The following is a 141,414-nucleotide window of genomic DNA, read 5'->3' on the forward strand; positions in this document are numbered from 1 at the left end:
AGCTACCTCTTCCAACATCATGCCGAACTCCCTTCCTACAGCTCATCTCTCTCTCTGCCTCTCTAGCTCTCGCCGCCCAGAGTGGCAGCCTCGCCGCAGCACGCCCTTCTCTGCACTCCAGCTGCGCCACCACAGTTCCTCCAGGCTAGCCCATCACACCTTGCCCCTCCACGCATATCTCGGTTTCAGTTGTAAGTTCACGCCGCCGCACTTCAATTCATTTGTTTCACATGATTGCTGACTTAAAGAGTTATATATATATATATATAATATAATATATATATATATATATAATATATATATATAATATATATATTGGTAATTTTGTAACCTATTAGAATAGGAATTATAACTGTTATGCCCTTTACCATGTTTTCAAATGATAAGGTACTACAGAAGCAATTGCATAGTTGGTTTTCTAAGTAGATAAAATTATGTTATTACCTTTGAGTTACAAGTTGCATTATTGTGTTTTAAACTTTTAATATATATTTGTAAACTCTAAGTTTTCCATTTTTACAGAAAGTATTTTGGTAGGTTAAATTTATTTTTAAGTAAAGTTTTCTTTCAAAGGTAAGTGATAATGTTGTAATTTTATTATGTTCTAGTTTATTAAATAATTATTGTTGTATAACTTAAAAAGGAATTTTTGGTATAATTATGTTATTTAGTATTAAATTTGATAGTTTGATTTTTCAATAGTAGATGAGTTAGAATTTAATACTTTAGTCAAGTATTAAATTTATGATTTTTTTTTAGGGTTTTGCATAATTTAGCTTTTTAGGAAAATAGATTACTTAGTGTTTCAATTCTAAGTATTGAAAAATTGTGTTAAATTCAGATATTTATGGGAGTACATGACTATTTTATAGGTGACGATTGATTTTCGTTCAATACTGTTGTGGAGAAATTCTAAAAAGCTAAGAAGTTCAGGTAAGCGGGGTTCTTATACTAGGCTTTATACGAGTTATTAAGATTGAGGTTGACTTTCTGAAAATTTTGCATATTTTGTGATGAAATGAGAACTTGGGAAAACAAAACCAACCTCGGTCGTTTATTTGCATACTCATGAAATCTGTGTGGAAAAGGAAAAATATTTTCTGACATGCATTGTGTAGACATGAGCTAAATTTTGTTATGATGTCTCTGAAATCTGAAAAAGATCGATATTTGAGAATTTTAAAATTTTGTGCATTTATTTAAAAAGATGCTCCGACTTTTGTTTTTAGTATGTAAGAATGACCTGGTTATGTTCTGGTACTATGTTTTGTTTTGATATGGCATCTGAAAACCTTTGGCATGGTGTGCTGATTTTGTATCTCACTCTGTCTCTGCTCTGCTCTGTTATGCTCTGATTTGTTTGGGTTGGTACCAACTTCTCTGTCTCTGACTGAGGCTTCGTTTGGATCCCAAACTAATCTCAACTCATCTCAACTCATAATTACAACTTTTTCAAATTCTAATACAAAATATAATAAATAATTCAACTTTTTCAAATTTCAAAATAGTAATAATATTAAAAAATAATATTTTAACAATATTTTATCATCTCAACTCAACTCAACTCAACTTACTTCAACATCCAAACACAACCTGAGTGCACCCACTTTGGAAACAAAGTGGTTTTATTGTGGTCTTTCCTGTGTGCACACTCGGGGCTCTGAGAAGAATAAAGGAAAATTTTCACCTCTGTCTCTGCCCGGTTTGGCCACCGGGGTTAGCACAACCCTACCACGGGGGTGAAACATGGTCTCTGCTCTGTGAGATGCTATGTTTTGATGTGATGATGATGCTCAGGTTATGTTATGCCAAAGTACTCTGGGTTTTACTTGTTTTAAAACCATCGCTCTGTTACTTTTGAAAACATGTTTTGTTCTGCATGATAACTCTGTAAAATATTTTGTTCCTCATACTGTACTTTATAAATGCTCATGTTTGCACGCTAGCATATGCCCTCTGCTTACTAAGTTGTTGATAACTCACCCCTTATCTCCACAACATTTTTTTCAGATATGTTGGATACTTCAGCGAAGGTTCAAGAATAGGAAGCATGGGTAAGGCTTTGTGAGTATAGTCTATTAAATACAAACAGGGTACTTGTTATTGGCAAATTTCATTGAATAGTTTCGTTTTGCTCTGTTGGTGGGGAAAGAAAAAGAAGGGAAGAAGGAAATGCTTTTGACAAAACAGTGCATATAGGATTTTTTTTTTTTTTTTATGGACTAGGGCTTGGGCTTCTCCGGATGGCTTGTGAAAAATCTGGATTATGACATTAAAGAACATAACCCCTTACCTTCTATGGGAAGCCAGATCCTGCGGTAGATGAAAAATGGTTATTGAGAATGAGAAACTGTTAAGAGTGTTGAATTGTATTGATACACAGAATGATATGCTACTATCACCTTAGTGGATGCTGCTGAGAAGTGGTGTGATATACATAATTGCTATTAAAAGAAGAACTTGACAAAGTCACCGTCATTACTTGGGATAAATTCAAAGAAACTTTCAATGATAACTACTATCCTGAATTGGTAAAGAATCGAAAGGAAAGTGAGTTTGCAAACTTAGTTCATGGGCCCATGACCATAGAGCAATATGCTGCCATGTAACACCTCGTATTTTAGTGTATTTTTATTGAAGGATTATTTTTATTAAATTAAATATTAATTCTCTTGTTTTTAGTTTATTTTTATGATTTTTAATTTGTGAAAATTATTTTGATATGCTTTCTTAATATTAATTATTGTTATGCATTTAAATTGCTCTTTATTTTAAATTAGTTTATTGTTGGGTTTAATTATTTTATTTTCATTTAATCACTATGTTGAATTATTTTATTTAACTTGGTGTTTTGAAATCTTTTTCGTTGGACATTTTTGTGACCCAAGATGTGAGGATTAGACCTCATTTCTTTCCATCACTTTTTCCTTTTTTCCTTTTTTTTCCCCATTTCTTTTTCTCCTCTCTCTCCCTGCACGCGACACCCCCTCTCTTCTCTCCCCCGTTCGTTTTTCTCCTCCACCCACAGCGCCGCCGTGCTCCGCTCGTGTCCGTCACCGCCCCTATCATTTGCTTCCCCACCGGCCAGCGATCCCACCTCCCAATTTCTAACCCCTATCGCGCCACCGTTAACCTCCACGCAAGGCTTAAAGTTGCGGCCACCATTTGTTCCGGCGCCGTCGTCACGCCACCTCCAGCCACCATTTTTTCACCACATCTTCATTGACCTCCTAACAACCTAAACCACCCATCCCTAGCTCCGATCTGCCACCGGTGAAGCTCCACCAACTCCATTTCCGTTTTGAGCATTTTGGCCTTCAACTGCCCTCTATGTCGCCACCCACAGCCAACCACCACCACCATTAGCTTCACCGACATCCCTAAGCCATTCCCTAGTAATCTCGAGTCTTGGTTTGTCCCTGTTCAAAAGTGGGTTTTTGAGACCCACGGCCACAGTGCATTTTGCACTATTCCGTTGCTATGCCGTTACTTCTTGCACCTCCGAGATCCTTCGAAAATTATATTATAGCACTGTAAATATTTTTCCAAAGAACTTTCATGATTTAAATATATTTTTGCACTAACTCATTTCACTGTGAACTGGTTGGTTATGCCAGACTAAGTTTGAGGAGTAAGGGGGTCGGATGGATTGGAGGATGGAGTTGTTTGTGTATTTTGGACTGTGTTGTGAATTGTTGGATGTTGGATATTGGATATTGAGACGTTTCATGTACATTGCATATTTACACGCGTGATCATGTTTGTAAATGAAACTGGGTTTTCGTGTAATTGCATTCATGTTCATGTGTTTATTGAAAACTGGGTTTTCATGTGAGAGGATTTTTGGGTGTGTGTGTATCACGACCCCAAGCCGAGATGGGGCATTATCTCGGTGGAGCTCCTCTAGTCACTCGGGAGAGGAATATATTGAGTGACGTCCCCTGGGTTGTCGCTGGGTGACAACGGGATCGAACGAGATGGTAATGCTCTCGTGCCGACTTCGTGGCCCCTTTGCTGGCGAGGGCTAGAGAATGCTTGACCACGTATGCGCTGGGCGCGGAACTGGGCATCGCTCGTTACGAAGTCACACGCATTGTCGTTACCAGTAGTGTGGCGAATGGAGACAGGGTGTGCAAATGGTCCCTAGGGGAGATTATGGTGCATACGGTAAAATTGGTTAATGGGCCATTCTCTGGGAAAATGGAGAATTCTTGAATAAATTGATTATTGGGCTATTTTCTGAGAAAATAACGTGTGTTGGATAAAAAAGATTTTGTATGAGTCATTTTCTGGGAAAATGACGGATTATTATTTTTGGGCCAAATGGGATTTTGGCGTGCGTTGGTAAATGTTCATTTTCGAGAAAAATGTTGTTTTGAGAATAATGCCATACTTCATCATATGCATGCATGTTGGTTGCGTTAATGCATTTTTATTCTCGTTAGTTGTTTGATTATACTTACCTGCAGTATCATTTATGGTAATATAGATTTTGATATACATGAAGCTAAGGGTGAGCCTGAGGATTCGGCTCTACCGGAGGAGTGATATGGGATCACTCGTTAATGTATTTGGACTTGAATTACATTTTATTTTGGGATACTGTATAACTCTTTTTAAACATTTTACCTATGTAAATTTGTATTAAAAATTCTGGTATTTAGTTGACTTATTTTAATTATCCGCTGCGTTGTTCATTGTACATTGTTGCATGTACACACACTTGGCACTATCGTTGAGATGCGTGACCGTGTTGTCATCATCCGGGCGTCTCGATTCTCGATTTTCCGTACATGGGGTTCAAGGGCGCCACATGCTAAGTTTACCGAACTCTCTCATTTTGCCCCTCACTTGATTCTAGATTAAGGGAAAATAGTTCAAAATTTTCAAAAGGATTTGAGTGATAGAATACGTCACCTTATACTGGCTTCAAGTGTTACTACATTTACTGAAAAAGTTAGGAGGGTCATGGCATTAGTAGAAGATTTTAGAATGAGAGATGCTTCCAACGTATACAAGAAGAGATACTTTCAACCTAGTGCTCAACCAAGAAGGGACCAAGGGCAAGGCTTCAAAAGGAGAATCTTTAAGAGGGGTGATCAAAAGGGACAACGTTCCCAGCAAATGAGTGAAAGACCTTGTTCACGAAGTGAAAAATATTATGGAGGACAAACATGCACTTCTGGGGTCAATTTATATTACACTTGTAAACAATCTAGTCATTTTGCTCGTGAATGTCTAAATAATAAAAAACCGTAGCCAGTTCAGAAAAATAATAGTAATATGGGGAAACAAGTTCAAAGGTGTATATATGCTATGACAATGCAAGATGCTCAGGCTACGAACAAAGTGATCACAGGTATACTCAATTTATTTTCAGGAAATGCCAACATAGTTTTTTATTCTGGATAGACTCATTCCTTTGTTTCCAGGGTATTTGTTAAGAATTGTGATAGAGAACCAAAACCACTTCATTAGTTGGTAGTTTAAACTCTTGTAGGCAATACATTAATAACAAATCTTTTACCCAGGTCATGCTTGATTATTATTGAGAGTAGAAAATTGTTAGCAGACTTGATAGTCTTAAATATGCATGATTTTGATGTTATTCTAGGAATAGATTGTTTGGCTGCATATCATGCTAATATTCATTGTTTTGAAAATGAAGTAGTGTTTAAACCTTTTGGAGAGTCTGAGTTTAGATTTAAAAAATTGTCCACCAAGACTCCATTACGAATAACATCGATTTTAAAAGCCAATCGGTTACTTAGGAAGGCATGTGATGGATTCTTGGCTAGCATAGTAGAAGTCCAAAAGGAAGAGTTGAAACTTGGCTAGCATAATTATGTTGATTTTCTTGGAGTTGGAGATTTTTATTTTTCAAATTCTCCTATGCAAAATATTGCTTTTAAATTTAAGATGTTGGAAGGAAATTTGATTTTGGAGATGCTTAATATTATTTTATTTCAAACTGATCAAATCTATTTCCATTTTGCCATGATCATTGGGACAAGACTACAAAAGGAAAGAAAGATGGGTCTAATTAGATATCCAAAAGATTGGTGCAAGAAAGTTTATAATTGGAGGATGAATTCTATCGAACTCGGTGAGAATGATGCAAACCTAAACTGATATGGGATATCTAGGTCTAGATTCTACGTTGATTGCACTGAATTATCTTAAGAATGTGAAGTTGCAAAAATATAGCAAGAAAAACTAATCTTCCTTGAATTGGGGCAATATAAGTTGTTTTTTTTCCACATCTTATATTTATGTTCATTTTTTGCCTTTTAATAAATATTTGGTTTCATGTTTTGGAAGTGATTCTCATTTCGATTTTGGCCAAATGCTTTATAGGATTATTGTTTATTTACGTATTTAATTCTTATGCAATAATTTTATGGATCCATTTTTGGGAAAACCATTATAACTTCGAAGGACCCTGCTACGTCCATCGAGAAATCTCATCAAGGTTTGTACTGATAGTGTAATTTTTTTTCAAACATTTTTTAAACCCCTTTAAAAATTTTAAAAAATACAAACTCATTAAAAAATATTTTCTTAACCATTAAATAATAAAAAAAAAATATCAGTACAAATCCTTAGTGGGATTTGTCGGTGGGAATATCATTTCCCTAATTTCAAATTTGAAGACTATTTATGCCCAACTTGTGAGTTTCATAAAATAATTTCGATTTTGATCACTAACCAATACTTTTTAGAGTTTTCTTTATGTGTTGCATCTTTTCTCGGTCTCAGTCCCTAGCTTCTATTGATGAACTAGCCGTAACAATAATTCTAATTCTATCTAGCATCACTTTGTTAGGCAGGAAGACCAATAGTTTTGACGAGTACAAACGTCAAACTAAACCCCCTAAAGTATAGATTGTGGAGAATAAAGAGCATTTACATGATGAGTATTGATCTCTATCACATAAAGAGACTCATAAAATTCCCTAACAAAAGCTCAAAACTCAAATAGTACCAAAGACAGTTTGTGATATCTCGTATTGAATGATAAGTAATAAGGGTAGGTGGTATTAGGGGAGCAAATCTAAAAATCGAACTTTGAATCCGACTTCGTCTCCGACAAAATAGAGTCAAAATTAGAGTTGAACTTTTTTTTTTTAATTTTTCAATCAGAGTTGAAGTCAGAGGTGTTGCCAAACCGACTCCGACTTTTACTCCGATATTGGACATATGTTATACAAAATATGTATTTATCTATATATTTATTATATATACTAGTATAGTTATATAACTAGAACTTATATAGTTTAGTATATACTTATATAGTTAAATTCAATAATATACTAGTATGAGTTAATTATTAAAAAATAATATACTTATACTATAATATAAATATATTAATAATAGTTTCATATATGTAAACATCATAGTATTACTACTATACACAATCAAGTATAGAAATAAGGTAGGCACTAGTATTGGAATATATCTAGTATAAAAAGTTAATAACATATAATTAGATACTAGAAATTCTAGTATATAACTAAGTTAAAAATAAGTTAGACATTAATATAATATAATAACATGAAATATTACAGTATAATAACATGTAATTAGACACTATAGTATAAATCTAATATGTAAATAAATTAGACACTAGTATAGAAATAACTAATAAGTCTAGTATAGTAAGTTAATAACATACACTACTAATTTACTATAGTATAATAACATGTAATTAGACACTAAAAATAAGTCTAATATTTTTTTTTTTTGTTGTTGGAATGAGAAAATGTAACTGATTTTAATTTATGTTGTTTGTTGTTGTGGTTACGAACAAGTAACAATATTTGGTGGTTGGCTGTGTTTCAGTAATTTTGGTTATGTAACATATGTTTTAGTTTTGACATGTATATAAATCAGCAGTGAATGATTTAGTTTTGGCTTGTAAGTTGTAGTAAATCAACAGTGAATAATTTAGTTCTGGTTATTTGTTTTAACTTGTAGTAAATTAGCAGTGAATGATTTAGTTTTACAGTTTTAGTTATGTTTTAAGTAAAATTGATGTACATTAGCAGTGAATGATTTAGTTTTAGTTTTAAATTTTTAGAAAAATTAAAATTTGAAAGCCCACAAAATTTAAAAAAAAAATAAAAAAAAATTTGGCTAAATGTGAAGCTAAACAAAAATGTTAAAAAAAAACTAAAATCCGACTCCGATTCAACAAGTCAGATTTGGAGTCGGATCAGAGCCTACACACATCGAAGTCAAAGTTTGGATTTGAACTCCGACAAAGTCAGAGTCGGATTTAGGGGATTTCAACTCCGACTTTGTCGGTGCTCACCCATAGGTGATATGAAATCCTAGATTACTTGAGAATAATAAGTTATTGCTCTTTATAATAGTTTCAATAGAGCTCTAGTTATCTTATTGACTAAATCTTTAAAATATATATAAACCCAAATAGTAATATGACTTCTACCTTAAAGCGTTACACCATGTTTAGCACTGCTAATACAAAAGAAGAAAAAAAATATCGGATGAGCTTCGTAAAATTATCCAAATATCCCTGATTATTCACGTTAATGCTAAACAACACCTATTAGCACGGATTAGTAACCAATATAAAATATTAAGAACATTAACACAATAATTTGGTTACGAAGAGAAACCATTTGAAAAACTCCTCAAAGGTAAAATCTTACGGGACAACCAAGCTCAGAAAAATCAATTTTATCGATTGAGAGTATTACTAGTAAAACATTTACAAAACCTTTGTAACTAGACACACGACCCGCTTGTCTTCTACTACAGTAGGTAGTCAGAACCTCTGACACTCTCCAATCTTTTTCTGTCCTACTGGAACCTCCAGTGGTTGAACTCGAACACCGCAACTCCCCCTCGGAGTATGCTCTCACTCAATCCCACGAATTGAGCTATTTGGAAAATCATTCTCTCAAGAATTTCCTCTTTCATGATCTCTTGAAGTTCTACCCAGATCTTCAAGCTCTCAATACTTGTGAATATATGTTGTTCAAGTCACCATGAAACCCTCAGCCGACTCCTCTACAAATAGGCAATCCTGTGATTGATTTGGAAAATGACTCTGCTGACAGGTTTATCCAAAATCTCAGTCAGATACGTTGTTTACTATTTGCGAATATCTCGGACTAGATCACTTCTTCTGGATTGCCTCAGGTTCAAATAAAACTTGCATTTTTATCTCTTCAACTAACTCTAAAACTCGAAACATGTCCATGACACTTGTAAACTTTTATCTTATAATATTAACAACATTCTGTAAGAGTTACAGTTCAAACACTCATCCTTATTAGATAAGTACTCATCTTTATCGGATGCAATTCTAAAATCCTATTAAAATTATATTCATCTATAATTTCAAATTAAATACTGACTCATTTAATCCTATCCAAATATAAATTACATTTATACTTTGGACAATCCAAGGTCTAAAATAAGACGTACAACATTCTGACATGAAAAATATTGGAAAATTACGAAATTGCACACTCGTCAAATCAACCCTTTCATTACGCAACAATACAGTTTTTTGATGCTGTCCTTGAAATTCAAAGATTTTATCTACTTGACGCCAAACTCGTCCTAGATTGTCAAGGTAATGTATGGCATCTTTTTATTGGACGCATCTCGTCTCAATCGTAAAACAATGAAAAAATTGTCAGGGCCCTGTGGGATTATTGAGAGGGCCAGGTGGCTAATAATATCATGCATGACTTTGACTGGACTTCCTTGCGTCCCTTCATATCAAAGCCGAATTGGTGTACAACTTTCCAAGATGCAGTTCCTAATTCAATTTGTACGTTTCATTTCAGAAATCGTATGGTTTTCTCATGAAGCAGATCTTATCAAACTCTGGTAGCAGATACAACTTGCTTTCCTTCCATGGCATCCATAAGCATAATCCTTCTCTTGTCAGTATTTGTTTCTTTACATTTATCCTGTTCTAATGCTCAAACTTGGATTAAAGCCGGTTACTGGTATGCTGGCAGTGAAACCCCCATTCCTGACATAAATTCTGCCTTGTTTACACACCTTATATGTGCCTTTGCCAACGTCAATTCCTCCAACTACCAGCTTTCCATCCCCTCAGCAAATGAACAATACTTCTCCAACTTCACCAATATTGTCAAACGCAAGAACCCATCTGTGGTCACATTTCTGTCTATCTGGAATGGACAAGCTGCCACGGCTCAATCTATCTTGGGTAACGAAGTGAACAATTCAGTATTGTCTTCAATGCTCAACCAATCTTCCCACAGAAAGTCTTTCATTGAATCTTCAATCAGAACAGCAAGAAAATATGGGTTTCAAGGCATAGATTTATTCTGGCTTTGGCCTAATATCGCCTCAGACATGACCAACATGGGAGTTCTGTTGGATGAATGGCGAGCTGAAGTGAATTCTGAAGCCAGAAACACTGGACAAGCACAATTGATATTGATGATGGCCCTTCGCTACTTGCCAACTTTTGAATTTGGGACATACCCGATTGATTCAATACGAAGAAACATGGACTGGGCACATGTTATAGCATATGACTATCATCTGCCTTCGAAGGAGAAATTTACACATGCTCATGCTGCTTTATATGATCCATCAAGCTATGTTAACACTGATTATGGTATAAGGGACTGGTTGGCTAAAGGATTTCCAGCAAACAAACTGCTTTTGGGTTTGCCTTACCACGGGTACGCTTGGGCACTTGTGAATCCAAAAGAAAATGCAATTGGTGCACCATCATCAGGGAAGGCAGAAACAGAAGATGGAAGCATGAGTTACAAGTACATCAAAGGGTACATTCAAAGCTATGGTTCTACACCTATGTTCAATTCTACTTATGTTGTGAATTACTGCATTATTGGATCCACTTGGATTAATTTCGATGACGTGGAGGCTATCAGAGCTAAGATTGCTTATGCAAAGGAGAAGAAGCTACTTGGCTACAATGTGTTTCTGGTCAGCAACGACGACAATTGGGTGCTTTCTCGAGCAGGTACCTTAAAAATTATGTGGTTTTGTTTTGGCCTTCTGCTGTTTTGTCAATCTGTTTATCAAGAAATGGAAGAAAATGGTAGGTAAAATTCCCTTAAACATTACAACAAAATAAGATACTCTTCACGACTTGGTTGATTCATTCAAGCATAATAGAGCCTTATGCTTTGTGTTTTTTTACTTGAATTTTCATTTAACTCACGTTTCTAACATTGAGAGGGGTTTAATAATCCCAACAGGTTGTTGAGTGGTACTAATTCTGCTGGGTGGCTGCTATACTGTAAAAGTAGTACAAATGCATTTGTTAATTTTCTCAATAAAATGTCGTAAAAGTTTTGTTTATGCAAAATATTTTTTTATTAAATTTGGGACTGCATTGACAGCTCAAGAGGAAGAAAATGGACATGGAAACAAGCGAAAGTCATTGTTAATAATTCTACTTCCAATAGCTTTGATCATTATCCTTTTAGCCTTCATGGTGTACTGCCTACAAAGCAGAGTACTGGAGCCAAAAGGTATGCATCATCAACTTTAATAGTTCTCAACTAATAACAATGGAAAGAACATATTTTGCCTTTTGAAAGCATGACGTCAAGAGATCTACAAATGATTTCTTTTTTCTTTGTCATCTTTGGTTTCAGGCATATTTCTTTTCGGCAGAAGAGGTCTATCTGAGCCAGTAACCAATCCATCGGCTGCTGAAAATCATGATGGCAGTGTTCCTCATCTGCAAGTATTCAGCCTCTCCAGCATCATAGAGGCCACAAACAATTTCTCAATCGCAAACAAGATTGGAGAGGGTGGTTTTGGCTCTGTCTATAAGGTAATGAATGGCCTTGGTGCTTATTCCTTTACAAGAAATAATTAACTAGGAATACCACGAAATATTTGAAGGTGAACTCTCTGATTCTAAGGTAAAGCTAAAATGGTGAATGAATGTAGCCTACGTAGATACTGTTAGCTAGTTCAATTGCCAACTTTACATATAAAAATGAAAATTCAGGCACTTGGATATCCGAGTCTTGAATGATTGGAAACTTGTTATTTATCAATCTAAACCAATAAATCGGCCAATGACTGTCCCACAAAGTAAATGCAGGATATGATTGTGAGCTTGTGGCTGTGTGAGTCTGGTTGTCAATGCCATCTTGGCACTACTTAAGAATTAACAAAATGCGCATGTATTTACCATATACATTCTGTTGAGTGGTACTAATTCTGCTGCATTTGTAGCGTGTGAATACAGCCTTTGGGTAGGTGTGCGTTAGAGCTTAGGAAAAAGCAATAACATTCCTAAGCCTATGAAATATTAGCTGTAGCTATAGCTTTGAAGGCATTGATAACCATGCGTTCAATTTTTCTAGGGAATGTTACCTAGAGGACAGGAAATAGCTGTGAAGAGACTGTCAAAAACTTCTACTCAAGGACATGAAGAGTTCACTAATGAGGTTACTCTTACCGCAAGACTTCAACATGTAAATCTAGTTAGAGTGATAGGGTTCTGCATCGAGAATGAAGAAAAGATGCTAATCTATGAATACATGCCAAACAAAAGCTTGAATTTCTACCTCTTTGGTATGTCTTCCTTCTTTTGTTTTTAATTCTCTCTTTTATGTTTCCACGACTCATTTAGCTTTCCTATTTCATGATCACAAATGAGTTGAATTCTCGGTGAATTGAGTAAGATATCCTAGTTTGATATCACTCTTAGTCAATCCGGAAAAAGGCAGAGGCGAAAAATTTAAGTACATGGGGTCATTAAAAGCCATGATTTTCTTTTCCTTTGGTACATTTTTTCCCTGTGTTTGCCTAGTTTTATTGTGGGTAACAACTTACTACTGAGGGCTCAAACTTTCTGCAGATCCAATTGGAAGGCATATCTTAGATTGGAGAAAACGTATTCACATCATTGAGGGGATTATTCAAGGGCTTCTATATCTCCAAGAATACTCAAATTTTACTATAATTCACCGAGATCTCAAAGGTAGCAACATTTTACTGGACAAGAATATGAATCCGAAGATATCAGATTTTGGAATGGCTAAACTTTTTGGAAAAGATGAGCATGAAGCAAACACAGACAGGATTGTTGGAACATAGTAAGTCTTCAACTTGTGTGTATTTTTGCACGCATTTGTCTTTGTTAAATTCTCAGCATCTCTGTTAACATATGCAATACAGTGGCTATGTTCCTCCGGAATATGTGAGAAAAGGTATATACTCCATGAAATATGATGTCTATAGCTTTGGAGTTCTACTTCTGCAAATCATAAGTGGCAAGAGGAATGCCTGTTATTATGGCGTGAACGAGACATCGAACCTTCTTGAATACGTATGTAACTTCATTAAACTTTCTTATGATTTAGCTTTCTGCAACGCAAAGACTTTCTTTTGAAATATAAAGATAGAAAACATTGGATTATTTCAGGCATTTGAGTTGTGGAGAGAAGGTGAAGGCATGAGGTTTATGGATCCATCACTTGATGATTCATCTTCGGCATGCAAACTCGTGAGATGCTTGCAATTAGCTTTGTTATGTGTCGAAGAAAATCCAGTGGACAGACCAACAATGTTGGAAGTTTATTCAACGCTTAAAAATGACAATGGACCTATTGCCACACCTCGAAAGCCAGCTTTCTCCATTAAAACTGATGAGAGTATGGGGAGCAGTTCTACATCACAGCAAAGATGTTCTGCAGCTACAAGTTCACTAATTTCCCAAATAATACCAAGATAACCGGGCTAGCTTTTGGTGGGAGACATGGTTGACTAAAGAGATATTTGTTTCTAACTTTTGTTTGTGTTGTCAATTGTTTGTGGGTTCCACCAATTTGGACCCATCTCCGGATGATACACTAGTTTCTTCATGTAAATCGTTGAGATGCCTGCAAATTGCTCTTTTATGCGTCCCGGAAAATGCAATTGATAGGCCAACCATGTTAGAGGTTGCTCCAATCCTCAAGAGCGAAAGCTCTGCTCTTAAGTTCCCTAAATTTCCTGCCTTTTCTATAAAAGGAAACAAAGAGAAGGAAAACAAATCTCAATTGAAGCCAGAAAATTGTTCCATCAATGATACAACAATCTCCGAAATGGTTGCTCGATAATTAAGCATGGATTGGCTCGAGGCTCGCTCAAGCGAATAACATATGTAAGGGATAAAATATAACAGGCCCATGATATTTCCTAAGCCCAACCCAATGGGAGGGACTCATCAGGAGGGAGGAATGAGAAGAAAAAGGGAAAGTACAAAAGATTGAAGGAGTGCAGAGTGTCAGGAAGAAGATGGGGGAAGTGACAGAGTAAAGGGGAAGTGACGTAAAGAACGAGTGAAGGGATGTAAAGCAAGGGATAGAAGATAAAAGACGAGGGAACCAGACGACTTGGGAGGACTTTTGGCCAGGCTTCTTGGAGACTTCATCTTCTTTAACCTCACCACAGAGACTCCAGCGAGATGATGAAATCTAGATGACAGAACTCAAATCTCCATTGTACAGTGAGGATGAGAGACCATGAGAGATTGTAAAAATGCATATTATAGTGGACTCTCCCCCTCCCCGAACCCCCGTGGACATAGGCCCAGTGCTCAATCACTTAAATCTGTATGTCTCCGTCTATTTATTTTCTGCATTTATTTACTGTTCATTGTCATGAATCTTTCTCCCCTTTTGGACTGTTGCGCTATTTTTAGGCATTAACAACACAGAAATTGTGAAATTAGATTTTCCGGCTTTCCGCCATACAACCCTATAAATATGTAATGAATGAACAATATAGCCATCTGAACAGTGTATTTTCGCCCCAAAATGTATTTTGTCATTCCTTAATATAATAAAATCCTCTGCCGCTCTGTGGACATAGATAAGTTGCCGAACTGAACTACGTAAATTTTGTATTGTGTGATTGATTGTTTGTTTATTTCGTATTTATCTTTACTTTTCTGTCATTGTTTTCACAACAACTCCATGAAGTATGACGTCTATAGCCTTGGAGTTCTACTTCTGCAAATCATAAGTGGCAAGAGGAATGGATATTGTTATTATGGCACGAATGAAACCTTGAGCCTTTTAGATTATCTGTGTAACCTTGAGCCATCTTTGCTTTATTCGAAATAAAATGATGAACATTTAATTATTTCATGCATTTGAGCTTTGGAAAGAAGACGAAGGCATGGAGTTCATTAATGATCCATCACTGGATGATTCCTCTTCATCTTGCAAATTAATCATCATATGTTTGCAAGTATCTGTATTGTGCGTCCAAGAAAACCCAGTAGACAGACCAACAAATGTTGGAAGTTTATTCCATGCTCAAAATTAATGACACTGAAACTGTTACTACCAATTTCTGAAATAGTACCACGATGACCGAGCTGGAATTTGCAGGAGATGGGGTTAAAGAAATCGGTTTTTGACTTTGTTTGAAACAAATGAAAATGGGGCATCTTTTTTTCCTCTTTCAAAAATAGTCATTAGATTTAAAAAAACAGAGGACTTGTCCTGTTTTAGAAAAGTATTCCTTTAGGATTCACATAAAATTCTAACGAAGGATTTGACATAGCAGGCTCGACCTTTCTGTATGAATGCTGCTGAAATACCCCAAGGTAATGAAAGGAAGAGAGAGGATATGCTCTCAGATGTGTGTGTGTGTGTGTGTGTGTGAGGGTATGCAAATTGATATTCTTTCTATCCATCTTACAAAATGGGATATATACCTTTTGTTTCAAAATAGACACAGGAAATTATATTTTCCACCATTTTGAATTATTGGTATTGTTCTGGAAAATCAATCATCATGGAGCAAGTTGAAAATCTTGACTATATATACAATTTTACTGCCAATCACATTTAGACTTTTATGAAATCTGACCCATCTGCCAATAAGTGAACTCAGTCATTTCAAGATGTATATTATATACCATATCCTGCTTACAATATTCAACTTTGAGATGGCTTTGCATTAGTGGAAGCTTACAATAATCAAGACAAATGGTTTTACCTAAAATAATTTTGAGACCTTATCTTTTACTTTTACTTGCCTTCTAGAATCTATACCTTTCCTTTCATTGAATACATCTCTATCTTTCTGGATAGGGACATTGATAAACATATAAAACCATCAAAGTTCTAACAGGTGGATTTTTAATTTCAATATAAAATCTCCCCCACTCTTCATAATGACGAAACCAGCACTGCAGAGACATTTCAAAATTATGGCAAGCCATAGCTGTCTGCGCATCCTTCCTATTGTTTACACCTTCTTCATTTTCATCACTGCTAGAAGTACTGCCATGGCTGCCTCGCGGCTGCCGCCGGTGGTCAAAGCTGGTTATTATCCTTCATGGGTTATGGATGATTTGCCACCTTCAGCCATAAACACCTCATTGCTCACCCATGTATTGTATGCTTTCCTTGTGCCCAACAACGTTACTTTTGGGTTTGACATCTCAGATTCGACGGCCATGATCCTCTCAAACTTCACCACCACCCTTCATCAAAAGAATCGCCATGTGAAGGTTCTTTACTCCATCGGTGGAGGAGGTATTGATCCAGACCCTTTTGCTCTCATGGCCACCAAAGCCTCGTCTCGGCAAGTTTTCATAGATGCAACTATAGGAGTTGCACGTAAATATGGGTTTGATGGGTTTGACCTCGATTGGGAATTCCCTGAAAGCCCAAAAGCAATGAATGATTTTGCCCTCTTACTTAAAGAGTGGCGCCAAGCAGTCGGCAAGGAGGCTAATATGACAAATAGGTCTCCCCTATTGCTCACTGCCGCCGTCTACTATTCGGCGGAATTCTTAATATACGGCGACCGCCGCTCTTATCCAGCGGCCGCAGTCAGGAATAACTTGGACTGGGTCAATGTGATGTGTTACGAGTATCATGGATCATGGGACACTTCCGTCACAGGGGCCCATGCTGCATTATTTGACCCAAAGAGTGAGCTTAATCTAAGCTCAGTCTATGGGATAAAGTCGTGGCTCAAGGCGGGAGTGCCCGGAAACAAGCTGGTTATGGGTTTGCCACTCTATGGTAAGACATGGAAGCTCAAGGATCCGAAGTTGCATGAGGTTTGGTCACCTGCCGTTGGCGTCGGTCCGGGAGATGAGGGTGTGATGACTTACTTACAGGTGGTGGAGTTTAATAGGAGGACTAAAGCCACCGTGGCACATGACGTGGGCACTGTTTCTGCCTATTCTTATACAGGGACATCTTGGGTCGGGTATGATGATGCCCTGTCGACGACAGCAAAGGTTTTGTTTGCTCAGGCACTTGGACTTCGCGGGTACTTCTTTTGGGCAGTTGGCTACGATAATGATTGGACAATAACCGGGCAAGGTATCTTCTTTTACATGAATACAATCTTACATGCAGTGCCATTTTTTCCATCAGTACATCGAATATTAAAAGTTTTGACATTTTATGAACTCTTTGACATGCAGCCTCAAGTTCGTGGATCCTTGACAAATGAAGATTGTTTGGCCTGCTTTCGATTGCAGATCAACTACACCTGGAGTACTAAAATTTACTGCAGCCATACTGCCATCTTATTCGTCGTAAAAGTTTGGATAGCGAGATATTTTCATGTATTTTGTGAATAATAAAAAAAATATTAAAAAAATAATGATAAAATATTAAATAATAATAAATAATAAAAAATATGTAAAAAATAATAATAAAATATTAAATAATAGTAAGATATTCTGAGAATACCTGAATTCTCAATACCCAAACTAACATTTCCATTGATATTTTAGTTTCTTTTTTGTATTAGAAAAGTTCTAGTCAATGACATCTACCTTCTTTCCTCTTTTTGGTGTCCAAATTTTATTTATCAGATTTCAGCTTCATTGTGTGTTGTATGTTAAAAATTTTAACATGAAACATTAAATATAAGGAATTGAACTCTATGATCTACGATAATAAATAATAATAGTTAGAAAGCGTACTTTTCTCCATCTCATATTAATAAAGAATTTAACCTGAGCATGAGAGAATGATCACCCTAACAACTTTACCTCCGAGTGCCTTCCAATGGATAGAGACACAATAATGTTGCAAATGAGAATGACCTTTAATCACTCAATGTTATTTATAGATTTAAGGCCATTATGAAATATAAAGACATTTATGCCCCACTATGACTAGAATAGAGGTTTTCTTGTCGCACTGTGACTCATTAATTAATTGATAATATTTGAACTGGTCTAAACCCTTTAGGATATGGGTGTGTGAGACATATAGTTTTAATAAAACTTTTACATTCTCCCACTTGGCCCATACGCTCATAAAATAATATTTTCCGTTCATAAGTTTATTACAGGAAATTAACCATATTGGGCATGTTTATTTCCAGGAAATTTTCCTAGTTAAAAATACATTACATGAATTCTGTAATATTAATGTAAAATCAGCTACCAATGCGAGTCATGGCGGTCTTCTGTTATATAACCAACAAATTTCCTTCTATGTACCACAACACTAATAACTTAATTTAACATGATATTTAATTGAGACAATTAAGGCGAATACTGTAATGTCTTGGGTTCCAATTAATATTTATTTCAGACATTATCTTGTCATCATTAATCCCAAGTTTCCATCATTTTTATCACCATCCAAACAGTCTCCACCATACATTCTTCTCATTCAAACATCACTTGGAAGTTAAGGAAAGCTAGAAGATATTTTCAAGAGGAGAGACTAGAAGGTATGAAGCAACATTTCCCTTACTACACACACACACACTTGAGCTAGATGGATTTAGCTTGTATTTTGAAAGGTTACTCCACATGAAACATGCCTACACTCACACGGTTAGATTAGGATTTTTTCTTCAAGAAAGATAATGTAACCCTACTTGTCTTTAAGATCTAAAATCATGGTGTTTTGAGGAAAGAGGGTCACGGCACTAGTGAGTGGTAGCTAGGGTTTCTATTGGAAGGCAAGTTTTGGATTCAAGAGGGAGGGTCCAAAAACGTAGGATTTTTCTTGGGAAGAAAAGGGTGTAAGAAGCACTACACATGAACACATGGTTAGGGTTTTCCTTGAGCAAGGATCCTAACTAGTATTGTATATGATTTTCAGCTTGATTATTATAAAAATATATTTTGAATTTTTGTAAGTATACATCTAACTTGTACTTGGATATTTCATGTATATGGTTTGTGAACTTGTTGGTTGATTCGGTTTTTGTATGATTGTTTGGAACTTGATTTTCTTCCATGTGTTATGAACTTCTTTATTATGATTATTTTTACAGCATAATTGAAATGGTTTAAGGAAGATTTGTATGATATGAAAAAGGCAGTAAGAATGTCATGTTAGGGTTCGGTTTTTACCATGTTTGTTTATACATGAATGGCTGACACTCAAACGTTTTTAGTGTGGGACTAAACTTATGAAAATATTATCCATCATCACAAGGAAGGGTTTCGGCCACCCATGAGAAATTCTTTATTAAAGATTTATGTTCAATACATTAGAAGATTCTAAATTCATGAAAATTTATTGAAATGCATATTTACTAAGATAAGAGATCTATAAATTATTTCCTTTTTCTTTGTCATCTTTGGTTGGAGAAGGTGGTGTTGGCTATGTGTACAAGGTAATGAGTGGCTTAAGTGCTTATTCCTTTACAATAAGTAATTAACTAGAATACCACAAAAATTTTGTAGGTGAATTCTCTGATTCTAAGGTAAAAGCTAAAATGGTGAATGAATGTAGCCTATGTAGATACTGTTAGCTAGTTCAATTGCCAGCTTTACATATAAAAAGGAAAACTCAGGCACTTGGATATCCGAGTCTTGAATGATTGGAAACTTGTTAAAATCTATCTAAACCAATAAATCGGCCAATGACTGTCCCACAAAGTAAATGCAGGATATGATTGTGAGCTCGTGTCTGTGTGAGTTTGGTTGTCAATGCCATCTTGGCACTATTTGAGAATTAACAAAATGGGCATGTATTTACCATATACATTATGTGTAACACCCGGGCTTAACACCAGTTGAGATTTTTTGAATACTATTTTATGGGCCCAAATTGGTTTTTAACGGTTATCAAATTTTTTTTCTAATGGACTTGTCATTGTAGTTAAATTTTTGAAATGGACTCTACCCGATCACTGTATGGCCCACGCCCTTTTTTATTAAACGGGAGACCCAATCACAGTTTGTTTTTTTAAAAAATGTCCCCACCTTTACATGTCTCTTTCCGTTAGTCATAATATTATACGTCTCTAATGTATTTATCCCCTCCATGCACACGCACGTCTCCCTCATTTCTCTAGAGTTTTCCATCGCCTATAAATGTATACATACGTACCTGCAAGTGATAGTTTACCAAGCCTATCCCTGCCGCAAACCTCCCACGACAGCCTCCACCCACGCACAGAAGCAGCTCCATCCTCAAACGGTCAAACCATTGTCCACCACAAGCCGCCACCCTCCACAACCTCCATCCAGTCACCGTCATTTTCTCTTCACCTCCACACCCACAACGTTAGACCTCACCTGCAACCTAGTTGCACGACCTCACTATCACAAAAACTCATGCCCATGTGCTCTCAGCCAAACAAAAACCACCCAACCTCCATCTCCCTAAGCCACCAGACCACCAAATTGCACTCTCTCAGCCTCCCCACAGCCCACAACTTTCATTTCGTTCAGTAGCCTCGCCACCCCGAAGCAAAACCAACCACTGCAAGCCTCCACGGAAGCAACATGACCCACAGATAAACCACCGAAAGAAGCCGAAATGCTCTGTTTACCAAGAACAAAGTACTTCCATAGCTAGACCCTCTTTCCCAAGCACTCGTTCAGCCATCGTTCTTGGCGGAAACGGCCACAACCAGGTCTTGCTACAGCCTGCACCACCTTGCTGCACTTTCGCTACCTCAAGCCACCACCCTCCCTCTCGGTAACATATCTCTCCCTCACATCATGGCCCTCTCTCTCTCTCTCTCTCTCTCTCTCTCTCTCTCTCTCTCTCCCATCTCTTTCTCTCCCTCAGTGCACCTCCGTCGGGACAGCCATCGTCCACAGAATCTGCCCAGCTCTGTTGCAACTCCCCTCAGTGAGTCTTCGTTGTGGGTCTCTCTTTCGCTAGTGAACAATCACAAACTAAAGTCTCTTTTGGCATTTTACGTAAAGCTTGATCTATGGGAGAAGACTTATTTTGTTTATGATATTACCTTTTTACCCTTGAGTTATAAGCCAAAGCATAATTTTTATTTTTCTGGACATGAATTGTACCATGAGCCTCAACGATTTTCAGAAAATTTGTAATTATATTCTTTAAAACTGGGTCTAGTCTTGCTTTATATTAGTACAAAAATTGTATTTTTACAGAAATATTTTAGAATTAATATATAAGTCGAAAGGATTAATTAATTGATATTAAGGTAATTTGGGAAGTAATTATATTTTAGGGTTGTAAGAATTGTAGATTGTTTCTTTTAAGGAAAATTAGGTTATGTAGTATTTCAGGTTTAAGCATAGATATACGTGTTTGATTGGAAATTTATGGGAGTACGTGACTATTTTATAGGTGAAGATTGATTTTTGTTCAGTATTGTTGTGGAGAAATTTCGTTAAGCTAAAAAGTCCAGGTAAACGAGGTTCTTATGCTAGACTTTGCATAAAATAAAATGAATAGAGGTTAATTTTGAAAAATATGCATGTTTTGTTATGAAAAGAAATTTGAAACGACCTCAATTATTTATTCTGCATTACTCATGAAATTTTGTATAAGAATAAGGTATTTTTTTGGCATGATTGGCGTAGATATGAGCTTATCTTTGGCATTATGTTATTGAATTGAGAAAAATGAGCAAATATGAAAATTTGATAAATTTGCATGTGACGTGAAGATAATCTAAATCTGTTTTGGAAAATGAGAAATGATCTGAATTTTAGTACTCTGTTTTGATATGATGTGGCATCTGAAAAACTTTTGGCATGACTTTCTAATTTTGTTCTAACTCTGATTCTGATTCTAATTCTAATATGGTGATTCTGATTCTATTTTACTCTGATATGTGACCCTGCCACGAGATATAATAATGACCTCTAGCTCTGTCACGGGATATAATAGTGACATCTAGCCCTGTCATGAGATACAATAGCGACCTCTGGCCCCGTCACGGGATACAATAGTGACCTTTAGCCCTGTCACGAAATATAATAGTGACATCTGACCCTACCACAGAATATAATAATGGTCTCTGCTCTGAGTGCAATCGCTTTGATAACATGGTGATTTATGTTCTGTTTGGCTTTATGCAGAATGCACAACCCTACCACGGGAATTAAACATGGCATATGTTCTTATATGATATGATAAGATAAAGATGTTCAGTCATACTATGCCAAATGAGTCTTTGAATGTGAAAAGTTGGGTTCTAAATATGAAATGTTTAAAGTGCCACTCTAATTTTCTAATAATATGTATTTTTGAGATTTGCATATTAAAACTGAAATGTTTTGTTTCTGCATTCTAAACTCTGTGAAAATGTTCATGTTTATATACTAGCATATGTTCTCTATTTACTGAGTTGTTGATAACTCACCCCTTATCTCCATAACATTTATCATATATTTTTATAGTTCAGCTAGAGATCAAGAGTAGGAAGTATTGGAAAAGTCTGATGATCATAGATGAATGAGTGCTAAGGGTACAAGTATTTTAGAGGATCATATTTAGTAGTTTTATCTCTAGCGGTTATTTTGGTACGGCAAGTTATGTGCAATTTGAGTTTTTGTGGAGATGTTATTTTATTTTATTGAGTTTTTTGTTTAGTATTTATGTGGAGGGATACAGATTTTTGGATCGAACAAATAAGTTGAGTATTTTGTGGAGTTTCTGTTTATTTATTATTGATTATTGGAAATATTCTTAAGTGGTAGGAGCTAATTCTCCAGACTTCCGAGAACAGGGCTTTTTATTATTTTGAGTGGTACTAATTCTGCTGCATTTGTAGGGTGTGAATACAGCCTTTGGGCAGGTGTGCGTTAGAGCTTGGGAAAAAAGCATTAACATTCCTAAGCCTATGAAATATTAGCTGTTGATATAGCTTAGAAGGCATTGATAACCATGTGTTCAATTTTTCTAGGGAATGTTACCTAGAGGACAGGAAATAGCTGTGAAACGACTGTCAAAACTTCTACTCAAGGACATGAAGAGTACACTAATGTGGTCACTCTTACCGCTAGACTTCAACATGTAAATCTAGTTAGAGTGATGTGGTTCTGCATTGAGAATGAAGAAAAGATGCTAATCTATGAATACATGCCAAACAAAAGCTTGAATTTCTACCTCTTTGGTATGTCTTCCTTTCTTTTGTTTTTAATACTCTTCTATGTTTCCATCACTCATTTAGCTTTCCTATTTCATGATCATAAACGAGTTGAATACTCAGTAAATTCAGTAAAAGGTTGTATGTCTATCATTTGCCTTCGGTAAGATATCCTAGTTTGATACCACTCTCAGTCAAATTGGAGTATTTATGTAAAGTGATATTACTTTACAAAAATGCCCCTAATTTAAAACATAGTTGTATAAAAGGTTGTATGTCTATCATTTGCCTTCGGTAAGATATCCTAGTTTGATACCACTCTCAGTCAAACCGGGGGTATTTATGTAAAGTGATATTACTTTACAAAAATGCCCCTAATTTAAAACATAGTTGTATAAAAGGTTGTATGTCTATCATTTTCCTTCGTAAGATATCCTAGTTTGATACAACTCGCACTCAATCCAGAAAAAGGAAGAGGCGAGAAATTTAAGCACATGAGATCATTAAAAGCCATGATTTTCTTTTCCTTATTTTTTTCCTTATGATTTAGCTTTCTGCAACTCAAAGAGTTTCTTTTGAAATATAAAGATAGAGAACATTGGATTATTTCAGGCATATGAGTTGTGGAGAGAAGGTGAAGGCATGGAGTTTATGGATCCATCACTTGATGATCCATCTTCACCATGCAAACTCGTGAGATGCTTGCAAGTAGCTTTGTTATGTGTCCAAGAAAGTCCCTTGGACAGACCAACAATGTTGGAAGTTTATTCAATGCTTAAAAATGACAATGTTCTTATTGCCACACCTCAAAAGCCAGCTTTCTCCATTAAAACTGATGAAAATTTGGGGAGCAGTTCTACATCACAGCGACGAAGTTGTTCAGCTACTAGTTCACTAATTTCCCAAATAATACCAAGATAACCAGGCTAGCTTTTTGTGGGAGACATGGTTGACTAAAGAGATTTTTGTTTTTAACTTTTGTTTGTATTGTCAGTTGTTTGTAGGTTCAACCAATTTGGCTGTTTTTCTTTCTTCCGATTCTTGTCGAAGTATATGATACTTAGAGCAATGTGTAAAGTTGTTAATTTTTGTACTTTTTTCTAAAACTTGATTGTGAAGTTTTCTGAAATGGCATTCTTCTATTACAAAGGGAAGAATATAAATTGTTTTGGAATTCTTAAATTTTAAATTGTCAAGAATTTATTTATATGACCTTTCAAATTATTTTAAATTTAATTAATCAAATTTATGGTCATTTAAGGCAGACTTAGATGTCATGCTCAACGAGAGCAAATCCAATGCTTCAAAAATTATATATAAATGCTATAGATTATTCATGCTTGTGCAAAAGGCAAGCATTGGCGTATCATGGTATTCGCCCATTATTCTTAGCATCTCTGTTTACATATGCAATGCAGTGGCTATGTTCCTCCGGAATATGTTAGAAAAGGTATGTACTCATGTTGGGTTTGTGAAGCCTGATTTAATCTTGTGGCTATCCAATTTGATGACATGACTCGATAAGAATTTGTTACGATTTTTTTGGTGAATTTTCAATGAAGCTTGTGACTCGAAAATCGCCAGGCAAAGAGTTCGCGAGACAGGTCATTCGAGCGAAGCTCAGATAAAAAGTTTGCTCGACATTCGCTCAATAGTTAGCTCAAGCGAACATTAGACGAAGAGTTGGCTAGACATTTCGCTCTAGCAAATAATACAGAAATTGTGAAATTAGGATTTATGGCTTGTATGGCATCCTATAAATATGTAATGAATGAACATTATAGTCGTCTCGGCAGTGAATTTTCGCCCAAAAGTGTATTTTGTCATTCCTCAAAATAATATAATCTTCTACAGCTCTGTAGATGTAGACATACTGTCGAACCACATAAATTTTATGTCGTATGATTGATTGTCTGTTGATTTTGTATTTATCTATACTTTTCTGTCATCGTTTTCACAACTACTCCAAGTATGACGTCTATACCTTTGGAGTTCTACTTCTGCAAATCATAAGTGGCAAGAGGAATGGATATTGTTATTACGGCAAGAATGAAACCTTGAGCCTTTTAGATTATCTGTGAAACCTTGAGCCATCTTTGCTTTCTTCGAAATATAAAGATGAGCAAACATTTAATTATTTCAGGTATATGAGCTTTGGAAAGAAGATGAAGGCATAGAGTTCATTAATGATCATCACTGGATGATTCCTCTTCATCTTGCAAATTAATCATGAGATGTTTGCAAATTGCAAGTAGCTGTATTAATGATCATCACTGGATGACCGAGCTGGAATTTGCAAGAGATGGGGGTTAAAGAATGAAAATGAAAATGGTGAATCTTTTTTTCCCCTTTCAAAAATAGTCATTAGGTTTAAAAAAACAGAGGACTTGTCCTGTTTTAGAAAAGTATTCCTTTAGGATTCACATAAAATTCTAACGAAGGATTTGACATAGCAGGCTCCATCTTTCTGTATGAATGCTGCTGAAATACCCCAAAGTACTGAAAAGGCAGAAGATCAGGTAATGAAAGGAAGAGAGAGGATATGCTCTCTGAAGTGTGTGTGTGTGTGAGGGTATGCAAATTGATATTCTTTCTATCAATCATCATGGAGCAGATTGAAATCTGACCCATCTTCCAATAAGTTAACTCAGTCAATATTATATACCATATCCTACTTACAATATTCAACTTTGCTATGGTTTTGCATTAGTGGAAGCCTCCACTTTGGATGTTAAAGCAGGACAAGCAGAAGAATCCACTCACAAGAAGTTGCACGCTTCTACATAAGTTCATTAGTGTTATGATTATATTAGTCAGAATCGGACCTCTTTGCAATTTAGAAATCCAAAAGCCAGTTCCGTTGTTTATCTCTCTTGATTTTTGCCCCTTCATGTTTCATGGGATAAATTTCAAAACCAACAAGGAATTATGCCTTGGACAATAACCAAATAGAAATAATAACTCAACATATTTATTAATTAAATTGCTGACTGTAGAGAATTGACAGAAGCTAATACAAATTCAGTTACACCTCCAGGCTCCATCTCCTAGTTTTGTTAATTTTGTGCTAATAGCATGATATGAACCCATCAAATTTCTAGATAGATGCAACTCTGTATGGGTTACAATGGGTGGGTTTCAAGAAAAATTATCATATTTTCTAACCTCAAGTGCTATTCAAACCATCTTGGTTGTGCTGCACTGGTCAAACTCAAAGACAAGTGGTTTTACCTAAAATAATTTTGAGACTTATCTTTTACTTTTACATTTTTTTTATAGGCCTCACTTATAGCGGAAGAAAACCGTGATTACAATCAAAAACACGAGATTTACAAATATTCAAAAGACCAAAACCCATGCCTCAAAAGAACCTAGACACCAAGCCAACGACAAATACCTGGGGGTAACAGATATTCAAAAAAAGAAAAAGGAAAATCCAAACCCATGTATAAAAAAGGCCATAAACCAACCAAAACACTATATACCATATACCCGCTTTTTCTTGCCTACTAGAATCTATACCTATTGAATACATCTCTATCTTTCTGGATAGGGACATGGACAAACATATAAAAACCATCAAAGTTCTAACAGGGGGATTTTTAATTTCAATATAAAATCTCCCCCACTCTTCATAATTACGAAACCAGCACTGCAGAGACATTTCAAAATTATGGCAAGCCATAGCTTTCTGCGCATCCTTCCTATTGTTTACACCTTGTTCATTTTCACCACTGCTAGAAGTACTGCCATGGCTGCCTGGCGGCTACCGCCGGTAGTAGCTGGTTATTATCCTTCAGGCGTTATGGATGATTTGCCACCTTCAGCCATAAACACCTCATTGCTCACCCATGTATTGTATGCTTTCCTTGTGCCCAACAACGTTACTTTTGGGTTTGACATCTCAGATTCGACGGCCATGATCCTCTCAAACTTCACCACCACCCTTCATCAAAAGAATCGCCATGTGAAGGTTCTTTACTCCATCGGTGGAGGAGGTATTGAGCCAGACCCTTTTGCTCCCATGGCCAGCAACGCCTCGTCTCGGCAAGTTTTCATAGATGCAACTATAGGAGTTGCACGTAAATATGGGTTTGATGGGTTTGACCTCGATTGGGAATTCCCTGAAAGCCCAAAAGCAATGAATGATTTTGCCCTCTTACTTAAAGAGTGGCGCCAAGCAATCCGCAAGGAGGCTAGGATGATAAAAACGTCTCCCCTATTGCTCACTGCCGCCGTCTACTATTCGGCGGAATTCTTAATGTACGGCAGCCGCCGCTCTTATCCAGCGGCCGCAGTCAGGATTAACTTGGACTGGGTCAATGTGATGTGTTACGATTATCATGGATCATGGGACACTTCCGCCACAGGGGCCCATGCTGCATTATTTGACCCAAAAACTAATCTAAGTTCAGTCTATGGGATAAAGTCGTGGCTCAAGGCGGGAGTGCCCGGATTCAAGCTGGTTATGGGTTTGCCACTCTACGGTAAGACATGGAAGCTCAAGGATCCAAATTTGCATGAGGTTGGATCAACTGCCGTTGGCGTCGGTCCGGGAGATGAGGGTGTGCTGACTTACGCACAGGTGGTGGAGTTTAATAGGAGGACCAAAGCCACCGTGGCACATGACGTGGACACTGTTTCTGCGTATTCTTATACAGGGACATCTTGGGTCGGGTACGATGATGCCCTATCGACGACGGCAAAGGTTTTGTTTGCTCAGGCACTTGGACTTCGTGGGTACTTCTTTTGGGCACTTGGCTACGATAATGATTGGACAATAACAGGGCAAGGTATCTTCTTTTATATGGATACAATCTTATATGCACAGCCATTTTTTCCATCAGTACATAGAATATTAAAAACTAGAGTGTTGACATTTTATGAACTCTTTGACATGCAGCTTCAAGTTCGTGGATCCTTGACAAATGAACATTGTTTGGCCTGCTTTCGATTGCAGATCAACTACACCTGGAGTAATTTAGTGCAGCCATACTGCCATCTTATTTGTCGTAAAATAACTAAGTTTGGGTAGTGAGATATTCTAAAATATTTTATGAATAGTAATAAAAAAGTATTGAAAAAGTAATGTTAAAATATTAAATAGTAATAAAAATTATATTGTGAAACGTAATAGTAAAATAATAAATAATAATAAGATATTCTAAGAATACTTGAATTCTCAGTATCCAAACTACAGATTTCCAATGATATTTTGGTTTCTTTTTTTTTATTAGAAAAGTTCTAGTCAATGACATCTACGTTCTTTTCTCTGTTTGGTGTCCAAATTTTATTTATCAGATTTTAGCTTCATTGTGTGTTGTATATTAAATATTTTAACGTGAAACATTAAATATAAGGAATCGAACTCTATGATCCATGATAATAAATAATAATAGTTAGAAAACATATATCCTTTCATCTCAGATTGATAAAGAATTTAACCTAACTATGAGAGAATGATCATCCTAGTAACTTTACCTCCGAGTGTCTCTCGATAGCTAGAGACACAATAATATTGTAACTGAAAAGGACCCTTAATCTCTCAGTATTTTTTATAGACTTCTGACTATCATGAAATGTAGAGACATTCGTGTCCCATTATGACTAGAATAGAGGTATTATTGTCCCACTGTGACTCATTAATTAATTGATAATATTTGAACTATTCTAAACTCATTAGGGTATAGGTGTGTGGGACATACAGTTTTAATAGAACTTTTACATTCCCCCACTTGGCATATACGCTCATAAAATAATATTGGAGTTCCAATTAAGGCAAATACGGTAATGCTTTGGGTTCTAATTTATGTCTATTTCAGACATTATCTTGTCATCATTCATTCACACAAGTCAATGTACATATAAAGTGGACAGACAAGAAAACAGAAACAATCATAATAGATATCTCTCAATGTACAGTAATAAAATATTCAACATATCAATAATCTATTTAACATGTACATATCATGAGTATAAGCATAAGACTCATCTTTTCAACATGTTCTTAAAGTATAATCATTAATGCATTATTGATATGGACATTTTTTTTTATTTGTATTTTTTTCTTAACACTTAGGAATTTAAAGTTTCATTAGAATAATATTTTTAATATTATTATTATTTTAAAATTTAAAAAAAATTGAATTAAGATTTAAAAAAATTAAATAATTTATTATTTTTTTGTAAAAATTTAAAAAAATTATAATAATAAGATAAAATACTTTCAAAATTTAAACAAGACTATGCACTCAGCCGACACTTCCAAGCTCCAAGCGGTTTCTGTATTTTATATTAACGTTGGCAGCCTTAATTACTTTTATTTACCGTTGTTTTTAAATGTCCAAGCAGCCAGACGTTTTGATTCCGTCAGTTTTCTTCGTCTTGAATTTGGAGCAAGTCTTGAACGTTTACGGCATTAAAAGCTTGATATCTAAGCGTCATAATTGGAAAATTCCAACGTTTAGAATTTTAGAAAGGCTGTAGGATAAGTGCATTAAAATGTACGGATATAGATAAGCACGAGTGTTTTCCAGTATTGAGTTTGCTACTTTAATTTGATTGTCGATTGTCGTTCACTTTGAGTATTCATTCTGGTGTCTTTTTTATATGAGATTAAGAAAATAAAAGTGTAGATACTTTTGCGACTTTTCCAAATAAAAGAGATGTGTTTTTATTAGCGAAACTTTGAAATTAACCACTTGTGCAGAGTTGATTCGGACTATATGACGATCAGTTTAATAATAAGATGAGATGAGACAAATTCAGAACCTCACTCAATTCAAACATGGCCTTAGACTTTGATGAAATCTGACCCATATGTGGTAAGTGAACTCAGTCAATTCAAGAATGCCATTACATATATATAATAGCTCAACATCTTGATTAATTAAATTGCTGATTGTAGGGAATTGACAAAAGCTAATACAGATTCAATTGCACCTCCTCCAGGTTCCATCTCCTAATTTTGTTAACTTTGTGCTAATAGCAAGTTATTAACCCATCAACCTTATGCTTCATATTAATTAGACTAGGGTAGGTTTGGAGGGTGAGATGAGAATTTTGTATTTTGTTTTGAAGTTTAAAATATTAAGTTTTAATATTATTATTGTTTTGGGATTTGAAAAATGTGTATTGGGATTTGAAAAAGTTGAATTGTTTATTATATTTTGTATGGAAATTTGAAAAAAGTGTAATGATGAGATGAGATGAGATGAGAATTTTGTGTCTTGGTTTTGGCCCCAAACCTGCCCTAATCTATCTTTTATATTTCTAGATTGATACAACTCTAAATGGGTCACAATGGGTGGGCCCAAAGTGGTTAATAAAGCCCATTGAGTCAGGCCGTTAGCCCTGACAGTAAGGAGTATATTATAAACCTGCCATCAGAGGATCACACTCCTTAGTCATGGATTAATATAGTAACCGCCATGAGTGACTGAAGATTTTCCTACCAAAGGGAGGAGCGAGATATTCACCCGCGTATGAAAATTCTTTCCTTTATAGATTTAAATTTTGGTCCTAACAATTAGGACCCCCGAGATCGAAGGAGAAGATCATGCTGTAACTTGATCTTCTTCATCATCAAAATTCACGCCTATATAAAGGGCCAATACTGGTAATGCAAGATAACTTTCTTTCAGAATTTCCATAAAACTCTTCCTTACCCTCAATTCTGATTTTGGCATCAGAGGTGCATTAGGCACACCGGGCCACCACACTTCTTGATACTGGTTAATTGGATCATTCAACATGGTGCGAAACACGTCTTTGATAGTGACGTTGTCTATGGGATCAATTTTCCTGTAACGTATCAACGTGCCTTTAACTTGACCTCTATCACACATTTCCAAGCAATGCATGATCAAAAGGGCACCTCAATGAACATGGAAGGATGATTTGCCGAGATGGAGGAGCTGTTGAAGAAAATGGCATTGGAGATGGAGAGTCTCCAACGAGAAAATGAAGTTTCGAAGAGAAGAAACGCCAGCTCCGGCAAGGATGCTGCGCCGAGCCATAATGATGGTCCAAATTATACGTTAATTACATTGAACTACCTTAAAAATGTAAATATGCAAACCTATGGTAAGAAAAACTAAATCTTCCCTAGGTTTTGTAACATAAGTTGTTTTTTTTCCCAAATCTTCTATTTATATATGTTCATTTTTGCCTTGCTAATAAATATTTGGTTTAAGTTTTGAAAGTGATTATGATTTCGATTTTGAGCAAATTTTTTATAGGACTCTTGTTTATTTACGTATTTAATTTTCATGCAATAATTTAAATTTTCCCGTTCTCGAAAAAGCCAACATAATTTCAAATTTTATGACTATTTAAGCCTGACTTGTAGGCTTCATAAAATAATTTTAAATTTTATAACTAATCAATATTTTTCAAAGTTTTCCCTTTATATTTCGTCTTTTCTTTGTCTTAATCCATAGTTTCTATTGATTAACTAGCTGTCAGAATAAATCTAATTTTGGTCAATGTCTCTTTGCTAGGCAAGAGTTAGACCAGTAGTTTTGAGGAGTGCAAATGTCAAACTAAACCCCTAAAGTATAGATTATGAAGAATGGAGAGCATTTGCATGATGAGTATTGATTTCTATGGTATAAAGAGACGCATAATCTAACAAAAACTCAAAACTCAAAAAGTTTAGAGACAATTTGTGATAACTAGCCCATATTAAATGATAAGTGATAAGAGTAGACGGAATATGAGACCTTATATTATTTGAAAATAAGAAGCTCTTACTCTTTATATGATTCTAATGGAACTTCAATTGTATTATTGACTAATTTTTAAAATTATAGACTTAGATAGGGCTTATTTCTCCCTTGAAGCATTAAAAAAAAAATGGGATGAGCTTGGACAATCCATGGTCCAAAATAAGACAACATTCTTATATGAAAAATATTGAAAATTTATGAATTACACACTGGTCAAATCAGCCCTTTCAACAAGCAACAATACAATGATGGAAGACTAAGATGAAATCAAAATGAGATAAGATGGGAAATATATGAATAGTAATAAAATAATTTGAGTTATGATGTTTTACGGGGTATTGGAAAATGAAAGAGAAAAAGTTAAATACAAATATTATAAAGTTAAAATTTTATTAGAATATAATTTTTTAATATAATTTTTATTTTGGGATTTGAAAATTTTGAATTATTTTTTGTATTTTATCTGAAAGTTTGAGAAAGTTGTAATGATTAGATGAAAAAATTAAAATTTTGAAATTGAAAAAGTGTATGTTTGAGTGGTGTTGAGATGTTGAGATGTGATGAGATGAGACAAAATCATCTCAACGTCCAAACAACCACTTTTAGTGCTATAGTAAGTTGGAAATTTACCCGGTTTATTGCCTAAGCTTTTGTTGGGGTACAAGTCTGAGAAATTGTGTAAAAATGTTTTTGTTTGTATTCAGAGATGAGATGAATTGAGATCATTTGTGAATAGTAGTGAGATTTGTGAGTTAAAATTTATGAATAATAGTAAGATGAGATACTCACCTACGATTCCAATCCAGTGTATAAATGCATTTCTTAATTTTCTCAATGAAATGTTGAAAAATTTTTGTTTATGAAAAATTATTTTTTTAATTAATTTTTGCATTGCACTGACAAAAGGAAGAAAATGGACATGGAAAGTTATTTTTAATGACAGCTTAATTGTTAATAATTTTACAATTTCTACTTGGGTGCGGCTACTCTGCCGCCCCATCTTGACCGCTGGGCGGTAAGCCCAGCATAAAATAGTTTTTTTTTTTCATATTTTTTTAATATATTTAAATACATTTAAAAAAATAAAAAAAAATACATCAATATATTTAAAATCACTTCCTTAATCACTAAGTAACAAAAATAAAAAATAAAAAATAAAAAAAGACAAGCGGTCAAATAGAAATGTCAAATAGAGTGGGTATAGTAGTGTTTTCCTTTCTACTTAACAGAGTACTGGAGCCGAAAGGTATGCATTGTGATACCTAGGCTCTAAGCCCAGGCCCAGGCCCAGGCCCGCGTTGAGGTAGCTTGCTAGCAGAACGACGCCGTTTAGATAAGTTTTCTTTTTTTCCCCACACCCACCCAACGGTTTCCTTTTCAGTTACACTCTCACAGTGCCACTCAAGAATTTTCTCTCGCAGATAGCTCAATCCCCTTCTCCCCGTCGTGCATCGTCGCCGTCGTCGGCTGCCTTCGTACGCCCCTCCGTCTCTCTGTCTCCGTGCCTCACTCAACCCACAGGTGCTCACTTTCTCTCTCTCCGAACAGTTGCTCCTTCATCTCTCTCCCTCCCCTGCGGTTTCATTCTACATTGCGATTTTTGTCGGTTTTCGTTGGATTTTGAACGTCGTTATCTCTCTCTCTCTCTCTCTCGGGTTATTCCTCTGCTCTGAGACTTAATATTTCCTTGTCAAAGTCAGTGTGGTTACGCCACGGTGGGTTCGTTGCCGACGGCTTTCTGTTTCGCCCACTCCTCTGTGCACCCAACTCCACGCCGGTAAGTCTCTTTGCTGTCTCTGTTGGTAGTCCGTTTCCCCCTTTGATTTATTTCCTCTCTGTCACACAATGCCCTCTCTCTAACCCCTCGGGTCCTCACTCACGCAGACACACACTCTTTCTTTGGTTTGAACTGCGACGGACCAAGGGTTACCAGAGACATCCTCTCACCTGCGAGGTATGTCTCGGTTGATCTACCCCGTTCGATAATTGTCGTCGTGTATTACCCACTGTTTAAATTCGGTTTTAACGTCACTGCCTTGTATCACAGGGCATTGAAATCAGTCCTAGACAGCGTCTTCTAGCCACCGTTACGAGAATCAACCTTACGAAATTTGGGTAAGATAATCGACCATTAGTATCATCTTTGTATTGTTATTTACGTGATTTGTACATTGGTACCTAGTGGAAGATTACGCTTCCTCTGTTTGGGTGTTGGAAATTGTAGAGTTGTGACTTCTTGGTTGGGTCGAAGAGTAGACAGTGCCTTACGAAATTTGGGTAAGATAATCGAGCATTAGTATCATCTTTGTATTGTTATTTACGTGATTTGTACATTGGTACCTAGTGGAAGATTACGCTTTCTCTGTTTGGGTGTTGGAAATTGTAGAGTTGTGACTTCTTGGTTGGGTCGAAGAGTGGACAGTGCTTGGGTTTGATGTGTGTGGCTGTTTGGGCTGATTGATTGCTTGCTTGATATGTTGTTTTTGGGCCGTTTGATTACTTGATATGTCGTTTGTGGGCTGATGGGTTGTTTGACACGTCGGGAGTAAGTTGGTTGGCTTGAAAGTGCGGTTGTTGCGCTTGACTTGAGTGTGATGATTAGTTAACAGGAACTAACTCTCTAACCCTTCTGGTATGAGGTGTTACATGCATCACCAACCTTAATAGTTCGCCACTAATAACAATGGAAAGAACATAATTTGCCTTTTGTAAGCATGACATCAAGAGATCTACAAATTATTTCCTTTTTCTTTGTCATCTTTGGTTTCAGGCATAACTCTTTGCAGCAGAAGAGGTCTATCTGGGCCAGTAACCGATCCATCAGCTGTTGAAAATCACGATAGCAGTGTTCCTCAACTGCAAGTATTCAGTCTTTCCAGCATCACAGAGGCCACAAACAATTTCTCAATCGCAAACAAGATTGGAGAAGGTGGTTTTGGCTCTGTCTACACGGTAATGAGTGGCTTCGGTGCTTATTCCTTTACAAGAAGTAATTAACTAGAATACCACAAAAATTTTGAAGGTGAATTCTCTGATTCTAAGGTAAAGCTATAATGGTGAATGAATGTAGCCTATGTAGATACTGTTAGCTAGTTCAACTGCCAGCTTTACATATAAAAAGCAAAATTCAGGCACTTGGATGTCCGAGTCTTGAATGATTGGAAACTTGTTATAATCAATCTAAATCAATAAATTGGCTAATGACTGTCCCACAAAGTAAATGCAGGATATGATTTTGAGCTTGTGTCGGTGTGAGTTTGGTTGTCAATGTCATCTTGGCACTATTTAAGAATTAACAAAATGCGCACGTATTTACCATATACATTCTGTTGAGTGGTACTAATTCTGCTGCATTTGTAGAGTGTGAATACAGCCTTTGGGCGGGTGTGCGTTAGAGCTTAGGAAAAAGCAATAACATTCCTAAGCCTATGAAATATTAGCTGTTGCTATAGCTTATAAGACATTGATAACCATGTGTTCAATTTTTCCAGGGCAAGTTACCTCGAGGACAGGAAATAGCTGTGAAGAGACTGTCCAAAACTTCTACTCAAGGACATGAAGAGTTCACTAATGAGGTCACTCTTACTCCTAGACTTCAACGTGTAAATCTAGTTAGGTGATAGGGTTCTGCATTGAGAATGAAGAAAAGATGCTAATCTATGAATACAAGCCAAACAAAAGCTTGAATTTCTACCTCTTTGGTATGTCTTCCTTTCTTTTGTTTTTAATTCTCTTTTATGTTTCCACGACTCATTTAGCTTTCCTATTTCATAATCATAAACGAGTTGAATACTCAGTGAATTCAGTAAAAGGTTGTAAAAAAAAGGTTGTATGTCTATCATTGTAAGATATCCTAGTTTGATACCACTCTTAGTCAAACTGAGGGTATTTAAAATTAGGGTATTTATGTAAAGTGATATTACTTTAATAAATTACTTTACAAAAATGCCCCTAATTTAAAACATAATTGTATAAAAGGTTGTATGTCTATCATTTTCCTTCATAAGATATCCTAGTTTGATACCACTCGTACTCAATCCAAAAAATAGAAGAGGCGAGAAATTTGCCTCGTTTGGTTACGCATTTCAGATGAGATGAGATAAAATATTTTGTTAAAAGCTAAATAAAATATTGTTATAATATTATTTTTTAATATTATTTTTGTTTTGAAATTTGAAAAAGTTGAATTGTTTATTATATTTTGTGTGGAAGTTTGAGAAAGTTATAATAATTATATGAGATGAGATAGTTTGGTTTTGTGTAACCAAACCAACTTAAGCACATGGGATCATTAAAAGCCATGATTTTCTTTTCCTTATTTTTTCCTGTGTTTGACTAGTATTATTGTCAGTAACCACTTGCTACTGAGGACTCAAATTTTCTGCAGATCCAATTGGAAGGCGTATCTTAGATTGGAGAAAACGTGTTCACATCATTGAGGAGATTATTCAAGGGCTTCTATATCTCCAAGAATACTCAAATTTTACTATAATTCACCGAGATCTCAAAGGTAGCAACATTTTACTGGACAAGGATATGAATCCGAAGATATCAGATTTTGGAATGGCTAAACTTTTTGGAAAAGATGAGCATGAAGCAAACACAGACAGGATTGTTGGAACATAGTAAGTCTTCAACTTGTGTCTATTTTTGCAAGCATTTCTCTTTGTTAAATTCTCAGCATCTCTGTTAACATATACAATGCAGTGGCTATGTTCCTCCGGAATATGTGAGAAAAGGAACATCCTCCATGAAATATGATGTCTACAGTTTTGGAGTTCTACTTCTGCAAATCATAAGTGGCAAGAGGAATGCATGTTATTATGGCACGAACGAGGCTTTGAACCTTCTTGAATACATATGTAACTTCATTAAACTTTCTTATGATTTAGCTTTCTGCAACTCAGAGTTTCTTTTGAAATATAAAGATAGAGAACATTGGATTATTTCAGGCATATGAGTTGTGGAGAGAAGGTGAAGGCATGGAGTTTATGGATCCATCACTTGATGATTCATCTTCGCCATGCAAACTCGTGAGATGCTTGCAAGTAGCTTTGTTATGTGTCCAAGAAAGTCCCTTGGACAGACCAACAATGTTGGAAGTTTATTCAATGCTTAAAAATAACAATGTACTTATTGCCACACCTCAAAAGCCAGCTTTCTCCATTAAAACTGATGAAAATGTGGGGAGCAGTTCTACATCACAGCGACGAAGTTGTTCAGCTACTAGTTCACTAATTTCCCAAATAATACCAAGATAACCAGGCTAGCTTTTTGTGGGAGACATGGTTGACTAAAGAGATTTTTGTTTTTAACTTTTGTTTGTATTGTCATTTGTTTGTAGGTTCAACCAATTTGGCTGTTTTTCTTTCTTCCGATTTCTTGTCAAAGTATATGATACTTGGAGCAATGTGTAAAGTTGTTAATTTTTATACTTTTTTCTAAAACTTGATTGTGAAGTTTTCTGAAATGGCAGTGTATTTTTGCCCTAAAGTGTATTTTTTCATTCTTCAAGATAATAAAATCCTTTGCAACTCTGTAGATGTAAACATGTTGCCAAACCACATAAATTTTGTGCCGTATGATTGATTGTTTGTTGATTTCGTATTTGTCTTTACTTTTCTCTCATTGTTTTCCCAACAACTCCATGAAGTATGTCGTCTATAGCTTTGGAGTTCTACTTCTGCACATCATAAGTGGCAAGAGGAATGGATATTGCTATTATGGCAAGAATGAAACCTTGAGCCTTTTAGATTATCTGTTGAGCCATCTTTGCTATCTTTGAAATATAAAGATGGGCAAACATTTAATTATTTCAGACATATGAGCTTTGGAAAGAAGATGATTCCTCTTCATCTTGCAAATTAATCATCAGATGTTTGCAAGTATCTGTATTGTGCGTCCAAGAAAATCCAGTAGACAGACCAACAAATGTTGGAAGTTCATTCCATGCTCAAAATTAATGACACTGAAACTGTTTCTACCAATTTCTGAAATAGTACCACGATGACCGAGCTGGAATTTGCTAGAGGTGGGGTTAAAGTATTTAAAAAAATGAAAATGATGCATTTTTTTCCCCTTTCAAAAATAGCCATTAGGTTTAAAAAAACAGAGGACTTGTCCTGTTTTAGAAAAGAATTCCTTTAGGATTCACATAAAATTCTAACGAAGGATTTGACATAGCAGGCTCGATCTTTCGTGTATGAATGCTGCTGAAATACCCCAAAGTGCTGAAAAGGCAGAAGATCAGGTAATAAAAGGAAGAGAGAGGATATGCTCTCTGCAAGTGTGTGTGTGAGGGTATGCAAATTGATATTCTTTCTATCCATCTCACAAATTGGTATATACCTTTTGTTTCAGAATAGATAGAAAAGTATATTTTCCACCATTTTAAATTATTGGTATTGTACTCGAAAATCAATCATCATGGAGCAAGTTGAAAATCTTGACTATTTTAAATACAATTTGGCTGCCAATCACATTTAGACTTTTATGAAATCTGACCCACCTGCCAATAAACTCAGTCAATTCAAGATGTATATTATATACCATATCCTGCTCACTATATTCAACTTTGAGATGGTTTTGCATTACTGGAAGCTTCCACTTTGGATGTTACTGTCCAAAGCATTTTTCACAAGCATATCTCTCTATATCAAAGCAGGACAAGCAGAAGAATCCAATCACAATTGGATCTCTTTGCAATTTAAAAATCCAAGAGCCAGTTCCACTGTTTATCTCTCTTGTTTTTTGTCCCCTCATGTTTCATGGGACCAATACTAAATTTCAAAACCAACAAGGAATTATGCCTTAGACAATAACCAAATAGAAATAATAACTCAACATATTGATTAATTAAATTGCTGACTGTAGAGAATTGACAGAAGCTAATACAAATTCAGTTACACCTCCAGGCTCCATCTTCTAGTTTTGTTAATTTTGTGCTAATAGCATGTTATTAACCCATCAACCTTATGCTTGATATTAATTAGACTGGAGACTTAATTTCCTATCTCCTTTTTGTTTAATTTGAGTTTTAATCCATCTTTTAAATTTCTAGATAGATGCAACTCTGAATGGGTCACAATGAGTGGATTTCTAGAAAAATTATCACCTTTTCTAACCTCAAGTGCTAATCAAACCATCTTGGTTGTGCTGCACTGGTCAAACTCAAGACAAATGGTTTTGCCTAAAATATTTTTGTGACCTTATCTTTTACATTTACTTGGTTACTAGAATCTATACCTTTCCTTGCATTGAATACATCTCTATCTTTCTGGGTAGGGACATTGACAAACATATACAGCCATCAAAGTTCCAACAAGGGAATATTTAATTTCAATATAAAATCTCCCCCACTCTTCATAATGACGAAACCAGCACTGCAGAGACATTTCAAAATTATGGCAAGCCATAGCTTTCTGCGCATCCTTCCTATTGTTTACACCTTGTTCATTTTCATCACCGCTAGAAGTACTTCCATGGCTGCATCGCGGCTGCCGCCGGTGGTCAAAGCTGGTTATTATCCTTCATGGGTTATGGATGATTTGCCACCTTCAGCCATAAACACCTCATTGCTCACCCATGTTTTGTATGCTTTCCTTGTGCCCAACAACGTTACTTTTGGGTTTGACATCTCAGATTCGACGGCCATGGTCCTCTCAAACTTCACCACCACCCTTCATCAAAAGAATCGCCACGTGAAGGTTCTTTACTCCATCGGTGGAGGAGGTATTGAGCCAGACCCTTTTGCTGCCATGGCCGCCAAAGCCTCGTCTCGGCAAGTTTTCATAGATGCAACTATAGGAGTTGCACGTAAATATGGGTTTGATGGGTTTGACCTCGATTGGGAATTCCCGGAAAGCCCAAAAGCAATGAATGATTTTGCTCTCTTACTTGAAGAGTGGCGACAAGCAATCCGCAAGGAGGCTAAGATGACAAATAGGTCTCCCCTATTGCTCACTGCCGCCGTCTACTATTCGGCGGAATTCTTAGTATACGGCAGCCGCCGCTCTTATCCAGCGGCCGCAGTCAGGAATAACTTGGACTGGGTCAATGTGATGTGTTACGATTATCATGGATCATGGGACACTTCCGCCACAGGGGCCCATGCTGCATTATTTGACCCAAAAACTAATCTAAGCTCAGTCTATGGGATAAAGTCGTGGCTCAAGGCGGGAGTGCCCGGAAACAAGCTGGTTATGGGTTTGCCACTCTATGGTAAGACATGGAAGCTCAAGGATCCAAAGTTGCATGAGGTTGGATCACCTGCCGTTGGCGTCGGTCCGGGAGATGAGGGTGTGCTGACTTACTCACAGGTGGTGGAGTTTAATAGGAGGACCAAAGCCACCGTGGCACATGACGTGGACACTGTTTCTGCGTATTCTTATACAGGGACATCTTGGGTCGGGTACGATGATGCCCTATCGACGACGGCAAAGGTTTTGTTTGCTCAGGCACTTGGACTTCGTGGGTACTTCTTTTGGGCACTTGGCTACGATAATGATTGGACAATAACAGGGCAAGGTATCTTCTTTTACATGAATACAATCATATATGCAGTGCCATTTTTTCCATCAGTACAATATAGAGTGTTGACATTTTTATGAACTCTTTGACATGCAGCTTCAAGTTCGTGGATCCTTGAAAAATGATTATTGTTTGGCCTGCTTTCGATTGCAGAGCAAGTACTCGTGGAGTAGAATTCAGTGCAGCCATACTGCCATCGTATTTGTCGTAAAATAAAACTACAGATTTCCAGCGGAATTTTATTTTCTTTTTTTATTAGCTAAATTCTAGGCAATGACATCTACGTTCTTTCCTCTGTTTGGTGTCCAAATTTTATTCAAAGTATCAGATTTCAGCTTCATTGTGTGTTGTAATCTAAGAACATTGGGGTCCATTTATTTTTCTTGACACGCTTTTCTTTCACATATCCTCATAGAGATTGAGAAAGGGCTTTCAAACTGTGCAGAGAATCAATGATATCTGTCTTACACGTTACATAAAACAAGTGAGTTATTTTGTTCACGCACATACATTCAGACTCAGAGTAGCAGTCCATGCAAATTAGCTTTAACTCTCCCATGCGTTTAAAGCTGCCAAAACACATTAACCACAATTTAGAGTTTGTCTCTAACAGTTAAAAGACTTCAAAAAAAGGCTAAAATAATCATCATATATATATGTGACTTAAAACCCAAGAAACCCCCCCACCTGCTGCAGAAAGGCTCCAGTTCTTGTCATCATATCCAAGAACCCAGAAGAAATACCCTCCAAGACCTTTTGCCCTGGCAAACTCAACTTTCTTCTCAATCGATTCTGGCCCGTCGTACCCAATCCAATTGGTTCCAGAATATGAGTATGTCGATACAGTCTGCGCATCATACACGACGTTTGAACCATTTGCTGGATTGAAATCCATTATCTCACTATATGTCATAAACCCTTTTCCAGTTCCAACTCCAACTGCAGGAGCTCCAATCCCATTATCACCTGGACTTTTTAATTGCCATGTTCTGCCATAAAGTGGCATGCCCATGACCAATTTCTCTGGTGGAACCCCAGCCTCAATCCATGTTGAAATACCGTAGCTGGTGCTAATGTTGCTACCCTTATCATAGAGCAGAGCATGTGCACCAGTGACTGAAGTGTCCGAGCTTCCATGATAATCATAGCAGATAGGACTAACAAAATCAAGATACTTCTTCATGGCTTCTGCTGGGTATGTTCTAGTTATGTTGGATAAGAAAAAACTGGACGCAATAAGAGCAATCGGGGTTTTCCAGAGGTGCAAGACTCCTTTTCAACAGCTTCACGCCACTCTTCAAAGAGCAGTGCGACGTCAAGGCCATCAAAGCCATACTTCCTGGCCGCACTAATGGAGGAGTTGATGAAGGCTTCCCGGCTCTCTGGGGTGCGTGCAATAATGGCGAAAGTGTCTGGGCCTGTAGCAGCTCCTCCAATAGATAGGAAGACGTTTGCTCGCGGTGTCTTGGCATGAAGGGTAGCCGTGAAGTCTCCCATCGATTGGTCATCAGGCTGCGTGATCAAAAGCTGGTACGCTGTGGCGTTAGGCATAACAAAAGCATAAAAGAGGTGGGTGAAGTAGGATGTGAGTATTAATGAGGGAGGGAACTTCTCGGCTAGCGATGAAAGCCAATAGCCACTTTTGACACCCTTGACACTACCAGAAGATGGTATAGGAAATGCCACCGGTGATGGAGATGAAAATGGTAAAGCTGACTTTGGTGGATAAGTCGAAGCTAAACTAGTACGAGAACGTCGAGAAGCATTGGACAATGAAGTTATGGAACCGGCAACGACAAAAATAGCCAAGAAGATTGACACAAGTTTCCGGCCGGCCATTGTCAGTGTTTTGGACAGTGTTAAGTTGAAAATTTGTTGCAATATATACAAAGAGTATATGCATTTACGCAAGGATCTTGGTCGCGTTAAAAGCTCTGGTTTTATCGATATTATATGCTCTGATTGCTTTGGGTTTGTAGGGTTGTGTATATATTTACTTGAAGTTGAGGAGCTTCGGTTGGCAAAAACTTGGTCTTTATACGATACGTCTCCTATTGTTTAATCACGAGTGATTTGTTGGGTTCCTGGCTTCAATTGCCAGCTATCTTATTTCCAAGAGGATTTGTCGTTTTCGATCATGAAAATTAACTAAAATTTGGCCATCCTCGGGAGTGAAAGTGCCTTTTCTATATCTAATGTAAGATGTTTAGCAAAAGATTAATTCCTGGAGCAAACGTAAATGTTTGAAGCTAGAAGAGATATTGCACAATCAAAGACTCACATGACATGCAAATCTCGAAATGGATGATGATGTAAACAAGCTGAGCTACATGCGCCGGTCGACCAAAGTTTGGTCAACAGCTCAATTCACTCCACTGGCTATTTTTTAAAAGAACTCGCTCGACTCGCTAAATAAACAATCGAAACTCATTTCCAAAACCAGGCTAGTTTAGAGTGGGAGCTTCAGGCCAAGCTTATTATGGAATTGGCCTCGTGAACAAAATATACAAAGATCAAGGGAACGACTTAGCCGAGAAGGTTAGCCCTTTTTAATTGAATCACTCTTCTGAAATCGTGTATAGCTCATGTCCAACTCAAAAATTATAGCCCAGTCAACAACATCAAGTGAAAAAAATATCTGACAGTAAAAATATAGATGTTACAGAAACGAGACTGCAAAACTTAAACAATGTAATATAAATGCCTGAAGAACCTCCAGAGTACACATCACAACAGTGCAGCTTTGATGTGGGAAGCGTCTTCAATTGATGTTGTAGGTATCATATCATCGGTTTGTTAGTTCGGAATCAAATTTTGCAACATCCTGCAGATCAATCGGAGCAATTTTATGTAAAAACACAAACCCTTACTCAGCTTCTCTTCAACTTTGAAAGCCAGCTGCTGGAATATCAACTGATTTTGGAAAAGGAAAAGAAAAGAATATCAACAAATCCTTACTACCCCCGTGCTCTATATAATCAACGGAGCTGAAATTAGCATTGCTTTTCTCTCATCCATTCAACAAATCCATCAAGAATCAAGGGCCAAGCTTGGTTGGAATCATAGTTTTGAAGATCAGGAAAACTTATCTGCCAAAAAAGAAAGACAAAGGGTTCAGTAATCTAAAAGCACCTGAATAAAAAATGTTGATTATTTTTTGATTGGCACCGGATGTCCGGGAAAAGCATCCCGACTAATCCTAGGGGTGCACAGGCTCTCGGCAAGAAGTTTCCCGCAAGTGCACCTCGGGTAATTCAAGGGAAAAATCCCCCAGTCCGAGAGCCCCTAGAGATTGTTTGCACCCAATGAGATTTGAACCTTAGACCTGAGGGGAGCATACCCCCAAGCCCAAGGCCTTTACCACTTGAGCCAACCCGTAGGGGTTATAAAAAGGGTTGATTATACCTGTCACCAATTAACATCATCACATTATAGTATTAGAGGATGCATTTTTGCAAGATCGGGCACAAGACATTCTTGAGGATAACATGATGTTGCCTATTCTTGAGCAGTATCGGACATAAAAACAGCAAAGGGTATCACCACACTACAGACTTACAAGTAGAGTCAAAACTAAGAATAAATCACAACAAATAGTGATTTTATTTTCTTCCTTTTTTCGGTGGTTTAAGCTGCCCCCAAAGATTAAAAAAAGAAAATATAATGAAGGATATGAATGTAAATAAAAAAGAAAAATAAAATTTGCATACCTCATGGCAAAAACGATAGAAGTTCATCCACTGATCCATATTTAGCATCCGGTACTCACTCTGGAACTGGCATAAAGTCCACACATCACAAAACTTATCATGAAATCATTGTTAAAATAACACAAGGTTCTGGGGCCTATGTCCCTGTATACTAGAAACCAACCTTCAGATACTCGGTCATTGAATTAACCTGGGCATGGAATTGGGAACCAAGAACAAGATTCAGCAATTCACAGATTGTGTCAATGTCTACACACTTTTGCTTTTCTTCTGAAGATGTCATCCATGTCAGACCGGATAAAAAATGCGTGGGTGTTGCGCATGCATGCGTCTGAGAGTGTGTGTGTGTGTGTGTGTGTGAGAGAGAGAGAGAGAGAGAGAGAGAGAGAACAGAGCATTGTTGTGAGAAAAAGGGTGTATCCATTTATTTGAAAGCAGATAACTGCCAAGATAAAGCTCTCACCTGTAAGGCAGTATCGAAATGCATAAGCATAGAAATCTTGAAAGTTTGGTGGCATCATCACCTATTCAACAAATAAAAACCAAGATCATTACCATTGTCCATTTTCTAACTCTTCAGAAGCATTAGATGCCGTATCTGAAAATAACTATTCCAGTGAGCCTGATAGAAGATAATACCTCAGTCTCAAGCGCTGGGAGTGCTTTCTTTAATTTATTTAGACTGTCAGCCTTTAGAGCTTTTAGTCCTGTTCGCCATTCATCCTAATAAATAGAGGAATATTGATAAAATATTTTGACATAAAAATTGTTATATAAAGAATTCAAGTTTTTGAGACTGTTGGTCAAAAGAATAGTATAGGGGACACATATGCCAAGGCTTGAGGTCACACAGAGATCCCAAAAATAAAAGAAAAATTGGAAACATGGAAACACCTGGAGTAGTATAAACTAGTTTTGAAAGACATAAACAGCAGTTTAGGCATTCCAAGTAAACAATGAAATGGTACTCAAACCCCTTTTAGATTGTATCGTAGGTGGTATGAGTTATTAACACCATCATGGTAGTGAAATGAGAGTCACATCAACGATAGAATGTCATCTGTCCCAGGCATTGCAGGATGTTCTAATACTCACCAGAAGCCTGAGGAAGCAAGTAAGGATTCCTGGTATGCCCCAGAATTAGAACGGTGTAAGCAATACTTTGGAGCTCTTACAAGTCCTAAGTGGTGCTTCTCAATTAGGTCCTCTATAATCCATTATTAATTCTTGGTTCTCCCATGAGCCATCAGAAATTGCCAATTCACTGACAGCCATGTAGAACTGAATACTCACTATAAATCAGCTGATATACAAATTCTTCCTTCAATAATGGATGATGTGCCTCTACTCAATATGAATGAAGATTCTTTTTTTCTTCTGTGAGCAAATTAATTACTGAAGATTAGTATTGGATTCTCATGGGTGATTCCTATGTCTGTAAGTGATCTTTCTCAAAGTCTTAACAAATTGATTTTTATGGTTTTACTAGAGGTATGGAAGTTTTCATTTTTTATTTTTTTATCTTTGGCTTTACCTTTGGATATCCAAAACTTGAAAAGAGACTGATTTTACAGTTTGATGTAGGCGTACTTGATGTTGGGTGAAAATCTAGAACTTTGTCTATTTTGTTAAAAATCACTTGTTCAAAAGGACAAGATGTTTATAAAAGGTTGATGTATAAAGAGTGGGAGAGTATTCATTTCAGTTAAGAGTTCTTTTTCGTAACTTGGGGGCTCAATATGCTTTGTAGATCTCCTTAGTAGAAATTCCTACAGCACATCATCTGCTAAACATATGATTGCACATAATTTGTGTGGATTCATCAGCCATCAAAAGATGCATTCATTATATCGGAGCATATCATAGAGTTGACAATGGAAACATTTGTAAATTCCACTTAGTCAAGTGGGAGATAGTATGTCGTCCTATCTCCAATGGTGGTTTGGGTGTTAGAAATTTGAGGTTGTTTAATCGGGCTTTACTTGGCAAATGGTTGTGGCGATATACCAAGGAACCAGAGGCCTTATGGAAGACTGTGATCGAGAGCAAATATGGTGATTTAGGGGAGGGGGCAGTGTACTAGAGAAGTTAGAGGAGCATCTGGAATGGGGCTATGGAAACATATTAGAAGAGGATGGGAGGTCTTCCATCGTTACACTAGATTGCAATTGGGGACAGGTTCCAAGATCAGATTTTGGAAGGATGCTTGGTGTAGTAACAGTGTTCTACAAGATCTGTTTCAGTCTCTTTTCTTGATTGCAAACACCAAAGATGCCACAGTGGCTGAGGTTATGGAAGTCTCAAGTAGGAACATTCATTGGAACATCAATTTCAACCGAGCGGCACAGGACTGGGAGATGGAGAGTTTTGTAGATTTTTATAGTCTCTTATATTCTGTTCGTCCAAATATCCAACAAGAAGATGAGTTGTGGTGGCGTCCTGCAGGGAAAGGGGTGTTCTCTGTTCGCTTTTTCTATAAGGTTCTCACACAAGCTCTAGAGATACAGTTTCTCTGGAGAAGGCTTTGGTGTCATAAGGCTCCTCCCAAAGCCTCTTTCTTTGTGTGGGCAACGTCTTTGCGTAAGATTCTCATCACGGATAATTTAAGAAAGAGGAGGATAATTATTGCAGATTGGTATTGTATGTGTAAAAGCGGGGGTGAGTCAGTGAATCATTTACTTTTACACTGTAAGATAGCCAGGACTCTTTGGGACGAGGTGTTTAAAAGAATGGATTTAGCGTGGGTTATGCCGGAAACAATTTTGGATGTATTGGTGTGCTGGCTTCAATTCGAGGGGTGAGACAGATCAAAGCAGTTTGGAAGATGATCCCTATCTATATTATGTGGTATTTATGGCAGGAACGCAATGAGAGAACTTTTGAAGACAGAGAGATCTTTGGAGGAGCTAAAACTGTTATTCTTTAGGATTCTTTGTACTTGAGCCATTGCTGTAGACTTAAATGGCATGGACCTTCATGACTTCCTAGTTTCTAATATGCCTTCATAATTAGGGCATTTTTCTTTGTATTTTGACACTTGGTGATTTAATAAATTCTTGTTTTACTTATAAAAAAAATATATATATGTTCAGTAGTAAAATAGCAGCAGCAGTACCAATTATCAGCTTACCTTTGAAAAATAGCCCTGTTTTTCCGCATTCATTTTCCTGTCAAATGCAGACAGACAAATTAATAATAAACCTTAGAATATAAATCAGAATCAAGTATGGGCCCAATAACATGTATTAAAAAAACAACATACCAAGCAAGCATCAGTATCCTAATATCAGTATGGTTCACTCCCACATCAGAACAAAGTGTTTCAATTCCTTCTGGACTGTTCAACCAAAATAAGAGCACGAGAAAAATCAATAACTATTTAGTGATGCATCTTTAATGAACAATCATAATATCAATACATCAATTCATGTCACTATCAGTTCCTTGATTTAGTGGTTGATTTGGATTATTTATCTATCATCATAAACCAGATTCACAGTCTTCATCAGAGAATGAAAATGGCAACGTGCCAGCACCTTTTGTTTATATCATGTAATAAATTAAAAAACAAATCATCCAACAATGAGGAAAAAAAGTTATTAAAGCAAACTTAACCCTGGGAAGCAGTAGGTCCAGTTAATACTTTACAGTTTTAAATAATGCAGACAATATTCTTCAAAGAAATATGGGACTATGGCACAGATGAAAAGGATTGGTAGGCCAATTTCATCACCAAGAGTAGGGTTTTATTTATTTGGACCCACAACACTCCCAAAAGAGGCAATACGAGCCTGAGGTTAATTTACTCCAATTCCAGAGTGGCAAGAGTGACCGGGTAGTGGCAATCCCAATGGACCAGAGGTCATCAATTTTTAAAGATATAAAAAATGGAGCACATAAAAAGCATCAATCTAAATATACAATTTCCTTATATGTAGTACAAACCATCTATTGTTTTAGACATTAGACCTGCATAACTAGTGACAAGTCAAGCATCTCAAGTCTTGCATGTTAAAAACTGACTACTAAGTCAGAATAGAGGCAATTCTTCACAAACATAATGTTGCCTTGGCAATGTCAGGAAACTCCTTCAGTCTCAGTCGATGCTACGAAACTTATACTCGTTGAGTTGATGCCATTTGTTGGTCACCCAGTCAGTGGATCGGAGCCAATTATCAGTTTAATAATGCAGTATCTGAAGTACGCATTTCCAATATCATAAAAATAGCAAAAGTTATCTGACATGATTCCACGAAACGTGGCAATGACTAATCATGACCAGGACTGTTATCAGGATAGAGTTCAGGATACAAGCTGAAGAACTGACAAAGTAACAAGAAAATCACATTTCACAATACAAGCACGTTGGCAATTTACAAGACACTGGAGGTCTATGTTGGCCAATGCACAAGCAGGAAAAAAAAGAACTATCAACTACCCACTAAAATTTCTAGAGGAATCCCACTTTCTACACTTTCTATCAAGCAAATGAACCACTCCTTGCTGTTTCCATAAGAATTCCCAAGTACACATTGAAGATTGATAGAAAAAAAGAGAGGTGCTAACTAAACAACTCAAATAAAAAAACATGGGACAAAGTTCCAGGGATAGGATTGTAAATGAGAAATCATAAAACAGCGAACAAAATTCCTACATTTGGATGATCAGTTGTGAAGATAAAAATAGCCTGATAACAAACAAACACAACTTCACTGTACATCACTTACTCAATCAAGCCGAAGGATGGGTTTGCATATGAATCAAATAGGCGATCGATCTGTTCCACCGTTTTTGATATAGCTTTACCTGAGGAAAAATAAGATGTAGAATACTAAGGACACTTAAACTGCAGAATGAAACAATAACAGCACAATTAATGACGACAAAGCCACTCACTGAGCAGCTAATACGTGGACTTTGCTTAATAGAGGTTCAATGGTCAACAAATTCTGCAGCAAGCAATATTGACAAAAGGGCTTTCCACTAGAAGTCAGAACTTTAATTACTAGAGATCTTTATGTATTATGAATAAATTCTCAAACACACTTGTCTTGCTAATTTGTTAAAGCTTCTACCAAGTACTTCAGTGGAAGCGTTGACCAGCTTAAGCTGATTAATAATATAAAAACACATGACAAACTTCTTATCACTCCTAACACTTCCTTCTAATAACAGAGTGCACTTGCCTATTGACATCTTATAAGACCTTTGCTGGCTTATTGCAATCTCAAACACCTATATCCTCATCATCCAGTCATGTCATATTGGTTCTTTCAGCACCACCATGTCAGATAACAGAATCTACGTGAACATGATTGTTACACAGTATAGGAAAGCAAATGGGCACACTTGCACCCAAAATCACTCTTAATTCAAACACCGCCCTCTCATAATCATCAAAGATTCATGTGCTACCTTCCCTCCAAATAAACTACATCAAACTCAAAAGAATCATCCTTCAAACCTCTAGATTGCTATGACTTTTTTTTTTATCGGTAAATAAGAATTTTATTGAAAATAGTCGAAGCCAAGTACACGGGACATAAACAAAAGCCACACCTAGGCATGACTGTCTAGGTTGCTATGACTACCAAGTGGACTTCACCAAAAACCCATCAAGTCCACCATATGTTGTGGCCACTTTACAATGAAGCAAATCTGCTTCCAGAGGTGCTTAAATGGTCATTATCCGGCTGAAGGGATGGACTGGGGTAGGTAGGAATTGCTGTTGCTTTCGTAGCGCTTGCTTCTATCTATGTATAGTGCTCCCCATATCTTTTTTTTTATAGGTAATAAGAAATTTTATTCCAAGTAAATAGGCATAGCTAAGTACACAGGAAGTATACAAGTGATTATACCTAAATACAAGCTAAAGAAAAACAAGTGCTCCCCATATCTGAAATCAATAAGATGATCAACACTTTTGCCGCCCTCCTTACATATACATCACTGGTCCATTATTATGGCATTCTTCTTCCTCAAATCATGCGCCATCAATATCTTTCTTAGGCTGTCATCTAGACAAAGAATTTTACCCTTGATGATGTCTTGTTTCTCCAAATGGTTTTCCAAGGGAAAGAATGGCCAGGACTAAGGAATGGTGCTTGATAGAAAGACTTGACCTCAAAAGTCTGCCTTTTGGAGGGGATCCACCAACTGTGTCTTCCCTACCTCCTCTCAAACGATGGTGTATAAACCAATATTCTGCCACCAACACATCCTTACACCAAGAGATGCTAAACAATGCCGGGAAAGTTGCCTTCAAAGGTTGATCATCACACCACACAACATGCCAGAATGTGAGCTTATTTCCGTCATCCACATCAAATCTAACACATAGATACCCCACCCTATCTTTTAAGTTTTTTCACACACCAGCCCCGAAAGGCCCATGGACCTTATTTGGATATCATCCTCCCCACATACTACAATATTTAACTTCATCACCAATATCAATAAATGCTCTCTCTCTCTCTGTAGCTAAATTTAAATTTAATCATGTTTCCCAAAGTGCAATTGGTGATCGTTGACTAGTGACCAATGTATGGGTATCATGTACATTATGCATAAACTATGTAAGATGACAAATCCGTGAATCATCACTACAAACACTACCAATCATTCAAGATAACCGCCCAAGAGAATAGGTTAGCACTCAAACACGCAAGTAACAGTGCAGATTTCAATATATTATACGCCTGATCTATTATCAGCTTGTAAACTTTTTTGGTCCCATCCTACGTACCACAACCAAATAAACATGACATTCTCCACAACACTGAGTCTCACTCATATATAGGAAGGGCAAGAAAGTACTTTCGGTACACCTATATAAAACTTAAAAAGAAAAGAGAAAATCAATAATAATATCATACAAGGTAGTTGTGGTTGATGCTGAGGAAAAAAAAAACAGAGAAAAGGACTGAAAAACAAGTAGGACACGCAACTACATGTGGCCTATTTTGATGGGCCCGGAGCAGAAATTGTGCAGAAAGATTATGAATCCATTGACACATGCTGCAAAAACATAAAAACAAGTATATCCGAATATAACGAACACAAAAGCAATGGCAGGGTCATATAATCATGAGATGGGTCGTAATAACGGCATACTGCAAAGATCCATCGTTCTCTTCAAATACTAGATTGACTTGAAAAAGAAATACAGTCAAAACCAGCCCAACACACGCAAAAATGCAGTCATCCTCTGTTAAGTCTATGAACGAACAAAAAAGTATAAGGAGTAAAGATCAAGATTTTAGTAATTTGTAACTTATAAAAAGAAAGACTTTTCAATAAAATTTGTCTTTTCTTTGCAATATTAGCTCAGCTAAAAATGTTCTGAATCTAAATTTAGTCGATTTTACTGCCCAAAATACATCTCAATGCTCCAAGATTTTCATTCTTTTTCTTCTCCTCCGTTTTCTCAGGAACCAATCAGGAGGGGACAAAGTTTCGGAGGATTTGAGTACCGGAACGAACAGGAACGGCATCAGAAGATTTGACGGATGGTGGGGCCGCTTTTCTTTTGGATGTGCGAGGCATCCTCGTAGGCTCTCACGGACAAATTACAACCGTGGGAGTGAATGACCCAATCTGACACCACAATAGTCAGAAACCCTAATCGAACATGTAGAGAGAAAGCAAGTGGGAAAGAGAACGTTCTGCAGCGATTTCTATAGTGGTTGGATTTGCCAAGTACAGAGAAGATAAGACAAAGAAGAAGCTTTTCCTGAGCACTGGATTAGTGTTTGTTCGCATTGGATTTCCATTATAGGCCTACCAATAACTTTTTTTTTTTTTTTCCGAGAAAAAAAGTTCTAAATATTTTCGAAAAAAAAACAGTTCTAAGATTTTGATCCTCAATTCCTCATTCTTAAAATTTTCAGTCAAAATTTATTTACATTCATATTTGTAAACGCAAAAAATTAAAATATATATATTCGAGTCTCAGACTCTCAAGCCGTTTCAATAATAGAATAATTTAAAAAACAAAATAGAATAATTTTCAAGAAGAGAAAAAATATATGCTCCCTTTAAACGGTGCCCTAATGGGTCTTGGGAATTCTACTTGGGCCTTCGTACAGAAGCCCAATTCAATATTACTCCTAACTTGGACGTTGATTTCATTCTAAAACAAATCCAAAGGCCCAACTTACCGATCCAAAAAAACCAGAGCTCGTTACCATAAAGACGCGAATTTTAAGGTTTTTTCTAGTCGCGCTAGGGTTTCCGTCTGCAGCTCTTTTCGTCGGCACCTCCCTCCCTCAGCGAAAATGGTGAGTGAATGAATGAAGGAAGGAATGCTGGCTGTCTATCTTTCTGTCTTTATCAACTCGTTTGCTTATGTGGTTTCGCTAATATTGTGTTGTTTCTTTGTAGCCGTCACACAAGACCTTCATGATCAAGAAGAAGCTGGCCAAGAAGATGAGGCAGAACCGACCAATTCCTCACTGGATCCGTATGCGTACCGATAACACTATCAGGTCCCTAAAATTTTTCCAATTTTCTTAAATCAAATTTTTTAAACAAAGATTATTTAGTTGGTGTAGTTGTTTGAAAACTCAATTTTTTCCTGATAAATTTTCCTCTTTTTTATTCCGTTCAGGTACAACGCTAAGCGCAGGCACTGGCGCCGCACCAAGCTCGGATTCTAAGCTGCATGAGCCTGGCTTTTCTAGCTTTTGTTTAAGCCCTTTAGTTTATCTCGGTAGGCTTGAGAAATGTTTGGATTTATCAGTTGTGAAACTTCGGAGGAGATTTTGATTGATATTGGGCTGTTAATTCTGTAGTTTATTTGGCGTTCAAAATATTGTGTTCGACTTATTGTTTGCCCAAGCATGTTTTTTATAGCTCTTTTTTTCCTCTTTTTTTTAGTAGATTTTTGCTATTTAGTTTCTATGCGGTGTTGTTCTTGATTATGCAATTGGGTGAATTTTGTGTACTGACTTTATTACTTTTTTTCATTTTTTATTTTAAGACAAGTATTTAGTGACTTATACAAAAAAAATTTGAAAGTAAGAGGGGCATTTGTTCATAGTCATGTAACTGTGATCTTAGAACTTCATGTCATGTATAAGACATGCCAAATATTTAGAAAAAGATGAGAGGTCCTAGAAAGCTTGGTGATGTAGCGTTTGGATATTAATTTATGCAGTTCTTGATTATGCAATTGGGTGAATTTCGTGTACCGACTTTATTTCTTTTTTTCATTTTTATTTTAAGACAAGTATTTAGTTACTTTTCCAAAAAACATTTTAGTGTAAGAGGGGCATTTGATCATAGTCTAGATGGACATGTGCATAGTTTTTAGAATCTTAGAGGTTCATAGAAAAATCAACTGTGTTCAATATTTTCTCAGAACTTCATGTCATGTACAAGACATACGCCAAATATTTAGAAAAAGATGAGAGGTCCTAGAAAGCTTGGTGATATAGCATTTGGATATGTATTCATGTAGTTACAAAATGTAGGACTTTGTGATTGTCTTGGTATTATATTGTAAGATTGCATCAGGAGATGAAAGGTGAAGGTTTTAATTTTGATTTCTTGTTCATTAATCTGTGACAAAATGAGCTTTTGGTAGTGGTTTATTGAGGTCTAAGGCAGGACTCATCCAGAGGTTACTTTGTGTTTGGGTTTTGAAATCATGAGTAGTCAACACATGATCTGAGAGAGATGGTTTTGAAGTTGGATTGATTCTGTCGGATCATGATAGTCAATCTGCATGGAAATGATGAGGCAAGTCTTTTTGTGGAGTCAAATGTAGAGGCATAAATGTAAAGGATCATGCATGTGCAAAACTATGCAGCAAGGTTAGCCAAGTTGTTAAACGTGAAATTTGGAAGAACTAGAGCAATAATAAGCATCAAGATTGAGGTAAAGATCATTGTGTTGGAATCAAAACTAGTTAAAGGATTATTGTTGGTTACTTATCAAAAAAGGATTATTGTTGGTTGAGCCTCTCTCGCCTTTGAACTTCAGTTTCCAGTTACTCAAATTTAGATGTGAAATGAAGCTAATGTTCTCTGGGGGTATTGGATCAATCAGTTCCCAATATTTTGCCAGTTTATCCTTCATTATATTGCTATATATATTTTTTGTTGGTAAGAAGATTCATTAATTTTTTGGATGAAATCATGAAGCCATCTTCCCATAATGTTTTTTATTTTTTTTAATGAGCATTGATCCTTTCATAATTGGCAATGTTCGAAAAATCTGAATTGAATTCGGAATTGTTATATGCATATGTTTAGTTTTATCTTATTTTATTAGAAAAATAATTCGTCAAACAGAATCCAGAATAGAAACACCTTTTGAATCGGTTAAAATTGTTCAAAAATATTTAGAATTGGTTGATTGAATCGGTTCTGTGATCAATTTGAAAACTACTTCAAAACTGGTTTGGTTTTGAGACATTCAAATTAAATAGGATAAATAGAGATGAATTGAAAACCCTTTTTTCAAGCAATGCTCGACAACCTTTTACAAGATGGGTTCATGGTTATGAAGTCACGTTCATGTGCATAAAGTTGAATTAAATTTGAATTAAAAAAGAAATCATAGAGATTTTAAACTCGAAATTCTAAATTTGAATTAAAAAAGAAAAATTGACCAAAATGGGTTTGTAACTTAATACATACAATATTGCATAAAGTTGTATGTACATGTAGCATTATTCTTTTGAAATTGTGTTCTTAAAACCATCCTAATGTATATATGCATTACACTTTCTAATATGCTTTTTTTTTTCTAACTTAGATTTTCCTAACTGGTGTCACTTTTACCTTTGGACTATACTGAGTAGTGCCAAGTTTCTTGCCGTAAAAAGTGTCGAGGCATATAAGCAGGATGCAACCTAATTGAAAAAACACAAAAACATTATTTTCTAATCACTCAAAACATTATAGGGAACACACCATTGTAGTTGGCGTCCCCAATAGAGACCTTCTAGTTCTAACCCTTGTTTGTTTGGAAAGAAAAACCACAGTAAATAAACTTCATAATCATTTTCTTTCTTTCTTTCTTTCTTTCTTATGTTAATACCTTAATAGCTCAAGCTGTTTCAAGTTGCTTTCTCATGAATTCTCTGCTCTCAGCTCCTCTCCTTAAATATTCGTTAGGATAATAAAGAGAAGGTTGTTAGTTTTCTAAATATATTATTTACCAATTTGTATAAAAATTTCTGAACCATTTAACGATAACAAATTAAATGGGGCCGCTTTTCTTTTGGATGTGCGAGGCATCCTTGTAGGCTCTAACGGACAAATTACAACCGTGGGAGTGAATGACCCAATCTGACACAACAATAGTCACAAACCCTAATCGAACATGTAGAGAAGAAAGCAATGGGAAAGAGAAGGTCCTGCAGCGATTTCTATAGTGTTTGGATTGCTAAGTTGTTAGGGACCTGAATGTAATTCTTAGTATTGCTACTGTAATATGGATGTATCAGATATGAACACAGGGAATAAGATGAAGGGAATACTGAAATGCATAGGTTAGTCACGTTGGAATTGGTTTGAGGCAATTCCTTCCTTCATTACAAATTAACCGTTCACAAAATGCTCAAAGACCCCAACCTCCATTGCATCCCTTATGTCAAATACCCCTTCCCGTAACAAACACTAGAAAACTAGATAACATGACCACTGTTCACTCTGAAATGAAAGATAATAATGAAACGCATCTTTTTAGTTTATAAACACTAAAACACTATGTATTACAAACAACACTTCACCAAAAAAGGACTCTAACTTTTCTCTTATTTAAACGGTGTGTTGAAGCAACTTGTGCATGATGTCGTTTCGAGTTCCAAGTGCTTCATCAGTTCGCAAGTATTCCACTTCAGTTCGATCCTTCACTTTGTGTCTTCCCCTCCGCCCCTAGGGTTTCAACAACTCCTCATTTTTTCACAACACCTTGCCCACAAGGTGGGGGTAGAGCTGCTAAAGCTTCCAAAGCTTCTCCCAAGTGTTCTCATCTTCCATCGTTCCCCTCCATTTCACCAAAACCTCAATGATTCCTCGGTCTCCCTCCCTCTTCAATCGCCAATCCACAGTCGATTTTGGCTCAAGTTGAACCTCTCCATTTACGTCGACTGGAGGTAGAGTCACCAGTAGCTAGATCGAGGTTCCCACCTTCTTTTTTAGACACGACACGTGGAAGGTGGGATGAATCCGAGAGAACTCCAACAGCTTGAGGCGGTACGCCACCTTTCCCACCCTTTTTCTCCACCTAGAAAGGCTCATAATAACAGGGAGAAAGCTTCAAATTGCGGCAATGGGGTTGCAACCGAAAGTACACCCAATCCCCTTCCTCAAACTTTCTCTCGGTTCTATGTTTATTTGCCTATGTTTTCATCCTGTTTCTTGCACTTTCGAGATTTTCCTTCAATAGCCTTAGGATTTGGTCTCTGTTTTGTAAGGTCTGGTCCACTATTTGATTTGAGGAGGTCCCGAGAACATAGGATAACAATTGTGGTGGTGGGTAGCCATATAGTGCTTGAAACAGTGTCATTTTGGTGGTTGTGTGATAGGTGCTGTTATACCACCATTCTGCAAAGAGCAGCCACAGTGACCATCTCTGAGGCTTAACCCCAGCATAACATCTTAGGTAGGCTTCAAGGCACTTGTTTAAGGCTTTTGTCTGCCCATCCGATTGCAGGTGGTAGGCAGAGATGTGATTCAAAGTTGACCCTTGTAGTGAAGAGAAAGCTTGCCAAAAGGAACTCACAAACACTGGATCTCGGTCAGTAACAATAGTACGAGGTAACTCATGCAACTTAAACACATGAATCATAAACAAATTAGCCACAATAGTTGTCGTATAAAGATGGGATAGCGGTATGAAGTGTCCAAACTTGGTGAACCTATCAACCATAACTAGGATCACAGTAAACCCACTCGACATGGGTAGCCCTTCTATGAAATCCATAGAATTTATCTGTCCAAACTTGCTGAGGGATTGGTAGAGGCTATAGCAACCCTGTAGGTGGTGTTGTCTCGTACATCACTGCTTGGTAGAGTTCACATTCCCGTACCCATCTTTTTATTTCATTCTTCATCCCATCCCAATAAAAATCTCTTTTAGCACGTTGGTGGGTCTTTAAATATCCCGAATGCCCCCCCTAGAGGATGATCATGAATATGTTGCAACACTATACTCTTAAAGGCAGAATCTGTTGCAAGAACAATTCTCCCTTTTTTTAATATCAACCTCTGCTGTAATTTATAACTCTTAACAGGAACCGTGTCTTCCTTGAGATTTTTGAGGACCTCCCTTAGCTCACTTGACCCTTCATAACTTACCTTGAGTTCCTCTACTCATTCGGGTGTTAGAAATGATATCATGGCCAAGGATCCCACATTCAACTCATCCATTTCCCCTTTTCTCGACAAGGCATCCCGTAACCCCCCGTACCCGAAAATCCGGAGAGTTAGCTCTTGTAACCTAACATCATCTTCCATAACAGATTTATACACTAGTATTCTATCAAAATACAAAATTCATTTATTCAAACCAGAAATATATGTCCCTCCATCAAGACACTGATTGACTACTTCAAAGAAATAAATTAGAATTCCACACAGTCTCAAATTTCCCACGACTTTTAGTACCAAAATAATATAAAATCATAAATCAACTAAAGAGACTCTCAAATAAATCCTTGTACCCTCGAGTACTTATTCTTCTACAAACTTCACAATTTATCTAACACAGCCTACTCTTACTTGCCAGCAGGACCATCATAATCATTTGAAAAATATTGTGGAGATAAGGAGCGAGTTATCAACAACTCAGTAAGCAGAGAACATATACTAGTATGTAAACATGGGCATTTTTAGAATTCAGAAGGCGGAACAAAAATATTTACTTTCAGAAGGCAAAATCATAAACATTTACTTTCAGAATGCAAAAACAGAAACATTTACTTTCAGAATGCAAAAATCAAATCATGTTACCAAAACTTTCATAGCGAAGTTTTCAGAAAACTTTCTTATTCAAAATTCTTTGACATATCAAAATCTGAGACCCCATCTTCATCATATCGGAGCATCATGTTAAAATTGATACCATGTTTAACCCCCGTGGTAAGGTTATAAACCACCATTACACTCGTGGTTGGACCGTATACCATGTTTCATCCTCGTGGTAAGGTTATAAACCACCATTATACTTGTGGTTGGACCGTATACCATGTTTAACTCCCGTGATAGGATTATAAACCACCATTATACCCGTGGTTGGGCTGTAAAGGAAACCGAGCAGAACATCATAATCAGACTTAATCATAATACAGAATCAGAATCTCATGCCAAGATTTCCAAATGTCATAACATATCCAAAATAGAGTACTAAACAAATTCAGATATTTTCATATATTCAAAAACAGTTTCAGAACATTTTCACATCACATGGACAAATTTTCATAAATTTCATATTCGCTCATTTTGCATAATTCAAAAACAGAATGTATCAAAATTAACTCATGTATACACCAGTCATGACAGAAAATATTTTCTCTTATACATCTTTCATGCATATGCATAAACACATAATTGAGGTTGTTTTCAGATTTCTTGTCAAAACAAACATGCATATTTTCAAATCAACATCGTTCCATTTTCTTTTTATGCAAAGACTAGTATAGGAACCCCGCTTACTTAGACTTCTTAGCCTTTTGAAAAAATAATCAACAATGCCGAACAAATATTAATCGTCACCTATAAAATAATCACATAATTTCAGTAAATTTTCAATCGAACACGTATATCAATATTCAAGCCTAAGATGCTAAAATAATCTATTTTAATTCTTCCAAAAACTTAAATTTTCAATCCCTAAAAATATCGTCACTTTCCAAATTCCTCAATATCCAACTTAATTTCTCTGACTACTAAACTCTAAGTTATTTCTAAAATTGTATAATAATATTAGTATTAAATACAACTATGCCACAAAATACATTTATGCTTTAAAGATTTATTATAACAAAACTGATTAAAGTAGGAGAGCAAAGATTTCGTTTAATAAAAATAGACTAATTAGTTTTCTCTTTAAAGAGTTCAAAATAAAATCTTGCACTACTATGTACTTCTAAACAAAAATATAATAATACTAATAATATTTCTCAAATATTTATTTATTTACTGAATAAATTCTTGTATTTAAAACAAAACTCACTCAAAGTGAGTTTAATATATAAAGACCAAAACATAATCAACCTATAATTATTCTATTAAAAACACTAGTATACCGACTTAATATTATAAGCCCGCATACGATTAAGTTTAAATAAAAATTGCAACTCACGTGAAATTCCTCCAAAACCCATAGTTGATTAATGCTTTCATGATAAAATGGGCATAACGGTAATAATCCCTCTCTTACTAGGTTAACCGATGCATATAATATATGTTTCCCTTTTGAGTAAACTACAAAAGAAACTAAAACAATGAGAGACGAAGGTGGTGAGGCGGCAAAGGCTTACTGAGAGGGACAGGAATGAGTGGCTGCACAGAGAGCTAGTTGAGGTCGACGGTGGTGAGGGAGGCAGCTGAACACTGGTTGAGAGAGAAAGAGAGAGCGATGAGCAAGAGAGAGGAACACGAAGTGAGAGATGCACGAGAGGGTGATCACGGCGTGACCTTACCGAGCGAGAGTGGCGACTTCGGGTGGCGAGAGGTGTCGGGTGCACTTTCTGTGTGCCATGAGGGGACGACGGGGTGGCGGCTGGCGGCGTGGGTGGATGGCTTGAGGCTCACGGTGGGGAAGATCACTTCCTCTATTTCGGTAAAGCAAAACAGGGGGCGTTGCTGCAACTTATTTTGATGGTTCTGGTGGAGGCTTGTAGTGGTTGGTTTTGCTTCGGGGTGGCGAGGCAGTGGCTCACGGTGATGGTGGTGATGCACGAGGAAGGCTACGATGTAGCGTTGGACAAGGGCTGCTGTGCATGGCTTGAGGTCGTGGGTTGTGGGGAGTTCGTGAGGGTGCAACTTACGGTGGAGGGAGAGGAGATGCAGTGGCTCACTGTGGCAGTTTATGATTGTGGTGGTTGGTGACTCACAACGTGGAGAGGCTGTGTGCTCGTGGTTGGCCGTTTATGAGTGTAGAAACGGTGGAAAATGTGGTGTAGCGGCAAGGCCATAAGTTCTAGTAATACACACAAAGCATCCAAGTGAAATGTTTTAGAAATATGCATAAAGTCCTCAACGGTCGATTAATAATGATGTTCCACCGAAAGAGGAAATGTGTGGAGTGCTTGAAATGATGCAAAACTCAGTGGGGGTGGGGGTGGGGGTGGTGGAATTGGGCATTACACATCCGCCACAACATTTTTCTTCCCTTGCTTATACACAATTGCAAAGTCATACCCAATTAACTTACATACCCATTTTTGTTGAGCTTTGGTCCCCATCCGTTGCTCCAACAAAAACTTTAGGGTCTGCTAGTCAGTTTTTACTACAAATGATTGCCCTAAGAAATAGGGCCTCCACTTCCTTACAGTTGTCACCAAGGCTAGGAGCTCCTTCTCATAAGTGGAAAGGAGAGTTTCTTACCCTTCAATGCCTGGCTCATGTAAGCAAGGGCCTGCCTAGCTTGCAATAAAAATGCCCCCATCCCCTTCCCGCTTGCATCACACTCAATCATGAATTACTTAGAAAAATCAGGGAGTCTAAGAACTGGAGGTTGTGTCACAACCAATTTCATCTCATTAAAAGCCTTCATTGCCTCATCATTCCACACAAAGACATTGTTTTAATAAATCTGTTAGTGGGGTAGCAATCGTTCCATATCCCTTTATGAACTTGCGGTAGTACCCCGTCAAACCCAAAAAACTCCGTAAGGATTTAACATTCACCGGTGTAAGCCAATCTAACATGGCAGCCACTTTACGGGAATCAACCATAACCCTTTTTGATTGATCACGTGCCTCAAATAATCCACCTCAATAACCCCAAATTGGCACTTTGACAGTTTGGCATATAGCTGATTTTTCTTCAACACTTCCAATACTACCCCCAAATGCTCCAAATGATCTGCCTAACACTTGTTGTATACTAGGATATCATTAAAAAATACTAGTACAAACCGCCTCAAATAGGGCCGAAAAACATCATTTATCAACCCTTGAAAGGTTGATGGGGTGTTAGTCAACCCAAAGGGCATCACGGGAAATTTGTAGTGTCCCTCGTGAGTCCTAAAAGCTGTTTTTGCCACATCCTCGGGTACCACCCTGATTTGGTGGTATCTGGACCTCAAGTCCAACTTTGAAAACTCAACCGACCCATATAATTCATTTAGCAGCTCGTCAATAACGGGTATGAGAAACTTATCCTTTATGGTCTCTTGGTTAAGAGCCCTATAGTCGACGCACATACAACAACTCTCATTCGTCTTTCGAACCAAGAGCACTGGAGAAGAGAAAGGACTTGTGCTAGGCCTTATCACCCTCGAATCTAACAACTCAACCATGATCTTCTCGATCTCAAATTTTTGGTAGTGGGGATAACGGTAAGGTCTAGCCGTCATTGGTTGAGTTCCATCTTTAAGGGGAATTCTATGGTCTTGGGGCCTTGAGGGTGGCAACCCCCTTGGTACTTCAAATACTTGGGAAAACTTAGCAATTAGTTGCTAGACCTCTTCCCCCCAAACCATGGTTTTATTAGAACTTTCCCCAAGTAATAGTTGTAAACATAACCCCTTCCTCTTATGCATCGAAGCAAGCATGACTTTTCCCCCTTTTTCAATTGTAAGGCCATCTAACTTCAACCCCAACAGCTCCACATTTTTACCTGGGTGCTCAAACTTCATACTTCTTAATTCAGCAAAACTCTACACAATTGATCCAAGGGTTTCCAACCAATCTACCCCAAGGACCATATCATAACCACCAATAGGCAAAATATAATAAGAAGGGTTGAATTGAATACCTTGGATTTTCGTTTTGACCTTGTTGTAGTGGCCTAAACTTTGCACTATTTGCCCATTTGCTACTTTGACAACAATTTTCTTATCCTCATTGACACTCAACTTCGTAGCCCAAGCAATAGATGGGTCCAAAAAACTATGTAAAGCTGGAGTCTACCAAAAGCACCACTTGTGCACTCCCAATCAATGTTTTGAATACCGTACCGGATGTCGTACCGGTTAAGCACTGGAATGAAATATTTCGGTATCAATACATTTTCAGGATAGTCGATATATGAATAAATATATATAAATTATATTCCAAAATAATAGTCTATATATAAATAAATTGTATATAAATACATATATATAAATTATAAATAGCCTTGTTTGAATTGAGGGTAAAAAAATGAGCTTATAGTTTGAAAAAATGAAAAAATAATAATAATAAAGGTCGAAATATAGTACATGTACCGGCCCAGTGACCAGTACGGAAAATACCGATCGATACCGTACGGTATTAACAACACTGCTCCCAATCCACCCAACAAGGCACATAGTTTTTGAATTAGGAGCTCTCATAATTGCATTCAAGGAAATCTCAGGTTCCGTCATGACCCCTTTCTATTTTAAGTCCAAATTAGTAGCCAAATCAGCAGCTACAACAACTGCTTCCTCCCCCTCTTCCATATCCCCCAACTCCTCGAATTTTTGTAGGAAATAAACTTTTGGGCTATTGCATACGTGATTGGGTTTCCACTTTTCATCGCAATGATAGCAAAACTCATTTCAACGTTTTTCATCCATCGTAATGGAGAACAACTTTTTAATGGGTGGGCTGTTTTTCTGGTTGCAATTGGCACTATCACCAAACTGTGCATAGGAATTAATATTGTTGCCCGAGTAGAATGGGGCCTTCTCACCCAAGAATTTCATTCGTTTTTTAGTGCTAGCAAGATACTCTTCTTGAATTTGGGTTAACTCAAGTGCTACAATCAAGTTATGGGGGTTAAACATGCGAAAATGCAACCGTATTTCGTCCTTCAACCCGTTGAGGAAGCAACTTAGCTTATGGTGGTCTGGTAGTCTCCTCACCCTATTCGAAAGGGCCTCAAAGCTAGATTTATAGGCTATCACCGTTGTGGTTTGTTTCAACCTTGTCAAGGTTTCCATAGGGTCGTCATATGTTGTTGGTCTGAAACGAACCAACATAGCATGTACCAAGGTTTCCCAATTCGTAAACTGGGCAGTGTCTAAGGCCTCTTGGTACCATACCAAGACTTCCCCCTCCATGTAATAAGAGGCTAACAACAACTTTTGGGCAGGGGTAGTTTGATGGAACTCAAAGTATTGTGAGGCTTTGAAAATCTATGCGGATGTGTTCTTTCCATTAAAATTAGGGAAGTCTAGGCGAATACCTCTTAAATTTGGTCCCCTTTGCTGCAACTACTCATTATCTTACTAGTTTTGTAGGTCCTTTGCCATGTTTCCTTGATGAGCTACGAAGGTGCGAACCATTTCCGTGAGTTGGTCGAGTCTCTCATCTATGGTATTGAGGCGTGCTTGGGTCACTAGATGGCTTTCCTCCAAGCTATCAATCTGTTGTTGCATGTGTTCTTGGTTCTGTTTGAATCTAGTACCTTTAGTCATGGTATTGTTGGGATGGTTTTCTGTAGCTAAATGTAGGTATGGGTATGGAAATGGAATGGACTGTGTATGGTTGCGTGTTTGGGAACATGGGTAATGGGTTGAAAAATCTAGTTGGCTGTTTATGGATTTTCTGGGTTGTAGTTGCAGAAAGTGAATATGGGCAGGGTCGGTGCTCAAGTGATACCACTTGTTAGGGACCTGAAAGTAATTCTTAGTATTGCTACTGTAATATGGATGTATCAGAGATGAACACGGGGAAGAAGATGAAGGGAATACAGGAATGCATAGATTAGTCACGTTGGAATTGGTTCAAGGCAATTCCTTCCTCCATTACAAACTAACCGTTCACAAAATGCTCAAAGACCCCAACCTCCACTGCGTCCCTTCTGTCAAATACCCATTCCCGTAACAAACTCTAAAAAACTAGATAAAATGACCATTGTTCACCCTAAAGTAAAAGACAATAATGAAACGCATCGTTTTAATTTATAAACACTAAAACACTTAACCAAAAACCGACTCTAACTTTTCTCTTATTTAAACGGTGTGTTTCCCTAGCAGTCCAAACGGTGGGTTGAGGCAGCTTGTGCATGACGTTGTTTCGAGTTCCAGGTGCTTCATCAATTCGCAAGTCTTCCACTTAAGTTCGATCCTTCACTTTGTGTCTTCCCCTCCCCACTAGGGTTCCAATATAAGTACAGAGAAGATAAGAAAAAGAAGAAGTTTTTCCTGAGCATTGGATTAGTGTTTGTTCGCATTGGATTTCCATTATAAGCCTACCCAAAACTTCTATTTTTTTTTTCTAAGAAAAAAAGTACTAAATTTTTCAAAAAAAAAAAAAATAGTTTTAAAATTTTGATCCTCAATTCCTCATTCTTAAATTTTTCAGCCAAATTTATTTACATTCACATTTGTAAATGCGAAAAATTAAAATATATATTCGAGTCTCAAGCAGTTTCGATAATAGAATAATTTCAGAAAGACAAAAAATATATGCTCCCTTTAAACGGTGCCCTAATGGGTCTTGGGAATTATGTTTGGGCCTTGGTATAGAAGCCCAATATCATAATACTCCTAACTTGGACGTTGATTTCATTCTACAACAAACCCAAAGGCCCAACTTACCGATCAAAAAAACCAGAGCTCGTTAATATAAATTCGAATTTAAGGTTTTTTCTAGTCGCGCTAGGTTTCCGTCTGCAGCTATTCTCGTCGGCACCGACCTCCCTCAGCGAAAATGGTGAGTGAATGAATGAATGATGGAAGGAATGCTGGCTGTCTATTTCTCTGTCTTTATCAAATCGTTTTTTTAATCTGTTTTCGCTAATATTGTGGGGTTTCTTTGTAGCCGTCACACAAGACCTTCATGATCAAGAAGAAGCTGGCCAAGAAGATGAGGCAGAACCGACCCATTCCTCATTGGATCCGTATGCGTACCGATAACACTATCAGGTCCCAAAAATTTTGCCAATTTTCGTAAATCCAATTTTTTAAACAAAGTTTATTTAGTTGGTGTAGATGTTTGAAAACTCCATTTTTTCCTGATAAATTTTCTTCTTTTTTATTCCGTTCAGGTACAACGCTAAGCGCAGGCACTGGCGCCGCACCAAGCTCGGATTCTAAGCTGGACGAGCCTGGCTTTTCTAGCTTTCGTTTAAGCCCTTTAGTTTATCTCGGTAGGCTTGAGAAATGTTTGGATTTATCAGTTTTGAAACTTCGGAGGAGATTTTGATTGATACTGGGCTGTTAATTCTGTAGTTTATTTGGCGTTCAAAATATTGTGTTCGACTTATTGTTTGCTCAAAGCATGTTTTTTATAGCTCTTTTGTTTTCCTCTTTCTTTCAGTAGATTTTTGCTATTTAGTTTCTATATGGTGTAGTTCTTGATTATGCGATTGGGTGAATTTCATGTACTGACTTTATTACTTTTTTTCATTTTTATTTTAAGACAAAAGTATTTAGTTACTTATCCAAAAGAAATTTGAAAGTGTAAGAGGGGCATTGATCATAGTGTAGATGGACATGTGCATAGTCTTTAGAATCTTAGATATTCATAGAAAAATCAACTGCGTTCAATAATTTCGCAGAACTTCATGTCATGTACAAGACATACGCCAAGTATTTAGAAAAAGATGAGAGGTCCTAGAAAGCTTGGTGATGTAGCATTTGGATATGTATTCGTGTAGTTAATCTGGGATTGACCCTGGAGAGAATAAAAAATGTAGGTCTTTGTGAACGTCATGGTATTATACTGTAAGATTGCATCAGGAGATGAAAGGCTAAGGTTTTAATTTCGATTCCTTGTGCATTAATCTGTGACAAAATGAACTTATGGTAGTGGTTTATTGAGGTCTAAGGCAGGACTCATCCAGAGGTTACTTTGTCTTAGGGTTTTGAAATCATGAGTAGTCAACACATGATCTTAGAGATAAGAGTTTCGAGGTTGGATTGATTCTATCGGATCATGATAGTCAATCTGCATGGAAATGATGAGGCAAGTCTTTTTGTGGAGTCAAATGGTAGAGTCATGAGTGTGAAGTATCATGAATGTGCAAAACCATGCAGTATGGTTAGCCAAGTTGTTAAACATGAAATTAGGAAGAACTAGAGCAATAATAAGCATCAAAATTGTGGTAAAGATCATTGTGTTGGAATCGAAACTAGTTAAAGGATTATTATTGGTTGAGCCTCTTGCCTTCGAACTTCTGTTTCCTTCCAGTTACTCAAATTTAGATGTGATGAAGATTTTGTTCTATGGGGTATTGGAACAATCAGTTCCCAATATTGTCCGTTTATCCTGCATTATTTTGCTATATATATATAATTTTTTTTTGTTGGAAAGAAGATTCATTAATTTTTTGGATGAAGGCATCTTCCCATAATATGTTTTTTAATGAGCATTGATCCTCTCATAATTGGCAAGGTTCGAAAAATCGTAATCGAATTCGGAATTATTATATGCATGAGAAACTCTTTGGACCAGCCCAATTGTTGTGGAAGGAAAAACAGCCCACCAATCAAAATGCGACACATAAAAGATTGGAGATTGTTTATAATAGAAGAAAAACAACTGATTATTTCCCTTCCCCTTCCCTCCCCCGTTCCAGCACTATACCGAAGCTAATTTTTTTTCCCAGAAATTTTTCTCTGTTTCACACCTTCTTGTTACTTATCAAAACAATAAAAAATAATAATGTTTTAGAAAAATGTAAATAGAATTTGAGAACTATAAAAATGTCAGACATAATTTTTTGAAGAATTGCATGCTAAGGAACGTTCTAGAACGTCAATAGTGTAGGTGCAGCAATTTTAAGCCCAATTTCGACTTTGATGCAGCCAATATCTCTCAAAACATGAAAGTTGTAGAGCTTTTTCTTGGTGTTCTATGGCATCTTGAATCATCTCAATCTGAGTTTGGATGAGAGAGTTATACTCAGATTATGAAGCGATATCGACACTGTCTGAAATCACTTAATTTGGATTCTTTGCCTAGTTGTGCCGGTTCTTTGCCGTCGGGATTGAGTGGGGTGCCATCGAATTTGGATTGGGATGGAGTGGGTGCCGTCGGGTGGTGGGTTCGAATTGGAAGAAGAATTGGAAGAAGATAACGAAAAAAGGGGAATTGGATGGGTTGTTCAGGTGCAGCGGGATGCATGGTAATTTTCTAAACCAAGCTGACATGTTGCACTCTGATTGGTGGGTTGATTTTTTGCGATGAGCAAATGGGCTGTTGCCCAGGTTTTCTCTATATGCATATGTTTAGTTTTATCGTATCTTGTTAGAAAAATAATTCATCAAACATAATCTAGAATAGAAATACGTTTTGAATCGGTTAAAATTGTTTAAAAATTATTTAGAATTGGTTGATTGAATCAGTTATGTGAGCAATTTGAAACTACTTCAAAACTGGTTTGGTTTTGACTCATTCAAATTAACTAGGATAAATAGATACGAATTGAACCCTTTTTTCAAACAATGCTTGACAACTTTTTACAAGACAAGTTGCCCAAAGAAATTAGCAAAAGCTTTTTACAAGATGGGTTGATGGTTATGAAGTCTTGTTTATGCTTCATAACCATTATATTTATGCCTGTAATTAAGTCGGCAATCTACTTATAACCCAGCAACCCCTTCTTTATTTATTTTTATTTTTTTAAGTTGTGGGAGGAGGGCTTCAAACTCCAGACCTCCATTTTGGAGGCTGGGATTATGCCAATCAGGTTACTCGCCTTTGGCACTTGTCTAGTCAATAGAACAATTCATTGTCTCAAAACTTCACTTTTTTCTCCAACCCATCAGGTTGGCATATTGAATTGTTGATATTCAACCAATCATCGTTCTCACAGTCACAATTTCATTATTCCTAAACATCAAAGTCCAGCTCTCAGAAAAAGCAAATATTTTTGGAAGAAAAATGCTATCTATACTTACAATTTTATGTAAATAATTATACGCGTTAACTGAAATGGTAAAAATTTTAAATTCGAAATTTTAAATTCGAATGAAAGAAGAAAAATTGACAAAACGGATTTTTCACTTTATACATATAATCTTGTGCATAAAGTTGTATGTACATGTATCATTATTCTTTTGAAACTATGTTCAGCTTAAAACCATCCTAATGTATATACACATCCCCAATAGAGACCTTGTAGTTCTAAACCTTGTTTGTTTGGAAAGAAAAAACCACAGTAAATAACCATTCTCACAAGCTATTTCAAGTTGCTTTCTCATGAATTCCCAGCTCTCGGCTCCTCTCCTTAAAAATTCGTTAGGATATAATAAAGAGAAGGTTGTTAGTTTTCTAAATATATTATTTGCCAATTTGTATAAAAAATTTTGAACCATTTAACGATAACAAATTAAATGAAGGGTCTTGATCTCTTTCTTTCAACCAAATTCTGAGATGTTATTCTTAAAAAAGTATAATTAACCAAAATGACCGTAGACTCTGGTCAGCCACAAAACTAAAGAACACCAACAAATCCTTTCCGAGGAACATGTAATGGAACGTAACAGGTCAATTACATTAGCAATCAAAGGGCAATCATGGGTTGCATGTAACCCTTTCAAGCTCCTTCCCTCGCTTTTCCCTCTCCAACGTTCGTTATAAAGCATGGCCTCCTATTGATCATTTGGTTGCCAGCTTGCTCATCTTTCTTGCAAGAAATCTCATTCACTTCCGTTTTCTCTTCTCTCTTCTCTCTCTGTGTGTCTTCCATGGAGGACAAGGAGGCATAGAGAATAGGTCTCTCTCAGAGAAAGTAGAGAGAAGGGAGATTTCTGGCCTGCCTGCAAGAAAAAGGATAGATCACATTCTTTCTTGAACTATCATCACTTGTGATCTTCTTCTTGGGTTTCTTCCATCCTTCACCATGGCCTCTGGAAACATGATCTCCTTGGAAGATGTCAAGAACGAGAACGTTGATCTTGTAAGCAAAATTACCTACGTTGTTCTCCCAGTACTATTATGCGACTCTCATTTGGATATGGGCCTTTTCTGTGTTAGATTTTGTTTCATGTACGATGTATAATGATCAAGAACTTTGTATGACTCAAATACGTCAATGGTTCATCGATCTCTATTTTCACATGTATATATTCTCGGCCACCAAGCAATTCTCATATATTCTACCAGTGCAAATGTTATATTCGCGACTTTTTTGAAGTTAATACATTAAACAAGTCTTTAATTCCATGGATTGTGTTAATTTGTGTGTAGGAGCGAATTCCTGTTGATGAAGTTTTCGAGCAGCTGAAATGTACAAGAGAGGGTTTGACAATAGAGGAAGGCCAGAAGAGGCTCCAAATCTTTGGCCCAAACAAGCTCGAGGAGAAAAAGGAGAGTAAGCTCCTCAAGTTCTTAGGCTTTATGTGGAATCCCCTCTCGTGGGTCATGGAGTGTGCTGCAATTATGGCCATTGCTTTGGCCAATGGAGGGGTAAGACTAATCTCTCTCTCTCTCTCTCTCTCTCTCTCTCTCTCATTGTTGACAATACTTTGAACAATTCAGGGCAAGCCACCGGATTGGCAAGACTTTATTGGCATTGTTGTGTTGCTCATCATTAACTCCACTATTAGCTTCATTGAAGAAAACAACGCAGGCAATGCCGCAGCTGCTCTGATGGCAGGACTTGCCCCCAAAACCAAGGTATATATGTGTTGCACCTAATTGCTAAATATAAACATGACAAAATGTTGATCCATATACACACACATCCCCACTTGCTGCTCCACTAAGAAAATATATATGGAATGAAATTTGTAGGTGTTGAGGGATGGAAAGTGGTCTGAGCAAGATGCAGCAATCCTGGTACCAGGAGATGTGATCAGCATCAAGTTGGGAGATATTATCCCAGCTGATGCCCGTCTCCTGCAGGGTGATCCCCTAAAAATCGACCAGTCTTCTCTAACTGGCGAATCCCTACCAGTAACCAAGAACCCAGGCAGTGAGGTCTTCTCTGGTTCCACATGCAAACAAGGTGAGATTGAGGCTGTTGTTATCGCAACTGGTGTCCATACCTTCTTTGGCAAGGCTGCTCACCTTGTGGACAGCACCAACCAAGTTGGTCACTTCCAAAAGGTATACTTGCTAATCATAATGCACGCCCAAATATATTGCTATCTTTCTTTCTTTTTTGGGATTAATTTTTTGTGGTGGTTGGTTATTCAATCAGGTGTTGACAGCCATTGGTAACTTCTGTATCTGCTCTATTGCGGTCGGCATGGTGATTGAGATTGTAGTGATGTATCTTATCCAACATAGAGCATACAGAGAAGGTATTGACAACCTGTTGGTACTTCTCATTGGAGGCATTCCGATTGCCATGCCAACAGTCTTGTCGGTGACCATGGCTATTGGGTCTCATCGCCTGTCACAGCAAGGAGCCATCACCAAGAGGATGACAGCCATTGAGGAGATGGCAGGGATGGATGTGCTCTGCAGTGACAAGACAGGGACTCTCACTCTGAACAAGCTCACTGTTGACAAGAACTTGATTGAGGTTGGCGGCTTAAACAGCCAAACTAGTATTTGCCAAATGGATAAAGGTCCTTGTAACCCTCTTCATCGTATTTCTTACCACTGGTGTATTTGTACCTCCAGGTGTTTCCAAAGAATGTAGATAAGGACACTTTAGTCTTGCTTGCTGCTAGGGCTTCCAGGGTTGAAAACCAAGATGCCATCGATGCTTCGATTGTCGGGATGTTAGGCGACCCTAAGGAGGTACAAGATTCTATCCTCTTTCTAGGGGGATATATTTCGTGCTAGTTCACCTTTTATTCATTTATTTGTACTAACTATGAAATTTGAAGGCAAGAGAAGGGATCACTGAGGTGCATTTCTTGCCCTTCAATCCTGTGGAGAAGCGCACTGCAATCACCTATATTGACGGTGATGGCAACTGGCACAGATGCAGCAAAGGTGCTCCTGAGCAAGTAAGATAATGCCCTTGTGGACCATTATAGTATTTCAATTAGGATACTCAATAAATCTCGCTTTCAGTAACTTTTATTCCATTTCACATATGATTCCTTACTATTTTACTCGTGTACCAGATTATTGAGCTCTGTGAGTTAAAGGGGGACGTGAGGAAGAAGGCACATGAGGTCATAGACAAGTTTGCTGATCGAGGTCTTCGTTCCTTGGGAGTTTCTCGACAGGTAGATTAGTTAAGATTATGTGATTTATTGAGTTTTGACCAAGTAAAATATCTTAGCTGAATCGAATTGGACTATACTCTTTCCATTTCAGACTATTCCGGAGAAGATAAAGGAAAGTGCTGGAGGTCCTTGGGAGTTCCTAGGTCTCTTGCCCCTCTTTGACCCTCCAAGGCATGATAGTGCAGAAACCATCCGTCGCGCTCTTGACCTTGGTGTCAATGTTAAGATGATCACAGGTGATCAGCTTGCCATTGGGAAAGAGACTGGTCGAAGGCTTGGCATGGGCACCAACATGTATCCCTCTTCATCTCTCCTAGGCCAAAGCAAGGATGAATCAATTGCCTCTATTCCAATTGATGAGCTCATTGAAAAGGCTGATGGATTTGCTGGTGTCTTCCCTGGTAATAAACCTATCATTTAGCTTCTATAAAAATCAATAGAGATATTTTATTTTATAATACTATTGACAACTCAAATTTTGGGTATGCAGAGCACAAGTATGAGATTGTTAAGAAGCTACAGGAAAGGAAGCACATTTGTGGAATGACTGGAGATGGTGTCAATGATGCCCCAGCACTCAAGAAGGCAGACATTGGTATTGCAGTGGCTGATGCTACTGATGCAGCCAGAAGTGCATCAGACATTGTGTTGACAGAGCCAGGTTTAAGTGTAATTGTGAGTGCTGTCTTGACAAGCAGGGCCATCTTCCAGAGGATGAAGAACTACACAATCTATGCTGTTTCGATCACAATACGTATTGTATTGGGATTCATGCTTGTTGCTCTCATCTGGGAGTTTGACTTCTCTCCTTTCATGGTTCTGATTATAGCAATCTTGAACGACGGAACTATCATGACTATCTCTAAGGACAGGGTGAAGCCATCTCCTGTGCCTGACTCATGGAAGTTGAAGGAAATTTTTGCCACTGGCGTTGTACTCGGAACCTACATGGCCATTATGACTGTGGTGTTCTTCTATCTTGCACATGACACTGAATTCTTCTCAGTAAGTGAATCATGCTAAATTTACATTATTTCAATGATTTTATATGGAAGATGGATACTGAGAGTTCAATCAATGCAGGAAACATTTGGCGTGAGACACATTGGTAAAAGCATGGAAGAGCTTAACTCAGCCATCTACCTTCAAGTGAGCATTATTAGTCAGGCACTCATTTTTGTCACCAGATCAAGGAGCTGGTCCTTTGTTGAACGCCCTGGTTTTTTGCTTGTCGCTGCCTTTATTCCAGCACAACTGGTTAGCATTTTCATTTAATACTGTGTAGAATCTATTCTTGCCATTTCCTTGTGCATGATTCCTCTATCTCGTCTTAAATTTTTCACCTATTGAATTAGGTGGCCACTGCCATTGCTGTGTATGCACACTGGGGCTTCGCCAGGATCCATGGTGTTGGGTGGGGATGGGCAGGAGTGATATGGATCTACAGCATCGTCACCTACATCCCTCTTGATGTCCTCAAGTTCATTATTCGCTATGCATTAACTGGAAAGGCCTGGGATAACATGCTCCAAAATAAGGTTCTTAAAGACTGAAAATTTCCATGTCATCTCACTGAGTGTTATTCAATGTCATCCTTATTTTTTTTCTTATCAATTTCGTTTTCTTCATGTATTTACCTAATGAAGACTGCTTTCACCACCAAGAAGGATTATGGAAAGGGTGAGAGGGAGGCACAATGGGCAATGGCTCAACGTACACTCCATGGTCTCCAGCCCCCAGAACAATTGTTCAATGACAAGAACAACTATAGGGATCTGTCTGAGATTGCTGAGCAGGCCAAGAGGCGGGCTGAAGTTGCTAGGTAAATTGCCAAATCAAAGTCCAGTACCATCTAGACATGTGTACTAGACCTTATGAAATTGAAAACCCACTGCCTAACTATTGAGAAATACTGTCTAAGGGCCACCATCGAACTCAAATTCCTCGTTCAAAACAATGGAAAGTATTTGTGAATGCATTCAATAATGGCCAACTTCCACATGGTTACTTTGAAACTTCCAATGCCCTTTGGAAGTAGGGAGCTTATGATTTTACTTTTACACTAAATTGAACTACCTAAGAAGCTGTGTATGATTGTGTAGTTAAGCATTCCAATGTCATTTAGTTTTACTAGAAAAACCATATTCTCATTTCAAAACGATGTCTAGCATAAACTAGTTTTAATTTGCAGGCTAAGGGAGTTACACACTCTCAAGGGGCACGTTGACTCTGTGGTGAAACTGAAAGGCCTAGACATTGAAACCATTCAACAGCACTACACAGTCTAAAACACATTGTGAAAGCTGAAAGAAGCCGAATGGTACGAGCAGTGTATATGAGCTATCAAGGAACAGGAAGGCCGGTCGATGGTTAAAGAAGCTATATATGATCTTTCTATTTTCATTCAAAGTATTTTCTACTTATCTATGGTACAACAGGTACATTGCTGGTTGGGATGTGTTGCAGTTTGATTTGGAGATTGGAAAAAAAAAAAGATATAACTCTAAGGGATTGAATGAAGTCTAAAGCCAGCTATTATGTATTAGACAGAAATATGGTTGTCAATCATATTTCGTATAACAAGATCTGTCTTTTCTGCAGAGATTGTTAATCGTTTTTGCAATTACTCCTTAAAAGCTCTAGGCTTTAGGCTTTTAGCATGATGACAATCATTTGTAGTAAATATGAAAATACAGAATGATCATGGATTTTTCATTTTCTTGTGGTGGGATAATATCCTCAATCTTGGATAAAAGTGATTTGCCTATGCATTTTTGTTGGAATATCATGCACAAACCAGATAGTTCTCTAAATATTCAGATTAAACATGTGTTTAGAGAGGGGAATATGGTAGCCAGATTATTTGGGTAAATATGGTGCTGCAGGTGGTTCTATGGATTTTATTGCTTAGGGGGCTTTTACGTACGGATAGATTGGGTCTTTTTTATGTAACCATGGTTATTCCTCTGCCTAAGTGAGGGTTTTATATTAATAAATGGAGGCTACGCCCTCCTTTCTTTAAAAAAAAAAAAAAAAAAAAAAAAAGATAATTTTCTGAAATAAGCAGTAGGATATGTTGTTCCCCATATAAGAGTCTTATTTAAAGAATTCCCAAACACATGACACTACAAGTAATAAAGGATATGATAAAGCAAATAAATATGAGCCAAATGAACCAAAAAAATAACTAAAACTGTAAGATCTTATCATGTGAATGAAAAAATAACTAAAATTGAGTCTGAAGAATGATTATCCTTTTGTATGATTAGCGAGTTTTTGAAAATATCCTCTTTATATATCATTTTTTTTTATATACAGGAAGTATACAAGAAAAAGGCTAGTGTCTTTATATATTTTTGCAGAACTGGTCTGAAATAAAAGAGAGAATTTTGGAGCAGTTGAGGAAAACTCTCAAAGTCCCAAGCCAATTGTTGCTTAGAAAAAAAAAATATTATAATATATTATTATTCCCGCCAGTGTTATTTCCCGCCACGCCCACAACTACATATACAAGCCCCCCAATAATTCTCAAATTCCCAAACAAAACCTGAACCACCCACTCTCTCTCTCTCTCTCTCTGTGAGTGAGTTCTCAACCTCTCCCATGGAGTCGTCTCAGCAACTTACAGAGTATGAGCTCAAGCGCCTCGATAATATTCGCCGGAACGATCAACTGATGGCTTCCCTTAAAATCCACTCCAAGGTCGCCGAGCTCTCCGCTGCTTCCAAGCGCCAAAGGTTTGATGGAGTAAACCCATCTTTTTATTCTGGGATAAGCGAATACCCATCATTATAATCACTTGATAATGAAAATCCAATTCTCATTTTTGTTCTTTTAATGGCAGAGTTGGAATCAAATCATACAAAGTGAGTCCGGAGAAGAAACCCAAAACCGAGACTCCAATCGTTATCCGACGGTCCTTGCGTACGCGTGGGATGCCGCCTGATTACTCTGACTCCAAAGGTCTTGGCGATATTGTTGAAGCAGCCGATAAGGTTTCCAAATCTCCGACCTCGTCGAAGCCTTCGCCGCGCGCCTTGGGCCCTCTTAGCGTGAGAGATGCGTATCGTGGAACCGGGTCTGATAAATTACTGATTGAAAGAATTATGGAAGGTTCAAAGAAAGAAAATAAGATATTTGGTGATAAAAATGGTGGGGATTTGATGGAGGGTGTGAGTGAAAGTGGGAGTTGTTTGGAACTGGAATCCTTGAGTCTGAATCCGGAGAATATCGCCCGAGTCGTGCCGGGGAAGATATTAAATGTACGGTTTTTTCCTTGTAGCGACAGAAGAATCATTGTGGTGGGGAATAAGTTTGGGAATGTTGGGTTTTGGGATGTTGATTCTGGTGCACACGAAGAAGATGGTGTTTATTTGTATCACCCGCATCCAGGTCCAGTCTCGGGGATTTCGATTCACAAACATAGTTTGCCAAAGGTAATATATATTTGAATGCTGCATGAGTAATACTGAAATGTTCGCTATGGTTTATAATTGATTGCCCAGAAATATTTAGAATCTCTGGATTGAATGCGAATGCTTTATGGTTGTAAACATTCTGAACGAATGCATTTATTTTTATTCATATTGGATTTCGTTGAGATAAATGGTTCTACTTAAATTCTGCATACTTGAGAGGATTTAATGAGGCTGTCCATGTTCTAGGAGTCCCTGATTCCCTTGAATAGGAATAACGAATGCAGATTCTGTTTAGTTCGTATCTTTGTGTTGAGTGATCTGCTCTGGATTGTACAATGCAATGGTCTTGCGGTAGATCTTGTACATCGTCATTATACTCTAGCTGTGTCTTCCCAATTACTTGCTCATAAACTCTATAGATATTGAAAGTGTGTTTAGTTTCATGTAAATTCAGCTGAATTATACTTGTTGAAATGAAGTGCAGATCTTTACCAGTTGTTATGATGGATTTATCCGACTAATGGATGCTGAGAAGGAGGTATTTGATCTGGTATATTCTACTGATGGTACCATATATTCTCTATCTCAAAGATCAGACGATGTGAAGTGTTTGTATTTTAGTGAGGGTCCTGGAGGTTTGAATATTTGGGATGAGAGGGTTGGGAAATGCTCAGCCCAATGGAATTTGCATGAAAGTAGGATTAACACCATAGATTTTAACTCGGAAAACTTTATGGCTACTAGTTCCTCAGATGGAACTGCCTGTATATGGGATTTGCGAAATATTGGTGCAGATAAGCCCAAATATCTGAAGGAAGTAAGGCATAAAAGGGCTGTGCAGTCTGCTTATTTCTCACCCTCTGGATGCTCCCTAGCGACAACAAGGTACATAGTGTAGTATCAATCCTTCAACTTTGAATGAAATACCTTACCACTTCAGAGAAATATTATGTTAGTTTCATTCAATACTATTTGAGCATTCTGATTTATTTAGTTTCAATTTACTGAAGAAAACATGCTATTTAATATTTATCGCAAAGCATTTCCCAAAGTGAAACGCTCATTGAGTTTGTTACTTCATAAAGTACGTGCTGGAGAAGCTCTGTTTCGTATTATCCGGTTGTTTTATAGTGCTAATGGAGTGGTATCTGGGACGTCTATCATTTTCCTTCTAAATTAATCAACTTCCTGCGGTTAGGTGACAAACATTACAAAAAGATAGTTTATTGCTTATAACCCCCTTTCGCCTGTACTCAGCACTAGGCATAATAAGGTTGTGAGATATTCTAAGGTATCCCTATTTATTATTTTATTATTACTTTTCACTGTTATTCAATATTCTATCATTACTTTTTCATTACTATTTATAGAATACCTCACTACTCAAACTCAATCTTAATATATTGCTTATAAGCTCCTTTCTCCTGTACTCGGCACTAGGCATTATAGGGTTGGCTTTGTTGTTTAGAGTCAAAAGCATTGCATATGGTGCCAAGATAGCTCAAACAGAATTGTATACGGATGTTAACCGTCGAGGAATTAATTTTCGATTGTCTTCATGTAGCATGGATGACACAGTTGGTATACTGAGTGGAGCTAATTTCGATGATAATTCAATGATTAAACATTATAACCAGACGGGCAGATGGATTTCTTCTTTCAGGTATGAATTTTGCAAGATCATTAGATGCTGACTAGGCTTTTTTTTGTCGAACCATATACTTGATGTTCTTTATATGGCCAATTATTGTGGACAAATTAATGCCTGATCTTGCAATTGTAAGAATAAGATGATTTTAACTTCTGCTCTTTATGTGGGGGGGCAGAGCAATATGGGGATGGGATGATTCATATGTCTTCATCGGCAACATGAAAAGAGGAGTTGATGTTATCTCCCCAGCTCAGAGAAGAACAATATTCACTTTACAAAGCCCACACATGTCAGCAATTCCATGCAGGTTTGATGCACACCCTTACAATGTTGGGGTGCTTGCAGGAGCCACAAGTGGAGGTCAGGTTTATATGTTGACATCGGACTAACATGACAAGAGTGTTGTTAGCTAGCTTAAACATGACAAGAGTGTTGTATCTTGAACTTCTGTTGTAAACCGACAAGAAGCTGTTTTGTTAGGCTTAGTGACTTAAAATTTGTTAGGCATAGCGACTTCAAATGTTAGGACCATTTTATTTTTTTCAAAAAACTAAGTTGCTTGTGGGGATGTACTATCATGAGTAATGGCTGCCTATGAAACCAGATCGTCTTGTCTTAATTAGGTTATCTTGTGCTCCTGGAATTTGTTCTTACTACAATAGTGTTTGAGAATTTCACCTCCAATCATATCAAATCTTTAAGTAGATTGGTTTACTTTGTAGCTGTTTCTTCACATCCATGGTAATCCATCTCTACTCGCTGTATGAACGTGCGTGTTTTGGGTGGTGACTTGGTCACTGACATTAATAAGCAAATAAGAAAGTTATGAACTCGAGAGTCGAATATTTCTATTTCGATCTTACATGCATCATGTAAAGGGGAAGGGAAGAGGGCAAAATAGAAAAGAGGAAAATTGCAGCGATGTGGGCATAATAGATTAACTATATAACAGATGGGTTTCTTGGTTTGGGTTATATTAATCTTGGAAAATGATAGATATACAATATTTTTTTATAACCTTTTATACAACTATGTTTTAAATGAATGATATTTTTTGTAAAATAACTTATAAAAATAATATCACTTTACATAAATACCGTCGTTTTAAAACATGATTGTATAAATGGCTGTACATGTATCATTACTCTCACGTCACAAGGAGGTGTGCCACAACTCCCGAGTCTCGTGTGAAGAAATGGGTGAATTTCAGCTCATCTGCCTCACTCGGACTTCACTAAACGAAAAACAAAGGGCTCGCTGTGAGGTGAATCTGAAAAGAAATTGTTCATATTCTTACCCTCCCACAGAGAAAGCACAAGACGAGCAAAAGACTGCAATCCAAATTTCGAGTAGGCAGTAGCAAAGCTCTACCCATTTGAATGCTTCAGATAAGTGCTAACATTGAATCACTGCTTTATTCTCTTCCAGGAGGTTAGTTCATATGGAATCAATTCTTCATTGGAGGACAGCACAGCCTGTGCAGTCAATTTTCCAAGCCAACCATGGTAGAACAATCCCCTTGAACCGAGTCCTCCAAATAACCAGTAATTACAAGTACGATTTCCACCGAGAACATCATTGACACAACCCAACAACGGAAGTGATCCATGCGGCGTGAGAGGTGGCATTGCCCTCAGACCAGCTCTTGCTCCAGTGAAAGCCCAATCCTTTATAGATGGATAAACCAAAGAGGCCTTTGGTATGAGGTCTTCAAGAGCACTTGAGGATTCATAATCTGAGACATTTGGTGAGGAGTCTCTTGATTTCCATTCCCATGTTGAGCCCATATATAAACTGCGGGGCCCCTGGAAGGCAAGCCATGCTTCTGACAGTATTGAGGGGCTATGGTCTGGATAATCTTCTCTGGAAGACAGTGTCCAAGAAAATGAGTGTTGCACAAGGAGCAAAAAGTTTGAGGAAAGCATTTGAATGCCAAATGGGCAATGTGATTCATGTTTGTGTATACAGCAATTCATACAGAGCACAGTATACACTAAAGGGGGGAGAAAAGGATCAAAATATTCAGAAATCCATTATTTGGCCCTGTTAATGATGTGAAACATGATTTTTTTGGTGGTACCACAATTGAGTTATCCAAACCAATGGGGCTCATATAATTTTAAACACTAGCAGAATATACAAGACATAAGATAACTTTTACCCCATATCAGCAGGCAGTAACATGTGAGCAACAACACCCCTGCAAGTCCTCAAAGGAAGCTTTCCTGAGAGCTCTGGAAGCAAATCTGCTTTGGCACCTAGACATACTACCACCGCATCATATTCCCCTAAAGACAAATTCAATACCCATTAACCACTAAATGTAGAGAGATAAATGCTCTAAACCAAAGTATGCTTTTAAATAATGAGATTCCACCAGGATTAGTCACTCGAAAGAGAAATTTGATGTTTAATATAGGTTTATTTGAGTTTATCTAGTTCAATTAACTGTGCTCAGTTCACATGTTCAGGATTGAATATTATGGGGAATAATCTGGTTAGAGGATATCTTTCCCAAGCTATTTAACTTTGTTGAGACAGATTTTAGGGGAAGACTGTAGTCACCAGTTTAGCTTCTACACTTGATGATTACATGTGAAAAATGTGAATAAGAAAATCTAATTGCTGAGTTCTCGAAACTAATCAAATCAGTCTCCTTCAGTTCCAACGCCTATCCTCATACAGAGATATCATTTGCTGTCAGATTCAATAAGATATCTTGTCCAATCAGCAAGTGAAATAGCCTTTTATACTTGATGCTTCATTTTTTATTATCACCAAACATATCATGTTGCATTAACATGGACATTGGACAAGGATATGATACATGCACACGTAGAGCAGATTGTATGAGAATAAAACAGGGAGACAGTGATAAGATTTTTTTTTTTCCTTTTTATCAGTAAATAGGAATTGTATTAAATACAGGTGAAGCCAAGTACATGAGACAGATACAAGAACCACACCTATGCATGACTGTCTAAAGATACAAGAAAATCATGTACGTTCATGACAGTGACAAGATTTTTGAGAGAGAATGTTTGTATATTGAAGATTGAGCTTATCAAGGACTTATCCAGGACGGCTTTTCTATAGAATTTTCCATGTTAATCAGCTGTATATTTCTAGCTGCATTACTGCTATGCATCAGAAACTACTACATGTCAATCAACACATGAAAAGAGCCTAAAAAGATTGAAATGGTAGTTTGAGTGATTACCTTCAAAGTCCAGAAGTTTGTGAATAGATTTCTTATGCAAACATAACTCTTTCTCTCCAAAGCCAGAAGTCGTTAATTCTTTCACCAAATTTTCACATGCTAAGAAGAGTGCCTAACAAAATGACAATGAGGACTTAAGATGGTATATAGATAACAAAAATATTCCTAGAAGGAAAATATAATCAAAGGCTTAATTCTTCAGACCTGGAGATAGCGTTGGGGATGGATATTTACGGCTTCAGGCATATAGAAGGCTGTTTCAAATGGCAAACATAACTTGGGTACAAGATTTTGAGCAGTTTCCTTATCAAGGGTCTCTATTCTGCAACTGGCAAGGCAATTCTGAGCATTCTAATGACATAAATGAAAATTACAGATATTATTACAAAATTAAGATCAATTACTAATATATTAGGCTTGAAAAGGGCGTATGGAATTACATCATTCAATATAAGAAGATTCTTCATGTTCATTGCTGGTCTCAAGATGCCCCTGAAAAACGTTCATCAGAATGATGGCAAAGTGCAAAGTAATTTTCTCTTATAAGAAATGTGCATAAGTTAATTGAATAGAGCATAGGAGGAAAAAAAACCTAAGAAACGAGAACTTAAACGAACTCTTTAAGCTTCCAACACGAGTATTAGAATAAAATCACACTGAAGAACTTCTATTTAGTTTAACACATTAGTGAGACATATATTTTCAAATTTCAGAAATTCACTATATTTCTATTGATCAAACCCATCCTGACACAAAAGGATAAGGAAAAATCATGAGCACATGTCCATTGCACCTTGGAGTATGCTTATTTTGCATGCCAAAGAACTGTTTGAATGTTAAACTACGTTCAGTTAAATAATAGGCTAACATCATATACAATAAGCGAAAAAAGATCCAAAATTTGTCTGTCCTTAGAAGGTCAACCAAAAATATACATAGAAAACAAACTGCACGCAGTGAGAAAGTGACCTTCTCCGAACTATGAAACCATAAGAGTTTTGACCAACTGCTGCTTCCGCAATGCTCAAAAGCTTTAAACACTCTTTCCAACAATCAGCACCCCACAAGAGCAGCTTGCCTACAAAAAGAACAAAAAACTGTGAAATACATGTAGCAGCACCCCCATTTAAATAGTAGCATTAGTTTTGACGGACAGAAAGATTTACGATGTTGGAAAAAAAATAAATTCAGTGAAGAAACAAACTTGAAACTTATAAAAATCCCAGAAATAAAATTGCAGCCCATATGACGATAATTGAAAAAAAGCCGGACCTTTAGGTGAATAAGGGTGTAGTAGACCGCCAGAAACTCCCGAAGCTCCTCCGCCAATCCCAACTTCATCGTATATGTCAATGCGTAGCCTCAAATCCTTAGGACTTTCCTGCAAACAATCTTTTTTTTTTTTCAAAAAAATCAATAAATTCCATAAATATCAACAAGTTTTATTGTATCTTTTCGTTAGTTTGGGAATAACAATGCGCTTTGTTAGAATTGGTAAGAAGGAAAGAGTTACTTGTAGCAAGTGCCAAGCAACGGAGAGGCCAGCAAAGCCAGCGCCAAGCACTGCCAATCTTTTCACACCAAAGCCAAAAGAAAAAACAAATTTCATGTAAGAATTCAGAGAGAGAGAGAGAGAAGGAAAAAAAAAAAAAAAGAGGAATTTGGAGTATGGTTGATTTCTTGAGAGAGATGCAAAGTACCTGAGTGGGCGTTGAGAGAGTGATACAGATGAAGTGCTTCTGCTGGTATGGAGAGCATGGCAGTGATAGAGGCTGGAACGGGAGAGGAGCATCCTAGGGTTTTAGGATTTCGGGTGCCTGTTGCGCTACTTCCTGATCTCCTTGTGAATTTTGTTCTCTTCGGTACAATCACATTTCAAATATCTATTTTTTATTTATTAAGTAAAATTCATTTATTTAAATTTAAAATCTGATATATCAGTAAATATAATTTCAGATTTGAGGAGAGGTTGTGATAGAAGCTTCTCCTTCTCCATGCTCCCTACATATACCATCTTGTCTATTGACATAGCCAATCTGAATTTTATGGGTACAAGTTTCCAAAGTTTTTTTTTTTTTTAACCAAACTGGGTAGTTTCTTTCAATTTTAGCCGTCCAGAGAACTTTCATATCCTTTATTATAAGAGTGAAGTGAAGGACTAGTTTTTAACTTGGGGTAAATTTGATTTTGAAGCCGTTTGTCATTTTCATTCAAGCATCGTTACATTCTATAAAAATAAATTCATAAATTAATATGATTTCATATGATCCATTAGATTTACTTTATAATAAAAATAACTTTACAATATAACAAACCACATCAAGCATATTAGTTTGTGAGATTACTTTTGTATCATCCGGTTATGACTCAAGTATTTCTCCTTTTAGAATGCTCTCTAAACCAGGCTTATTAATTCTGGCACTAATTTGAAAGAGCAAGAAGTTGATGATCACCATAGGAGGCAGTAAACTTTGAACAAATGGACTTACAGCAAGTGGTTATTGCTAGGTTGCTTATGGAACTCGGCAACTGAAACCAATTTTTCATATGAAAATACACCACCTTACATCAGTTCTCTTCTTTTAATCAGTGCCAATAATTTGCTAAAAAAGATTAAGATTACATAACAATTGGTCATGCTTTTCGTAGAATTACACGCCTTTCTCGCTTGTATTCAACTTCATCTCGCTGGTGCATAATTATAAGAGCTCTTCTCACCTACAAAGGTAAATATTCATCAATGATATCAATACTCTTTACAGATTTTGACCAAGCAAAATTAAAGGACTTGGAACAAATACAGTACACGAATGAATAATTCACACTATTCAAATCACGCTGAGTTTGAAGGTACAAACAAAAGGCTATTATTTTCCTTGAATCCTAGCGCGTTTTTGCTTTTGCAAGGAATCTCTGTAGCTCCAATGGAACTCAGACGTTACATCAATGAAAGGCAATTCATATCGCGTAGGATAAGATGAGAAACTTACAATAGATTCGTTCATCCCCATTCTGCTAAGCTCATCTATCAGTTTTCTTTCTGATATGTGGTTTCCAATCCCGATTCTTCTCTTTATCTGGGTTTCTGCTTGCTGTTGTTGGGAAAAAGAACAATAAACTACAAATTGACAAGGAGCTAGGAAAATTAAAAGAAACTAGAATATGGGGTATCGAGGTCATAGTCTCTGACAGACCTTAATCTCATTTGCCATCTCAGCAGTGAGATTCACTTGTTGATTTATTCCAGACCGTGCTGCATCCATGGTGGAAACAGTAAAAAGTCTTATAGCTTCCTGCACATTCTCCTCAGTGGCAACATGTGATCTGATATTGTAGTTTAGAGAGAAACAACAGTTGAGTCACAGAGATATAGAACAGTGGAACAAACAAGAAAGGTAAAATAAGTGGTGGAAGGGGGCAGGTTCAGACAAATTTAATGTATTAACATTAGACATACCGTGACTAGTTATCAAGTGGGTAAGGTTATCTAAGAATCCTAGCATTTAAATCTAAGACTATATCTGGATTCATAGTACTGGATCTAAATAGTAATTTTTATGCTGTAGTTAAGGAATTCCAAGAAAATACCAAAACACGCCTTTTAGCGACCATTCCAAGTCATTTTAAATGGTTTATACTTCAAGAATGCAACCACTCAAAAACTGATCAAGAACAGCGAGTGCTGATGCCCAATTTAGTGCTACATGGCACCACTTGATGTTCTGAGCATCATTGTCAAGAGAAAACGATATATATTATGTAAAAGATATCAAGCTTTACGCAAACACTTACAGTTTCATTTTTGCAAGAGCCTCACTCAACCTTACAATAGCTTCCAGCTGCCTTACAGTAATTGGTATTGCGGCAGCCTCACCAGTTTCATTTGCTTGCTGCCTCATGTCCTGCAGGAATCATCATAATGATGAGGTCAATTTTGATGTTAGAGCCACTCGGTGAAGTTAAATCTTGTAAATGGAACTTAAGAAACAGACCAATCAATTAGCTTTTCTCAAATATAGTGCAACACCAAATATTTTTTTTGATGCAACAGAGTGCTTATCTTAAATATATGAATACCTGTCTAATTTTGACATAATTGTTCTGCAGTAAGTTAGACGCAGATTCTGATAATCGTGGGTGGCATTCAGTTCGACAATATTGTATATACCTGCAAACATTGCATCTTAACCAGTATCAGTATTTGACAAAGCAACATGAAGAATTTGTATGATCTACTTCACACTGTATACCTCTTCAGCCAATTCTCTTCTTTAGGAACTCTACTTTCACCTGAGGTTGCATTAGCAGATGCATGGACTCTTATGATATGACTAGCTATAATCTGTCAAGAAAAAACTTTGGATCAGGCTGCTGCTTTCACAGTTTCACTAAGGCCGGCGTTTGGAATCCACGTGAACAAAAATACTTTCTTTCATCAGTTTTTATGGTGTCTGTAATGAGCGCTATGTCGAGAATCATTTTAAGGTTTTAAAATTTAACTGTTTGCATATAATGCAGGTTGCTTCTTGAAATGCAATTAGAAACACACGATAATTGAAATTCTTTGCAGGGCGGCCAAAGTACATCCAAAAATGAAATACTTAAAACTGGGCAAGATAAGTGGTAATTACCTTGTCTTGACTGTACATCCTGATATCTTTCACAATGAAGATTAAATCAAATCTAGAAAGAATTGTTGTCTGCAAATCAATATTGTCCTGTGCAGTCTGGTAGAAGGCAAACATTTTTATTAGCCAATCAGTGGAAAATAATGGGATTAAGATCCTCTGCAGTGGAGTATTTGTCCATTCAGGTCAAGTACGTGACACCTAATGATTTGTGGGTTTTTATTTGTGAAGAAATCAGGTTCCAGTGACAACAGGGTGTGAATGTCACTGCTGACAGGCAAGTGTTTGGCATCTACAGAGAATGGAGTCTCCGGTGACAAACACCATAGAGCTTTTATATGTTTTGGATAATCTCCCATTGAAATGTCTTTAAGTGCACCGTAAACCAGAGAAAATTGGACAATAGTCAACTAGAGAGGAGCTTAACCCAAAATTATTAGTAGGCCTTTAGAAAATATAAATATCAAACAGAATTTACAGATTTGGACCTTAAGATCATCGTAACGTCCTGAAGGAGGGTTAGCAGCTGCAAGCACTGAAGTTCTAGAATTAAGAACTGTTGTTATTCCTGCTTTAGCAATCGATATTGTTTGTTGTTCCATGGCTTCATGAATAGCAACCCTATGCCACATGATGTGTTAAACTTCATTGCCATGTTAGATAAACTAAAGGTCCAGTAAGATCCACTTCTCATTAACAATACCTATCTTCAGGTCTCATTTTGTCGAACTCATCAATACAGACAACCCCTCCATCTGCCAAAACCATGGCTCCTCCTTCAAGGTAAAACTCACGCTGTAGTGCACAGTCAAATACGTATCAGAGATTTTGAGCAAGGGAAGAAAAAAATGAATCCACTAAAAGGATTTGGCAATGGCAAGATAATGCTGAAGATAACATAATATATTTGCTTACAGAAAAAATAGTTAAAGAACTTACGGAACCACTATCTCTGATCACAGAAGCCGTAAGACCAGCAGCTGAAGAACCTTTTCCTGAAGTATAAACAGCAACAGGAGCAGTCTTTTCAACAAACTTGAGAAACTGTATAAGGTGATTATCAAATCAGCACCTTCCCTTGAGTGGCAAAAAGCAAAAAGCAAGAGCATGCATTATCATGAAGTACGATTAGTATGACTCCTCAAAAGGTACATATCTAAGTGGAGACGTCCATTCTCAAGAAGGGATTACAGACACGAGGTAACGAGAAAACTCAGCTTTCAGTGAGCCACTTTTCTCTTGAACCAACAATTGCGTATATAACTAACCTGTGATTTAGCAGTAGATGGGTCCCCCAAAAGTAACACATTGATATCACCTCTTAATTTCACACCATCGGGTAAATTCTGAATACAGAGGAAATGGTTATGCAGTGAATAGATCATATCAATATTAAAGGATAACAATTCATGATGTACCTTCCTTGACCCTCCAAACAGCAGACAAGCCACAGCCTTTTTCAAGTCATCATGACCAAATATAGAAGGAGCTATCTTTGAGCATATGTTTTTGTACACATTGGGTTCTGCAGCAAATTTTTTGAATCCTTCTATCTGAAGTTCAAGTGTTATAATATTTAAGCAACCATGATCAGTTCTTGGTACAATGTACAAAGATACTATAGAATCAAATCGCAAAGTTCAAATATTTAACCAAAAAGAGAAGAAAAAAAATTCGAGTGAAATGTTAAGAGTCTAATGGAGGCACTTTCAATTTCATTCCATCTGTAATCCTGTTCCATTGACAAATGAGCCACCAAAAAGCTTTATATTGACGGGCATATATTATAAGCTCTTACTAAATAGCACACACCATATAAAAATTCCAAGCACAAACAAGAAGCTGTCACATATAGAGCAGAATTCTGAGCTGTCAATTATTTATTGATTCAGAAGACGAAAAAATTTCTGTAGCCGGATACAGCTTAAACCCATTTATTCACGATGATTTAAGACTAACCTCTTCCTGTGTAAAAGCAGCAGGACCACGGGAGTTGGCCTCATTTGCTTCTTCTATTCCTACAACTCTGATATAAGGTTGTCTAACTGCAACTGCTCCTTTGTGGCTGCATAAATCCATTTTGAAATAAATTCAGTTAAGAAACACGGTAGTGATGGTACACATCTATATAGCAAAACATTCATTTGAGTCTGTGTCGATCCTCACGACGTGGCAGAATTGGCAGCTTGATAGATACTATAAATACCCATGATCGTCAATCTCGTGCCAGGTACAATTGTTTGAACAAGATGGCGATCCACAGATAGAAGCATGTTCCTTGGAAGCTCCCCAGTTGGAACATCCTGCAAACACGAAGTAAATACCAATCAATTATGTAAAAAAATGCAATTAAAAAATGAACTTTTCTTCATCAAGATTAAGAACCTTACCTCTGGATTCTCCTGCAGTTTCAAGGTTTGTTGATCGACATACTTGCTCTTATCTGGAACCACAAGCCATGGATCAAGTGGGCATGGTTCTTCTCCCGGCTACAAATATACCCAACAATTAGCATTAAATAAACTCAAAACCACACAAAGGTGAGAAATTGTATGAAGTGGTGTGAAATAAACCTGAGGGATATGATCACAAGAACGAGGGACAATTGCACCACCGAGGCCTGGCCGACAAGGAATTTGCTTTGAATTTCTACAGTTCTTGCAGATAAGAGTCACATAAGTTGCCTTTGCCTTAGTCCTAGATGCAGCTATAGTGATCCCAGCTATTTTAACAAGTTTCGATATATATTGAGCCTGCCACCCGCAACAAAAACCTCAAATTAACCAAAAAATAGAACTTTACTATTCTAATAAAAATTAAGGAAACCGTAAAATAAGAAAAACCAAAACAAACCCTAAAGCCTCATCGGGTACGATATACAAAAGAAGATAAAAAAAAATAATAATAAGAACTTTAACTTCCACATCTCATTCAATAAAGATATCCTCCAATCAAAGACCATTAGGTCCATTTATTTATTCTGTTTCAATTGACTGACTCAATTTAGGAATCAACCAAACAAAATTAGAATATAAAAAACCAGTCCACACTCACCCCTAGAAACCTCATCGAGACCGGATCCTCCTTCGACGTCAGCAAGACCTGAACGTCCCCGGTCACCGGATCTTCCATTTCTCCAGTCTCTCCTGTCACTTTCGACCGCAAGCTCGCCAAAACCTCCGCCGCGGCCGTCTCAAACTACGAAAAACACACGCATACGAAATCAACCATTTGCTCATCATGAATAGCAAAAATGTTGATTTTTTTATAACAGAGAAGGAATTGGAGAGCATACAAGAGGCAAGTAGTCGGCGGGGGAGGAGCGGAGCAGGGCCGGGAGGTCGGGGTCGAAGGCATCGAGGTCCTCCAAGTCGACGAGAAGGGACTTGTTGGGATTGTGGACGAGGCTTTCTCTGTAGGGGAAAACATTCTTGTCGGTCTCGAAGCCGCGGATGAACTCCTTGAACTTTTGGAGGACGGAGTGTCGGCTAGCCGCCTCCGGATCGTGGTCTTCACCACCGCCGCGCCACGAGTGAGCCTGGTCGCTGTAGTACACTGCCCCCTCGTCCCACCCTGACATCTCTCACTCTCTCTCTCTCTGCGTCTCTGGAAATGGAGAAATTGGGGAGCGTCGACTGTCGAGTGACGTCCTGCTAGGGGAGGAGTGCATAAGTGGGTTTTTCACCTTTTTAGCGGGAAGTAATTGGCGGGAAAGGTAGGATGACTTGGCGTTGGTCACGTGTGAGAGCACCTGCTGCGTCCGAACTTGTACGTAATCTTGAAAGCAAACACAATATTATTCTGGGGTATAATTTCAAAAAGAATAAATATAGATATAAGTTATTATTGGAAGTATCTATTTTATACATATGATGTGGCATCATCTAGACCACATATCTCTTCAAGTGAGTGTTAGGAACAATCAACTAGAAGCAGCCACGCAGTGAGTGTAAAGTGTGTACTGCTATAGTGACTTCTCTCTAACATTACTCTTTTAAATGAATTTATTTATATTTTTTATTAGTTTTAATAATTAAGAATGTTTAAAAAATATTTAAAAAAATCATTTATACTGTTGTGCATATTTAAAGTGCACTCTCTTAGGAAATTTTCCCCCCCTCAAGGGCCCAAGAGTAGAAGCCCAATCTTGTCAAAGCAAGGAAGCCCAATCTGGAATGGGTTGACCCATCAATCCCACCCAAGGAAGAGCCGGCAACTTTAGCACCTACAGAGGACACTACACAATGCAACGCATGTTGGTTAGAAGACAGCACTAGGGATGGGACTAGCCCTCCTGGAATAACCTTTGAGCGACGTTAGGCACTTGAGTATCTGTCTAATTGAGCAAACAGGAATAAAGACTCTTGATCTCCTAACATGAAGGTATCAAAGGGTGATCAGAGAAGCCTGCAGAATGAAGAAGGCAAGGAAAACGCGCCGCACTAATGAAGAAGGCAAAGGAGAACACACCGCATTCATGGAGAAAGCAACAGAATCGTGTCGTATTAATGGCATCACAGCTTAGACTACACGCCGCATTAATAACGTTATCGCATAGGCCACTCCGTATTCAAAGATCTGACAAAGGAACAGTGGAAAGGATGAGGACCCATAGGGACAAGCAGGATCTATCCCCCACCAGGCTCCAGTTATAAATAGCAAATTTTCATGTACGTGGAAGCTCTTTGGAGACATTGTATTCTAAGCTCTCTTAATTTACATATTTCCAAAAGCTCTCACTAACTTAAGCATTTGAGACTCTTCGACTTTCAAGGCTGCCCTCCCCCAGCTTCTTCTTCTTCCTCATCGTTGTTGTAGGCCCAAGCCCAGAAGGCTTGAGCTCCTGAAACCATTGCCCACAAATGCTTAAAACACGATGTTAACAACAGTGCCGTCTGTAGGAACCATTTGAAAAATCTTGTGTGTACTTAGCATGCCTGTGTCAACCCATTCTAAGAGAGCTTAGTAAGAAGGTGAAAGTGCCATGGAGGCAAGCCTAAAGGATGTAGAAGATTGGACAGAAAGATTGACCCAAGAACTGGATAGGCTCCAAAAAGAAAATGACGACCTCAAGCTGCACTGCCAGGAAAGAAATGAAGACACTGTGCCCAACCACAGCGAGCACGAAGGATCACGAAACGTAGGTGGTGGAGTAAATGAACACGAAGAAAGGAAAAACATGAAGGATGAACTCCGTAGCATCAAAGCCAAGTAGGAAGAGATGGCGAAGAAGATGAGCACGTCATCCTCAATAGACCAATTGTTCACGAGCACCGAGCTACCTTACACTGAGGAGGTGATGGTTGTGCCCTTACCACGGAAATTCAAGATCCCCACGATGGAGATGTATGATAGAGAAAGGAACCCACTTGAGTATTTGAAAACTTTCAAGGCTCACATGACGCTGCTTGGCTTCACCGAAGCAGTAGTATGCAAGGCTTGTCGCTGACCCTGAAAGGTCCAGCATGAGTATGGTTTGGGTCACTAGCGCCCGTTTCCATAGACAACTTCAATGAATTAGTACATCTGTTCGTGACCCAATTCATGTCCAGCTGACAGAGACGGCACCTGGCTGCATTCCTTCTCACCATTAAGCAAGCGGAATATGAGATTCTAAATGAGTTCTTATCTCGGTTCAACAAGGAACGAATGACCACCGAGAATTAAAACGAGAAGATTACCTTGGCGGCACTTCTGGGAGGAGTCTGGCCACAATCCCAGTTCATGGCTGAATTGGCAAGGAGAACTCCAACCACATTGATGGAGTTTATGGATTAGGCCGACAACTTCATCAATGTCTAGGACACTCTACGAGTGTTGACAAAGCTGAGAATTAAGGAACTAGAGCAGACAAGAAAGAAAACAAAGGACAAGTTGAAGGGTAAGGCACCCAAGAAGGGAAAGAAGAGCTCTCATGACAAGAGTAAAGAGGAGGTGCCAACAAGTGGCTTGGGTCGTCAATTTGACCGGCCGACCTTTTCTATTCAATAGGTCGACCACCGGACCACCTGATAAGATGAGGACAGTGCCATGACCCGCTGCTACTACACCTACCATCAGTTGCGCACAACACGGAGGACTGCTTTAGCCAGCAGGGAAGAAGAGAGCATGAAGAGTAGACTAGGCAACCCTACAAGCCCACTCGAAGGCCAGAGTGGGAAAGGAGGGGAAGATCTAGGGAACGAAGCGTGGATTGGACGGACCACAGCAGTAGGCAAGAGAGCTCGCAACGACCACCACCAGGATGCGAATCGACTTGACAGGAAAGCCATTGATCATCACCTTATGGAAGACCCCCGTTGGAGGAGATACTTGGTGGTGGAGATGCCTCTTCCTTGAGTCGGAAGGCCCACGCGAGGCGGACCCGATACCACAAAGTATACTCGGCCGAGCACCGACCTGCCAAGTACAAGAGAGGTGAGCCGGCTCCCATCGTCTCTTTTAGGGAAGACGACAAGGAATTGGTCCTGTACCCCTACGACGACGTGCTTGTGGTAACCATGTTGGTCACCAACTGCACCACCTAACGAATCCTCATTGTCAATGGGAGCTCCGTGGGCATACTCTTTTGGGAAGCCTTCACACAGATGGGGATTGACGCCGCCTAGCTGTAGCCGGTGGCCATGCCGCTGAAGGGCTTTTCTGGTGATATGGTCCACCCAGTTGGGACCATTGCGATGTTGGTCCTCGTAGGCACCACCCCTTGTGCAGCATCCATAATGGTGGACTTCTTGATAGTGAAAGCCCTGTCCTCGTACAATGCCATCATTAGCAGGCCCACCCTTAATGACTTGTGAGCAGTAACATTAACCTACCACCTCAAGATGAAATTCCCAACTTCTTAGGGCGTGGGTGAGATCCGAGGTGAATAAGTACTGGCCCGAGAATGCTATGTCCAAGAGTTGAAGTAAAAGGGGTATGCATCACCAAAAGAGTCCAGGCAAGACTAAGTCTTTGACTTGTCCTACCGAGCTTGAGGGGGAATGGGAGGGATGTATGACTGCAAAAAGGCAAAGCAGAAGGACCAAAGACTACCTCATCTTCTATCTTTTAATCAGTATGTTCTTTGGTGTAAATAATCAGCATATTTTAATAAAAAAATAGAATTTTTTCAGGACAACACATCTCATTCACTCTAACCTTTATGGTAAAGATAAAAACAACTTCCAGCAAGTAAATGGCCATCAACAAGAAAAAAGATCGCCAATCAATGCATACATTCACTACTAATGTCAACAGGTAGAAGCTAGTCTAGTCTCAAACTGTTCGAACAACGTACCTCCCATGGGGCCAAAGGGATAAGCACGCTTAAGGCTACTCTGCCCCTCCCGCGATGGAGAATGGGTCCAGCCTCTAGCTACCCAAACAGCTTACCCGAACCCCCTTTGTAGTGAAGTGCAGACCAACCACATCACTATCCTAATTACCTCATTTACTAGGCAACATAGAAAAAGATAGGTCAAAAGATTGCATTATCTCTCTGGCAGAGGAGTGCCAGTAGTCCTTAGACTACTCGAAGGCAAGGAGATTACCTTCATCATAAGCGTCAACAGGTGAGAGCGAGTCCAAGACAAACTGCCCGAACAACCTACCTCATTCGTGGATCAAGGTGCAGGCGAGCTAGAGGCCGTCTTGTCCTCCCGCGAAGGAGAGCGGGACCAGCCCCTGGGCAGCTAACAAGTCACAAGTTAAAGCTTCCGGAAACAAAGGGCGACGAGCTAAGGAAAGGAAAAGACAGGAAAAGGCTAAACATATCACAACACAAAGCTAAGGAAAGGAAAAGACCGCTAAGGAAATGAAAAGACAAGAAAAGGCTAAACGGATCACAAAGCAAAGCTAAGGAAAAGACAATACAAAAAAAGACTAAACGGACCACAACGCAAGGAAGAAAGAAAAAGACCGACGAGCTGGAAATACACAAAGCTTCCGGAGACAAAGAAATATGTACAACATCTAGGCACAAAAAGAAAATGAAAGGGAGAAGCCGAAAAGTCAAACAAAGGGCAACGAGCTAAGAAAAGGAAAAGACAAGAAAAGGCTAAACATATCACAAAGCAAAGCTAAGGAAAGGAAAAGATAGGAAAAGGCTAAACGGATCGCAACACAAGGAAGAAAGGAAAAGGCCGACGAGCTGCAAATATACAAAGCTTCCGGAGACAAGGAAATATATACAGCATCTAGGCACGAAAAGAAAAGGAAAGGGAGAAGCTGATAAGTCACAAGTTAAAGCATCCGGAAACAAAGGGCGGAGAGCTAAAGAAATGAAAAGATAGGAAAAGGCTAAATGCATCACGATGCAAGCTAAGGAAAGGAAAACAAGAGTTAAGCAGACTGAAATGCAAAGAAGAAAGGAAAAGGACGACAAGCTACAAATACACAAAGATTTCGAAGACAATGAAATATATAAAGCATCCATGCACAAAGAGGAAATGAGAGGAAAGGAAAACAAAAGCAGAGCAAGTTGCAACGCAACAAAATAAAGGAAATATATAAAGCATCCATACACAAAGTGGAAAGGAAAAACAAAAACTGAAGAAGTTTCAATACGAGGTGAAAAAATGGAAATATACTTTATTACAACGCAAAGCTCTCTAATACAAAAGGCTGCAAATTACAACACAAAGCTCTCGGATACAAAAGGCTGCAAATGTAAACATAAAGCTCTTGGATACAAAAGGCTACAAGCTACAACGTAAAGCTCTCGAAAATAAAGGTCGGCTAGTCACATCGCAAAGCCTCCATATACAAGGGATGATTGGTCGTAATGCAAATTCATCGGCTAGCGGGGAAGAAACCTGACCAGATCATATCTCACTAGAAGCTAAAGGCTGAGACCTGCATCATTCATTCCCCCAGACCTGGGCGCCAGAGACTGCATCTCAGAAAAATTGTCGTCCAAGCAAATCACGACATGTTGACGTTCCCCAAGAGTTGAACGAATAAACTAAATGACAGAGATGACGAGAGTCGAGACATCTAAGAGTTGATTTTTGCCTCGGGAACACGCCATCTAAGGTCTGAAACGTGAAGAAAGAGAATACATTTCTACACGGACATGTTGCTATGGATGAAGGAAGTGAAGAAATATAATGCATTTCTGTGAAACAAGGACAACCATATGAAAACTGCTTGCCAAACGGGCTCAATACACTGGATGCATGAAGAATGAGAATGCATTTCTATACAAGAAATGCAACTGGAGCCAAGCTTCCCAAGCCAATAGCCTTTCAAGAACGACAAAGGAATGAAAGAGAGCAGACGAACCAATGCAAAGGAAGAGGCAACGGAGAAAAGAAGGAAAACTCCAAGGTTTACAAACAAATGAGAAAGAGGTTGGATGCATCACTAGCCAGGGAAGGGAGGCCTTATTTAGGCAAACGTGACGGTTGAAGTCTGGTGGCACTGGTGCTCAGTGCCCTATCTGAAACCCCTAGATTCCCATGATTCCAGTAGCCCATATCTAATGACACAACGTGGGAAAAAAAACTAACGTGTAGAATTAATGATGGATGGATTGAATAGATGCCTTTTAATGCGAAGCGAAACTATTAGACCTTGCCATGGTTACGGAAGCCCAGCAGTTGGCCAAAAATGCACAGGAAATGAAGAGGCGCCACCGACACTATTAAGGCACGGGGGCGGACACGTGGAGGCAACCTAAGGCATGTTCGCATTCCCAAATAGAAAGAAGGAAAGAGACTTGACAGTGAACCCCACCTAAAGACCCACAGATGGGACAGTCGGAGAAGGAAAAAGGCTAGGTGAGGTGCGACCCCACCTAAAGAACAACGAACAGAGTGAAACAGAATGAAACAGAGAGAATGACTAAAAGGCTCGGCGGCGTGAGACCCACCGATGGGGTAGTCAAAGAAGGAAAAAGACTCGGCGGGGTGAGACCCTACCTAAAGTACAATGAAAGGATTGAAAAGGAATGAGGCCAAAGGAATTCCCATTGGGCACGCTTGATAGGAGTTGATGGAGTAAAAAGGAATGGGGCCAAAGGAATTCCCATCGTGCATGCCCGATAGGAATTGACTGGGTAAACAAAGGAGGGGAAAAAGAAGAGAGAAGAAGAAGAACACCCCTAAAAGGTCAGCGAGTAAGGGACGAATTACACAACCCACCCGAGGCGCTATTAACGAAAATCTGGAGGGATAAGCGAGCTAGCTTATAGCCAAGAGAACAACAAACAAAGATAGAAGTAAAGGGAAGCGAAAGTAAAAACAATCAACTATCATCAATGCTAGAGGAAATAGCAAAATGAGGAGCAAAGTCGTTAATATTTACATAACGTACAAGAAGCCTGAAGGCAACACAAATATCTATACATTTACAAAATGTCTGTGGGCCTAGCAGAAGGCTTACATAAAAAAAAAAAAAAAAAAAAAGGAGAGGGGGAGAGAAGAAAGAAGAACTGAGAGCTAAGAGTTGGCTACGTTGTCTTTGGGAGCCTCAAAATCAGGGACCTCGATTCCAGGGACATCAGGCGCAAGAACCCCATCACTAGGAAAGACCACTTCGGGCACGACAGGAGCCACATGAGTTGACGTCGCAGGGGATAGGGGAACCGAGGGACTTACAAAAGCATCAGGCATCTCGGTCCTGCCCAACTTACAACCGTCCTTAAAGGCCAATTGGTCTACCTCAACTCAAGAAAGGTCAAGCTTCCGCATGAACTTCTTAAAGGCTCGAGGGAATAGCTGCAAACTTTCCAACGCATACCTTCCGCCCACCCGTGCACCTAGGCTTTGTTCTAAATGACCAGGGCCTGTTTTAGTTGGGTGTCCAACCCCCAAACCACCCCCAGCACTTGGGAGACGCCACTCTTGTTGTCCGCCAAAAGCCCATCCAGGGTCGATATCGACCGCCTCACCATGGGCAGGTCACTTGTAGACTGGGCATCGTCTTCCTTCGCAGTGTCACACTCCTTTAACTTGTTCGTGTGGTGGCTAAGTTTCTTAACTTTCTTTCTGCCTTTGTCTAGGGCATACCACATCTTCTTCAACTCAAGCTCCAACTGCTCACTCTTCCCCTTTTCGCCTCGAGCGAACTGAAGGGTGGTGTGGGCCAGGGAACAAAGATCATAGTTCTCCTGAGCAACAACTTTTTGGCTATCCACAATAAAGGCTGCCAGATGGGAAGTACCATAGCAATCACAAAGCCTAGAATCAAACAACAAGCTACAAAGGCACCAAGGGTGACAAGGGAAGAAACTAGCAAGTAAAAGGAGGAGCAAGGAGAGAAACCTCGTGAAAGAAGTCGGATAAGTCTTTGACCACTCGGCCAATGGCCTCTGCCCGATGCCCCTTGTTTCTAGTTGAGCCGATGGGGAAATGACCTTTACCGAGCTCTCCCCTCTAGAAGCAAACTCTCTTATCAGGCTAGGGAGGTGCAATCTAGACCTTGGCTAGATCAACCAATGTCTGTACTAGCCCCTCAATGTCCTTCCCCAACAGAATCCCTTGAGGTATCAATGGATCCTCACCAATAGCGACGTCGAGAAGGGTCCCCATCTGCTGCTTGACACTTCACCCTTGAGACACGATCTTCGGAAGCGATAGCGGCCACCTCCTCAACAGACGAAGTCAACTCTTCGTGCAACTCAAACTCCTTTCCACTAGCCTCTCGAATTGCGTTGTCCGGGTTCGCGACAATCGGTGATAACTTTGCAGGAGGAGTTGCGACAGGCCCGGAATCCGCGTCTCCCGAACGAATAGGGCCTCACCACCAACGCCTGACTAAGGTAGTAAATGAAGAACTGGAAGTATCCTCGATGCCTAACTCTATGGGGTGTCTCCTAGCATCGGGCCGACGAGGTACATCCACGTCAAAAGACCCCCTATGCTCGATACGGAGATTTTCAACGTCCCGCATAATGCCGAGAACATTAGGGTGAAATGGCTGAGTGGAAGGAACAACTCTTGGAGCATTTACTGAGGGCTTTGATGCGCTTAACTCCACCTGCACTACTGGGACAAAGGGCGAGTTCGCTGGCACCTTGACGAGACCAATAAAGGCCACAAAAATAACAAAGCATTGGGCTTCAAGATTCCCTGGCCCCCACTCTGAAGAAGACACCACAGGGGAAACAGATTCACAACTTGCTTCGACGCTTCCTAACTGAAGTCTTTTCCCTAGGCCCCATTGGGAGACCCTGCAGGGCGCTCCCGAATGAGTCTTGTCGACTAAATCCGAGGGAAGTCGCGAACTGGGTTAGCCGCAGGGTCAGCATGATAGAGAGGGACCACTTAAGTCCTAAGGTTCTTATTCGAAAAGATCTCCTTGGAGTGATCACTCACCCATCTCCTGATTCTTCAACTTCATTATCGTCATGAAGTTACCTCCTCAAGATCTCATAATCCTTTGCAGCATCTGCCCATATTTCTCACTGCAATCCATGGTAACTAAAAGCACAAACTATACAAATTCTAAAAATTTGAAAGAAAATAAATTGAACGTAAAATTGAGCCAATTACCTTACTCTTTGAGGCTACCTTTTGAAAAAGTGATTTTAGCTCACGTTCAAGATGAAGTTGGATGATCATTTAAAATAAAATATTAAAAAACTAAATTAAATAGATAATAAACTAATATTGTTGATGTCATGTTTCGTAGTTTGAGCAACTCCACTTATCTGGTTGGGCTGATTCCTGCAAACACTAAGAACGAGGGGCTCAGGGGTAGCCGAGGTACCTACGATACTTAAGTTAGATGAGTGATTTCGTATGTGTATCGAACGAGAGTAGAAAATGAGCTTAAAGAGAGAGAGAGTCCCTCCCCGAATAGGTATTTATCAAATGGATCGTGATGGTGTCATTCGTACCCTGATGAATGGATCGTGGTGGTGTCACTTGTACCCTAGACACATTCTCTACCAACCTCTTGTCAGGTGGCAAGACACCCACACACAATCGTGGCGACCACTGACAATTCTGGCCCCTGCCGTGGCATGTCCATCTCCATCCTTTATTTAATGCGATGTGGCCTTAGGTGCACCCCCACTGTCCAAGTCCATCTAGCCGTCAGTACTCGGGTGCCAAGGTTGTCCCTTACACCCTGCGGGCAAGTAGTCGGCCAGTCGATGTGTCAGTCCTTCTGACTAGGCTCCATGCTGGGCGCGTTCCACTTCTCCACTTCCCCATGGGCTTCCTGGGTTGGCCTTGACGCCATAACCCCAGGCTCGATTTGCATCACCTGGGCCATGTGGGTTGGGCCTACTCGATCTGGCCCATGCTTGAAAATTACTGCCCTCACAAATATAAATAAGATTTTAAAGTTTCAAGTAATTTATAAATAAATTTATCTTCAAGGTCAATCGACTATATTCATTCTTCCAACTCACAGATGTTGACTGATTTGGTTTCTTGCCAATTTTGGCTTGTGCAAATGAGGGCTAAGACTAAGAACTCCTAAAAGGATCTAAGATACGTCTTCCAGTACTAAATGTGGACTCTGATGCAATAGTGAAAATAAGGGTGACTATCACATCACGTGCTACCTCAGTAAGGACATGATAATTGGTAGCATTAACCCTTCACCAATCTAAATGTCAAAACCAGGCGAGTTTTTAACACACCCTTCAGAAAAATACCTCTCTAGCTTCAATCTAAATTCCATAAAACTCTGCTCCTTAAGGTATTTGTCTAACATGATAACAAATCTACGCGGAGGCAGTGTTGGTTCATTACCAATGTTTGTAGAAGTAGTGCTTAACCTCCATTGTCTCTATACTATCCGCTAACTCGTGTCCTTTGCAATCTTTTAATCGAGATTTCCTTATCATTATTTTTGTATCGTGGATCCACACATGATAAAAAATTTAGTAGTAGACACCTTAAATTTTTTTGCATCATACTTCACAAGTTCTTTTGACGACACACTCTTCCCTCTGCATTCCTCTTAACATTAGATATTTAACTTTTTTGAACTCTTTTAATTCTAAGATAAGAAGTTTCACATTCATTATGGAGGTGGTGAATCATGGATGATGTGTCTTCTTGTATTGACAATTGAATAGCTTAGCACAATAACTGAGTTGTGCTTTCAGATTATCACGGTCAATAAGTCTCACTTTAGTAAAGTATTTCTATACCACTAACTGATTGCTAGATGGTTTTTTGGATTTCTTGAGTAAAAGTGGGATGAAATGTGTATGGTTTTGTATATGTGTGGATAAAGTGGTTGGAAAATTCCCAAACTCCTCTATTTCCACTGGAAGATAAGAAGAGTTACCACCAACACCTTGAATTGTATAAACATTACAACTCAAAGTATATTCTTTCATTTGTTATTGAATAATAAAGACCAATAAATAATATAAAATATTTAAAATGATGATTCCGGTGACTTGCTACAATGAGGTTCCAATTCCATATTAAGATTTTTATATTTCATTATTGACATAATATATAAAAAAATGGAACATAGGTGGAAAATGGAGGCCACAAAGACGTGAAGTCATGATGTACAAAAATTTCCACACAAGTATTGGCCATGTGGACCTAAAAAAAGTTTTTCATCTATGCCCACGAGAAGAGGGCCTGCTACCAAAGTTTGAATTTTGTACCGTACAAGTTGGTACGGTCAGTATTTATCATATCTATCACTATACAGGTATGGACGAAATAATTATTTTTTACCGGGTCAAATACCGACTGTTTCGGTCAATACCGGCCGAAATTCAATGTATCAGCTGAAACTTATATTTTTGTATTTTTATTATATTTTCATAATTTTTACTCTAATTTTCACATTTCAAGATTGTTTTCTTAATTTTTTTCCATTTCTTTTTCTCGAATATTGAAAATCAAATCCATATTCCCTTAATCGTAATAAAGATGAGTGATTATTTATTTTAATTGTTGGATTGAGAATTTAGAAGTATTGTTGAGTTTTATAAGTACATGTTTTAACTTTTTAAAATTTGCATTGATGCTATTTTGAAATTTAGTTTATATATATAATTAATTTATCTATATATAGACTATCCTGAAACGGTACCAGAAACAATAACGATACCGAAATATTTCGTTCCAATGCTTTAATCAAAACGGTTATCGAAATAGTATTCAAAACTTTGGTTGTGCACGTTATGGTAGGTTTTTACGCATCTTCATTATTATTATTATTATTATTGTTATCATTATTATTATTGTTGTTGTTGTTGTTCTTATAATTATTATTATTATTATTATTGTTGTTATTATTATTGTTGTTTTTGTTGTTATTATTATTATTTATAGCATTATTATTGTTAATTATTATTGTGGTTGTTATTATTATTTTTGTTACTGTTATTATTATTGTTATTGTTATTATTAATGTTGTTGTTATTATTATTATTATTATTATTATTATTGTTATTATTATTATAGTTTTTTTATTTTTTTATTATTTTCTTTTAATTATTTTTTTAACATTCTTAATCATTAAAAAAAATTAAAAAATATATATATAATTTTACTAATAGTCATTTTCTTAATCATTAAGTAAAATAAAAAATTAAAAAAAATAAACACAAAAAAAAAAAAAATAGTAATAAGATAATCACCATTATTCCATTATTAATACAAGACGGCAACGACTTCATTAATTATATTTTCTTGAGAAAGTAGAGCAAGTTGCAAAGAAATTGCGACAGGTTTCTCACCTCTTTCATGGGAGTTGCTGAGAAACCTCTATTTTTTTAAGGTTTTTGTCAGCTGTACCAACGAATGCGTGTGACCAGGAATTATTTGATTACATCCATGAATATTCTTTTTTATTTATTAATTCGACATTCTAACTTAATATAGTATATCTATAATTAGAATTAACTTCAAAATATATATTAAACAATTAAAAATATTTTATATGTTGGCCTAAATGAGGGGTGTGTTAAAGTACTAAGTACACCATAATTAAATTCATTATTTTTCATCAGGGGTACGTTTTGAATTAAATATTTTATATGTCGGCCTAAATGAGGGGAGTGTTAACACACTTAGCGCACCATGAATATAAAAGAATTATTGTTTTAAATTAAATTATTTTAATAACTGAAAAAATGCCACGGCAGGTAATTCTTTGGCTGTAATATAGAATCAAGAGAGAAGAAGACATTAAGGACAAAGAAACGCCAAAGTAAGACCCTACCCAAGGATTTCTTCTCGTACGTACCCTTTGGCCTTTTCTAGCTTCATGTGATAGTGTGGGCATCCATGGATGTAATAATTATATATGGTCTTGAAGAATTCAATCCTGACCCCAATTAGGCCGGTAAATGAATCCGTATGTTGGATAGCCTGCTCGGTATTCATCTAATTAAATTTGAATCGAATTCGATTCATGATGACAAAAAAAAAAAAAAAAAACTCGACTGTAAAAGTAGATACCTGCTCGATTAGTAAATGACAAATATCTGACAAAACTCGACTCGAGCTCTAGTCAGAAGTATATTCAACATATATACTAATCGAGCTCTAGTCATTGATAATTATTTATGCATATATATTGAATATACTTCAGAGCTATATTTTATAATTTTGTACAATAATTAGTCGATAAATTTAATAATTTTATATACTAATATGTGGTAATCATATATGAAATAAATGTATGTTATCATATTATTTATATGTATTAATAATTTATGTAAGCATATAACATATTGTTATTATAGATAAATATTAACTAGTTAGATATTAATTATTTATAAATTTTTAAAATCTTATAATTCAATAGAGGTTCTACTGGTTAGTTGTATAAATTTAATATTAGATTTTTTTATTTTTTTATTTTTTTAATTTAGTAATTATTAAATTTTATTAAAAAAAATAAACAACTCGAGTTCGAGCTCTAGTCAGAAGTTTAGCTTATCGAGTTAAGCTCAAACAAAGATTAAATAAAATCTTGAGACCGGCTCGGCTCGGCTCGATTACAACCCTAACCCCAATTACGGTGTACAACTTGGAGGGTATGCCGAAATTAAAAAAAGAAATAATTTAAAAGTTGGATTGCAAGTTTTTTTTTTTTCTTCAGAAATGATAAAATAATAGCTTTGTTTGAATACAGAAACCATCTCATATCATGTCATCTCATTATGACAATTTTTTTAAATTTTCATACAAAATATAATAAACAATTTAATATTTTTAAATTTTAAAATAATAATAATATTAAAAATTAATATTCTAATAATATTTCGAATTTTTCTTTACTTTTAAAGAGTCCGAACTTAAAAAATAATATTATTTTACTATGTAGGAGTATTAATGCAGTTGTCATTGTACCTCTTAATTTGTTTTGTTTTGTTTTTTCCTTTTTTTATTTTCCGGAGCTCATGAGCATATTGTGTGAAAATGGCATCTAAAGTTTGAAGAAGTTAGAAGGAAATTGACAAGAAGTTACTGAACATTCAATAATTTAACGCGGCATTGACTCAAGTGAGGTTTGGATGGTGAGATGAGGTGATATGAGATGATTTTAGATAAAAATTAAAAATTAAATAAAATATTATTATAATATTTTTTTAATATTATTATCCAAATTGAGCTTCAATGACTTCACTAACGTGTCGTTTAGATGGTGAATTGAGATGAGATGAATTGAAATAAAAGTTAAATATTAAATAAAATATTATTAGAATATTTTTTTAATATTATTATTATTTTAAAATTTTTAAAATTTGAATTGTTTATTATATTTTATATAAAATTTAAAAAAATTATAATAATAAAATAAGTAAATACATTTTTTTTAATAAATAAGATGAGAAAAGACATCAAGAACAAGAAACGCCAAGTAAGATCCTACGGTCTACCCAACAATTTATTCAACGTACAATGCCACCCTTTTCTTTATGGTTTAAAAAGCATATCATGTGATGGTGTGGGACATCGATGGATGCAATAATTATGGTCTTGACGAATTATATAGTCCTGACCCCAATCATGGAGCTTGGAGGGTACTCTCTCTCTCTCTCTCTCTCTCTCTCTCTCTCTCTCTCTATATATATATATATATATATATTTATGCTGAAATTAAAATTGAAGAAACAATTAAAAGGCTGGTTTGCAAGTTTTTTTTTTTCCTCTAGAAATGATAAAATATATAACAACCGCTTAATTTATTCATAAATATTACTATGTTGGAGTATTATGCACTTGTCATTGTAACTATGTTAATTTGTTTTGTTTTGTTTTTTTCCAGAACTCATGAGAGCATTGTGTGAACAATATGGCATCTTTAAAGAGAAGTTGCAAGGAATTTGCCAAAAAGTTACTGAACATCTTTCTTTTAATAATTTAACGCGGCATTGACTCAACGACTTCACTTTAAGGAAGTTGCCATGAAGATACCATTAACTGATAGGTATGGTGTGAGAATGCGGCATGGCATGGAGTTGTCCTCTTTAAGGGGAGTCGATGATGTCCAACGCTCAAGCTACATGCAGTAGATCAGGCAAATCATACACACGTGCATAGACTCATTTCTTCCATGGCCTCCTCTTCATCCTCTTCTCCAGCCACCTCTTCATAGCGCTACGATGTGTTCTTAAGCTTTAGAGGAGAATATACCCGTAATACTTTTATTGTCCATCTCTACCGTGCTTTGACTCAAAAGGGAATCCCCACCTACTTAGATGAGGATGAGCTTAGATTATCTTAATTTTAACTATTCTTCAACTTTGGCTAAGCCAATGAGAATGTTCTAAGGCAGGTAAATGAACCCATATGTTGGATAGTATGCTCTGTACTCATCCGATTAAACTTAAATCGAATTCGATTCATGGCAAAAAAAAAGTTCGGCCATGAAAGTAGATACCTACTCTATTAGTAAATGACACATATATACCCGACAAAACTTAACTTGACTCAGTTAAGGGTCGTTTATACCTGAGTCTACTCGTTAGATGTATTCGATTAAAGCATTCATATATTGATAAATATATACATACATGCACCTATGTGTATATATATATATATATGTATTAGCTAATAATATAAGCATAATGCTTTTATAATTAAATATATAATATATAACCTAATTATTTATGCCTATATATTGAATATACTTTAGAGCTATATTTTATAATTTTGTATAATAATTAGTCGATAAGATTTAATAATTTCATATATTAGCATGTGGCAATCATATGTAAAATAAATAGATGCTATCATATTATATGTATGTGTTAATAATTTATGTAAGCTGATAACATAATATTATTATAGATAAATATCCGCTAGTTAGATATTAATTATTTATAAATTTTTAAAATCTTATAATTCAATAGATGTTTACTTGTTAGTTGTATAAATTCAATATTATATTTTTTATTTTTTTAATTTAGTAATTATTAAATTTTATTCAAAAAATAAAAAAATAAACAATTCGAGCTCGAGCTCTAGTTAGAAATTTAGCTTATCGAGTCAAGCTCAAACAAAGATTAAATAAAAATCTTGAGTTCGACAATCCAAAGACCAGCTTGGCTCGGTTCGATTTGATTACCGTCCTAACTCCAATTATGGCGTACAGCTTGGAGGGTATGCCAAAATTAAAAAAGAAATAATTAAAAAATTGGATTGTAAGTTTTTTTTTTCCTAGAAATGATAAAATAATAGTTTTGTTTGAATACAGAAATCATCTCATATCATGTTATTTTATCATTATAATTTTTTTAAATTTTCATATAAAATATAATAAAGAATTTAATTTTTACAAATCTAAATAATAATAATATTAAAAATTATAATCCTAACAATATTTCAAAATTTACTTTACTTTTAAAGAGTCGGGACTTAAAAAATAATATTATTTTACGAATGAGGAGTATTAATGCAGCTGTCATTGTACCATTGTTAATTTATTTTGTTTTGTCTTTTTGTTTTTTTTTTTTTTCAAATTTCCATGAAGTTACTGAACATCTTTCTTTTAATAATTTAAAGTCGCATTGACTAAGGTGAGGTTTAAATAATGAAATGTGATGAAATAGTTTTAGATAAAAATTAAAAGTTGAATAAGATATTATTAAAATATATTTTTTAATATTATTATTATTTTAAGATTTAAAAAAATTAAATTATTTATTATATTTTATATAAAAATTATAATGAAAATATGAGATGAAATGAGTTGAGATAATTTTGATATCCAAATTGAGGCTGACTTCACTAACGTGTCGTTTAGATAGTAAATTGAGATGAGATGAGTTAAAATAAAAATTAAATATTGAATAAAATATTATTAGAATATTTTTTTAATATTATTATTATTTTAAAATTTTAAAAATTTGAAATGTTTATTATATTTTATATAAAATTAAAAAAAATTAATGAAATAAGTAAATACATAATTATATTCATCTCAGGAAAAAGCATAATTGACGCGGAAATTAAGGGAAAGCGCCAGCTTTCGGCTGGAATGAAAAAAAAAAAGAAGAAGAGAAGGGCCCAGGACGGAAGACACGGAAGAAAATTAAAAAAAAAATGCCCAACATGTTTGCTTTCGGTGGAGGTGGGGATGGGCCTTTTCAAAGTGGAGAATTTCAAAAAATAAAAAATGTTGGGAGTTCTACGTATAGGGTGAGACGGACGAAGGGAAGTTGTCAGTTTTAGCTTTGTTTGGATTCATAATTTATCTTATCTCATCTCATCATTATAATTTTTTCAAATTTTTATACAAAATATAATAAATAATTCAACTTTTTTAAGGGCCCGTTTGCTTTCAGAGATGAGATGAGATGAGATGAGATGAGTTGAGATTAAAGTTAAAAAGTTAAATAAAATATTGTTAAAATATATTTTTTAATATTATTGTTGTTTTGAGATTTGAAAAAGTTGAATTGTTTATTTTATTTTGTGTGGGAATTTGAGAAAGTTGTAATGATGAGGTGAGATGAGATGAGATGAGATGAGATGAGATGTTTTTGAAAAACAAACAAGGCCTAAATCTCAAAATAATAATAATATTACAAATAATTTATACAACTTTTAAATATACAAGTTTTATACAAGTTCTTGTGAAAAAATAGATCTCACTTTAAAAAAATGTAAAAAAAAATTATTCTTTATTAGTAGAACCCATTATTTTACAAAAGACTTATATGAAACTTGTCTATTTAAAATTTGTATCTAGCATTACTCTAATATATATATATATATATGCTGAAATTAAAATTAAAGAAACAATTAAAAGGCTGGATTGCACGTTTTTTCTTCCAGAAATAAAAAAAATATATAACAACCACTTAATTTATTCATAAATATTACTATGTGGTAGTATTATGCAGTTGTCATTGTACTTGTGTTAGTTTGTTTTGTTTTGTTTTTTCGTTTTTTTTCCAGAACTCATGAGAGCATTGTGAGAACAATATGGCTTCTTTAAAGAGAAGTTACTGAACATCTTTCTTTTAATAATTTAACGCGGCATTGACTCAATGACTTCTAAGTCCTTAAGGAAGTTGCCATGAAGATACCATTAACTGATAGGTATGGTGTGAGAATGCGGCATGGCATGGAGTTGTCCTTTTTAAGGAGAGTCGATGATGTCCAATGCTCAAGCTACATGCAGTAGATCAGGCAATACATACACACGTGCATAGACTCATTTCTTCCATGGCCTCCTCTTCATTCTCTTCTTCAAAAACCTCTCCATGGCCTTACGATGTGTTCTTGAGCTTTAGAGGAGAAGATACCCGTGATACTTTTACTGCCCATCTCTACCATCATTTGACTCAAAAGGGAATCATCACCTACTTAGATGAGGATGGGCTTAGACGAGGTGATGAAATTTCACCTGCACTTCTCCAAGCTATAGAAGATTCAAGGATTTCCATCATTGTAGTCTCAAAAAATTATGCATCGTCAACATGGTGTTTGGATGAGTTATTGCAGATTTTTGAGTGCAAAAAATCAAAGCAACAAATAGTTTTACCTGTGTTCTATCACGTAGATCCCTCAGATATTCGACATCAAAGAGGAAGTTTTGGAGAAGCATTGGCTAAACATGCTGACAAATTGAATGTAGATCACATGAAGTTGCAGCTATGGGAGGCAGCCCTTCAAAAAGTTTCTAATTTGTCCGGATACCATCTGGAAAAAAATGGCCGGTATTTCTGACTGCTTAATTAATTTGTGCCGTTCATTAATTCATGATTTCCCCCCATTCCATCATATGTATAAATCGCTAGCTAGTCAGCATCTTGTATATATATGGGTTTTCATATGGAACTAAAACATTAATTTCTTTATAAGTTTATTGGAAATTAAAGCTGAATAAATTGAACTAATCACAACCTGAATGAAACTATATAAAAATCTAAGTTTTTGTTTGGCCTTTCTTATTTTAGTTTATTTCCAGGTTGTGGGAAAAAAATTATTTAGATTATTTTCATGCGAATTGCTATATTCATTAATTAATCTTTTTTCTTTATATTATGTTGCTTGAATTGCATGTGAGACGTACAAGTCATTAATTGTTTTTTTTTTCTTATATATATGTGTCCGCACAAACACAGGAATGAATCAAAATTCATTGAAAAAATCGTTCAAGACGTTTCAAGAATGGCAAACAATCATTTATATTTACATGTTGCCGAGCATCCCGTTGGATTAGAACCTCATGTAGAACATGTCAATTTGCTTTTAAACGTTGAAACGAAAGACATACGAATGATAGGAATTTTTGGAGTTGGGGGAATTGGTAAGACAACTCTAGCCAAAGCAATTTATAACTTGATTGCTTTTCGATTCGAAGCTAGTTATTTTCTTCCAATTGATAGCGACACTAGCAATCAAGTGAATCGTTTGGTCCAACTGCAAGAGGCACTTCTTTTTAAGATTTTTGGACACTGTAGAAGTTTGGAGGTTGACAATATTTATACAGGAATCAATATGATAAAGCGTAGGCTTCCTTCTAAAAGAGTTCTTCTAATTCTTGATGGTGTACACCACTTGGATCAATTAAAAAAATTAGCAGGAGCTCGTGATTGGTTTGGTGAAGGAAGTAGAATCATCATCACAACAAGAGATAAAAACCTGTTGACTACTCATGGCGTTGATCCAACATATGAGATGACGGGAATGAATCAAGATGATGCTTGTCAACTATTTTGTAGGCATGCTTTCCAAAGAGAGAAACCGGTTGACGGTTATGGAGAGTTTGTAAAACAGATTGTAAATTATGCTCAAAGGCTTCCACTAGCTTTAATAGTGCTTGGTTCGGATTTAAATGGTAGAAGTGAAAAAAGTGAGTGGGAAAGTGCATTGGATCAGTACAGGAAAATCCCTCACGAAGATATTCAAAAAATACTTCAAACAAGTTATGATAGATTAAGTGAAAATGAACAGAATGTTTTTCTTGACATTGCATGTTTTTTTTTCAATGGACAAGGGCTTGATGATGTCATTAAGATACTAGATAGTTTTGATTTTTACCCAAACTCTTGCATCCCAAGACTTAAGGAGAAGTGCCTTATTTCGGAGGATTTCTACGGAAGATTGCAAATGCACGACTTGTTACGAGATATGGGTAGAGAAGTTGTTCGAAAAGAATCTCCCAAAAATCCTGGAGCACGTAGCAGATTATTCTTTCATAAAGATGTTCGCGATGTACTGGAGGAAGATATAGTAAGTCAGATCAAAATCTCTTTCAATTAAACATTGTTTCTAATTTGTCACTTGCAACATATTCTACGTGTGTGTATATTAATATATGAATAATTTATTTTTTGATGTCGTTGGCACACTTAAACATGCATTGTCTTCCTATATAGGGAACATGTAGAGTTGAAGCAATTGTTCTAGATTTTCCTAAAGGTGATGATATTATCTACTTGGATCCCAAGGCCTTCAAGAATTTGAAAAGACTCCGATTATTTATATGCCGCAATGCACAGTTTTCTGAAGAACTTAATTCTCTACCTGATGGAATAATAGTGCTTGATTGGAGTAACTGTCCTTTACAATCTATGCCATCTAAATTTCGTGGGGACAAACTCTCTATTCTACGCATGCCCGATAGTCGCATCCAAGAGATACACTTTGAATATTTTAAGGTACAACTTATATTATTATTTTCAATATTTCTTTCTTTAAACTTAGTTTGATATTCTTTTCTTTTTAACAGAATCTCACGGTTATGGAATTCTGGTGTTGTAAATTCATAACAAAACTCTCGGATATTTCAAGCTGCCCAAATCTGAAGGAAATAAATATTGCTTTTTGTAAAAATCTAGTTGAAGTTCATGATTCTGTTGGATTCCTTGATAACCTTGTTGAGTTGAGAATTCGTGAATGTGACAAACTAAAGAGCTTTCCAAGGAGACTCCAATTGAGATCTCTGGAACTCCTTGATCTTAGTTATTGCTCAAGCTTTCAAAACTTTCCTGAAATCGAATGTGAAATGAAACATTTACAGAGTCTTCAATTAGACCGCACCGCAATAGAAGAATTGCCTTCATCCATTGGGTACCTCACTGGGATTCTAAATTTAGGCCTGAGTGGCTGCGTAAACCTTAAGCGTATACCAAGAAGCATTTATCAGTTGAGATTATACTGTGCTATTGAGCTCAGCTTTTGTCCAAATCTTATAAATTTTGGGATGGCGGAGGAGGAGGTGCATAATGGACAACCCACGCCCTATGTAGTGTCTACAAGCGGGGAAAATGAAGCTTTATTTGGTGCAAGATTCACATTGAAACTTAAATACTGTAGCCTATCAAAATCGAATATCTTTGGGTCATTTCATTTATTGCTCAATGTGCGCCATTTAGTTCTATCAGGCAGTGATATCGTAAGCATTCCTTCAAGCATCAAAGGATTTGTTAGATTGTGGGGTCTTACATTGAATGATTGCAAGCAACTTCAAGAAATTAAAGAGTTTCCACCGAGTCTAAGAGAATTATATGCTAGTGGATGCATATCACTGGAAAGTTTACCAGAAATATCAAAAGAATTGGATTTCCCACAGCTAGATCAGATTGACTTGGCCAGATGCTATAAAGTGAATAGAGGAAATTGGATGTCAAATCCTGAATGGAATCGAGTAAGTCCCTATATATATATTTCTCTTTTCCTTTTATACCCGTTTTGTGTGCCTAATTGGTTTATATATATGAATATAGTAGAAATATATTTTATGATGTATTCATTCAACAGGTTAAGATGTTATTTCCGGGAAAGAAGATTCCAGATTGGTTCAGCCATTGCAAGGAGATCACTTCAAATAGTCATCGTTGTGAATTTGATATTGAAGTGGCCCCACCGTATAATTTGGATGACATCGAACGAATTACTTTTTGTGCTGTTTTTGAACCCGTTGCAACTTTTGCATTGTGCGTTTACATCTTCAGAATCATGAGAGGAGATACCAACGTCAGTCATTTTTATGATCCACGTTCAACATTTGATGAAATTGATTCAGATCATGTATGGTTAAAGAACTTAACTACAAGAGAAATTACGGGCCTACGAGCTGTGAGTGTAGACAATCTGAGGATTATATTTGAAAACAAATATCCAAATTTGCTGATTTTAAAAAGTTGCGGAGTTCATCTGTTATACAAACAGCATGAACAGAATGCCAAAGATCATGCAGGTCATGTGCCCCATCATGAAAATATTCATGTTCATTTGAATGCACCCATTGAAGATATGGGAAATTTAGCAAATCCAATGGGTGGAAGTCAGCTTTCTAAGAGGCGTCGTGTTGATTATGATGACTACGAAGATGATCACAACATTGAATCCAACTTGTACACACAACAAAGGAAGCATGCTTCAACCTTAGAAATCAAAATTTTTATGAAAGCTCATGTATTATTGTATCGTAGTGATGAGGAGGATGGTAGTGATGATGAGGAGGATGGTAGTGATGATGAGGAGGATGGTAGTGATGAGGAGGAGTATGGTAGTGATGAGGAGGATGGTAGTGATGAGGAGGAGTATGGTAGTGATGAGGAGATGTATGATTGACTTCAAATTTGTAGTTTCAAGTGTATGGAGGAGCAGTTATGTAAAGTAGTTGGTTTTATTTTGTATTATAACTTAATTAAGCTTCGTATATATGAATGGAAATATGATTATATAACAGCCTGGAATTGCCAATACTATTATTTTGTGATCATTCATTCATCCATGCCAATACCAGCAGAACAAGAACTACCGTCCTAAAAGAACTCGAAGGAAGAGGAGATGAGTCTGTTGACAGAACTAAAGATTTGAGGAGAAAAAGAAACCAACCACAAGGGAAAGAACGAACTGCCGAGTAGAGATAATAGGATTAGGAGAGGTGTTTTCGGCAAAACAGAGGAGAGAAAGGATATGACCAACCTGCTAAACGGCGCCGTTTCAGGGGCCTTCGGGCTGGGCTTCAGTTGTCTTGCCCATAAACGATTATGAATATGTGTGCGTGTTCTGAATACATATATACGTGACTTACGTGCCTTGGTCTTTCCACTCTGCAACATTCAAATAGAGGCGGTTTCCAACAGTTAGCAGCCCAAATTTGTAGCTTTGGGCTGTAGGTAAGGATCATAGCTTGGATTTGCCTCAGTAAGGTTACTGGAATCACATATAAGAAATTTGTGGAAGGATCGTTCTACTGCAAGATTGGCAAACGCCTCATTATTCAACTTTGAATAAAGATATGATGTAATTAAGTAATCCAAGATAGCATCTCCAAGAAACTCCAATCTCTGGTGAAAAAAGACATTTCAAATTATCACAAGAGATATTAAGCAGAGATAATATTATTTTCAAGGGAAGGAATGCCCAAAGAAGTAGCAAGCGGGATGTAGCTAGTGCTTGCTATGCAGGCCTTAGAAACTTGTGAGGCTTCAAAATCTACCTGTATGCCAATCCATCGAAGAAATGCAATTGCAGCTCTGAAGCCACTATCAACTATGAACGCTCCAACAAGAGCTTCAACCACATCAGCGATTGTTTTCTTATGAAGCCAGTGGTGACCTCTACTGCATCTAGTTGGACTGTAACTTGCATGATCTGCTAGACCACTTGAATGCTGGAAATGAACAGCTGCTTGTGTCTCCTTGTTGCAGATTATTGGGCAAGGGCGGCCTAGAGCAAAGAATTGGCAGGGATCAAATGAATAATCACGGATGTAAACCAGAGATAAGAGAGTATATATACCAAGTGCTTAGTTAATGAAACCTACTAGAAGAACACCTCAGTAATTAATCCATAAGGTGTTAATTTTGCTAAGAGAGTTTTCCACACCGCACTAGCAGAAAACATGCATTGGTTAGTAACTTGGTGGAAAAAATATCAGCCATTTATTTATACATTCTGGAGATAAGTACATCCGACTGTCTGTAGTTCTAATCGCATTAGGTAAGAGCTACATTACACAAAAACTTATATATGTTTGTGTGTTCAAATTTATATAGAAGATGCAGCCTGAATAAACACAGCAAAAAACTAATGGAGAAATCATTTTGAATCATACAATTGGAAGATAACAGATCACTTCATGCAAGATCCTCAACAAGAAGAACTTGCCAAAAAAAAAATCATCAACAAGAAGAGAACTAAGACAGAAAAGTAAAAAATTATTACCTGAATCCTCTGGCTTTGGGTTGCAGAGCAAGTTAAGCAAGCAAAAAAGGGGTTTTGATTCCGAAAAGGTTGTTCAGGGTACTTGAGCTCAATGCCAAACCTGACTTCCAACATTTAAAGAAAAAACTAGAAAAGTTCACGACCACTTGATTGTATGAAGCTAGAAACAGTTTCTGGAAGATCAAACCGAATCACAAGGCAGCATGTCTGAATATCAAGCCCTTCTTCACCAACTTTAGTTGCAACCAAAAGATTTAACTGCAAAGGCAACAACAAATAGGAATAAATAACAAGCCACAATCTGCTCTAGAGAGCTGTCAATATCTTGCATAAATGTCTTTCTATGATCATCATCACCATCATTTAAAGGTTTGCCCAATATCACTCTAATTACAAGGAAAAGCACATGCATTTGAGTGATACGCTATTTAGTATTTTATACTGGAAAACACTTTCCACCCAGTTGATGCAATATTCCTGTTGAGAATGAAGAAGAAGAATAAGAGATATCTTTTGAAGAGGAAAATAATTTTGTCACGTAGATCTTCTATTTTGCTGGAATTCATTAATTGCTTCATACGAATTAACAATGCTGAAGGAAGGTTGGTCATAAGTTTGGAGAGTTTGCTTGTACACAGAAACAAAGACCCTTTATACACTCAATGTACGTTGCCACAGATGACCAAAAATCAATACATACATACATATATATGATTAATGTCCATGCTTTACTGTAAAGTAAAGGCTTTTGGTTTTCAGAAACTGAAGAAATGATCCAAAACCATTTAGGAAATCTAAAAGAATTCGGCAAAAGAGTATAAGCCATACAATCATATGGACACATTACAGAGACACAGACAGCATTGTTCTCATAACAACTTACAGTAATAATATATATAAAAAGTATATTTTGTATGGCTAATGAATAATGCTATTTGAATAATAATAAGGCTTCTTTGGTTACAATTTAACACTATTGTTAGCGCCTCTTCAAGTTGGCGGACAAAGAAGAAATAAGAAGGTTAAGAAATGAGCTCGTTCCAAAAGCACAACCTATGCCCTATTTTGGCCGGCATTTCATTCCCAGAAGGTCTATGAAGCATGTCACTCTACCTAGAGAACCAAAGTTCCACATTCCTCAACAAAAGAAGATCAAGTGCTGCCAGTCATGGAATGACACCAGTACCTACACCTACCACGATTGAAGCACAAAGAAAAGAAACTCTGAATATCATTATTCTGTTTTCTTTTCTCTGATGCAACAGTGGCATATGTATATAATCTGAATGTATGATGTGTGATTAGTGAAGAATAGTAGGTGGTTGGAATTATTTCTGTGGAGATCTTTCTGTTGGAACTTAATTACTGGTATTTTATCTGCAGATAGCTTTTGAAGCTCTCTTCTAGTTTGGCTCATGGGAGGCAGTAAAGCTCATCAGAATTTATATGAGTACTGGGACTATGAAGAAGTCATGCTGTGAGTCCTCAAATGATGCTCTGTTTTTTTAGAAGTAAAACAGAGTCTTTTATGCGGGTGTTGTTGTGCGTGTGGGTTGTGAGTCAAGGCATTTGAGAAAGTAAGCCGTACATCTGAAGCAAACACCAATGGGCTTGAATATTCACCTGAATCTATCCTCCTCTTCACTGTGTCCAAATCCATTGGATGTTTAATGACAGTGATATAATCCGGAATGTTCGACTTCACAACATCAACCGGTTCATTGAAAATCCAAGCATACTTGTGTAACATAACACCATGTAGCAACATCTTACATTTTTCCATCAACAAAGCATTTGATGTGTTCTCTAATGCAGTCAGTTTCACTGGTTCAAAGAGCCCAGATGAACTTTTTTAGGCACGCGATCCGTTACGCCCTGCAGGAGCTTGCTTCAGGAGCATGGTGAGGTTGAGGTGGCTGGGCAGAGGTGCTTGGGGATGGTCTGTGAAGGAGTGGTGCTTCGTAAGGTGTTTCCTGGACGTGCGGAGCAGCGTGGAGGTGCAGCTGCGCTGCTGTGGAGGAGCATGGTGACGAGGAGGTAGCGGGTGGAGGTTGCTGCCGTGTGCGTGACTGAGAAACAAACAAACAAACAAACAAATAAATAAATAAGTAGAAACAAAAAATAAAACTAGACAAACGAAAAATAAAAGAAAATAGTTAATTAATTAAAAAGAGTAATGCCTCTATTTGAATTAATGGCAGCGTTTAGCTAAATGTCGTTAATTTATTTAGTGAGTTGTCAATGTACTATTAGTGGAGTTTAAACAAATGCCACCAATTTATATGATGCATCAGCACCATACTAGCAATGGCGTTTATTGGAACGCCGTTATTTGTATTAGTCGTGACGTTTAAATAAATGTTGTTAATGTATTTAATGTGTCACCAATGTATTATTGGTGGCGTTTAAATAAATGCCGCCAAATTATATGATGTGCTGCCAACGTACTAGCAACGACGTTTATTGTAACGCAGCTATTTTATGCAATGAGATGACAACAAATTAATGGTGGCGTTTCGATAAACGCCGTTAATTTAGGAAAGTTGGCGGCGTTTAAAGAAATGCTGCAAAATTGTATACAAACGCCCTTAATGAGATTTTCAAGTACCGGTGTGTGAAAAAATATCGGTATGTAAAAATAGTGACCACTCACTACCGGCGGATGGTTACACCGGCAAAGAACTGCCGCTAATTAATTAGCGGCATTTTTTTGGACAGTTGCCGACATTTATTGAATGTCGGCAATTCTATCTTTTTTTGTAGTGATGGGGCATAGATGAGTTACTGAAGATTCGTTAGTGTGAAGAATCAAAGCAACAAATAGTTGTACCTGTGTTTTATCACGTAGACCCATCAGATGTTCGAAATCAAAGAGGGAGTTTTGGTGAAGCATTAGCGCTAGCTAAACATGCAAAAAAATTGAACGTAGACATGAAGGTGCACATGTGGAAGTCAGCCCTACAAATAGTTGCCAATTTGTCTGGATACCATTTGGAAAATGGGTATTTCTAACCACTTTTGTACCTAGCTCTCATTCAACACTATTTTTTTTCTTTCATTCTTTAATATGTATATGGTTCCATCATCTTAATCTTTCTCTATAGTTCATTTGGAGACTTAAAAGAAAAAAATCCAACCACCCAACTTAAACGGAGTTAATTTGGTTTTGGAGTCGCCAAGAACGTAGAATAGAATTTTTCTAAGGAGAACACAGACATGAAAAAAAAATTAGAGGGTAATAGTTGAGAGAAAAGAATAAACAGATGAAATTAATTGTATAATTTCTAGGTCCTACAAAGTATACTTAATGATGCCAACTCATTAATTTTTATTATGTATATATAGGTCTCCAAAATAGTGAATTTGCCAAGTATCTAATTGGAATGGAGTCTCGTATGCAAGACTTCAATATGCTTTTGAGTGATGGGACGAAGGACATATGCATGGTGGAATTGGTAAGACAACTATTACAAAAAATATCTATAACTTGATTTTTTCTCAGTTTGAAGGTCGATGTACGTTTCTTGAAAAATGTTAGAGAAACTTCAAAGCAAGTGGATGGTCTGGTCCAGTTGCAATATACACTTATTTCTGAGATACTAGTCACTAAGAGCTTAAATGTTGGCAAGGAATCAATGAGATAAAGCATAGGCTTTGCTCTAGAAGGATTCTCCTAATTCTTGATGACGTGGATGAGTTGGTCCAGTTAGACACATTAATTGGAGATCGTGATTGGTTTGGCCCAGGAAGTAGAATCATCATAACAACAATGGATGAGAATTTATTAAAAATTATAATTTTCAATTGTGTATGAGTGAGTCTATTTTAGTTATGATGAAAATGCTGTAGCGGTTTCTTGTTGGAGGGTACCTATAAATTAAGTACTTCAAAGTCCTGCTAAAATGTAGGTTTCCTATTATATATATATATATATATATATATATATATAATGTCCGGGTCTTTAATTTCCATTAAATACCCATGTTTTTATCTCTATATATATATATATATATATTAAATGAGTTGAATCGTTTCATTAATTTTCTCTACTCCATACCACCGATAAGAATTTTTTTTCATTAGGAGAAATGTTAGATCTATAAATTGATTCTATAAAAATATACATGGCTTTAGGTGTGACGCAAGATTTATTTTATAAGAAAAATGGTTGTAAAAGATGCATTTTTCTAATATTTTGCAGGGTTAAGAAAAACTTATGTGTCGGCGTGGGACATCAATGGATTCAAGTCTCCCTAAAGTACCCCAATTGTTAATGGGAAACAATATTTGCATTTTCTATTTTTGTGGACAAAATAATAATTTTGACAATCGAGAGATCACATTATAATAACAGAATAACTTGAGGAAGCAAATTTTAATTTGCAACCACCCAAAAATAAATAAAAATAAAGGACAAATATGTCAATATATCACCAAACCAAAATTAATAAATTAACCAGAAGTGTGTATATATATATATATATATATATATTCTATGAATAAAAGTGGTTTTGGACTAATGAATAGTGATTTTTCTCCAAATGTTTTTTCCATTTTGTCCCTCATTATTGTGGCTTTTCTTTTTTGCCTTTATCTCATTGTTTTTCTTTTTTGGAAATTTACATTTTTGTCCTTTTAATTTCTTTCTATGAATAGAAGTGTCTAGATACGGAATATATAGTGTTTTTTCTCCAAATTTCATTTTCCCATTTTGTCCCTCTTTGTTGTTTCTTTTCCTTTCTTGCCCTTATCTCATTCCTTTTCTTCTTTGTAAATTTACATTTTTATTCTTTTAATTTATTAGTATATTTACATATTTGACCCTATTTATTACTGTTGTCTAACCGTTAATGAACAGTGATTTTCTTCAAATTTTATTTCCAATTTTATCCCTTTGCATTTATCATTTTCCCATTTTGTCCTTATTATTATTATTTTTTTCTAAAATATTAAGTAAATTCAGTATTGTTTCCAGTAGAAGACACATCAACAAAGCTCTTGAATGGACGCATCCTCCAAATTACGCAACAACTATGTGTTGTTTAGTACTTATGTATTGCTTCTTTTGCTAAACTTTTTTTTTTTTTTTTTTGGATAATAACGAATCACATTCCATTCATTAATAGAGGACATTATAAAGTTGATTTAAAAACAAACCAGTTATAATCGTTAATAACTTTTCAGCATATTTTCGTGACTGACATGGTCTAGTCTATATCTCTAAAGACCTAAATCTAAAAGATAACACAACTCTTTCTACAATAGAGTTAACAGTAACTAAGTGACAAAACCTATATTCCGACTAAGAGGAGTAGGGTATACCAAATCCCACCATAAGCACCGTGTAAATGGAGGGGGGACCACTCCACTCGTACTAAGGTCCAAAATCACTATTTTTTAGATTTTAATCTTTTTAAGAAAATAAAGACAGGACACAAAAAAAATACGTTGAGAAAATATTGCAAAAACCAGGAAAACAATGCCCAAAAAAGTTGCTGTGGGGTATGCAGTACACGCACCACATTGGTTTTACTCCGCCTAATGTGGGAGTTTTCTTTTCAATAAAACATAGGGGTTCCGGCCTTCTTACATAAAAAAAAAAGTCCTGAATAAATTTCTTTTCAATAAAACATAGGGGACTTTATTATCATGGGCTCACACTTGAAGTCCATGACAATAAAGTTGCCCAAAAAATACTTGAAGTCCATGACACTTTGTGTGACCCAACTGTATGATTGATTATGTTCGTTTTAGAGAGAGAGAGAATAAAATACATTTTCCACATGACTTGATATCCAGCAACTAAAATAATAGTACCTGTGGGCTGTATGTAGATCATGAGGATGGATAACCAGCTTGGATTTTCAGCAATCCTGCAAGCCTGCCCTCTTATTTGATTAGAGGTCATTAAGAAATAATACATTCTTCCATTTCATTTTAACTTGATAGTGATTATACAAATTAAGTAGCATTCCTTTTCATTTTAATAAACATGATATAGACTGATATAACTTGATGTGAATTGTTAAATTTATTTTACAATAAAAATAACTTTAAAATGTAACATATTACATTATATTACACCAATTTATAAATTTACTTTTATAAAAATTTTTTAGATGAAATATTTATATTTTTTTAACATTTGCGTACTGAGAATATTTCTTCACAACTCTACATTGACCGATTATTATTAAATTATTTTTTTAAAACATTAAAAAAAATATTTCTTAATATTTAATAAAATAAATAAATAAATAAAAATGTACTCATTGGTGCAAATGCTAGGTAGACCATAGGTCTACCTAGCATTTCCTTTATGAAAAACTCAGCTTACGTTTTTACTTAAATCAATCATATCAATTTATTTTTTAAATAGCATGTATATATTGTAACAGGATCAAATTATTTGATTAATCCATATATATATATATATATATATATATATATATTCTTTTTTTATTTTATTAATTCGACATTCTAAGACTTTATGACTTAATATATATGGTATATCTATTAGAATTAACTTCAAAATATATCTTCAGAAATTAAAAATATTTTCTATATATGTTGACCTAAATTAGGCCGGGGGAGTGTTAAAGTACTAACTAAAGCATTAAATTTATCATTTTTCATTAGGCGCAAGTTTTCATTAAAGTACACACCTACCATACCATAAATATAACAGAATTATTGTTTAAAATTAAATTATTTTAATAACTGAAAAAATGCCTACTGTTCAGTTAAACTTGAGTTGAACTCGACTTTTGAAAAAAAACTCACTCGTGAAAGCAGATATCCGCTCGATTAGTAAATGACACATACCTGACAAAACTTGGACTACACTCAACTCATCTTATCTCATCATTACAACTTTCTCAAATTCTCACACAAAATATAATAAACAATTCAACTTTTTCAAATCCCAAAACAACTTTCTTAAATTCTCACACAAAATATAATAAATAATTTAACTTTTATTCTATTATTCACAAGCCAGCTCAACTTATCTCTGAATCCAAACCTCTCCTAAGGCTTAGGCCCATTCGTTTATGCCCGAGTCGACTCGTTAGCTCGACTCAATTAAAGTTATTTCATATATTGATAAATATATACATATATATATTTATATGTATGAGCTAATAATCTAAGCATAGCACTTTTATAATTAAATATATAATATGTAACCTGATTACTTATGCTTATATACTGAATATACTTCATAGCTATATTTTATAATTTGTACAATAATTATTCGATAGATTTAATAACTTCATATACTAGTATGTGGTAACTATATATGAAATAGATATATGTTATCATATTATATGTATGTATTAATAATTTATGTAAGCATATAACATAATGTCATTATGGATAAATATCAACTAGTTAGATATTAATTATTTATAAATTTTTAAAATCTTATAATTCAATAGAGATTATACTTGTTAATTGTACAAATTCAATATTAGATTTTTTTATTTTTTTGTTTATATAATTTATTAATTATTAAATTATTAAAAATAATAATAATAAGCAACTCGAGCAGAGCCGGCCTTGAGTTGATGATATAAATAAAAAATAAGCAACTCGAGTTTGAGTTGGAAGTTTAGCTTACCGAGTCGAGTTCAAATAAAGATTAAATATAAATCTCAAGCTTGAATTTTTTGAGTTGAGTCGAGCTCAGCAAGCCAAAAACCAACTCGCCTCGATTTAATTACAGCTCTAACCAGGGGTGGACCTACGTTGGTAGTTAGGGGCTATCGCCCCCCAAAAATTTTCAAAAATATGCTTTAGTACATGGTTTTACCAAAGATATCCTAATATAAAGATTATTTGTCCCCCCAAAACATTTTCAAAAATCTCATTTAGTATTTAGTTGTCTAGGCTTTTAGTTTTTTAATAATTTTTTCATAATTACACCTATTTTTTGTCATTAATAAAATCTCACATTTTTTTTTTTTTTACATCTCATAAGAGGCAATAAAATATCTTGGTCTTTTTTTATAAGCTATTTGGTAAATTTACAACCTCATTTTTCCTATTTATTTACATTTTCCTTTTAAGTCTTCCACTAGCTAGCTTGTTTGGATTAGTTTTATTAGTAAATACATATATATACTATCATCAAGTTAACAATTAGTAGTGAATGTAACAAATCTCGCATAGCTATTTCTATCTATATTATAGAGATTAATTTACAATATTCAATCTTAGATTCAACAAAAAAATTTATTTTTGTTTACTTAATTTTTATCATTTGTTTCAAAAAATCTTACATGACTATTTATATCTTAATTTATATCTTTTATTTGAGTCCGATGGAGCTCAAGTGAGAGGTTTAGATGGGTGGTTTTAATAATTTAATTTGTCTCTAGATAACAACCTTTTATGGTTAATGTTAAATGTCAGTGACACACTTTACTACCTTAAATGTCGGTTATTGTTTACTCTTACATACGACACACTTTGCTAATCACCCAATGTACCAAATCCTAATTCCGCTCTTGGCTCTAACCCCAATCACGGTGTACAGCTTGGAGGGTACGTTGAAATTAAAAAAGAAGCAATTAGAAAATTGGATTGCAAGGGTTTTTTTTTTTTTTTTTTTTTTTAAGAAATGGTAAAATAACCGCCAGTTAATTAACAAGTTTCACAGAATTTTATTCATAAATATTAATTGCCAAGAAGTTACTTGATGCAGGACATGGATACAACCAACGTGGCAGCGGCTTCCAATGATTTTGGAACACGCAAGTAATTGGTGTGAAGATAGAGTTATCAAGCCTGAAGTTACGGCGTCAACTTACCTTTAGAATTGTTTTTTCTTTTCAGGATGATTTACTTTGATTTGTTTTCAATTTATTGTTTCCTTTTCTAAGTATTTCCTTTATCAATTGTCTACTTTCCTTTTGTAATCTCCATAAATATTGGGCAATCATTGTAATGGAGGATGAAGTTTGGAATAAAAAGACTTTTATTTTTTTCTCTGCAATTCGGCACAGTTTGGAAGACACAGTTCCTCTGTTTTCCGTAAGCTTAATTCCTCTGTTTTCGTATTGAACGACTTCCCCTACGCCATTACTGAACATCTTTCTTTCAATAATTTAACGCGGGATTGACTCAATGCATGACTTCACGCGGCATTGACTTAACGTGGCATCTTTCTCTTAAGTTGCCATGAAGATACCATTGACTGATAGGTATGGTGTGAGAAAGCGGCATGGCCTGGAGTTGTCCTTTTAAAGGGGAGTCGATGATTTCCAACTCTGATTTACAGATGTACACTGATTAATTTCTTCCATGTCGTTATCTACAATCTCTTCTTCGTCTTCTTCTTCAATCACCTCTCCATGGCTCTACGATGTGTTCTTGAGCTTTAGAGGAGAAGATACCCGTGATACGTTAACTGCCCATCTATACCATGCTTTGATTCAAAAGGGAATCCGTACCTTCATAGACGATGATGAAGTTAAAAGGGGTGATGAGATTTCAACAAAACTCCTCCCAGCCATAGAAGATTCAAGGATTTCCATCATTATACTCTCAAAAAATTATGCATCATCAACATGGTGTTTGGATGAGTTAGTGAAGATTCTTGAGTGTAAAAAATCAAAGCAACAAATAGTTTTACCTGTATTTTACCACGTAGATCCATCAGATATTCGACATCAAAGAGGAACTTTTGGAGAAGTATTGGCTAAACATGCAGAGAAATTGAATGGAGACATGAAGTTGCAGATGTGGAAGACAGCCCTACAAGAAGTTGCTAATTTGTCCGGAGACCATCTGATCATAAATGGGTATTTCATTCATGATTTCCTCCCATTCTATCATATATATGTATAGATCACTAGTTTGCATCTTGTATATATATGGGTTTTAATATGGAACTAAAACATTGATTTCTTTATAAGTTCATTGGAAATTAAGGCTGAATAAATTGAACTAATCACAACCAGAATGAAACTATATAAAAATCGAAGTTTTTGTTTGGCCTTTTTATGATCACAAACTAAAGTACATGCAGAGATCGATCAACTCGTACACACTGCTTATGTTCCTTGTCTTTCTTATTTTAGTTTATTTTCAAGTTGTTGGAAAAAATTATTTAGATTATGTTCCTAGTTGTTTTTCATGCGAAGAGCTGTATTCATGAATTAATCATTTTTCTTTATATTGTATATAAATAGGAACGAATCTAAATTCATTGATGGAATCGTTCAAGAGGTCTCAAGAATAGTAAATCATTCATACTTACATGTTGCAAAGTATCCAGTTGGATTAGACTCCAAGGTATGGGATATCATGAATTTGCATGTAAGCGTTGGGACAAATGACGTGCGAATGGTAGGGATCTTAGGAGTTGGTGGAATTGGTAAGACAACTCTAGCCAAATCAATTTATAATTCAATTGCTTTTGCATTTGAAGCTAGTTGTTTTCTTCCAATTGATAGCGACATTGCGAATCAAGCATTTCGTTTGGTCCAACTACAAGAGACCCTTCTTTCTAAGATCTTTGGAGATTGTAAAAGTTTGAAGGTTGATAGTATTGATACGGGAAGCACTATGATAAAACACAGGCTTCGTTCTAAAAGAGTTCTTCTAATTCTTGATGGTGTAGACCACTTGACCCAATTAGAAACCTTAACAGGAGGTCATGATTGGTTTGGTAAAGGAAGTAGAATCTTAATCACAACAAGAGATCAACACCTGTTGACTACTCATGGTGTAGATTCAACATATAAGATGACTGGATTGAATTACGACGATGCTTTAGAACTATTTTGTTGGCATGCTTTCCAAAGAAATAAACCTGTTGACAGTTATGGAAAATTTGTAGAACAGATCATATATTATGCTGGGAGCCTTCCACTAGTTTTAACGGTGCTTGGTTCGGATTTATATGGTAGAAGTAAAAAAGAGTGGGAAAGTGCATTGGATCAGTACAAGAAAATCCCTCACCAAGATATTCAGAGAATACTTCAAACAAGTTACAATAGATTAAGTGAAAATGAAAAGAATATTTTTCTTGACATTTCTTGTTGTTTTATTGGAGATGTATTTGATGATGTCATTAAGATACTAGATAGTTTTGATTTTTGCCCAAACTTTTGGATCCCACGACTTAGGGAGAAGTGCCTTATTTCTGAGCTCAATGGAAAGTTGCAAATGCATGACTTGTTACGAGATATGGGTAGAGAAGTTGTTCGACAACAATCACACGAAAAGCCAGGAGCACGTAGCAGATTGTTTAATCATGAAGACGTTCGCGATGTATTGGAGGAAGATACAGTAAGTCAGATCAAGATCTCTTTTAATTAAACATTAATTGTTTCTTTGCCACATGCGACATATAGTACTTTTATTTATGTGTATATATATATATATATGAATAAATAAATAATTTTGTTTAAAAAAATAAACATTGTGATTGTTGCTACACTTAAAAATTTTCTTACTATATAGGGAACAGAGAACGTTCAAGCAATAGTGGTAGATTTTCCTGAAGACGATGACATGATACGCTTGAGTTCAAAGGCATTCAAGAAGATGAAAAGACTCCGATTATTTAGATGCCGCAATGCACGATTTTATGGAGAACTTAAATCTCTACCTAATGGAATAAGAGTGCTTGATTGGCCTAAATGTCCTTTACAATCTCTACCACAATTTCATGGAGATAGACTTGTTATACTACGAATGCCTTTTAGTCTAATCCAAGAGATACGCTTGGAATTTAAGGTACAATTATTATTATTTTCAATATTTCTTTCTTTAAACTTAGTTTGATGTTCTTTTCTTTTTAACAGAATCTGACGGTTATGGATTTCCGTGGTTGTGAATTCATAACGAAACTCTCGGATATTTCAAGTTGCCCAAATCTGATGAAAATAAATCTTAGCTATTGTAAAAATCTAGTTGAAGTTCATGATTCTGTTGGATTAATCCTTGATAAGCTTGTTTACTTGAGACTTAATGGATGTTTCAATCTAAAGAGCTTTCCAAGGAGACTCCAATTGAGATCTATGGGATTCCTTGATCTTAGTGATTGCTCAAGCCTTCAAAACTTTCCTGAAATCGAATGTGAACTGGAAATTTTACGTGAAGTCCACTTAAGGGGCACCGCAATAGAAGAATTGCCTTCATCCATTGGGTACCTCACTGGGCTTGAAAGTTTAGTGCTAGGTAGTTGCGTAAACCTTAAGCGTCTACCAAGTAGCATTCATCAGTTGAGATCTCTAGGGTGGATTGAGCTCAACGATTGTCCAAATATTATAAGTTTTGGGATGGAGGAGGAGGAGGTGCATAATGGACAACCCACAAATTCAACCACTTCTAATTTTCATTTATTTCTTACAAACTCTGGCCTATCAAAATCGAATTTCTTGGAGCCATTTCATTTCTTTTCCAAACTGGGCTATTTAGATCTATCAGGCAGTGATATCGTAAGCATTCCGTCAAGCATCAAAACATATGTTAGATTGTGGTATGTTTCATTGAATGATTGCAAGCAACTTCAAGATATCAAAGAGTTTCCACCGAATCTAAAAGTGGTAAGTGCTAGTGGATGCATATCGCTGGAAAGTTTACCAGAAATATCAAAAGAATTTAATTTCCCACGGCTAGAATGGATTGGCTTGGCCAGATGCTATAAAGTGAATATGGGAAATTGGATGTCAAATCCTGCATGGAATCAAGTAAGTCCCTATATATATATATGTATATTTCTCTTTTCCTTTTATACTCTTTTTGTGTGCCTAATTGGTTTATATATGTGAATATAGTTGAAATATATTTTATGATGTATTCATTCAACAGGTTGAGATGATATTTCCAGGAAAGAAGATTCCAGATTGGTTCAGCTATTGCAAGGAGATCACTATTTCAAATAGTGATTGGTGTGAATTTGATATTAAAGTGGCCCCACCGTATAATTTGGATGACATCATAGGAATTGCTTTTTGTGCTGTTATTGAACCCGTTGCAACTATTGAGTTGGAAGTTTACATCATGAGAGGAGATACCTTCTTCAGTCGTTATTGGGATACACGTGCAGCATTTGATGAAATTGATTCAGATCATGTATGGTTAAGGTACTTAACTACAGAAGATATTACGCACCTACGAGTTGTGAGTGTAGATCAGGGAGATGATCAAGGGATTATATTTGAAAGCACTCCAAATTTAGTAGACAATCTGAGGATTATATTTGAAAGCAGTGATCCAAATTCAGTGATCTTCAAACGTTGCGGAGTTCATCTGTTATACAAACAGCATGAACAGAATGCAGAAGATCATGTAGGTGTGCCCCATCATGAAAATATTGATGTCCATTTGAATGCACCCATTGAAGATATTGGAAATTTAGCAAATCCAATGGGTGGAAGTCAGCTTTCTAAGAGGCGTCGTGTTGATTATGATGACTACAAAGATGATCACAACATCGAATCCAACTTGTACGCACAACAAAGGAAGCCTGCTTCAACCTTGGAAATCGAACTTTTTCTGAGAGACTTCAACACTTGGTACAGGAAATATAATCTTGACCCATAATGATGGCAGAAAGATGAGTTGTTTTCCATCTAGAAGACAGATGAACGAAGGGGAACGGAGGCAATGGTGATGGCGTCGTGATGAAGAGAAGTGGGGATTCTGGGAGGGGGGCTAGCTGGCTGGGTTTTCTTAACGTTGACATCGACTGTGGTTGACTTCAAATTTGTTTCAAGTGTATGGAGGAGCAGTTATGTAAAGTAGATATTTTTATTTTGTATTTAACTTAAGCTTCATATGAATGAAGTATTTGGAGGCTCCTTGAATTGCCAATAGTACTATTATTTTGTGATCTTCATCCATGCAAATTCAAGCATATTCGTGTGGTACCTTACATGGAGAGGGCTTTTCTTTTTACTAGAAGAACAAGAACTACAAAACAAAACTCGAAGGTAGTTTCCAAAAATACATTCGAGTTTATATATATATATATATATATAGTTGTATAGTTGTACCTTCGAGGGGCTCCTTCTGCTGCATATTTTTTTTTGACTGCTGTGTTCCCAAGCACTCCAAAATAACATCTGGGGCTTCTATTTCCACAATCACCTTGAAAGTGAATCTGCAAGATATACGAATTACACAAGCATTCCTATTACCTAAATTTCAAGAAAATTGGACTTATGATCAACTTTAATTTCTGTTATTTGATGAGTCATAAGTCCTGAATAAATTTCTCTCTGAAAACAAAGGGTCTATATTATCATGGACTCACACCTGAAGTCCATGACAATAGACTTGCCCAAAAGAGATTATGCATATGTGTGCTTGTTGATCTGTATACTTATATATGTGACTTACAACTTTAAGTGGCTTGGTCCTTCCTCTCTGCAACATTCAAATAGAGGGGCTTTCCAACAGTTAGCAGCACAGATTTCATACAATCGAGATCTTGCCGTCGCTTTGTTTGAACCACCTGGAAGATTATTTTTGTTTTATAGAGAGAACGAAACACTTGTTCCACACTTGATATCCTGCAACTAAAATAATTGTACCTGTGGGCTGTATGTCAGGATCACAGCTTGGATTTTCATCTGTCCTGCAAGCCTGCCCACTTATGGTGCCAGATGGGTGTTTAATAACAGGTGTTATGCATGGGGGATTACTATCGGATACTTTAATGAGGGCTAGAATTTTTGGCTCAAAATCAAAAGGTGTTTACATCTTCATTCTCTTCTTACAGCACTGGTGTTGAAGCAAATGATGGAAGAATGATAATTAGATACAGGTGAGGTAGCAGGGCAGAAGAGCATTTTAACAGCATCGACATACATCTCAATTGCCTCAGTAAGGCCACTGGAATCACATATAAGAAATTTGTGGAAGGATCGTTCTACCGCAAGATTGGCAAACGCCTCATTATTCACAAACACAGATCTCAAATCTGTCAATTGACCAGGCTTCGACTTTGGATAAATATATGATGTAATTAAGTAATCCCAGACGGCATCTCCAAGAAACTCCAATCTCTGGTGAAAAAAGACATTCCAAATTATCACAAGATAAAATGTTGCATAGTTGTGCAACTGTCATAAGAGATATTAAGCAGAGAGAATATTATTGTCTAGTACCAGAAGTAGAAAGGACATGGTGCATACCTGATAGCAGCCTCCTCCATTCTTGTTGTTGTGCGAAGGATGTACAAAATCTATGGAGAAACTTGTGAGGCATCAAAATCTACATCTTGACCAAACAACAGAGAGAGTACGACTTCTCAGTGGGTGACTGCTTCTAGAAGCTAGTAAAAAAGTTGAAAACTTTTAGTGGCAATTAAGGTCCATGCAAATATCGACACCGTGCAATAATATATTTAAAACAATTTCTTTACTATGCTTACAATTGCTATACGACAAAATATTAAAAGTAGCTTATTTATACTCATCAACAGATCTGTAGGTAGGGACCAAAAACTAGAAAAGAAATCTGTAGGTAGGGACCAAAAGCTAGAAACGGAAATACTTGTGAAAATGCAAACGAAATACTTGAGAAATACAAAACTGTGTGAAGAAGTCCTGGCAAACCGAGAGAAATGGCCAGGGTCCGGAAGCGGTGGCTGGCTAGGTTGATGGCGTACAGCGCGGTGGCACGGCACTGAGAGAGAGAAAGTGAATAGAGAGAGAGAGTGTAGCATCCCCTTCTCGTAAGTTAGGAGTGTAACGTGTTTTTCATAAAATAACTCGTCAAGAGACCTCGTATTTCATAAATGAGATTAAAATTTATTTTGTAGAAAAACTGTCTAATAAAAATGTTTTTAAAAAAATTAAATGAATAAACTGAATAAATTTATGTCATAAAAGTAAATTTTATTCTAGAAAGTCTGAAACTAAATCAACTGTTCCTTTTAATCCTGGTCTGCCTGCTCGTAATCATCATCCTCATCTAAGCGGTTAAAAATATGAAAACAAACTAAAATGAGTCAAAGACTTAGCAAAAAATCCATCATAACGTAAACATAATAAACATAAGATTTTCATAAAAGTTTTCATGCTGAGAGTTTAAAAATTCATGATTGTTCATACTGATGTTTATGATATGCATGACTGATTGATCTGATTTAACTGACTGATCTAACTAATTTATCTGAATTAACTGACCGATCTGATTGATTTATCTGAATTAACTAACGATCTGACTGGCCAACACACTTAACCCTGTGTGCGAGGTTGTGCACCGGCCCCACGTCCCGCTGCAGCAAGGGGAGCCACTGATAGTATTGTGGCATACTATGGTGGACCACGCTTGAGTCTGTGGCTTGCACATCCACCCTGATCTGAACTGTATTGGTACCATGCATCTGAATGACCATCTTATTAACTGATATGATCTTATCTTGCACTTGAATTTAAGATAGCTTACTTGTCTTATACACATGAGATGCATGGCATAATACATACATAATTATAATTTCTGAATTTAAACATGATGCGGAATGACATGATTGTATGCTATGCTAGATGACATGTTTGTATATGATATGAGCGGTACATAAATAATGGTTGTCAATGAACTGACTTGAATAATACTTATATATAAGCTGAATTGTGATGATCCTAATTGTGATCAAAATTACTTACCTCGCTGTGCTTCCTCTTGGATCTCACTTCGCAGCTCGTCACCTATACGCAATATTAATTATCACTAATTCTGTCTAGAATCAACATGTACTAATATCCTACTTAATTAAATTCATAATCCAAAAGATAGTCAAATAAATCTTTATTTAACACCATAATCGATAAATCCTGATATGTAAATTACTTCAATACTAATAACATATTATAATCTAGTAGAATACTTGAGCTATTTTAATATAAGTCATAAAACTTCAATTCTTAAAATAAGTTTCGCATTTCTTAACATAATTATTAAATCTTATAAGAAATCTAATAAATATTAATATCATTTTAATGCTCTTAATGTATTCCTTTATTTTAATTTTTACAATTTTAATAGCATAATTAAGCCAAAATCTATTATAATAACCTTAAAGATTCATTTCATACCATAGATTTAAAGTATTTAAAACAAAAGATTAGGCACTTACTATTTACTACAGATATTTAATTGTAAAATTAATAATAATAATATAGTTTAAAATTCCTTAATTGTTTCCTGTAAAAAGATAAGTTTTCTGTAAAATAGAGTTTATGGCTAAACAAATGTAAACCAAGCTCAAAATTAAAAACAAAGCCCAAGATTTCAGGTCAATAACTTCTCAGAGTAAACTTAACCCAAAATATAAGCATGATAAAAATCAAGTTCAGCCTAAACCCAAGAATCTGCCATGGCTTACATCCAAAGGGCAGCAACGTAACCTTAAAATAATTTCTACTATAGTGTATAGGAAAAATTACATGGCAACATTTTAAAGCCTAAAGGGTATTTGTGTAAAAGTCATAACCTTTGTATGAAGCAACTAGAAACAAAACCTAAAGCCAACTAATACTGTGAAAAACAAATTAGAGGGTAACCAAGAGAGGTGTGCGATAACAGAGGACTCACCGAGAGGGGCTACAAGGCACGGTGGCTGGCGGGGTGACTGGAAATGGCTGGCGACGCAGCTAGGTTCCTGAGCAGGGTGGTGCGACTCCATGAGAGAGAGAGAGAGAGAGAGAGAGAGAGAGAGAGAAACTGTAAAACGTAAAAGTTAAGAAGGGAACTAGTGGTCGACGGCGGTGGGATTACCGGAAGGGAGTGGGTGCGGCGGAACAAGGATGGCCTGCAAAATGTTCGAATAGAATTTTTAATTTGAAAGTTTTTTCAAGTGCGTTCAATTGGATTAGATATGTTTGAATCCAAATCATTTTGTTTGAACAACAAAAAAGCGTTCGAACTCTTGCTTCATTCAAACTGGATCAAATAAATTGGTGTTGTTCGATTTAAACTAACAACTCATTCGAGCAGTTAACCGATTGTTTGAATCGATAATATTAAGTTTGAACAGATTTTTAGGACAAACAGTTTCATCCCAGAAAAAAATAAAAAATAAAAATAGTAATAATAATAATAATTCAAACGGGTTGGCTACATTTCATTCCTAAAATTAGTAAGTTTTAGTTTGGACTTCGGGAGATGAAATTGAGACCAAATCTCGTCTCCAAAAAATGCAATCTCTTGTAGTGTATGCATGCTCGTTGCTGCTAAAGCTGTTGTTGAAAAAGGTATTGCAGTCGTTGTATTAATATTTTGGTCATTCAGTTTTTGGACTAGGCCATGGCATAATTCCCATCAACACGCGAATATTCTTCCTCTCGTGAATCCTCTGGCTGCTCTCTTTGGGTTAATCTTGGGCAATTCGAGTGATCCTAGATAACATAATAAACGTTTTGCAGGCATCAATGCTCGGACCTACTCAGCACACAGATGTGAACGATCAAGGATGTGGACAAGGACGGACGGAGTACCTCCAACACTCATTTGAATAATTATGCTTAATGCTACACCTTAAAAAAAAAAAAAACCAAGATTTGTTTTAATCTTTGAAGTATAAATTAAAAAAAATATTAACATGTTGGAGTGGGTGATCGACGAGCTCACAAAATGCCAAGGGTGGTTGAAGTTAAGAGAGGCTAGCTACCATTAAATTCTTAAACATTTTCTTTTAAAATTTACTCTCTTTTTCTTCTTTGTTTATCCAGAGAACTTGATGATGTAGGATGCTTGCTTTGATCTCCACAAAGCAACGAGTCATGTGGATCACTAAAAATAAAATTATTTTTACTACGTAGGACTATTAAATGCAGTTGTCATTGTATCATGCCCTGCTCTCTCTCTGTTTTTTTCTTATTTTTTTTTTTTTCAGAATTTAAGAGAAGTTGTGTGAAAGTCGCATCTCTTAAAGTTTGAAAAAAGCTACAAGGAAATTGCCAACTTGTTACCGATCATATCCTTTTTTTAATACAATAATACAAAGCGGCATTGACTCATCATTAAGGAAGTTGCCAAGAAGTTATGATCAATTTGATAGGCAAGGTGTGAGAAAGCGGCATGGACTTCTCTTTATTAAGGAGAGATCTCTACATCCATTAAGTAGATTTAGGCATTAAGTAGATCTACATCCAGTAAATAGAGTGATCATCAGGCATTACATACAGACGTAGACTGACTAATTTCTTCCATGGCCTTATCTACGATCTCTTCTTCATCTTCTTCTTCAGTCACCTCTCCATGGCTCTACGATGCGTTCTTGAGCTTTAGAGGAGAAGATACCCGTGATACTTTTACTGCCCATCTATACCATGCTTTGATTCAAAAGGGAATCCGTACCTTCATAGATGATGATGAAGTTAAAAGGGGTGATGAGATTTCACTTGCACTCCTCCAAGCCATAGAAGATTCAAGGATTTCCATCATTGTACTATCAAAAAATTATGCATCGTCAACATGGTGTTTGGATGAGTTAGTGAAGATTCTTAAGTGTAAAAAATCAAAGCAACAAACAGTTTTACCTGCGTTTTACCACGTAGATCCATCAGATATTCGAGATCAAAGAGGAACTTTTGGAGAAGCATTGGCTAAACATGCAGAGAAATTGAATGGAGACAGCGTGAAGTTGCAGATGTGGAAGGATGCCCTTCGAGAAGTTGCTAATTTGTCCGGATACCATCTGATCAGCAATGGCCGGTATTTCTAACTGCTTAATTAATTTGTGTCGTTCATTAATTCATGATTTCCCCCATTCTATCATATGTATAAATCATTAGCTAGTCTGCATCTTGTATATATATGGGTTTTAATATGGAACTAAAACATTAATTTCTTTATAAGTTTATTGGAAATTAAAGCTCATGAATAAATTGAACTAATCACAATTACCTGAATCAAACTATATAAAAATCTAAGTTTTTGTTTGGCCTTTTTATGATCGCCAACTAAAGTACATGCAGAGATTGATCAACACGTAAGCTCTGCTTATGTTCCTTGTCTTTCTTATTTTAGTTTATTTTCAGGTTGTGGGAAAAAATTTATTTAGATTATGTTCCTAATTGCTTTTCATGTGAAGAGCGCGCTGTATTCATTAATTAATCCTTTTTCTTTATATTATGTTGCTTGTATTGCATGTGAGGTGTACAAGTCATTAATTGTTTTTTTTTTCTTTTATATATGTGTCCACACAAACACAGGAATGAATCAAAATTCATTAAAAAAATCGTTCAAGACGTCTCAAGAATGGCAAATGATCATTTATATTTACAAGTTGCTGAGCATCCCGTTGGATTAAAACCTCATGTAGAAGATGTCAATTTGTGTTTAAGCGTTGGAATGAAAGACATACGAATAATAGGAATTTTTGGAGTTGGGGGAATCGGTAAGACAACTCTAGCCAAAGCAATTTATAACTCGATTGCTTTTCAATTTGAAGCTAGTTGTTTTCTTCCAATTGATAGCGACACTTGGAATCAAGTGAATCGTTTGGTCCAACTGCAACAGACACTTCTTTATGAGATTTTAGGACATTGTAGAAGTTTGAAGGTTGACAATATTGATAAGGGAATCTATATGATAAAGCGTAGGCTTCACTCTAAGAGAGTTCTTCTAATTCTTGATGGTGTAGACCACTTGGATCAATTAAAAACATTAGCAGGAGCTTGTGATTGGTTTGGCATAGGAAGTAGAATCATAATCACAACAAGAGATCAACGATTGTTGACTGCTCATGGAGTTGATTCAACATATGAGATGACGGGATTGAATCAAGATGATGCTTTTCAACTATTTTGTTGGCATGCTTTTAGAAGTGAGAAACCGATTGACGGTTATGGAGAGTTTGTAGAGCGGATCATAAATTATGCTGAGAGCCTTCCACTAGTTTTAACGGTGCTTGGTTCAGATTTATATGGCAGAACTAAAAAAGAGTGGGAAAATGCATTGGATCAGTACAGGAAAATCCCTCACCAAGATATTCAAAAAATACTTCAAACAAGTTATGATAGATTAAGTGAAAATGAAAAGAATGTTTTTCTTGACATTGCATGTTTTTTCAATGGACAATGGCTTGTTGATGTCAATAAGATACTAGATAGTTTTGGTTTTTGCCCAAACTTTTGGATCCCAAGACTTAGGGAGAAGTGTCTTATTTCGGAGCTCAATGGAAGGTTGCAAATGCATGATTTGTTACGAGATATGGGTAAACAAGTTGTTCGACAAGAATCGCCCAAAAATCCTGGAGCACGTAGCAGATTATTCTTTCATAAAGATGTTCGCGATGTACTGGAGGAAGATATAGTAAGTCAGATCAAAATCTCTTTCAATTAAACATTGTTTCTAATTTGGCACTTGCAACATATTCTACGTGTGTGTATATTAATATATGAATAATTTATTTTTTGATGTCATTGGCACACTTAAACATGCATTGTCTTCCTATATAGGGAACATGTAGAGTTGAAGCAATTGTTCTAGATTTTCCTAAAGGTGATGATATTATCTACTTGGATCCCAAGGCCTTCAAGAATTTGAAAAGACTCCGATTATTTATATGCCGCAATGCACAGTTTTCTGAAGAACTTAATTCTCTACCTGATGGAATAATAGTGCTTGATTGGAGTAACTGTCCTTTACAATCTATGCCATCTAAATTTCGTGGGGACAAAACTCTCTATTCTACGCATGCCCGGTAGTCGCATCCAAGAGATACACTTTGAATATTTTAAGGTACAACTTATATTATTATTTTCAATATTTCTTTCTTTAAACTTAGTTTGATATTCTTTTCTTTTTAACAGAATCTCACGGTTATGAAATTCTGGCGTTGTGAATTCATAACGAAACTCTCGGATATTTCAAGCTGCCCAAATCTGAAGGAAATAGATCTTGGTTTTTGTAAAAATCTAGTTGAAGTTCATGATTCTGTTGGATTCCTTGATAACCTTGTTGAGTTGAGAATTCATGGATGTGACAAACTAAAGAGCTTTCCAAGGAGACTCCAATTGAGATCTCTGGAACTCCTTGATCTTGGTTATTGCTCAAGCCTTCAAAACTTTCCTGAAATCGAATGTGAAATGAAACATTTACGCAGTGTCGGGTTATCGGGCACCGCAATAGAAGAATTGCCTTCATCCATTGGGTACCTCACTGGGATTGAATGTTTAGGCCTGAGTCGCTGCGTAAACCTTAAGCGTATACCAAGTAGCATTCATCAGTTGAGATCTCTATGTGATATTGAGCTCAAAGAGTGTCCAAATATTATAAGTTTTGGGATGGAGGAGGAGGAGGCGCATAATGGACAACCCACGCCCTATGTAGTGTCTACAAGCTCAGAAAATGAAGCTTCATTTGGTGCAAGATTCACATTGAATCTTACAAACTCTGGCCTATCAAAATCGAATTTCTTTGGGCCATTTCATTTCTTTCCCAAAGTGCACCATTTAGTTCTATCAGACAGTGATATCGTAAGCATTCCTTCAAGCATCAAAACATTTGTTGAATTGCGTGATCTTAAATTGAATGATTGCAAGCAACTTCAAGAAATTAAAGAGTTTCCACCGAATCTATTAGCATTAGATGCTAGTGGATGCATATCACTGGAAAGTTTACCAAAAATATCAAAAGAATTCAATTTCCCACGGCTAAAATGGATTGAATTGGCCAGATGCTATAAAGTGAATATGGGAAATTGGATATCAAATCCTGCATGGAATCGAGTAAGTCCCTATATATATATTTCTCTTTTCCTTTTATACCCATTTTGTGTGCCTAATTGGTTTATATATATATATGATATAGTAGAAATATATTTTATGATGTATTCATTAAATAGGCTATGATGATATTTCCGGGAAAGAAGATTCCAGATTGGTTCAGCCATTGCAAGGAGATCACTTCAAATAGTCATAGGTGTGAATTTGATATTAAAGTGGCCCCACCGTATAATTTGGATGATATCATAGGAATTGCTTTTTGTGCTGTTTTTGAACCCGTTGCAACTATTGAGTTGGAAGTTAACACCATGAGAGGACATACCAATGTCAGTCGTTATTGGGATACACGTGCAGCATTTGATGAAATTGATTCAGATCATGTATGGTTAAAGTACTTAACTACAGTAGAAATTACGCGCCTACTAGCTGTGAGTGTAGACAATCTGAGGATTATATTTGAAAGCAGTGATCCAAATTCAGTGATCTTAAAAAGTTGCGGAGTTCATCTGTTATACAAACAGCATGAACAGAATGCCAAAGATCATGCAGGTCATGTGCCCCATCATGAAAATATTGATGTCCATTTGAATGCACCCATTGAAGATATTGGAAATTTAGCAAATCCAATGGGTGGAAGTCAGCTTTCTAAGAGGCGTCGTGTTGATTATGATGACTACGAAGATGATCACAACATTGAATCCAACTTGTACGCACAACAAAGGAAGCATGCTTCAACCTTAGAAATCAAATTTTTTATGAAAGCTGTAGTATTGTATGGTAGTGATGAGGAGGAGTATGGTAGTGATGAGGAGATGTATGGTAGTGATGAGGAGGAGTATGGTAGTGGTGGGGAGATGTATGGTAGTGATGAGGAGGAGTATGATTGACTTCAAATTTGTAGTTTCAAGTGTATGGAGGAGCAGTTATGTAAAGTAGTTGGTTTTATTTTGTATTATAACTTAATTAAGCTTCGTGTATATGAATGAAAATAGGATTATATAATAGCCTGGAATTGCCAATACTATTATTTTGTGATCATTCATTCATCCATGCCAATTCCAGCAGAACAAGAACTACCGTCCTAACAGAACTCGAAGGAAGAGGAGATGAGTCTGTTGACAGAACTAAAGATTTGAGGAGAAAAAGAAACCAACCACAAGGGAAAGAACGAACTGCCGAGTAGAGATAATAGGATTAGGAGAGGTGTTTTCGGCAAAACAGAGGAGAGAAAGAAATGGGGGGTAACCGTCGGGGGTGGGGGAAGAAAAGAAAGGATATGACCAACCTGCTAAACTGCGCTGTTTCAGGGGTCTTGGGGCTGGGCGTCAGTTGTCTTGCCCATAAACGATTATGAATATGTATGCGTGTTCTGTATACAGATATACGTGACTTACAACTTTAAGTGCCTTGGTCTTTCCACTCTGCAACATTCAAATAGAGACGGTTTCCAACAGTTAGCAGCCCAAATTTGTACCTGTGGGCTGTAGGTAAGGATCACAGCTTGGATTTGCCTCAGTAAGGCTACTGGAATCACATATAAGAAATTTGTGGAAGGATCGTTCTACTGCAAGATTGGCAAACGCCTCATTATTCACAGACACAGATCTCAAATCTGTCAATTGACCAGGCTTCAACTTTGAATAAAGATATGATGTCATTAAAGTAATCCAAGACAGCATCTCCAAGAAACTCCAATCTCTGGTGAAAAAAGACATTTCAAATTATCACAAGATAAAATGTTGCATAGTTGTGCAACTGTCATAAGAGACATTAAGCAGAGATAATATTATTTTCAAGTGAAGGAATGTCCAAAGAAGTAGCAAGTGAGATGTAGCTAGTGCTTGCTATGCAGGCCTTAGAAACTTGTGAGGCTTCAAAATCTACCTCTATGCCAATCCATCGAAGAAATGCAATTGCAGCTCTGAAGCCACTATCAACTATGAACGCTCCAACAAGAGCTTCAACCACATCAGCGATTGTTTTCTTATGAAGCCAGTGGTGACCTCTACAGCATCTAGTTGGACTGGAACTTGCATGATCTGCTAGACCACTTGAATGCTGGAAATGAACAGCTGCTTGTGTCTCCTTGTTGCAGATTATTGGGCAAGGGCGGCCCAGAGCAAAGAATTGGCAGGGATCAAATGAATAATCACGGATGTAAATTACCTGAGATAAGAGAGTATATATACCAAGTGCTTAGTTAATGAAACCTACTAGAAGAACACCTCAGTAATTAATCCGTAAGGTGTTAATTTTGCTAAGAGAGTTTTCCACACCGCATTGGTTAGTAACTTGGTGGAAAAAATATCAGCCATTTATTTATACATTCTGGAGATAAGTACATCCGACTGTCTGTAGTTCTAATCGCATTAGGTAAGAGCTACATTACACAAAAACTTATATATGTTTGTGTGTTCAAATTTATATAGAAGATGCAGCCTGAATAAACACAGCAAAAAACTAATGGAGAAATCATTTTGAATCATACAATTGGAAGATAACAGATCACTTCATGCAAGATCCTCAACAAGAAGAACTTGCCAAAAAAAAAATCATCAACAAGAAGAGAACTAAGACAGAAAAGTAAAAAATTATTACCTGAATCCTCTGGCTTTGGGTTGCAGAGCAAGTTAGGCAAGCAAAAAAGGGGTTTTGATTCCGAAAAGGTTGTTCAGGGTACTTGAGCTCAATGCCAAACCTGAGTTCCAACATTTAAAGAAAAAACTAGAAAAGTTCACGACCACTTGATTGTATGAAGCTAGAAACAGTTTCTGGAAGATCAAACCGAATCACAAGGCAGCATGTCTGAATATCAAGCCCTTCTTCACTATTAAGGCAGCAGACGTGTGTACCTCCAAAGAGTCCTTTAGAATAAGTTGAGAAGAATTTCCTTGTAATAAACTAGCCTAGCCAGGTGTCAAATGATGTATGGTAATACTCTGCAAAATCTGTTACGGAAAGGTCTATATATACTGACCTTGGATTTATTGTAATGGTGTGGAAAACAGACTCTGTGAAATGAAAAGAGAATTCTCTTGAGGAAGTTCATCTAGAACTTTATTCAAACACTTTCTGTGCAAATTCATTTAGCTTGTTTTAGCATGGTATCAAAGAGCCAAAACGGACTCACGTCCTAATTTTCTTTACTCTTTCTCAAATTTTTTTTTTTCTTTCTCTCTTTCATTACTCATGTCTTCCTCAAACAAGACTCTCAATCCTCTCACCAATGCATCTAATTACATCAACATCAAGCTTACAATTGATAACTTTTTTTTATGGAAAGCTCAAATTGTTCCTTACCTTGAAGGGCATCAACTTTTTCGATATGTTGATGGTTCCTTCCCTCGGCCTCCTGCTCTGCTTGATGATAAATCCAATCCGGCTCATCTTCAGTGGCATTTACAGGATAAATTGATAGTGTCCACCATAAATTCGTCTTTGTCTGATTCGGTCTTGGCACAAGTTTTGGACTGTTCTACCTCCTGTGAGGTTTGGACGACGTTACAAAATCTGTTTGCTGCCAAGTCTTCAGCACATCTCATCCATACCAAGTATCAGCTAGCTCTCTAAAGAAAGGTGCCGAGTCTATCACAGATTATTACAATAAAGCAAGGTCTCTTGCTTCCACTTTAAGTGCTGCTGGTCGTCCTCTAGATGATTCTGAACTTGCGATTTATCTTCTAGCAGGACTGGGGACTGACTATGAAAGTCTAGTCACCTCCTTGACCACTCGCCCAGATGCTTTATCTCCCCATCAGCTCTTTAGCTATCTTTTGAACCATGAGTCTAGGCTCTCCCATCAAACTCAGTCTCTGCTTTCTGGCACCACCATAGCTGCTCATAATACCACTAAAATTCAAAGTCCCAATAATAATTATTGGCGAGGTCGTGGGAACAATTTCCGTGGGGGACGAGGACGTGGTCGTGGTTTTGGCAGAGGAATTCTTCCTGCTCCACGCCCACCTCAACAAACACCTCAATATTTCTCACCACGTTCTGACTCTCGTCCTATGTGTCAGGTTTGTAACAAACCAGGACATATGGCCGCTGCTTGTTATCATAGATATGACCACTCCTATCCGACTCCCCCTCCTGCTACCTTTGCTGCTAATTACTCTGCTCTTACTGCATCTCCTTCTTCTTCGCATACATGGTTCCCGGACACCGCAGCAACACATCATTTTACTGCTGATATTAATAATCTTAATGTGGATTCAAGTGTTTATCAGGGATCAGATCAAGTAAGCATTGGAGATGGCTCTAGTATTCCCATCCAGCATGTTGGCTCCGCTCATTTCAGTTCAAACACTGGCAATTTTCTTCTCACAAATCTTCTACATGTTCCTTCTATCTCTCGCAATCTTCTTTCTGTACGCCAATTTTGTCATGACAACAATGTAATTTTTGAGTTTCATTCCTCTTTTTTTCTTGTGAAGGATGCATGTACCCAGGAAACACTACTTCAGGGGCCCGTTGAAGATGGATTATATGTGTTCCACGTGGCTGCAGTGCCTTCTTCTCCCTCACCAAAAGTTTTCTCTGCAGTTCGAACTTCAGCTCAACTTTGGCACTCCAGGTTGGGTCATCCTTCGTCTCGTACCACTTCCTTGATTCTTCAACAGTTTAGTCTACCTCTCACCACCAGCATCGCTCTGACTCCATGTTCGGCATGCTCCTCTTCAAAAGCTCATGCTCTTCCTCATCCTGCCTCACCCACACGTTCCACTTTTCCTTTTCAATTAATGTTCATGGATGTATGGGGTCCTGCCTCAGTTTTATCTACTAAAGGGACTCGTTACTTCTTGTCCATTGTTGATGATTATTCCAAGTTCATCTGGTGTTTTCCTATGCAATTAAAATCTAATGTTACTGCTATTATTTTAGCATTTCTCAACTATGTCACTACGCAATTTTCTTCCAAAATTCTTTCGGTTCAGACAGATGGGGGGGTGAGTTTCGACCCCTTCATCCTGTTTTTTTAAACATGGGCATTCATCATCGACTCACATGTCCCTATTCCCATCAACAAAATGGTAGTGTCGAAAGACGTCATCGTCACATTGTTGAAACAGGCTTGTCTCTTCTGTCTCATGCCATGGTCCCTCATATCCATTGGGCTGAGGCTTTTCAAACTGCCACATATTTAATAAATCGAATGCCCACTCCCGTTCTTAAAAATAAATCTCCTTTTGAAACTTTAATGGGAACAACACCAGATTATTCTTTTCTTCGTTTTTTTGGTTCAGCATGTTGGCCTAATTTACGGCCTTATAATCATCATAAAATGGATTTTCGTTCAAAACAGTGTGTGTTTTTGGGATATAGCCCAGATCATAAGGGGTATATTTGTTTTCATATTGAGTCTGGCCGTCGCTATATTTCTAGAGACGTACTCTTTGATGAAACGAGTTTTCCCTTCTCTCGGTCCACGCATTCATCTCAGCCAACAAGTCCTCATAACTCCATCCACACATTGGGTCTTCCGCTTGTTCCTTCAACAGATTCGATTCTTCCATCCCCTTCCTTAATTCAGACCATAACTTCCCAGCCCATATCTTCCCAGCCCATATCTTCTCAGCCTGCTGTCTCTACGCAGCCCACTGACTCAATTTCCTCTCCAGACTCTTCTTCCTCTACTACACACACATCTCGTCTAAGCCCAATCATCACTCAGCCTCTCCTGGGTCCTGATGTTTCGGTTCCAACAAACCCTAACTCTGCCGCCACTGAGTCTTCGTCTCCCTTCCCG

General features: G+C 36.8%; 14 protein-coding genes, 1 long non-coding RNA gene and 2 pseudogenes across 18 annotated transcripts; 12 read left to right on the forward strand and 5 right to left on the reverse strand.

The window, feature by feature from the left end:
- The first annotated feature begins 9,782 nt into the window (after positions 1 to 9,782).
- On the forward strand, positions 9,783 to 14,619 carry LOC109019491 (cysteine-rich receptor-like protein kinase 19). Its single transcript, XM_019001776.2, has 7 exons — positions 9,783 to 11,005; positions 11,388 to 11,519; positions 11,646 to 11,827; positions 12,369 to 12,579; positions 12,866 to 13,103; positions 13,186 to 13,336; positions 13,433 to 14,619. Exons 1-7 carry the CDS (start codon positions 9,895 to 9,897, stop codon positions 13,739 to 13,741), a joined length of 2,334 nt encoding a protein of 777 aa, XP_018857321.1. The 5' UTR covers positions 9,783 to 9,894; the 3' UTR covers positions 13,742 to 14,619.
- A 1,542-nt stretch (positions 14,620 to 16,161) lies between these two features.
- LOC109019492 (class V chitinase CHIT5b-like) lies at positions 16,162 to 17,574 on the forward strand. The gene is made up of 2 exons (XM_019001777.2): positions 16,162 to 17,342; positions 17,447 to 17,574. The coding sequence occupies exons 1-2, from the start codon at positions 16,178 to 16,180 to the stop codon at positions 17,473 to 17,475; spliced, it is 1,194 nt and encodes a 397-aa protein (XP_018857322.1). The 5' UTR covers positions 16,162 to 16,177; the 3' UTR covers positions 17,476 to 17,574.
- Positions 17,575 to 26,928: 9,354 nt separating this feature from the next.
- On the forward strand, positions 26,929 to 28,295 carry LOC109019493 (class V chitinase CHIT5b-like). Its single transcript, XM_019001778.2, has 2 exons — positions 26,929 to 28,094; positions 28,205 to 28,295. Exons 1-2 carry the CDS (start codon positions 26,975 to 26,977, stop codon positions 28,231 to 28,233), a joined length of 1,149 nt encoding a protein of 382 aa, XP_018857323.1. The 5' UTR covers positions 26,929 to 26,974; the 3' UTR covers positions 28,234 to 28,295.
- A 2,913-nt stretch (positions 28,296 to 31,208) lies between these two features.
- LOC109019488 lies at positions 31,209 to 37,498 on the forward strand (annotated as a pseudogene).
- Positions 37,499 to 39,278: 1,780 nt separating this feature from the next.
- On the forward strand, positions 39,279 to 40,946 carry LOC109019484 (class V chitinase CHIT5b-like). Its single transcript, XM_019001772.2, has 2 exons — positions 39,279 to 40,556; positions 40,656 to 40,946. The coding sequence occupies exons 1-2, from the start codon at positions 39,398 to 39,400 to the stop codon at positions 40,682 to 40,684; spliced, it is 1,188 nt and encodes a 395-aa protein (XP_018857317.1). The 5' UTR covers positions 39,279 to 39,397; the 3' UTR covers positions 40,685 to 40,946.
- Positions 40,947 to 41,105: 159 nt separating this feature from the next.
- Positions 41,106 to 42,398, reverse strand: LOC109019489 (annotated as a pseudogene).
- Positions 42,399 to 43,085: 687 nt separating this feature from the next.
- On the reverse strand, positions 43,086 to 52,080 carry LOC109019481 (DCN1-like protein 5). 2 transcript variants are annotated; one of them, XM_019001768.2, is made up of 10 exons: positions 51,742 to 52,080; positions 48,997 to 49,075; positions 47,532 to 47,606; positions 47,400 to 47,436; positions 44,909 to 44,992; positions 44,733 to 44,793; positions 44,433 to 44,539; positions 44,270 to 44,335; positions 43,518 to 43,648; positions 43,086 to 43,383 (listed from the first exon to the last, which is right to left on the reverse strand). In XM_019001768.2, the coding sequence occupies exons 1-9, from the start codon at positions 51,812 to 51,814 to the stop codon at positions 43,553 to 43,555; spliced, it is 678 nt and encodes a 225-aa protein (XP_018857313.1). In that variant the 5' UTR covers positions 51,815 to 52,080; the 3' UTR covers positions 43,086 to 43,383; positions 43,518 to 43,552. The 2 variants fall into 2 exon arrangements, with proteins under 2 accessions (XP_018857313.1, XP_018857314.1); XM_019001769.2 differs by having other exon boundaries at positions 43,521 to 43,648; positions 51,742 to 52,079.
- A 336-nt stretch (positions 52,081 to 52,416) lies between these two features.
- LOC109019494 (60S ribosomal protein L39-3) lies at positions 52,417 to 53,168 on the forward strand. Its single transcript, XM_019001779.2, has 3 exons — positions 52,417 to 52,548; positions 52,652 to 52,755; positions 52,878 to 53,168. The coding sequence occupies exons 1-3, from the start codon at positions 52,546 to 52,548 to the stop codon at positions 52,924 to 52,926; spliced, it is 156 nt and encodes a 51-aa protein (XP_018857324.1). The 5' UTR covers positions 52,417 to 52,545; the 3' UTR covers positions 52,927 to 53,168.
- Positions 53,169 to 64,953: 11,785 nt separating this feature from the next.
- Positions 64,954 to 65,700, forward strand: LOC109019495 (60S ribosomal protein L39-3). Its single transcript, XM_019001780.2, has 3 exons — positions 64,954 to 65,072; positions 65,181 to 65,284; positions 65,407 to 65,700. Exons 1-3 carry the CDS (start codon positions 65,070 to 65,072, stop codon positions 65,453 to 65,455), a joined length of 156 nt encoding a protein of 51 aa, XP_018857325.1. The 5' UTR covers positions 64,954 to 65,069; the 3' UTR covers positions 65,456 to 65,700.
- A 3,192-nt stretch (positions 65,701 to 68,892) lies between these two features.
- Positions 68,893 to 74,532, forward strand: LOC109019497 (ATPase 8, plasma membrane-type-like). The gene is made up of 14 exons (XM_035691338.1): positions 68,893 to 69,264; positions 69,555 to 69,773; positions 69,846 to 69,983; positions 70,101 to 70,415; positions 70,510 to 70,836; positions 70,938 to 71,057; positions 71,147 to 71,269; positions 71,390 to 71,494; positions 71,586 to 71,895; positions 71,985 to 72,499; positions 72,578 to 72,751; positions 72,850 to 73,032; positions 73,141 to 73,316; positions 73,686 to 74,532. Exons 1-14 carry the CDS (start codon positions 69,208 to 69,210, stop codon positions 73,780 to 73,782), a joined length of 2,859 nt encoding a protein of 952 aa, XP_035547231.1. The 5' UTR covers positions 68,893 to 69,207; the 3' UTR covers positions 73,783 to 74,532.
- Positions 74,533 to 74,810: 278 nt separating this feature from the next.
- On the forward strand, positions 74,811 to 78,393 carry LOC109019483 (WD repeat-containing protein 76). The gene is made up of 5 exons (XM_019001771.2): positions 74,811 to 75,231; positions 75,339 to 75,930; positions 76,397 to 76,797; positions 77,477 to 77,575; positions 77,739 to 78,393. Exons 1-5 carry the CDS (start codon positions 75,098 to 75,100, stop codon positions 77,950 to 77,952), a joined length of 1,440 nt encoding a protein of 479 aa, XP_018857316.2. The 5' UTR covers positions 74,811 to 75,097; the 3' UTR covers positions 77,953 to 78,393.
- A 209-nt stretch (positions 78,394 to 78,602) lies between these two features.
- LOC109019498 lies at positions 78,603 to 82,716 on the reverse strand. Its single transcript, XM_019001782.2, has 9 exons — positions 82,484 to 82,716; positions 82,297 to 82,354; positions 82,056 to 82,164; positions 81,753 to 81,861; positions 81,224 to 81,275; positions 80,988 to 81,134; positions 80,784 to 80,895; positions 79,725 to 79,851; positions 78,603 to 79,426 (listed from the first exon to the last, which is right to left on the reverse strand). Exons 1-9 carry the CDS (start codon positions 82,573 to 82,575, stop codon positions 78,970 to 78,972), a joined length of 1,263 nt encoding a protein of 420 aa, XP_018857327.1. The 5' UTR covers positions 82,576 to 82,716; the 3' UTR covers positions 78,603 to 78,969.
- A 589-nt stretch (positions 82,717 to 83,305) lies between these two features.
- On the reverse strand, positions 83,306 to 89,058 carry LOC109019482 (DNA replication licensing factor MCM5). Its single transcript, XM_019001770.2, has 18 exons — positions 88,707 to 89,058; positions 88,466 to 88,609; positions 87,985 to 88,164; positions 87,802 to 87,900; positions 87,578 to 87,714; positions 87,371 to 87,476; positions 86,830 to 86,964; positions 86,680 to 86,757; positions 86,351 to 86,455; positions 86,115 to 86,206; positions 85,900 to 86,032; positions 85,415 to 85,510; positions 85,034 to 85,125; positions 84,861 to 84,951; positions 84,576 to 84,685; positions 83,978 to 84,107; positions 83,774 to 83,875; positions 83,306 to 83,501 (listed from the first exon to the last, which is right to left on the reverse strand). Exons 1-18 carry the CDS (start codon positions 88,989 to 88,991, stop codon positions 83,418 to 83,420), a joined length of 2,199 nt encoding a protein of 732 aa, XP_018857315.1. The 5' UTR covers positions 88,992 to 89,058; the 3' UTR covers positions 83,306 to 83,417.
- A 17,777-nt stretch (positions 89,059 to 106,835) lies between these two features.
- Positions 106,836 to 111,433, forward strand: LOC108996835 (TMV resistance protein N-like). The gene is made up of 5 exons (XM_035690934.1): positions 106,836 to 107,501; positions 107,910 to 109,020; positions 109,167 to 109,448; positions 109,520 to 110,437; positions 110,551 to 111,433. The coding sequence occupies exons 1-5, from the start codon at positions 106,945 to 106,947 to the stop codon at positions 111,364 to 111,366; spliced, it is 3,684 nt and encodes a 1,227-aa protein (XP_035546827.1). The 5' UTR covers positions 106,836 to 106,944; the 3' UTR covers positions 111,367 to 111,433.
- A 10,533-nt stretch (positions 111,434 to 121,966) lies between these two features.
- On the forward strand, positions 121,967 to 136,619 carry LOC109019516 (disease resistance protein RPV1-like). 3 transcript variants are annotated; one of them, XM_035690936.1, is made up of 7 exons: positions 121,967 to 122,774; positions 123,165 to 124,266; positions 124,441 to 124,716; positions 124,785 to 125,276; positions 135,240 to 135,668; positions 135,785 to 136,484; positions 136,548 to 136,619. In XM_035690936.1, exons 1-7 carry the CDS (start codon positions 122,275 to 122,277, stop codon positions 136,550 to 136,552), a joined length of 3,504 nt encoding a protein of 1,167 aa, XP_035546829.1. In that variant the 5' UTR covers positions 121,967 to 122,274; the 3' UTR covers positions 136,553 to 136,619. The 3 variants fall into 3 exon arrangements, with proteins under 3 accessions (XP_035546829.1, XP_035546828.1, XP_018857349.1); XM_035690935.1 differs by having other exon boundaries at positions 135,785 to 136,619; XM_019001804.2 differs by lacking the exons at positions 135,240 to 135,668; positions 135,785 to 136,484; positions 136,548 to 136,619 and adding an exon at positions 125,794 to 126,892 and having other exon boundaries at positions 124,785 to 125,672.
- On the reverse strand, positions 126,981 to 128,188 carry LOC109019519. The gene is made up of 4 exons (XR_002000778.2): positions 128,124 to 128,188; positions 127,521 to 127,994; positions 127,327 to 127,441; positions 126,981 to 127,087 (listed from the first exon to the last, which is right to left on the reverse strand). It is a non-coding gene; the product is annotated as an uncharacterized LOC109019519 (long non-coding RNA).
- On the forward strand, positions 131,985 to 135,070 carry LOC109019518 (disease resistance protein RPV1-like). The gene is made up of 4 exons (XM_035690948.1): positions 131,985 to 132,648; positions 133,149 to 134,250; positions 134,397 to 134,679; positions 134,751 to 135,070. The coding sequence occupies exons 1-3, from the start codon at positions 132,143 to 132,145 to the stop codon at positions 134,643 to 134,645; spliced, it is 1,857 nt and encodes a 618-aa protein (XP_035546841.1). The 5' UTR covers positions 131,985 to 132,142; the 3' UTR covers positions 134,646 to 134,679; positions 134,751 to 135,070.
- Positions 136,620 to 141,414: the final 4,795 nt, after the last annotated feature.

This window comes from Juglans regia, chromosome 6, assembly GCF_001411555.2.
Source record: "Juglans regia cultivar Chandler chromosome 6, Walnut 2.0, whole genome shotgun sequence".
Taxonomy (NCBI): Eukaryota; Viridiplantae; Streptophyta; class Magnoliopsida; order Fagales; family Juglandaceae; genus Juglans; species Juglans regia.

Excerpts from the sequence above, each read along its gene's own strand:
- LOC109019482 (XM_019001770.2), bottom strand. The coding sequence starts at position 88,991 with ATGTCAGGGTGGGACGAGGGGGCAGTGTACTACAGCGACCAGGCTCAC. Across the intron at positions 86,033-86,114 it reads AAAATGAGACCTGAAGATAG|GGTTGCTATTCATGAAGCCA; the intron begins GTATTGTTAATG and ends CATGTGGCATAG. Across the intron at positions 84,686-84,860 it reads ATTATGTCAAAATTAGACAG|GACATGAGGCAGCAAGCAAA; the intron begins GTATTCATATAT and ends TGATTCCTGCAG.
- LOC109019518 (XM_035690948.1), top strand. The coding sequence starts at position 132,143 with ATGGCCTTATCTACGATCTCTTCTTCATCTTCTTCTTCAGTCACCTCT. Across the intron at positions 132,649-133,148 it reads CATCTGATCAGCAATGGCCG|GAATGAATCAAAATTCATTA; the intron begins GTATTTCTAACT and ends ACACAAACACAG. Across the intron at positions 134,251-134,396 it reads ATGTACTGGAGGAAGATATA|GGAACATGTAGAGTTGAAGC; the intron begins GTAAGTCAGATC and ends CTTCCTATATAG.
- LOC109019497 (XM_035691338.1), top strand. The coding sequence starts at position 69,208 with ATGGCCTCTGGAAACATGATCTCCTTGGAAGATGTCAAGAACGAGAAC. Across the intron at positions 71,058-71,146 it reads TGTTAGGCGACCCTAAGGAG|GCAAGAGAAGGGATCACTGA; the intron begins GTACAAGATTCT and ends TGAAATTTGAAG. Across the intron at positions 73,033-73,140 it reads ATAACATGCTCCAAAATAAG|ACTGCTTTCACCACCAAGAA; the intron begins GTTCTTAAAGAC and ends TACCTAATGAAG.
- LOC108996835 (XM_035690934.1), top strand. The coding sequence starts at position 106,945 with ATGCTCAAGCTACATGCAGTAGATCAGGCAATACATACACACGTGCAT. Across the intron at positions 109,021-109,166 it reads ATGTACTGGAGGAAGATATA|GGAACATGTAGAGTTGAAGC; the intron begins GTAAGTCAGATC and ends CTTCCTATATAG. Across the intron at positions 110,438-110,550 it reads CAAATCCTGAATGGAATCGA|GTTAAGATGTTATTTCCGGG; the intron begins GTAAGTCCCTAT and ends TTCATTCAACAG.
- LOC109019495 (XM_019001780.2), top strand. Across the intron at positions 65,285-65,406 it reads CGTACCGATAACACTATCAG|GTACAACGCTAAGCGCAGGC; the intron begins GTCCCAAAAATT and ends TATTCCGTTCAG.
- LOC109019493 (XM_019001778.2), top strand. The coding sequence starts at position 26,975 with ATGGCAAGCCATAGCTTTCTGCGCATCCTTCCTATTGTTTACACCTTG. Across the intron at positions 28,095-28,204 it reads TTGGACAATAACAGGGCAAG|CTTCAAGTTCGTGGATCCTT; the intron begins GTATCTTCTTTT and ends TTTGACATGCAG.
- LOC109019484 (XM_019001772.2), top strand. The coding sequence starts at position 39,398 with ATGACGAAACCAGCACTGCAGAGACATTTCAAAATTATGGCAAGCCAT. Across the intron at positions 40,557-40,655 it reads TTGGACAATAACAGGGCAAG|CTTCAAGTTCGTGGATCCTT; the intron begins GTATCTTCTTTT and ends TTTGACATGCAG.
- LOC109019491 (XM_019001776.2), top strand. The coding sequence starts at position 9,895 with ATGGCATCCATAAGCATAATCCTTCTCTTGTCAGTATTTGTTTCTTTA. Across the intron at positions 11,520-11,645 it reads CAGAGTACTGGAGCCAAAAG|GCATATTTCTTTTCGGCAGA; the intron begins GTATGCATCATC and ends CTTTGGTTTCAG. Across the intron at positions 13,337-13,432 it reads CATCGAACCTTCTTGAATAC|GCATTTGAGTTGTGGAGAGA; the intron begins GTATGTAACTTC and ends GGATTATTTCAG.
- LOC109019481 (XM_019001768.2), bottom strand. The coding sequence starts at position 51,814 with ATGCCTCGCACATCCAAAAGAAAAGCGGCCCCACCATCCGTCAAATCT. Across the intron at positions 44,794-44,908 it reads TCCCAGCGCTTGAGACTGAG|GTGATGATGCCACCAAACTT; the intron begins GTATTATCTTCT and ends TTTGTTGAATAG. Across the intron at positions 44,336-44,432 it reads CAATGACCGAGTATCTGAAG|TTCCAGAGTGAGTACCGGAT; the intron begins GTTGGTTTCTAG and ends ACTTTATGCCAG.
- LOC109019492 (XM_019001777.2), top strand. The coding sequence starts at position 16,178 with ATGACGAAACCAGCACTGCAGAGACATTTCAAAATTATGGCAAGCCAT. Across the intron at positions 17,343-17,446 it reads TTGGACAATAACCGGGCAAG|CCTCAAGTTCGTGGATCCTT; the intron begins GTATCTTCTTTT and ends TTTGACATGCAG.
- LOC109019483 (XM_019001771.2), top strand. The coding sequence starts at position 75,098 with ATGGAGTCGTCTCAGCAACTTACAGAGTATGAGCTCAAGCGCCTCGAT. Across the intron at positions 76,798-77,476 it reads TGCTCCCTAGCGACAACAAG|CATGGATGACACAGTTGGTA; the intron begins GTACATAGTGTA and ends GTCTTCATGTAG. Across the intron at positions 77,576-77,738 it reads AGATGGATTTCTTCTTTCAG|AGCAATATGGGGATGGGATG; the intron begins GTATGAATTTTG and ends GTGGGGGGGCAG.
- LOC109019498 (XM_019001782.2), bottom strand. The coding sequence starts at position 82,575 with ATGCTCCTCTCCCGTTCCAGCCTCTATCACTGCCATGCTCTCCATACC. Across the intron at positions 82,165-82,296 it reads TTGCTTGGCACTTGCTACAA|GAAAGTCCTAAGGATTTGAG; the intron begins GTAACTCTTTCC and ends GATTGTTTGCAG. Across the intron at positions 81,135-81,223 it reads ATCTTCTTATATTGAATGAT|AATGCTCAGAATTGCCTTGC; the intron begins GTAATTCCATAC and ends TTATGTCATTAG.
- LOC109019494 (XM_019001779.2), top strand. Across the intron at positions 52,756-52,877 it reads CGTACCGATAACACTATCAG|GTACAACGCTAAGCGCAGGC; the intron begins GTCCCTAAAATT and ends TATTCCGTTCAG.
- LOC109019516 (XM_035690935.1), top strand. The coding sequence starts at position 122,275 with ATGTCGTTATCTACAATCTCTTCTTCGTCTTCTTCTTCAATCACCTCT. Across the intron at positions 122,775-123,164 it reads GACCATCTGATCATAAATGG|GAACGAATCTAAATTCATTG; the intron begins GTATTTCATTCA and ends GTATATAAATAG. Across the intron at positions 125,277-135,239 it reads TTGGGATGGAGGAGGAGGAG|GCGCATAATGGACAACCCAC; the intron begins GTGCATAATGGA and ends GAGGAGGAGGAG.